This window comes from Prionailurus viverrinus, chromosome E3 (assembly GCF_022837055.1).
Source record: "Prionailurus viverrinus isolate Anna chromosome E3, UM_Priviv_1.0, whole genome shotgun sequence".
NCBI classification, from domain to species: domain Eukaryota; kingdom Metazoa; phylum Chordata; class Mammalia; order Carnivora; family Felidae; genus Prionailurus; species Prionailurus viverrinus.
This window is the reverse complement of record NC_062576.1, coordinates 25792859-25927051: the sequence shown is the minus strand read 5'-3', so window position 1 is coordinate 25927051 and position 134193 is coordinate 25792859. Positions and strand designations below refer to the sequence as shown.

Here is a 134193-nt window from a genome sequence, read left to right as displayed (position 1 = left end):
CATTTTCGAGGTGGATTACCATTTGGAGTATGTGGTGAAGGTAAGCTTCCCTGAGAAGCTGAGAAAAGTCTTTGGCAAAGATTTGAAGGAGGAGAGGGGGTTATCCCTAGACACATGGGGGAAAGTGGTCTGAGAAGAAACCACAAAGTCACTGGTCCCGAGGCAGGGTGTGCCAGTGGATCTGAATGGGCAGCGAGTATGTGGTAAGTGGGCAGGACATCAAGCCAGAGAGGATGGAAATGTGGGTGAAGACCATGCAGGAACTTGGATAATGTGGTAAACACTTGGATAGTCCTTTTACATGAAATTGGGATTCACTCGTGGCACTGAGCAGAGGTGTGACATGATTTGACCTCTGACAACCCTCACCAGTATCTAAAATGAACCTAATCATTTTCCATGCTTTTAGCTATCTCAACTCCAAACTGGGAGAGATCTGTCTTAGTCATCTTTGTGTCCATCTGAGAGAAGCAGTCAGTAAATATTTGTTGACCATTTGGCAAAAACCAGATATATCCAGGGAAGGTGGTATTCCATGGCTTATCTAGGGGAACCTGGCTCCACAACGTCCGGACCACACAGGTCTGGGGGTTCTCCCAGAAAAGGGGAGGATGAATTACTTTCTCTTGAACTTCCTTCCATTTGGGAGGCCCCAATTGCTGTTCCAGGATCACAACCCTCATTCCCCAAATCTGCTGCATCCAGGTGATCAACAGGCAGGAGCCATGACTCCCATACCCTCAGTCTATGCGGGTATGTGAATTTGAGTCCAAAGACAGTTCTCCAAGTCTCCCGTTCTAGTCGTGCTATAATTTACTGTTCGTTGTATGAGAATGCATTTTTTTTTTTTTTAAGAAAACAATTTACCTATTTACTCTGAAAAAGGAAATGTAGCTGGGGTGAAGGAATGCAAGAGCACCTGGCTCTGGGGTCCCAACCAGATCAGGTTTGGCCACTCACCACTGACAAAATTCAAAGGCAAACAGGCAGATGGTGGTGAACAAGAAAGGAATGCATTTCAGTGATGTCAACACCGGGAAGACAGCAGACTAGCATCTCAAACACTGTCTCCAAGGTGTTGAACGTATTTCCAGGCTTTTGTAAGGAAAATGTGGTACAAAGGTTGGTGGGTATGGGCAGAGGGGCAGTAAAGGTCAGGTGGGTCTTTGCCTTGGTCAGTCCCCCAGGGTCTTGCTAAATCAGGGCAGTTATTCTTGCTTGAGGGAGTAGTTTCATTTCTGGCAGAGGATGCTTTGCCCGCAGGGTCTTTTGTCCGAATTAAAAGGTAAGCTGGAAAGAGTTGAATCAGTTAGAAAGTACAAACTGTGGTCAAAGTGGAGATGGTTGAAGTCCTTTTTAAAAAATAAAACTTTAATTTGAATAAGTTAATAAAAAAGCCCACTGGATCCAATTCAAAGTCAAACTAGCTCCCCTCTCCAGAAGCAACTGAGGTTACCAGTTTCTAGTGGTCCCTACCAGAGGTATTCTAAACATTTTATTGTGGCTGGGTGCTTGATATGCACTATCAAGTTCAATCCTCACTCGTCTAAATGGTTTTCTAGGACTGTCCCCCATTTTCAAATAAGACTGAGACTCGGGGAAAGAGTAACAACTTCTTCAAGAACACACAATGCAGTAGCAGTGGAAGCCAAATTCAAATCCAGGCAGACTTCAGGTCCTTCGTCCTTAATCATGAGCTTCTATAGCTCGTATATAGCTGTACTATATAGTCATGGGTAAAGAGGTTCCTAACACTGGAGCTGAGGAACCAGAGGGTATTTGCACAGGGAAGAGGGGGTAACGGGTGCAGGAGAAAGCACAAATCCAGACTTCAGAAGAGAGATGTATAAGGCAGGGAGAGTATCAGGGAGCAGGAGTGGATTTTTCCTTTGTCTTTGTGTTACTGATCTCAAACTATGATATGGGAACCCCTGAGGATACCTGAGACTCTTCCAGAGTAATCCGTGAAATCAAAACTATTTCAAAACAAAACTAAGACAAATGGGAATCCTTATGCATCACTGGTGGGTATGTAAAAAGGTACAGCTTCTCTGAAAAACACTATGGCAGCTTCTCAAAAATATTTAAAATAGAATTAGTATTTGGGGCACCCAGGTGGCTCAGTCAGTTAAGCGTCTTGAAATCAGCTCAGGTCATGATTCCCAGTTCGTAAGATCAAGCCCTGCATTGAGCTCTGTGCTGGGCATAGAGCCTACATGAGCTTCTCTTTCTCCCTCTGCCCCTCCCCCAACCTGTGCACTTACTCTATCCCTCTCTAAAAAAATAATAAATAAAATAGAATAGAACTACTAGCAATTTCACTCTTGGGTATATATACCCCAAAGAATGAAAAAGTGGGGTCTTGCTGAGAAGACTCAGTGACTCCATCAAACATAATAACATTTGTATTATAGGAGTCTCAGAAGAAGAAGAAGAGAGAAAAGGGGGCAGAAAGTTTGTTTGAGGAAATCATAGCTGAAAACTTCCGTGTTCTGGGGACAGAAACAGACATCCAAATCCAGGAGGTACTAACTCCCATCAAAATAAACAAAAGCAGCTAACGTCGAGGCATATTTAATTAAAATTGCAAAATATAATGATAAAGAAAAATTCTAGAAGTAGCAAGACAAAAGAAGTCCCTAACTTACAAGGGAAGACCCATAAGGCTGGCTGCAGATCTCTCAAAAGAAACTTGGCAAGCCAGAAGGGAGTGGCATGGTATGTTCAATGTCTTAATAGGAAATGTCTGCAACCAAGAATTCTCTATACAGCAAGGCTATCATTCAGATTAGAAGGAGAAATAGATTCCCAGACGAACAAAATCTAAAGGATTTCGTGACCACTAACCCAGCTCTGCAAGAAATATTAAAGGGGATTCTTTGAGCGGAACAGAAAGACCAAAGATGAGAAGACAAGAAAGGAACAGAGAAAATCTCCAGAAACAAAGACAAAACAACTACTTAAATGGCAATAAACACATATCAATCGATAATTGCTCTGGATGTGAATAGACTAAATGCTCCAATCAAAAGACATAGTGCATCAGAATGGATAAAAAACCAAGACCCATCTATATGCTGCCTACAAAGGACTCAATTTGGACCTAATGATACCTGCAGATTGAAAGTGAGGCGATGTAGAAACATTTGTCATGCAAATGGATAACAAAAGAGGGCCAGAGTAGCCATACTTGTATCAGACAAACTAGATTATTTAAAAAATTTTTTTTCAATGTTTGAGACACAGAGAGACAGAGCATGAGTAGGGAAAGGCAGAGAGAGAGGGAGACACAGAATTCGAAGCAGGCTCCAGGCTGTGAGCTATCAGCACAGAGCCTGACGTGGGGCTCAAACCCACACACCATGAGATCATGACCTGAGCCGAAGTCAGATGCCCAACCGACTGAGCCACCCAGGCGCCCCAAGACAAACTAGATTTTTAAGCCAAAGACTGTAACAAGAGCTAAAGAAGGGCACTTTATCATAATATAGGGGACTCTCCAGTAAGATCTAACAGTTGTAAATATTCAGGCTCCTAACATGAGACACCAAAATATATAAAACAATTAATAGCAAAGGTAAAGGAACTCATTGATAATAATACAATACTAGTAGGGGACTTTAACACCCCACTTATAGCAATGGAAAGATCATCTAAGCAGAAGATCAACGAGGAAACAATGACTTTGAATGACACACTGGACCAGATGGACTTAACAGATATATTCAGAACATTCCATCCTAAAGCAGCAAAATACACATGGGAGATTCTCCAGAATAGATCACATACTAGGTCACAAATCAGCCCTCAACAGGTTCAAAAAGATTGAGATCATACCATGCATATTTTCTGACCGCACCCTTGTAAAATTAGAAGTCAACCACAAGAAAAAAATTGGAAGGTTAAACAACATGCTACTAAACAATGAATGGGTCAATCAGGAAATAAAAGAAGAAATAAAATACATGGAAACAAATAAAAATGAAAAGCAGGGTCTTGAAGAGATATTTGTTCGTGATAGGATTATTCACAATAGCCAGAAGGTAGGGTCAGGGGATGAATGTATAAACAGAATATGGTATATCCATATGATAGAATGTTGTTTAGCCTTTTAAAAAATGAAATTCTGTTGTATGCTCTAACGAGGATGAACCTTTGAAGATAGTGTGTTAAGTGAAATAGGCCAGTCACAGGAGGAAAAATGTTGTGTGTTTCCATTTATGTGAGGTTCCTGGAGCAGTCAGATTCATAGAGACAGAAAGTAGAAGCTGGTTGCCACATGCTGGGATGAGGGAGAACTGGGGAGTTCTTGCATAATGGGGACAGTTTCAGGCTAGAAAGATGAGAAGGTTCTGGAGATGGATGGTGGTGATAGCTGCATAACAATGTGAAAGCACTTAATGCCACTGAACTGTACACTTAAAAATGGTTAAAATAATACATTTTATGGTATATATATTTGTAATAAAAAAGAAAAAAATACATCAATAGGGAGAGAGGGAAACAAGTAAACAAATCTAAGATAACATTTTCCTTTTTCACTCTCATGCTCTGACAAGGATACAGTGGTTATTTCCAGAGGCTACATGTCAGGTGACTCTGCAACTAAGTGACAGAAACAGATAAAAATCTGTCTTCTCTTAAGGATGGTGTTCAAGAGATTTGCAAAAATGTAAAATGAAGCCTCTCTTTTGTTTCTTTCTTTTTCTTTCTTTCTTTCTTTCTTTCTTTCTTTCTTTCTTTCTTTTATTTTGTTTTTTACAAAGTATACTTACCTCTGTATTAACACATATCTTATTTGTGGTAAAATATAATGGTTTGTTACTGTTATTATTAGAAGCACACATATTTATAAAATGTCTCAGTTTTAATTTCTAGTATAGTAAATAGAACCCATAGAAATAAAAGCTCATTGAAGTGTATAGGGGGGTTGAGGTCAACAAGTCTACTAAGCATTGATGGGACAATTCCGAGGCGAGGCAGGGGATTTATTCTCTGTGCATGTGTGCCAGCCCACCCTGATAAGCTGGTCTCTTTCTTCAGGCTGGCAAGTGACCTACAGATCCAGCCCTGTGGTGAGTGAGCAGTGATGGGGATGAAATAATGAACTTCAGTGAACTGAGTGAACTCAGCCAGCAGGCAGCCAATGTCCTTTTGGGTGCATGCAGCCAGCAGCATGGGGACCTTGTGGCCGTGGTGCTGCCCCAAGTGCCTGAGAGGTGGCTGGTGACCCTGGGCTGCATGCGAGGAGGTTGGTAATTGGCCACATGGTCTGGTCACCCTCTCCCTTGTGAAGGAAGCTGATGGCAGAGAAATTCAACTGCCCCTCCCAAAAGATGTCCCGTCCACATAGCATGCTGTCTCTCCTCATAAGGAAATACCACCCTTTTTTCTAATTATTTAAGCAAGCTATGCACCAAGCACTAGGCTAGAGGTTGCTAATACAGAGCAAACAAAACATGGCCTGTGCATTCATGGGACTTAAAGATCTTTGGAGAAAGATGGCCATTCAACTATTAATTGCACACATAATTATTTCATCACAATTTTGATAAGTGGCATGAGAATTTTATAAGAACTTAATGAAAAAAAAGTTGGCAAACTATGACCTATAGGCCAAATCTGGTCCACAGATTGTTTTTGTAAATAAAGTTTTATTGGAACATAGCCATGCCCTATTTACATATAGTCTGTAGCTGCTTTTGCACCACAATGGCAGACTTGAGTATTTGGGACAGACAGCATCTGGCCCATAGGGCTGAAAATATTTACTATTTGGCCCTTTGCACAAAAATGTTGTCATTCCCTATTATAAAAGGAGACCTGAACTGACTAATCTGAGAGGGTCACTGAAGTCTCAGTGGAGTGATATTTGGGCTGGAATCTGAAGGATATGTGGGATTCAGCCAGAAGAAGAGACAGAGAGGGATGCCTCGAGCAGAAGGAACAGAACAGACAGGAAAGAAGCTTGCAAATTATGGGAAACACTGAAAAGATGTCTGTGTATTTGGAGACAGCAAGGAGAAACTAGTGGCAAGTGAGCCTGGAAAGATGGGCAGGACCCTGGGTGCCATGGGGAGGGTTCTGCATCCTTATCCAGTGAGGAATGGAAAAGCATGGATGGATTGAGTGACATGATCATATTCTGTTTGTAAAAGGTCATGCTGGATGGTGCATAGAGATGAGATGAAGGAGGGCAGGAGTGGGTGTGGGAAACCCAGACAGGAGACCAGGCATGATGGTGGCTTCAAGCTTGGATGGGGTGGTTGAGACAGAGACAAGTAAGTGGATTTAAGAGGCAATTAGGAGGAAGTTGAGAACACCCTTTTTTTATGTTTATTTATTTTTGTGACAGAGTGTGAGCAGGGGAGGAGCAGAGAGAGAGGGAGACACAGAATCCAAAGCAGGTTCCAGGCTCTCAGCTGTCAGCACAGAGCCCAATGCGAGGCTCGAACCTACAAACCATGAGATCATGACCTGAGCCAAGTCAGACGCTTAACCAACTGAGCCGCCCAGGTGCCCCAAGAACACCCTTTTTTGATGAATGACACGTGGTAGTGGAAGAAAGCCAGGGAGATGGGGAAGTCACAGACACTCAGGCAGCTGGGTGGATGCTACAGGCTTTCCCTGCAGTGAGGACCATAGGGAGAAACAGGTATTGGGGTGTTGGGATAAGATGACAGGTTCAGTTAGGTAAGTGTTGGGGGTGCTCATGTGATGTTCAAGAAGGGATGAGAAGTTCCCATTAAAAGATAAATAGGTCCTGGGGATGTAATGTACAGCATGGGACTCTAGTTAACGATAATGTCTGGTGTATTTGAAAGTCACTAAGAGAGTAGATCTTAGAAGTTGTTATCACCAGAAAGAATACTTGTAATTATGTGTGGTGATGAATGTTAACTTGTGTGGTAAGCATTTCGTAATATATCCATATAGCAAATTATTACTTGGGACACCTAAAAATAGTACAGTGTTATATATCAATTATATCTCAATCAAAAATATGTATGGGAAAAAGAAAAGAAGGGATTGGAAGTGAGAAGAAATTGCATTGAAGGGCACAACAGCTGGGATGGAGACAGAAATTCTAGAATCATCAACCTTTAGAGATGAGAGATGACAAATGGAGAGGTCTAAGAATGAGCCACAGAAACTCCTGCACAACCTTCCCTCGTTCCCACCCTCTCCTTCCTGGCCTCTCTCACATGCAACAGATATTCTCTCAATAAGGAGGAAGATGTAATTGTGGTCAAAACACAGGAGTAATCAGAGGAGGTAGAAACAATTGTAGGAACTTGGGGTCTCATGGAGGCCCTTCCAGGCCATGTGAGGAAGGTGACAGAGTGAGAGATTATGGTCTGAAGGGAAGGAGAACTCAGCGGGGGAGATGTGTCTGCTTTTCTGTGGGCCTGACTCACATGGCCATTATGGTGGAGACACACTGGACGTGGTTAACAGGTCTGCAGTGTGGATCCTGAAGTGTTACAAGTGGGAAGAAAGTGAGCCAGGGGTAAAAGCTGTTCATCAGGAGGAATGTGCGAAATCAGCTTTGTAAATGGTGAACTGTAAGTCTAGTTATTCTCTAGAAGAATAAACAGGGGCGCCTGGGTGGTTCAGTCAGTCAAGCATCCAACTTCAGCTCAGGTCACTCACAGCTTGTGAGTTCGAGCCCCGCATCGGGCTTTGTGCTGACAGCTCAGAGCCTGGTGCCTGCTTCAGATTCTGTGTCTCCCTCTCTCTCTGCCCCTCCCCTGCTCACTCTCTGTCTCCCTCTCCTTCCACAATAAAGAAACTTTAGAAGAATAAACAAAATCACGAGAGTCTCATCAAGATAGAAAACAAAAACGAAGAAAACTAAGAGCACTCTCGCCTGTGAAAATTCAGTGTCCCAGGTTTGGGAGAAGTCACCAGGGTCTAGAGTAGGACCTGTGTTGCAGGACTAGAAAAATTCTAAATGCCTTTCCTTAGTTTAGATCCTATATGAGAGTCTTTGGATTCAGGAAACTCCTGTGGGGCAGTGTATGTGTGTGTTTGGGGGGTGGGAGGGAGGAAGGATTAGACTGTCCATGGTGTGAGATCAGTTTCTCTCCTTAGTCCCAGTACACCCCTTGCAGTTCAACACCACCAAGAAATCTGTGTTACAATCACTCTCTGATCCTCAGTGGCTTGTTACTGATATTCCCCAGTAGCCATCCCTTCCTCACCCCCTCCTCCCCCATTTGCTCCCTACTAGCTGTTTACATCACGCTTCTCTAGGGGAGAAGATAACCCTCACTCCCAGTTCTCTCTAAGACTTTTGGCTTCTCCAGGCCACATCTTCATGCCCGGGACTATCCAAATGAAAGCCAAGGACCTTCTGTGTATGCCGCAGATGTCTAAGGCCAGGGCCATCATGGCTGGCGACAAAGTGGCCCAGGCAGTGGACACTGTGACCCCTGACTGCCCTTTCCTGAAAACGAAGCTACTGGTATCTGAGAAAAGCTGGAATGGGTAGCTGGATTTCAGGACACTGCTACGGTGAGTATCTACATGTCTCATCCTGTGTTTTCGCCAAAAGTGGAAACTGAACAAAGCACTTACGAGCAGGTGCTTTATTTGGGAGGTCCAGGGAGCAGAGTGTGAGACTGGGGAGTGTGAAGCAGGGAAGAAGGAAAAGATAATTTAAGAGTTTGTTATTGGGTCACTGCATGGGGTAAGTGGGCTTGATCTGCAGGGGCCTCACAGAATGCCTCCCAGGATTGTCCACTCAAGGACTGACAAGCACTGAGCCATCTGACTCCTATTGGTGGAGGGTTGTACTGGGCGGGGCATCATATACCCCACACTTGGGGGCTGCACATACGTGCATGCAGAGCAGGCTCCGAGTCCCATGCCATGGTGGTAACAGAGAAGTCCTGGGCACAAAAGGGAGTCACCCATGGTCCACACCAAGAGCAGCACCAACTGGATTGAAATCTCCAGAGCTGGTTACTGCAAACCTGGCAGGAATCAGAGGTGAGGCCAAGAGCATATAAGGTAAAATACAAGAGGATGCTGATATACTGAGTGTCTTCTCCCTACCCTCTGTATCTCTATGCAAGGCTTCTAACGCTATGTGTCCTTCCAACAGTGGATGGCAGGATTGGTTGGAAGAATGTGTTTCCCTGTCACATGTTTGGACTCCCTCCACTAGAGACACATCTCTTAGGATGCCCATAGGAAGAACAAAAGCTTTTTCTCATTTCACAAGCATGACATGACAAAAGCTTTTGTTCTCCCTATGGGTTTCCTAACTGTCAAAGAAAGAGACAACATGTGACCAGCTTTGAGAGACTTGAAATCAAGACACTACACGAGATGTTTGAGAGAGGGAAGTCAAGGGAAAATAGAAGAGGCTGTACTGAGAGAACTGATACTAAGTGAGCACATATTGTTTACCTTGTATTGTGCAAGGGCTCCCAACAACAAGCAGGTTAACATTTATTGAGTTTGTGCTGAGCAAGTTGCTCATTTTCTTTGTTCTTTCTTTGTGTTACAATTAATTTCCTTTTCTCATTAACTCTATGAGAATTATCGATGCCATTTCACAGATACAGAAAATAGAACTCAGAGAAGTTAAATAAATAGTCCAGAGTCCCATAGTTAACAAAGTGCCAAATCTGAGTGGTTTTTGAGTCCAAGCCTGACTGGATGTCTTGATCTTAACCATTCATAAGCTCCCCTTTTGAAGTGGGCTGGCTTGACTTGCCCTTTTCAGCATGGAGGAAAGTGGAAAGAGATGAGTCTCCAGGACCTCTGGTGTCCAGGGCAGAACTGAGAATTGGACAGTTTGTGTCTTTGTCAGAGAAGCGTCTACCACTCATTGCTGTGTTGAGACTGGAAGCCAAGAAGCAGCTGCCATCTACTTCACCAGTGGGACTAGTGGCCTTCCCAAGGTGGCAGAACACTCCCACTCAAGCCTGGGCATCAAGGCCAAGATGAATGCTGGGTAAGAAAAGCCCTTCCTCTCTACAGAGATACATGATCAGGGCTTGAGACTTTTCGGAGCTCAAATCCATTTCTCTTTGGATGGACTACCACTGGTGTTTTCGAGAAAGACAGTTGGGAAGGGAGGCAAGAGGGAGCATGACTTAGCAAACTGGATGTCAAGTGACCTTTGGTGGGACATTTTTGTTTCAGATAACTTGGGATCTCCTAACCTCTTCAGTGTTTGGAGCCATGTATCTAACAGGATTAGCACAAGGTATATATGTTCCCCCTTTGTGATGGCTACCAGCAGCTCCAAATACAGGTTTTTAGCAGTTTAGCAAATCACATAATACAAGAGCATCTTTTCCCCTAAAGGCACCAGCAAAAGTCTTCAGGTTGATTCTCATTGGACCGTGTTAAGTCATGGGCCCATCATTAAATCAATCCCTTAAGCAGGGTGATGGAACACTCTGATTGGCCAGTTCTGGGTCATGTGATCACCTCTGAAGCAAGTGCAGGAAAGATGGAGAAAAGACAGACTTACACCCATGATATGGACTGAGGGAGAGAGGCATAGCTCTCCACAGGAAAACAGGGGTGCTCTTACCAGAAAAGGCAAAAAGCACAGAATCCACTATATACCTGTGTTCACTCTAGGGCAGGGAACTAAAGCATGGCGGTTGACACTGAAGGGGTCCCAGTTTTTGGAAGTGGGCGCAAGATAGGAGTTTGCCCCAGGGAAAGGGAAAAAAAAAGTATTTTTGAGTCTAGGGTAGAGATGAGAGCAGCTATGTTAAGCCTAAAGCTAATGAAATCTGTACATAATCCAGAAGCTCACTGATGCTTTGTCACCACAGGGTAATTGTCCTACGTGGATTTTCTGAGAAATCAACTCTGGGAAGGAGATTAACATGCAAGAGGTTTATTAGGGAGTGCTTTGGGATCAACACTTGAAGAAAGAAAGAGAAAGGAAGGGAAGGGAAATGAAAGGAAGGGAAGGGGCAGGATTGGGCAACAGGCGAAGGTGCACTGTGATGTAGTCACACTGGGGACCTCAAACACCCCCATGGGGAGTTCTGCAGGTAGGATGACCTTTCAGAGTTTTCTGAGCTGCAGGCAGGGTTTGGGAGGGTGCTTTATAGCCCTATGTAGATCAGGCATGGTTGCAGGCTGCACTGGGATGGGAATATGGCCCTGGGAGAGGAAGCTTTCTTTGGCTGCAGCACTCCCCTAAGAGGTCTGGCAGTGGGGTGGGAGGTTAAATCATTCTTACGGGAGGGGGGGGGGCAGGGGGGGGGGAGTGGGCAGCACATCAAAGAGCCCACCACAGACTTTCAGCCTCAAATTCATTGTGAGGCAGTCAGTCCTAGCACAGCCTCTGGAATTAGACAGTTGCATCCAAAATTCATCTCCATTGCCTATTTAACAATCTCACTGTGCCTCAGCTCCCTTATCTGTGAAATGGGGATAATGATGTTACTCCTTCACAGGTTGTTAAGAAGAGCTAATATTTGTAAGACATAAGGCACTTAGAAGACTAGCACATACTAAGCATGTAGTATTTTAAAAGGAAACTAAAAATCCAATCATACCCAATATATTATGAATTTTGAGTTGTAAATGAATATTTTGGAGAATCCAGTGGATCCACAGTCATATTACTCAATAAATGTGTTTTTTTACAAGTCTCTCCTCTAGAATGTTTGGACAGCATTCTTTCTACCTCTTCCCTCCTTCCAGGGACCAAACACTCCCTGGGTCTCCTGTGAAGCTACTCTCTACCCTCTATCTACACCCCAGGGGCCAACTAGTAAATATTTTAGGAACTCAACTCAGCCCTTGTAGTGCTAAAGCCACCAGAGACCATTGGAAATGAATGGGTATAGCTGTATTTCAATAAAACTGTATTTACAAACACAGGAGAAGGGCTGGATTTTGCCCACAGGCTATAGTTTGCCAATCTCTGCTCCATCCCATTGTGATTTTAACAAACTCCTTCATGCACGAAGTCAGTCTTGCCTCTGGAAATTTCCCACATCAGCTGTTAAGAAGGTAACTTTTTCCATATCAGTATCCCTGTTGTTATTTATCAGACCTAAGGCTATCTGACTCTAAGACCAAAGCCCTGGCAAAGCTAAGCCTTGTAACAGGAAGTCTCTGTGAACTGTCTTCACAGTCCTAGGATTCAGGAATGTTAGAGATGGAAGAGTCCCGACATCAAACATGTTTTCCCCTACAGGTAAGAAAAATGAAATTGGAGAGATTTTATAGTTCTGCCAAGGGCACACCAACAAGAAATGGCTGAGCTGGAATTCAAAGTTGGGTTTTGTAACTCTTAAATATCTAGTGTCTCTAGTCCAAGCTAATAACTACAGCTAAGATATTTCTAGTGTTTACTCATGCTAAGAACTTAGCCTGTGTAAATTTATTTTATCCTCACAACAACCCAACAAAGTTGTCACTATCCTCCAGTTAAGTCAGTGGGGAAATTGTCTCAGAAAAGTCAAGTGACCTGTCCAAAGTCAGGTGGGTTGTAGGGGAGAGACTGCAGCCCAGAGAGTGTGAGGTCAAAGCTCAGGTGTCTGACTGTGCAGTGTTGTGTTTGCTGTGCTGCTCTCCCCTGTTCTAGAGTATGTCAGACACCATGGAGTAGACCTTTATGTACTGTTCCAGTCATTCTCTTCTTGTCCTTGTCCCAGAACACTTTCTGAAGCTCCTTATTCTCTAGAGGCTGCCCTCACTCACCTACAGCCTCCAGCCTCAAGAGCTTCCCCTGAGCAGTTCTTCTGAAAAATTCAGCCCCACTGGGGTCACAGATGGCCCACACTGGATTGACCTCTCCCAACAGGGGAGTTTGTCTCAGACTTGCCCAAAACTGTCACAGGGAAAATCCAGCAGAAGAAGCTTCAAGAACAGGAGTGGTAGAATTCTGGGTAAGCTGGGGCCCAGTGAGACCTGCAAGGACACCCTTTTGGGCCCTGCCCTTCTTCTATTTACTTCCATTTTCCTTTGGGCCTTCTGCCTTCTTCTGGGTATATGAGAATCCTTATGACAAGACATCCAATATTTGTCTTTCCCTGGCTACTAGCATAAAATCTCATGTTAGATATTGAAAGAATAAAGGGAGGGAATGAAAGAGAGGGAAGGAGAGGGGAACAGAGAAAAAAGAAAAATAAGAGAGAAAAATAAAACAGCAAAAGAAAGCAATTGAGAAAGAAAGGGAGGGAGGGAGGGAAGGTGGGATGGAAGAAAGAGAATTAGAGGGAAAGAAAGAAGGCAGGAAGGGAGGAAGGGAGGTGAGAAGGAAGGGAGGGAGGGAGGAAGGGAGGGAGAAAGGAAATAAAACACTTGATAAACATATAAGAGAGACTGATGAAGAAAAATGATGGAAGACTGGAAAAGTAGGAGAAAGGGAGGAGGGAGGGGGACTGATAATGACTCCCATAGATAGGCAGATAAACAGACAGTGGCAGAGTCCAGCAGAATCCTGGATCTTAGGAAGGAAATGAAAGGTCAAGACCCTCCATCTCACCCCTGGACCAGCCTCTATACAGAGAGGCATGTGCACGTGGTTGGGACATTGGAGGCCTCCCCAAGTCACCCCAAACCAGGCATGATCAGAGGAGGGGAATATCCATTTATTGAGTATTTGCCACATGCCAGACACTGGCCTAGGGATTTTGTCTGTCCTGTGGCATCTACAGACCTCAGAACATAGGTATGAGGACAGTGTAGGCACCTCCAAAGAAGTGTCCCTTCCCCATGGCTCATGTTTGTGGGGATATCGAGTGTTCCTAGAATCAAATAATGAAATCATTTTTTTAAAATTTTTTAATGTTTTTATTTTTTTTTAATTTTTTTTTCAACGTTTATTTATTTTTGGGACAGAGAGAGACAGAGCATGAACGGGGGAGGGGCAGAGAGAGAGGGAGACACAGAATCGGAAACAGGCTCCAGGCTCTGAGCCATCAGCTCAGAGCCCGACGCGGGGCTCGAACTCACGGACCGCGAGATCGTGACCTGGCTGAAATCGGACGCTTAACCGACTGCGCCACTCAGGCGCCCCTGTTTTTATTTATTTTTGAGACAGAGAGAGAGCATGAGCAGGGGAGGGGCAGAGAGAGAGGGAGACACAGAGCAGGCTCCAGGCTCTGAGCTGTCAGCACAGAGCCTGACATGGGGCTCGAACTCACGGACTGTGAGATCGTGACCTGAGCTGAAGTCAGATGCTTAACCGACTGAGCCACCCAAGTGCCCCCTAAAATCATTTTTAAATCAAGACCATGGGGATTGTCTTTGGAGACAATAAAGAAGGGGAGAGGGGCATTGTTGAATGATGAACCACAGACTCAGTTTCTGGGGCCTCTGGGGGGCTTTGTTTCGAACCCCGGGATGGAGGATAAAGCTTCGTAGCAGTTTCAAGTGAGTTGGAGAAGCAAACAAAGGACCTCAGAGAGTCTAGATTCTTCTCCTTAAGAATACTTAGTAATAACAGCAACAGCAGTAGTTAGAATATCACTCGCTTATCAAGTTCTTGCCAAGTGTCAGGCTCTATACCGAGAAAATACAGATATTGATCCCACTTAAAATTCATAGTCACCCTTTGATTCAGGTACTATTTTTGTTATTGTTCTGAAAGTTTATTTATTTATTTATTTTGGAAGAAACAGAGACACTGCAAGTGAGGGAGGGGCAGAGAGAGAGAGAGAATCCCAAGTAGGCTCTGCACTGCCAGTGCAGAGCCTGATGCAGGTCTCAAACCCATGAAGCTGCGAGATCATGACCTGAACTGAAACCAAGAGTCAGACGCTCAACCAACTGAGCCACCCAGACACCCCTGATTCGGGTACTATTATGTTCCTCATTTTACAGAGAAGAAAACAAAGACTTGGAGAGATTAAGTGATAATCCCCAAAGCCACATAGCTGGTAAACGACAGCAGAAGGTTCAAACATACCTACAACACCCGTGCACCCTTTCATTTCACTTGCCATCTCTTCCAGCCCCTGGCAAAGTACTTCTCTTGCAGTCATCTTAAAATTCCCACTCCAATGTGTACATACTGTGATATCCTGCAATCCACTGAAAGACACCAGAGTTTATGTTTGGGCTAGTAGAGAAACACAATCTGTTAATCAAATAGCACAACTTTGTCTTTCTTAATCTGGATTTATCCAGGTTTAAGGGAATATCATTTAATTGACAGCTTCCAAAAATTTTAAATTTGGCAGATTGTTCATTTTGACACTTTCATTGCTATCTTTATTGTTTTTTATCATCTCCCCTTCCTCACTGCCCAGCCCACAATCTCCTTATCTTCTCAATGCTCAGGAATGATTGATGATGGGAACCCATATCTTTAGGGGAAATGTCTGACCTACCCAAAATCAGCAATCTGCATCTCCTCCCTTCACTCCATCCCCTTCTCTGTATGGGTTGGAAAATGTAGTCATAATATTTAGCCTATCCTTTTCACAAAGATTGGCTTCCTGGAATTATAATGAAATCACCAAATATCATCTTTTTCAGGATGAGATAAAGATAGATAACCTCATCCTTCCTGTCCTTATCTAGTAAAAGCCTGTATGATACCCCTGTAATCCCAGGAATTAAGAAGTAAGGATTGCCAGGTCCCAGTGGCCAAGTATTGGATGTGTATAATTTCCCTGGGCAATCAATAGCTCTAGGAGATTCCCAGACTAACCAATTTGCATATGTGTTGGTGACATAGTATGTCCCAAGATTGCTGCCATTATTTGTACTTAGAAGGAGGAACTTAGCCTGGGGAAGGTGCACTCAATATTATTTCAACATAAAGTTCAAGTTTTGAAATGACAGAAGGAGTGGTCATTGTAACACATGTTAAAGGGTTTGGACTTCATCTGGAGAATAATGAATTCAGTCAACAATGCAAGTCTAAATGATTACCTTGGTAGGTGAGAGGTGAATGTATTAAAGGTAAGTTTGAGAAACTGTTTTCTTAAATATTTGTTTATTAAGTAATATCTATACCGAATATGGGACTTGAATTCACAACCCCGAAATCAAGAGCTGCACACTCTTCCAACAGAGCCAGCCAGGCACCCCAAATTTGAGAAATTATCAGAAGAATTTCTTCTTGGAATCTGGTGACTTTGTGACTACATAAGGGAAATGGAGTTAAGGGAAAAGAGGTGCTTAAGGATGATGTCTAGGTTTTTCATTACTTATACTGGGGTAGGTGACTGTAAAACTTTCTGAGAGGAACAGGTTTGAAGGTGGGGATATTGATTTCAGTTGTGGTCATGTTAATATAGGTCATACCGAGATTGGTATGTATTTAGTAATCAATTGAATATTTAAGTTTGAACTCAGGGGAAAGGTTATGGTTTTATTTTATTTTATTTTATTTTATTTTATTTTTTAATATATGAAATTTATTGTCAAATTGGTTTCCATACAACACCCAGTGCTCATCCCAAAAGGTGCCCTCCTCAATACCCATCACCCACCCCCCCTCCCTCCCACCCCCCATCAACCCTCAGTTTGTTCTCAGTTTTTAAGAGTCTCTTATGCTTTGGCTCTCTCCCACTAACCTCTTTTTTTTTTTCCTTCCCCTCCCCCATGGGTTTCTGTTAAGTTTCTCAGGATCCACATAAGAGTGAAAACATATGGTATCTGTCTTTCTCTGTATGGCTTATTTCACTTAGCATCACACCCTCCAGTTCCATCCACGTTGCTACAAAGGGCCATATTTCGTTCTTTCTCATTGTCCTGTAGTACTCCATTGTGTATATAAACCACAATTTCTTTATCCATTCATCAGTTGATGGACATTTAGGCTCTTTCCATAATTTGGCTATTGTTGAGAGTGCTGCTATAAACATTGGAGTACAAGTGCCCCTATGCATCCGTACTCCTGTATCCCTTGGGTAAATTCCTAGCAGTGCTATTGCTGGGTCATAGGGTAGGTCTATTTTTAATTTTCTGAGGAACCTCCACACTGCTTTCCAGAGCGGCTGCACCAATTTGCATTCCCACCAACAGTGCAAGAGGGTTCCCGTTTCTCCACATCCTCTCCAGCATCTACAGTCTCCTGATTTGTTCATTTTGGCCACTCTGACTGGCGTGAGGTGATACCTGAGTGTGGTTTTGATTTGTATTTCCCTGATAAGGAGCGACGCTGAACATCTTTTCATGTGCCTGTTGGCCATCCGGATGTCTTCTTTAGAGAAGTGTCTATTCATGTTTTCTGCCCATTTCTTCACTGGGTTATTTGTTTTTCGGGTGTGGCGTTTGGTGAGCTCTTTATAGATTTTGGATACTAGCCCTTTGTCCGATATGTCATTTGCAAATATCTTTTCCATTCCGTTGGTTGCCTTTTAGTTTTGTTGGTTGCTTCCTTTGCTGTGCAGAAGCTTTTTATCTTCATAAGGTCCCAGTAGTTCATTTTTGCTTTTAATTCCCTTGCCTTTGGGGATGTATCGAGTAAGAAATTGCTACGGCTGACGTCAGAGAGGTCTTTTCCTGCTTTCTCCTCTAGGGTTTTGATGGTTTCCTGTCTCACATTCAGGTCCTTTATCCATTTTGAGTTTATTTTTGTGAATGGTGTGAGAAAGTGGTCTAGTTTCAACCTTCTGCATGTTGCTGTCCAGTTCTCCCAGCACCATTTGTTAAAGAGACTGTCTTTTTTCCATTGGATGTTCTTTTCTGCTTTGTCAAAGATGAGTTGGCCATACGTTTGTGGGTCTAGTTCTGGGGTTTCTATTCTATTCCATTGGTCTATGTGTCTGTTTTTGTGCCAATACCATGCTGTCTTGATGATGACAGCTTTGTAGTAGAGGCTAAAGTCTGAGATTGTGATGCCTCCTGCTTTGGTCTTCTTCTTCAAAATTACTTTCACTATTCAGGGCCTTTTGTGGTTCCATGTGAATTTTAGGATTGCTTGTTCTAGTTTCGCGAAGAATGCTGGTGCAATTTTGATTGGGATTGCATTGAATGTGTAGATAGCTTTGGGTAGTATTGACATTTTGACAATATTTATTTTTCCAATCCATGAGCAGGGAATGTCTTTCCATTTCTTTATATCTTGTTCAATTACCTTCATAAGCTTTCTATAGTTTTCAGCATACAGATCTTTTACATCTTTGGTTAGATTTATTCCTAGGCATTTTATGCTTCTTGGTGCAATTGTGAATGGGATCAGTTTCTTTATTTGTATTTCTGTTGCTTCATTGTTAGTGTATAAGAATGCAACTAATTTCTGTACATTGATTTTGTATCCTGCAACTTTGCTGAATTCATGTATCAGTTCTAGCAGACTTTTGGGGGAGTCTATCGGATTTTCCATGTATAGTATCATGTCATCTGCAAAAAGTGAAAGCTTGACTTCATCTTTGCCAATTTTGATGCCTTTGATTTCCTTTTGTTGTCTGATTGCTGATGCTAGCACTTCCAGCACTATGTTAAACAACAGTGGTGAGAGTGGGCATCCCTGTCGTGTTCCTGATCTCAGGGAAAAAGCTCTCAGTTTTTCCCCATTGAGGATGATGTTAGCTGTGGGCTTTTCATAAATGGCTTTTATGATGTTTAAGTATGTTCCTTCTATCCCAACTTTCTTGAGAGTTTTTATTAAGAAAGGGTGCTGAATTTTTTCAAAGGCCTTTTCTGCATCGATTGGCAGGATCATATGGTTCTTATCTTTTCTTTTATTAATGCAATGTATCACATTGATTGATTTGTGAATGTTGAACCAGCCCTGCATCCCAGGAATGAATCCCACTTGATCATGGTGAATAATTCTTTTTATATGCCGTTGAATTCGATTTGCTAGTATCTTATTGAGAATTTTTGCATCCATATTCATCAGGGATATTGGCCTGTAGTTCTCTTTTTTTACTGGGTCTCTGTCTGGTTTGGGAATCAAAGTAATACTGGCTTCATAGAATGAGTCTGGAAGTTTTCCTTCCCTTTCTATTTCTTGGAATAGCTTGAGAAGGATAGGTATTATCTCTGCTTTAAATGTCTGGTAGAACTCCCCTGGGAAGCCATCTGGTCCTGGACTCTTATTTGTTGGGAGATTTTTGATAACCGATTCAATTTCTTCGCTGGTTATGGGTCTGTTCAAGCTTTCTATTTCCTCCTGATTGAGTTTTGGAAGAGTGTGGGTGTTCAGGAATTTGTCCATTTCTTCCAGGTTGTCCAATTTGTTGGCATATAATTTTTCCTAGTATTCCCTGATAATTGTTTGTATCTCTGAGGGATTGGTTGTAATAATTCCATTTTCATTCATGATTTTATCTATTTGGGTCATCTCCCTTTTCTGTTTGAGAAGCCTGGCTAGAGGTTTGTCAATTTTGTTTATTTTTTCAAAAAACCAACTCTTGGTTTCGTTGATCTGCTCTACAGTTTTTTTAGATTCTATATTGTTTATTTCTGCTCTGATCTTTATTATTTCTCTTCTTCTGCTGGGTTTAGGCTGCCTTTGCTGTTCTGCTTCTATTTCCTTTAGGTGTGCTGTTAGATTTTGTATTTGGGATTTTTCTCGTTTCTTGAGATAGGCCTGGATTGCAATGTATTTTCCTCTCAGGACTGCCTTCGCTGCATCCCAAAGCATTTGGATAGTTGTATTTTCATTTTCGTTTGTTTCCATATATTTTTTAATTTCTTCTCTAATTGCCTGGTTGACCCATTCATTCTTTAGTAGGGTGTTCTTTAACCTCCATGCTTTTGGAGGTTTTCCAGACTTTTCCTGTGGTTGATTTCAAGCTTCATAGCATTGTGGTCTGAAAGTATGCATGGTATGATTTAAATTCTTATATACTTATGAAGGGCTGTTTTGTGACCCAGTATATGATGTATCTTGGAGAATGTCCCATGTGCACTCGAGAAGAAAGTATATTCTGTTGCTTTGGGATGCAGAGTTCTAAATATATCTGTCAAGTCCATCTGATCCAATGTCTCATTCAGGGCCCTTGTTTCTTTATTGACCATGTGCCTAGATGATCTATCCATTTCTGTTAGTGGAGTGTTAAAGTCCCCTGAAATTACCACATTCTTATCAATAAGGTTGCTTATGTTTATGAGTAATTGTTTTATATATTTGGGGGCTCCCATATTTGGTGCATAGACATTTATAACTGTTAGCTCTTCCTGATGGATAGACCCTGTAATTATTATATAATGCCCTTCTTCATCTCTTGTTGCAGCCTTTAATTAAAGTCTAGTTTGTCTGATATAATTATGGCTACTCCAGCTTTTTTTTTGGGGGGGCTTCCAGGAACATGATAAATAGTTCTCCATCCCCTCACTCTCAATCTAAAGGTGTCCTCAAGTCTGAAATGAGTCTCTTGTAGACAGCAAATAGATGGGTCTTGTTTTTTTATCCATTCTGATATCCTATGTCTTTTGGTTGGTGCATTTAGTCCATTTACATTCAGTGTTATTATAGAAAGATATGGGTTTAGAGCCATTGTGATGTCTGTATGTTTTATGCTTGTAGCGATGTCTCTGGTACTTTGTCTCACAGGATTCCCCTTAGGATCTCTTGTAGGGCTGGTTTAGTGGTGACAAATTCCTTCAGTTTTTGTTTGTTTGGGAAGACCTTTATCTCTCCTTCTATTCTGAATGACAGACTTGCTGGATAAAGGATTCTCAGCTGCATATTTTTTCTGTTCATCACATTGAAGGTCTCCTGCCATTCCTTTCTGGCCTGCCAAGTTTCAGTAGAGAGATCAGTCACGAGTCTTATAGGTCTTCCTTTATATGTTAGAGCACATTTATCTCTAGCTGCTTTTAGAATTTTCTCTTTATCCTTGTATTTTGCCAGTTTCACTATGATATGTCGTGCAGAAGATTGATTCAAGTTACGTCTAAAGGGAGTTCTCTGTGCCTCTTGGATTTCAATGCCTTTTTCCTTCCCCAGATCTGGGAAGTTCTCAGCTATGATTTCTTCAAGTACACCTTCAGCACCTTTCCCTCTCTCTTCCTCCTCTGGGATACCAATTATGCATATATTATTTCTTTTTAGTGTATCAGTTAGTTCTCTAATTTTCCCCTCATACTCCTGGATTTTTTTATCTCTCTTTTTCTCAGCTTCCTCTTTTTCCATAATTTTATCTTCTAGTTCACCTATTCTCTCCTCTGCCTCTTCAATCTGAGCCATGGACGTTTCCATTTTATTTTGCATCTCGTTTAAAGTGGTTTTCACCTCCTCCTGACTGTTCCTTAGTCCCTTGATCTCTGTAGCAAGAGATTCTCTGCTGTCCTCTATACTGTTTTCAAGCCCAGCGATTAATTTTATGACTATTATTCTAAATTCACTTTCTGTTATATCATTTAAATCCTTTTTGATCAGTTCATTAGCTGTTGTTATTTCCTGGAGATTCTTTTGAGGGGAATTCTTCCGTTTGGTCATTTTGGATAGTCCCTGGAGTGGCGAGGACCTGCAGGGCACTTCCCCTGTGCTGTGGTGTATAACTGGAGTTGGTGGGCGGGGCCGCAGTCAGACCTGATGTCTGCCCCCAGCCCACTGCTGGGGCCACAGTCAGACTGGTGTGTGCCTTCTCTTCCCCTCTCCTAGGGGCAGGATTCACTGTGGGGTGGCGTGGCCTGTCTGGGATGCTTGCACACTGCCAGGCTTGTGGTGCTGGGGATCTGGCCTATTAGCTTGGGTGGGTAGGCAAGGTGCACGGGGGCAGGAGGGGCAGGCTTAGCTCGCTTCTCCTTAGGTGATCCACTTCAGGAGGGGCCCTGTAGCAGCGGGAGGGAGTCAGACCCGCTGCCGGAGGGGTGGCTCCGCAGAAGCACAGCATTGGGTGTTTGCTTGGAGCGAGCAAGTTCCCTGGCAGGAACCGGTTCCCTTTGGGATTTTGGCTGGGGGATGGGCGAGGGAGATGGCGCTGGCTAGCGCCTTTGTTCCCCGCCAAACTGATCTCTGTCATCCTGGGGCTCAGCAACTCTCCCTCTCTTTGTCCTCCAGCCTTTCCTCTTTCCGAGCAGAGCTGTTAACTTATGACCTCCCAGATGCTAAGTTCCGCTTGCTGTCAGAACACACTCCATCCAGCCCCTCCACTTTAGCAAGCCAGACTCAGGGCTCTGCTTGGCCGGAGGGCCGCCCCTCCGCCCTGGCTCCCTCCCGCCAGTCCGTGGAGCGCGCACCGCCTTGCCACCCTTCCTACCCTCTTCCGTGGGCCTCTCGTCTGCGCTTGGCTCCAGAGACTCCATTCTGCTAATCCTCTGGCAGTTTTCTGGGTTATTTAGGCAGGTGTAGGTGGAATCTAAGTGATCAGCAGGACGCGCGGTGAGACCAGCGTCCTCCTATGCCGCCATCTTCCTAGTAACTGAAAGGTCATGATTTTAAATGTGGTTTAGGAAATTACCCAGACAGAGGAAGAATGAGATGGAAAGTTCATAGGGAATGAGAGGAGCTATTTGCTGAGGATGGGTCCTTGGAGAACAAGAATATCTAAAGAGAAGAAATAGAAAGGGGGCCCTGTGGACAATATTGACAAAGGAGACTCAGAAAAGACAGGATGTGATAACATAAACAAGAGAGCAATTGAAGAGTTTCTTGACATCACCCAGAATGGCCATGAGTCAGAACTGAAAAGGACCTATTGCATTTGGTAGCAAGCACATTAGAAAACATGTTTCCAGAAAACAAACAATAAACAAACAAAACCCAAACAGTTTTGGTGAGTGATTAAGTGAGAAAAAATTAGCTTTGGATTATCAGTGACAGATAAAAAAGATGGAAACAGCTAATGTAGTCTACTATATCCAATAAACATTAATTGGAAGGGGAAGGAACAGAAGAAAAGATACAGAATCAAAGAAGCAACTTTTGGAGGAGGGAGGGACTTCAACAAGTGTGGCCAACATCGCTTTTCTCCTGCTGTTATGGGCTGAATTGTGTCCCCCAAATTTTGTATGCTGAAGCCCTAGCCCCCATTACCTCAGAAGGTGACTGTATTTGGAGATAAGACATTGAAAGAGGCAGTTAGGGGGTGCTTGGGGTGCTCAGTCAGTTGAGTGTCTGACTCCTGATTTCAGCTCAGGTCACAATCCCAGGGCCTTGGGATTGAGCCCTGCATCAGGCTCTGTGCTGAGCATGGAGCCTGCATAAGATTCTCTCTCTCCATCTGCTTCTCTCCCTGGCTCATGTTCTCTTTCTCTCTCAAATTAAAAAAAAATTAAAGATGCAATTAAGTTAAAAGGAGGGCATTAGAGAGTGCCCTCGTGCAACTTGATTGGTGTCTTCAAAAAAAGAGCAGGTTAGGGGACATAGAAAGGTACCAGAAGTGCATGCATAGACAGATGACCATGTGAAGAGGTAGCAAGAGTCTGGCCATCTGCAAGCCAAGAGGAATCCAACCCTGCCAGCACCATGATCTTGGACATCCAGCCTCCAGAATTGTGAGAAAATAAATGTCTGTTGTTTAAACCACCCAGTGTGTAGGGTTTTGTTACAGCAGCCCTAGTGGGCTAATCGACCCACTCAGTGGCCTTCTGCACAATCACCTCTACACCACCTTGTTCCTTGCTAAAGGAACCCTGATTTTGTCCAGAACCAGAGTGAGCTCACCCTGTCCATTTCTTTTCAACTAAGTCAACTAGAAGGTCTCAGTTACATGAAAAGATGTTCAACATTGCTCATCATCAGGAAAATGCAAATCAAAACCACAATGAGATACCACCTCACACTGGTCAGCATTGCTAAAATTAACAACTCAGGAAACAACAGATGCTGGCGAGGATGCGGAGAAAGAGGATGTCTTTTGCACTGTTGGAGAGAATGCAAACTGGTGCAGCCATTCTGGAAAACTGGAGGTCCCTCAAAAAAAAAAAAAATAGAACTACCCAAGGACCCAGCAATTCTGCTGACAAGAATTTATCCAAAGGATACAAAAATGCTGTTTCAAAGGGGCACATACACCCCAATGTTTATAGCAGCACTATCAACAATAGCCAAATTATGGAAAGAGCTCAAATTTTCATCAACTGATGAATAGATAAAGAAGCTGTGGTATACATATACAATGGAATACTACTTGGTGGTGAAAAAGAATGAAATCTTGCTATTTGCAATAATGTGGATGGAACTGGAAGGTATTATGCTAAGCAAAACAAGTCAGTCAGAGAAAGACATTATATGACTTCACTCATATGTGTAATTTGAGAAATTTAACAGATGATCATAGGGGAAGGAAAGGAAAAATAAGATAAAAACAGAGAGGGAGGCAAACCACAGAGACTCTTAAATACAGAGAACAAACTGAGGGTTGATGGGGTGGGGGAAATGGGTGATGGGCATTAAGGAGGGAACTTATTGGGATGAGCACTGGGTGTTATATGTAAGTGATGAATCACTGGGTTCTACTCCTAAAGCCAAGAATACACTGTATGTTAACTAAACTGAGAATAAAAAAAAAAATAAATAACAAAAAATAAAAGACATAGAAAGATTTTTAAAATTAATTAATTAAAAAAAAGAGAAAGTCTCAGTTTGCTACTTCTCTGTCCTCTACTCTATGGTGGTAGAATAGATTTATTATTCACCGAATATTCACTCTCTGCTCACTCCCTACTCCCACACAACGTATTCAGGAAGGAATATGGTTCTCTGCTTGATGAGGTTGAGCTTGGTCCTGTGGCTTGCTTTGGCCAATGGAACATTAACAGAAATGACGCAAACAGAAGTTTTAAATGTGCTTACAGGGTTTGGTTTGATTTTGGGGTGCTTCTGCTATCCACTATAAAAAGAGCCACTGGTCTGAGACTAGAGAGAAAGCAGTAAATGTGTGTTAAATAAATGTGTGCCACTGTTTATTATGTAATATTATCGTAGCAATAAATAACTGATCAAACCTTAATTTCTCCCTTTTCTAACAAAAGAGAACAAGACTGGTCTCAAATATTTGGCAGGGAACTGTACTGGAATTGGGGCTTAATAACAGCAACAATTTTTGCTTTCATTGTATTCATTTTTAGTTTCCTGCCTGTGACAAGTAAAATAATTGCTTAATTATAGTAGTGGTACAGAGTTTTGTTTGGATTACTCTGGGCTTTTTCTTGTTCATTTAATTTTTAAAGGGAATTGATGTAAAGAAAAATACTGAATAAATAAGAATAGAGGTAATAGTGCATTGTTATAGTAAACAAGAAGGAAGGAAGAAAGGAGGGAAGGAAGGAAAGAAACAAAGAAGTAAATAAAGAGAAAAGAAAGGAAGGCAAGGTATGGCTAAGTCTGAGATACAGTAAGAATGGGGCAGGATTGCAGAGAAGAAGAAAAGGACGAGACCAAAACGAAAACCTGAGAGAAAAGGCAAGTAGTGTCACCTACCTACAAGGAAGTAGCTAGCCAAGGATCGGTAGGGAAAAGAGCCAAGTTTTCTTTTTTTTTTCTATTTAAAGAATATATATTTTTAAGTTTTTAAAATTTAAATTCCAGTTAGTTAACATACATTGTAATATTAGTTGCAGGTGTACAATTTAGCGATTCATTATTTAAATATAACATCAGGTTCTCCTCACAAGGGCCCTCCTTAATCCCCATTTATCTATTTCACCCTTCACCCCCTCTCACCAAGAAATGGACTTAACTATAGAGAACTAACTGATGGTTACCAGAAAGGAGCCAACCTTTAGAGTTGAAGGCACCAGCGTGACTTGTTCCATTGCTGCAGCAGACAACTCATCGGGAACCGGTTGTACTCTAGTATCACTACACGAGTACAATAGAGATCCGCGGAGATGAGGCCTGTGGAGGCACCTGGCGGGGTTCAGGCAAACCACTAGGAGAGGTGCAGTGTGAGGGGCAGAGTGGGTGCCAAGAGAATAAATGCTGTCTTAGCAATCAGAGGCGCAGTCAGCCTGGGCATGGCAAACTGGCTCTGAGAGTTTGGATCAGAAGTAACCTCTTACTTAATTTTAGTTACCTTCAATTAAACATGCAGGTGGCCAACAGAGCCAGTCAGCCACAGAAGGAGGGATAGAGGAGAAGGACTGAGCCTGAGCAGGAAGGGGGTGTTTGCTTAGAAAAGCAGGGGTTTAATTTACAGAAACTAAGATCCAGCTTTTTGATGCCCTCATGATTTTTGTTTTTTCTTTTTCAGTCGTTCTTCTCTACACACGTGTGGGTAACATTCCATCTCTCGCATGCCTCCAGGGTCTGGTTACTCTGAAAAGAAGAGGATCCTGGGGTAAGAGATACAGAGACCCCTGGGGCTGTGAGCTGGATGCAGAGCCTATCTCACCATTGGTTTGGGAGGTCCGGAAATCCCAGCAAACTGTACAGAGAGGTAAGAGAATGTGGTATCTAAAAGCTGTAATGCAGAATGGGCCCGACAGAGAATGAGGCTGATAGTGTCTCTTGATATATTTTGATGTTATTATCTCTACATGGGGTTTCCGGGACTACTGAGTCAGGGGAAGAGAATATAGAGAACTTCCTAGACCAGACGTGACTAGTGTCTGCCTAGTGTTCATTGTCCAAGACCTGAAATTCAATGGCCTTATTCTGATTGTGAGAGAGGCTTCAAAATGAAAAGAGAAGTGTGCATGGAATCTTTAGAGAATTCCCCTATCTGTACCATCGACCCGTTGTTGCAGATTAGCAAACTAAGGCACATGGGAATAGGAAAGCTGGTTAGTGTCACAGAACTGGTAACTGGTAAAGCAGTACCAAAACCCAGGCTGCCGGGCTCCAGAGTTGGTCTTCTTGACCACAACACCAGTGTTACATTTCCATACAGGAGATCCACTGAGATCCAGAGTGTGTATTGTGGACTTTTCCTCCTGTCCCCACCATCTTCCCAAAAGTGACTGCATCTTCTGCTTGAATATCAAGGTCTTTTATGCTCTGATACTTTGGCTGTTTAATTTTTAATCTATGCCCAGTCAACTATCACTGCCTTCTCATCCACTCTTCTCTGTAGAAAAGCCTATCTTGAGCTGAGAATTCATCATGAGTGAATCAGCCAGGAGGAGGACAACTCACCTTTCAGAAACCAGGCTTGCCTGTCAGCCCTGGCAGGGATATTCTGTGTGCCTCCAGCAATCTTTGTGGTGACTTCAAGCAGAGGTATTTTTGTCCTTGGTGCATTGGAGGGTGGGAGGGTAAAAAAGGGTCTGGGAAAGTTGGGTCAAGGTTCTGGAGATCCCCATCCCCCCACAACACCCCAAAAATGTCTCTAGTAGAAAACTAACAGTGCAAGCCACTTCATGCAGCAATTTGGGCTCATTCAATGCAGCATCAATATCAATCCAGCATCTACATGCCTCAGCCAAGTGCTGTACAAACTTTACCAGGTGCAGTCCTGGTAAGATTCAAAGATCTCAAGGGACAAATCTGATTAACAACCCCACTCCTCTGTTTTTCAGATGAGAACGTCAAGGTTTAGAAGAAGCAAATGACTTGTCCATCAGCCATTTTGTAAGAGGTTGATCCAGAATTTCAGCTCAGGCCTTGGGATTCCAAAGACCCTGCATTTTGCTAGTACACCAAAGTATTTCTCTCCAAATCCCAAATTAATAAAAACAGCCACCATTGATTATGCCAAGCACTGTGCTACATGCTCATCATAAATTATTCTCTAATCCTAACAAAGGCAACAAAGACAAGACGACCCTAAGAGACAGGTATCCTTATTATCATTCCCATTTTGCACATAAGGAAACAAGGGTAGATAAAGGAGGTCAGTGAAAGTCAAAGAGATGGTAGGTGGCAGACTGGAGACTTAAACTCAGACCTTTCTGCTTCCAGAGCACAGGCTTTGTGCCACTTGGCTGTCACTTAAATGTGAGCATTGGAGGTACAGGGTTGGGACAGAGAGCAGGTTAGCCACAGAGAGCTAGTGAGAGTTCTCCATTTGACTTTATTTATTTATTCACACCGCAGGTCATCATCCCATAAGAACTGGGATGACTTCAAATACTTTCTTTACCCAACTGATTATCTCCCATGGAGGACTGTGATTGTTTTCTGCCCTTTTCTATCTGAGCATCTCCTCCTATTTCTAAATCATCCAATTCTTGCCAAGTTCTCCGCCCCAGAGGTGGAAAGATCTTTTGTGTGTACAGTGTTGGGGACTTTTCTGATCAGAGAGAACTGAATATGCCAAGTTCCCATTTCTACACTAGTCCAGGACCAAGCCCACCTCTTGCCTAGAGAGTACCAGGTAAGACAGGTGAACGATAGCATCTTTGTGAGGTGTGTGTGTGTGTGTGTGTGTGTGTGTGTGTCTATGTACGTAGGACAGGAAAGTATTTGCATAGTTTAAAATATGAAGACCAAATTTCAAGTTCTGACTGTGTCACTTATAGGTTGGCTGACTTTGGGCAAGGCTCTTAACTCTTTTCACATTTAATTTCCTTAATTGCAAAAGGAGAATGGGGGTATCGTGAGAAGGATAAAGGAGATTATACATGTGATAGGCCAAGTGCAGTGGCTGGCATAGAGTGTGATCTGTTTCATGTTAGGCAGATCTGAATGTAATGGGCTGTGAAGGAGGGTACATAGAGAAGTAAGAATGACCCAGAAAGTGAACAAGTGAAAGAAAATTCCACTATGCAGAAGTTAGTTCATATTATATAAAGTGAATGTCTTTCATTTAAAAAATATTTTTAGGGGCGCCTGGGTGGCGCAGTCGGTTAAGCGTCCGACTTCAGCCAGGTCATGATCTCGTGGTCCGTGAGTTCGAGCCCCGCATCAGGCTCTGGGCTGATGACTTGGAGCCTGGAGCCTGTTTCCGATTCTGTGTCTCCCTCTCTCTCTGCCCCTCCCCCGTTCATGCTCTGTCTCTCTCTGTCCCAAAAATAAATAAAAAACGTTGGAAAAAAAAATTTAAAAAAATATTTTTAATATCTAATGGGGAGTTGGCTTCAGAATTTGCTGGGAATTAGCATTTCAATATTTATTTAGCCCTTATTGTATATTAGGCACAATGCTGGCAAGATAATGTATACATATTATATCACTAATCCTTGTAGGAAGCCCCAAGGTAGATATTACTAGTGTGCCCTTAATTCCAGAGACATAAAAACAGTGGCCAAGTTTATTGAGCTGGTAGCCAGTGGAACTAAACTTGGCTCTGTAACTCCATGCTAAGTGTGTTGCCTCATAAAATAAATAGCTTTTTCAGTCCAAAATCTTGTGAAATCAAAGCTCAGTTCCAGGAACTCTTCAAGCACTGTGTACCTAGGCAAATAATGGTGGGCTTAGCCACCTTTCAAAGCCACAATTCCACAGTGACTTCAAAATATACTTTAAAGCACTTCTTTTTTTTTATGGATAGATTTGACCTTTATTCAATTTTTATTTTTTTAATATGAAATTTGTTGTCAAATTGGTTTCCATACAACATCCAGTGCTCATCCTAACAGGTGCCCTCCTCAATGCCCATCACCAACCCTCCTCCCCCTCCCATCCCCCATCAACCCTCAGTTTGTTCTCAGTTTTTAAGAGTCTCTTATGGTTTGGCTCCCTCCCTCTCTAACTTTTTTTTCCTTCCCCTCCCCCATGGTCTTCTGTTAAGTTTCTCAGGATCCACATAAGAGTGAAACCATATGGTATCTGCCTTTCTCTGTGTGACTTATTTCACTTAGCATAACACTCTCCAGTTCCATCCACGTTGCTACAAAAGGCTATATTTCATTCTGTATCATTGCCACGTAGTATTCCACTGTGTATATAAACCACAATTTCTTTATCCATTCATCAGTTGATGGACATTTAGGCTCTTTCCATAATTTGGCTATTGTTGAGAGTGCTGCTATAAACATTGGGGTACAAGTGCCCCTATGTGTCAGCACTCCTGTATCCCTTGGGTAAATTCCTAGCAGTGCTATTCCTGGGTCATAGGGTAGATCTATTTTAATTTTTGCAGGAACCTCCACACTGTTTTCCAGAGTGGCTGCACCAGTTTGCATTCCCACCAACAGTGCAAGAGGGTTCCCATTTCTCCACATCCTCTCCAGCATCTATAGTCTCCTGATTTGTTCATTTACTTTAAAGCACTTCAAAAGATTGTTCATTAATTTATTCCTGTTCCTTCTCTTTAGACTCTAATTCCAAAGATTAAGCACGTGAGAGTTTCCCCAGAGACAGTGACAACTAATAATAGCTCCTGATTCCGGAGCACTCATCTGCACTGAGTCCATGCCTAAATGCCTTAGGTGGGATGTCAGCCATTCATCACCACAAGTGTAGGAAACAGGTGCTGCCAGTATTTCCATATTTTAGACAGAGGTTAAGAAAATTGCCCATTTACCTAGGTGGTGAGTGAAGTGGCTGGAATTAGAAGCTATGATGTTTGACTCCTAAGGGCACACTCTTGGCTACCACAGTCCTCACTGGGCACTGTGTTTGGTCTTCTCGTGGAGATTAAATTAGAGTTGCAAACACATTTATAAGATGATGCCAACGTAATTTCTTTTTATTTGATTAAGAGAGGTGTGTTCATTTGCTGGGACTGCCATAACAAAGTACCATAGACTGTGGGGGCTCCAAACACAAATGTCTTTTCTCATAGTTCTGGAGGTGAGAAGCCTGAGATCAAGCTGTCTGAGGGTTGGTTTTTCTGAGGCCTCACTCCTTGGGTTTTGGATACCTATTTTCATGTTTGCATGTCATTTTCCTTGCTATGTGTGTCTGTGTCCTAATCTCCTCTTCTTTTAATGCCACCAGTCATACTGGATTTGAGTCCATCTACTGGCCTCATTTTAGCTTAATCAGCTCTGAAAATATTCTGTCTCCAAATATAGTCACATTCTGAGGTACTGGGAGCTCAGGACTTCAACATATGAATTTTAAGGAGATGCAATTTAACACCTAATAAAGGATGAATTAATTTCCTCCTTATTTCTCTTGCTTTTGTTGTTGTCTTTAGCCACTAACTCAGGGGTCATTTGCACTGACCCTGAGCATTTTAAGGAAGATTCCTGAGGCCATTTATATAACCATGCATAAAAATCACAGATGAGTCTGTTATTCCTGCTCTGAATCAGTTCACATTTGTGGAGGCAGGTATGTGTTGGACAAAAGAACATGAAAGGCATGTTTCTAGAACCAGCTCTGCTACCACACTTGCCTTGCAACCTTGGGGAAATCCCTTTCCCTTTGGAGATGTTGGCCCAAATGAATGATTTTAAGCTCAAATATGCACAGAGGCTTGACAGGTACAGTAAGTGGAGAAGCAAGCTGGTGTGGGAAAAAAAAGTCATGGTGAAAACCATGTCAAATTGGAGAACATTCCATGTAAATTAAGCATACAATTCTCAGCTTCAGTCAGTTAGTGCCAGTTTGAAATAAAGGCCCAGTATTGCCAGACCTCCTACATTTTCAAGAGAAACCTTCTGGGCTTTTAAATGAAACCTCCCAAGGTTTAAATGTTGACCATTTAAAATTTCCCTCCAGGGACGCTTAGTCAGTTAAGCATCTAGATCTTGGTTTCAGCTCAGGTCATGCTCTCACAGCTCATGAGTCCAAGCCCCATGTTGGATTCTGTGCTGACAGTGTAGAGCCTACTTGGAATTCTCTCTCTCTCTCCCTCTCTCTCTGCCCCTTCGCCACTCAAACTCATTCATTCTCTCCTCTTTCTCCCCCCCCCCAAATTAATAAATAAGTAAACTTTAAAAAAACTTCTAAATTTCCCTACAAAGACCAAGAGCCAACAGGAGTATGTCTAAGGGCCAGGTCTGGCTCAGCTGATATCTTAGGGTCTTTCTAGCCCAAAAGTGCTCTGATAAAACAAAAGATGGTACTGTTGATTGACAGGAGGTAAAAACAAAGGGGCATACTTTATTTAGTTCATGTGGCCCAAGGATCCATGCTGACAAGCAAACTCTAAGTGATGAACTTTTCAAGTATCCTATTTTATGCAGACATTCACTCTATCGCATATATAGCAGTGCCTCCCCAACTAGGAATGCAAAGTGGGGCTCTGGGGGCAGCCTCAAAATTGGGGTTAGATTATTATTGGTCTAAAGCACCTTAAAGTAAATTGAGCCAGGTTTTATCCATCTATTCTGTGGTCTGTCATCATGATTGCTGAATCCAAGGGGGAGGAGACTTTATTGTTTGCAGACATAAAGTGCTTGGATGGCAAAACTGCTTGTGAAATGGTTTCCTTCAGCCAGCATTCTCATGGAAAGATAGTTCTAGCTTAAGGCAGTTTTTCACAGTCATCAATAATAATAAATGAAGTTTCTGCTTCCATGTGAAGGGTCTTTGTTGGGATCTGGAGTGGCAAAAAGTTTCATTTCATGGGTCAACTCTGATGGGTTGGTGATAGCTGCCTGGAATGATGTCCTGGGAAAGTTCCCTGCCCCCCATCTGGCCAGATATCAGTCCACTAGCACAGGTGTTGTGATATTAGCCTCATCATTCCTGAGTATGGTGCTGTATATTTGTCAATATCCTTATAGTCTCAAGTGACAGAAATGCAATCTCAGGCAGGAAAAATTGTTGGCTCACAGAATCCGGGAGAAAATATTAACAAGAGAGGGGTAGCGATGCAGATGGGTCTTGTGTCGTCCACATTCTGGTGATCTGAAACAAAGCTATTTCTCTCACAAAGCTATTGCCTTCATTTTGTGAAGGAAATTACTATTCCATGGCCAATCTAGTACTATCTCTTCCCAAGGCAGGTGTTGACCTGAGAATTCTGTGTCAGCTTCCTGAGGCCTCTTCCACCATGCAGAGGCTGATGAGGCTCCAAGTCCTCTGGGGCATCCGCAAATCCTACCATGGCTTTCACCCTGCCCCTTGGTACCTTTGTTGCCGGTCTTTATCAGGAGCTGGAACCCTGAGATGGAATGACTACGATAGACCTAAGGAATTTAACTTTGCAAGTGATGTCCTGGACTATTGGACTCAAATGGAGCAGGTAAGGAGGCACTCATGATGGGAGGTGAGAACAAGAATGGCCTCATTGATCTTATCATGATCATAGTAGACTGAGGGGCACAGAACCAGAAATGGCTTCTGCCTCAGCTTAGAAGTGTTGTGGGAAAAGCTTACATTTGGGGGTTCAATTCTCAGCCTAGTCATGTTCTCAATCCTCTGAGCCTCAGTGGTTTTATCGATGAAATGGTGATAATCTCATTTTGGAAACAAGATAGCAGGTGAAAATATCTGGTACACAGTCACATAATTGTGACCAAAGTTTCTAAGGTCGGTAAGTTGACCTTAGTCTGAATTCTTACCTTCAACTAATGAGACTATGAGCCTAATAGGAATTTGTCTCATTACACTTGGTCTTCACTTCAGGCTACACTCAGAGGGAAGGGACAGATCACCTGACTGTACCCATGAGCATCTGACACATGTAGCTAGGTCATGTCATCTGTCATTCTTTGAGGATGGCATGTGTAACTGGATTCCTCCCTATCAACTACCTACTTGAGTGTGTCTTTAGGGTATGTATAGGGAAAATAGTCCATATGGCCTCTAGAGATTACACATGTCTACAGAAAAACCCAACTGTTCAGTTTATCTCTCTCCAAGAGACAGACCAAGAGAGGTGAAGTAGGGACATTAGGAGTTGAGATAGACAGTTCATGGTGCTCCAGCTACTAAGTCCCAGCTTGTGATGTCCACAGTGAGAAAACTCACCCAACACTGTCTTTGGACAGAATTTACCTGATATGGAGTCAGAGAGTTAATATAATTTTTAAATTTCCCATGCACCTGCATTATATGTTAGTATTCAACTAACATGTGGGCTTCTTCCCCACCTCCTTCTTTTTCCTTTTTCTGAACTTCCATAATAATGCCAAGGGAGGGCATAGGCACTTTTTAAAGCGCACTTGGCATTTAATACTATGAGTAGGTGAGCATTTTCATCACCCCCATTTTCTAGATGAGGGAACTGAGGTGTCAAGGGTGTAAATAACACACAGAAACCAGCACATGCCTAATAAGGGAAAGAACAGGATTTGGGTCCAGGCTATCTAATTCTGTAATACATTATTTAACCTGGTATCACAATTTGATGATGCCAAACATCTCTTTCCTCATATTCTAAGCTGACTTTCATCACTGCCCTGACCAGTAATCTAGTTAAGAACTTTTGAACCATGAGATGGGCTGGAGAGGGAGGAGGTGGAGAGAGCAAGAAGTGATGCCTTCACTTTCCCCTTGATTTATAGTCCTTATAGGTAGTTAACACATCAACCCATGGAGAGAACCACCAAGTAAATATGACCTCAGGATGCCTCATCTTTGTTGCGTTTTATATCATCCTTGTTGAACCTTGCCCATTTATCCATGTCTCCAAGTTCTCCCCACCCCCAGCGTCCTCATCCCAATAATATTTATTCTGCCAACACTTCTCATCTGTCTGTTGCCACTTTGCTAATTGCCTTGATCTTGGTCATTGTGTCTCTAGTGATGCATGGGCCTCTCCCCTAGCTTTTCCTCAACTGAGCCACCCAGTGCCCTGGCAAAGAATTAGTTATAAAACAAAAGAAAGTACCTGGTAAGCCAGACAACCTATGTCCAGAGGTGGGATACAGGCCACCAACTTATAACCCCTGACTCATCTTAGAAATTAAACATTTTGTTACTCTAGACTCCTAACATATTACACACAACTTGATTTGATTCCTAGAGAAGCCTCCCAAATCTGTTCATGAGAGGTTGCATTCTGTCCAAATTCATTCATTCTCTCCCTTTGATACTACATCCATCCATCCATCCATCCATTCTGTTAAAACTTAGTGAGCCCCTAACATGTGCCAATTACTATTCTAGGTAATGGAGATAGGAAAGTAGATAAAATGTGCAGCTCTTCATTTTTCCTCTATAGACAGTGTGATTCCCCACTTCATGTCCTAGGAGAGGTGAATACAGTGTCAGCAACCTTACGTTTTGTTTGTTTTGGTGAAACTCATGACAAACAATTTCTTCCTACCAACCCCTGATACAATTTTATATTAAACATTGCTTAATACATATAGTCAAATAGATATTAATTGTAAACTCTGGATCTGGTGTTCTTTCTTATCCATCAAGACAGCGGGACACAGGATTAAAAATGCGAGAGTGGCTAATGTCCAGGGGAGGACAAGAGTCCCGAGTAAGGGTCCTCGTTCTGTTTTTATTAGGATCAGAAGGCTTACAAACATGGTGATGGGTGTGCACAAAAAGACAATGAAATCATGAACATTAATTCATGGATGTGAGGGAAATGGGATTTTGAAGATATGCGGTGTTAGGGGTTTGGGTTAACACAAAACAGAATCCTGGTGCTGGGCTGAAGGTTGTTTATAGCAGACATGAGGCACCACCTCTGTTTACCTAAACTGGTCTAGGGGACAAGAAAGACAGAGCATTCTACCTCAGGGTCAACAAGGCACCTTTCTTTTGCTAATTAGCTCCACTTTGGGCAATTTCGCCCTGCAGTGGTCTGTAGCCCTATTTACCTATTTATCTAATTTGGTCCTTCCTTCCTATGGAAGCAACTTTCTGCTATAGTACTAAGTTGGGGGGCATTTCCACCCTGAATACCTAATCTTGTTTATCTCATCTGGGATGTTTTCATCCTGAGATTCCCTATTCCTATACCTTTGTTCTATACTGGGACTTTTGCCCCACTTTACCTAATCTTATTTATCTACTCAAGTTTACCTAAACTTGGGTGTGTACATGCTATAGCTTTCTAATTCTTCATGCCATCAGTGCAGACTCAGAGAATTCCTAAGCTGATTCCTCACAGTTAATCACAAAGCATAAAAAACAACAACAGCTTAATGCCCTTGCCCCACATTGCCTGGCTCTTTGTCCCATAATATTTGCCCAAATAAATTATGTGCTGCCAAACATTCCAAGTTCCTTAACATTTAACAGTCAGATCTGCTGAGATTTCTCTGAGTCAGCGAGTCTGTGTTTAGTGGCTCCTGAATTTAATTCTGTACTTTTACGTAAGAAATTAATAACAATCCGAGGACTGGTACAGTTTAAAAGGGTCTTTGTGTTCTTTTTAAACTATTAGACTTTTGTCCCAGCATCCCATAAAGGAATCCTTCATGATATTCACAAAAAAGTGTTTATCTTTTATAATTCTAATACACATATAGTGTCTTTGGCACTGGAATGTCAGTTCCATGAGCTAGGGGAATTTTTACTGTTATGTTAACTGTTGTATCCCCAGCATGTAGAACATGCTGGTACATTCAACTAGTTGTTGAATGAATTTGAATGCATGCACCCTGAGCAGCAGCACAACCAGCACAAGGTCAGCAATGTTGGTGGCCATAACTTGGTTGTATTTTAGCAATGAACCATTAACTTTCTCGTGGATGTGTTGTAAATATGTACATGGGAAGAAGGGAGGCTTTGGCACAGGGTGGCTTCATGTGGAGAAATCCAGAGTACAGAAACCAGAATCAGTCTTTGGCGCTTCTTTTGTAAAGTCATTTCTCATAATACTAAACAAGCATTCCTCTACTGCAGCAGTCAGTAGAGTTGAATGGTTGCTCTCTGTTGAGAGATTCATGGCTCTCCAGTTTACCCCCGAGGAACATGGCAGGCTTCTCTCATTTATTTTACTTGCCTGTCCCCTGTAACCTCTGAGTTTACAACTGCTGGTATAAAAACAAGATTATCCCAGCTTATCTAAAAGCATCCGTTTTTCAAGTCAAATTCTTAACACACTAGAATGCATACCAAAACTTTTAGGCATAAAATATGGGGTTTTCATTGTAGGGAAGCTCTTAGTAATGGATTTAATTTCTTTAATAGATACAAGGTTATTAAGATTTTGACTCTAGGGGCACGTGGGTGACTCAGTCAGTTAAGTGTCCGACTTAAGCTCAGGTCATGGTCTTGCAGTTCATGAGTTTGGACCCCACATCATGCTCTCTGCTGTCAGCACAGAACCTGCTTTAGATCCTCTGTCCTTCTCTCTCTCTCTCTCTCTCTCTCTCTCTCTCTCTCTGCCCCTCTCCTACTCACATACTCTCTCTCAGAAAATAAACTTTAAAAATAACATTTTGATCAAAGAGGTTTTTGCCTGCTTTCTGCTCAAGGATTTTGATGGCTTCCTGTCTTACATTTAGGTCTTTCATTCATTTTGAATTTATTTTTTGTGTATGGTGTAAGAAAGTGGTCCAGGTTCATTCTTCTGCATGTCTCTGTCCAGTTTTCCCAGCACCACTTGCTGAAGAGACTGTCTTTATTCCATTGGATACTCTTTCCTGCTTTGTCAAAGATTAGTTGGCCATACGTTTGTGGGTCCTTTTCTGGGTTCTCTATTCTGTTCCATTGATCTGAGTGTCTGTTTTTGTGCCAGTACCATACTGTCTTGATGGTTACAGCTTTTAGTATAGCTTGAAGTCTGGGATTGTGATGCCTCTTGCTTTGGTTTTCTTTTTCAAGATTACTTTGGCTATTTGGGGTCTTTTCTGGTTCCATACAAATTTGAGGATTATTTGTTCTAGCTCTGTGAAGAATACTGGTGTTATTTTGATAGGGATTGCATTGAATATGTAGATTGCTTTGGGTAGTATTGACATCTTAACATTATTTGTTCTTCCTATCCAGGAGCATGGAATCTTTTTCCATTTTTTTTGTGTCTTCTTCACTTTCTTTCATAAACTTTCTATAGTTTTCAGCATATAGACTTTTTACCTGTTTGGTTAGATTTATTCTGGGGTACCTGGGTGGCTCTGTCCGTTAAGCTCCAACTTCGGCTCAGGTCATGATCTCATAGTTTGTGAGTTCGAGCCCCACATCGGGCTCTGTGCTGACAGGTCAGAGCCTGGAGCCTGCTTTGGATTCTGTGTCTCCTTCTCTCTCTGCCCCTCCCCAACTTGTGCTCTCTCTATGTCTCTCAAAAATTAAATAAGTGTAAAAAAAAATTTTTTTTTAAAGATTTATTCCTTGGTATTATATGGTTTTTTGATCTTGGCCACAGCAACTTCTTACTTAGCACATCTCCAGAGGCAAGGGAGACAAAAGCAAAAACGAACTACTGGGACTTCATCAAAATAAAAAGCTTCTGGGGTGCCTGGGTGGCTCAGTTGGTTAAGCGTCCAACTTCAGCTCAGGTCATGATCTCACAGTCCATGAGTTTGAGCCCCGCGTCGGGCTGTGTGCTGGCAGCTCAGAGCCTAGAGCCTGCTTCAGATTCTGTCTCTCCCTCTCTCTCTCTGCCCCTCCCCTGATCATGCTCTGTCTCTCTCTGTCTCAAAAATAAATAAAAACATTAAAAAATCAATCAATCAATCAATCAATCAATAAATATAAAAACCTGCACAGCGAAGGAAACAATCAGCAATACTCAAAGGCAACCGACAGAATGGGAGAAGATATTTGCAAATGACATATCAGATAAAGGGTTAGTATCCAAAATCTATAAAGAACTTCTCAAACTCAACACCCAAAAAACAAATAATCCAGTGAAGAAATGGGCAAAAGACATGAATAGACACTTTTCCAAAGAAGACATCCAGATGGCCAGCAGACACATGAAAAAATGCTCAACATCACTCATCATCAGGGAAATACAAATCAAAACCACAATGAAATACCACCTTACACCTGTTAGAATGGCTAACATTAACAGCTCAGGCAACAACAGATGTTGGCGAGGGTGTGGAGAAAGAGGATCTCTTTTGCATTGTTGATGGGAGTGCAAACTGGTGCAGCCACTCTGGAGAACAGTATGAAGTTTCCTCAAAAAACTGAAAATAGAACTACCCTATGACCCAGCTGTTGCACTACTAGGCATTTATCCACAGGATACAGGTGTGCTGTTTCAAAGGGACACATGCAACCCCATGTTTATAGCAGCACTATCAACAATAACCAAAGTATAGAGAGAGCCCAAATGTCCATCGATGGATGAATGGATAAAGAAAATGTGGTATATATATACACAATGGATATATATACACATAATACAATGGAGTATTACTTGGCAATCAAAAAGAATGAAATCTTGCCATTTGCAACTACGTGGATGGAACTGGAAGGTATTATGCTAAGTGAAATTAGTCAGAGAAAGACAAAAATCATATAGTTTCACTCATATGAAGACTTTAAGAGACAAAACAAATGAACATAAGGGAAGGGAAACAAAAGTAATATAAAAACAGGGAGGGGGACAAAACAGAAGAGACTCATAAATATGGAGAACAAACAGAGGGTTACTGGAGGGGTTGTGGGAGGGGGGATGGGCTAAATGGGTAAGGGGCACTAAGGAATCTACTCCTGAAATCATTGTACTATATGCTAATTTGGATGTAAATTTTAAAAAATAGAAAATAAAATTAAAAAAAAAGATTTTGATTCTATCAGTTTTAGCAAGTTGCTTTTTTAGTAATTTGTTAATTTCATCCAAATGTCATATTTATTGGCATAAAATTATTCATAATTTTCTCTTGTTGCTATTTTAATGTCTGTAAGAATTGCATTTGTGTGCATTTTTTCATTCCTAATATCGTTACTATGTTATTTTTCTTTTTTTCCCTGGGTAAGTCTTTCTAAGAGTTTATCAATCTGATACATCTTCTCAAAACCAGCTTTGGCTTTACTGATATTCTCAATTGCATATTTATTTTCCATTCCACGGATGCATGCTCTTATCTTTATTATTACCTTCTTCCTACTTTCCTTTGATTTGATTGGCTTTTCCTTTTTCAGCTTCTTGATGCAAATTTATGTTCTTACTTTTTGGCCTGCCTTCTTTTCTAATGTATGTATTTAAAAGTATATATTTTCCAGTAAGCATTCCTTTTAGGTGCACCACACAAATTTTGACATGTTGTATTTTATTATCATTCTGTTGGAAATAGTTTCTATTTGCCTTTTTGATCCTTCTCTGACCTCTAGATTATATAGAAGTGTACTAGTTAGTTTCCAGATAGTTGGGGATGGTTTTCTCATTATCTTATTGTTAATGATTCCTAGCTTAATTCCACTGTGGTTAGAAAACATACTCTGTTTTAAACTTTTGAGATTTCTCGAGATTGATAAATGTTCCAAATGCAATGGAAAAGAATTAGAATTATATCATCATTGGGTAAAGTGTTCTATCTATGTCAGTTAGGATATAAATTCTATTAGTCTATCATATTCTATCATTAATTTACAGAACTCTTTGAATTTCAACTTAAAATTCATTGGAAATAAGATTGAGGCAAATTTTTTCTATAGGCCATAAACTCTTATATATTTATGTATATGTATGTGTAGATATATATAATTTATTTTGAGAGAGAAAGAGAGTGCATGATCAGGGGAGGAACAGGGAACAGAGAGAGAGAGTGAGAGAGAGAGAGAGGAAGAGAGAATCCTAAGCAGGCTCCAAGCTGTCAATGTAGAACCCAACATGGGGCTTGATCTCGCAAACTTTTCCAATTTTCCTTCTTCAAAGTATATTTTAGTTAGGTATTAGCAAAGAGTAACTATGTTGATATGTAATTGACATAGAATAAAATGCACACCTTTTTAGTGTAAAGTTTGAGTTTTAGAACATTTCCATCATCTAAGAAGTTTCCTTTTGTTTTCTCTTGGTCCCTACCCCCACTCTGAGCCCCAGGGAACCACTGATCTGCTGCCTTGCAGATTATATTTCTCTTTCCTAGAGTTTCATAGAAATGGAATAATGCAGGATGTGCCCTTTTTTATCTGATTTCTTTTTTTTAAGTTTATTTATTTATTTTGAGAAAGAGAGAGTACAAGCAGGAGAGGGGCAGAGAGAGAGAGAGGGAGGCAGAATCCCAAGCTCCAGGCTGTCTACACAGAGCCAGATATGGGGCTCAAACTCAAACCATGAAATCATGACCTGAGCTGAAGTCAGTCATTTAACCAACTGAGCCACCCAGGAGCCCCATAAACATTTTATGTTTTGAAACTGTTTCTCAATTTCCTTTGGCTTCAAACTTTATCTCATAAAAATTTAAATTTCAAATCTAAGTTTAGGAGCTGTTTTTCTCTTCTTGAAAACAGTTTTGTCTCAATATCACATTATCAGGTTAATCTTTAACACAAAAATCTGTAATTATTTAAGCAGTATCTTCTTCAAGTTGCAAAGGTAAGGTCTAAAACACTGAGTTCCGAGCAGCAAATGTTTTCCACCTTGATACACAAGCTTTTCCATCATTTTTCAAACTCCTACAAGAATATTCTTTTTTTTTTAATTTTTTTTAACGTTTATTTATTTTTGAGACAGAGAGAGACAGAGCATGAACAGGGGAGGGGCAGAGAGAGGGAGACACAGAATCTGAAACAGGCTCCAGGCTCTGAGCCATCAGCCCAGAGCCTGACGCGGGGCTCAAACTCACGGACCGCGAGATCATGACCTGAGCTGAAGTCGGATGCTTAACTGACTGAGCCACCCAGGCGCCCCCTACAAGAATATTACATACTCTGCTCCCTTTATATAAGCAGTGCATAACTAGTGATTACACTTGCTAATATTCTTCCATCTGTTGGGCAAGAACGTTTTCATAGCACTGCTTTTTTCATAGATCTGAATACTTACATATGCATATACATATATATTAATCTTATCTTTTCTCAAGTGAGATACACTCTTTTGTTCTGATCATATGGGACAAAGGTGGTAGGATCATGTTTGCACATATGTGGAAAAAGATTGCTGGAAGAATATACGCCAGATAATTATCAGTGCTGACCTTCAGAGAGTGAAAATGTGAAGAGATATTTGAAGACATTTTTCTATTTATAAGAAATGTTTCTGTTCATAAGATTCTGCATTGCCTGAACTTTTACTCTGGACAGTTTTTGGAAATTAATTTTTAAAAAATGAAATCTTTTGGGGTGCCTGGGTGGCTCAGTCAGTTAAGTGTCCAACTTTGGCTCAGATCATGATCTCACAGTTTGTGAGTCTGAACCCTACCTCGGGCTCCCCAATGACAGTGCAGAGCCTGTTTGGGATTCTCTCTCTCTCTCCCTCTCTCTCTGCCCCTCCCCCATTTGTGCTCTCTCTGTCTCTGTCTCTCTTTCCCTGTCTCTCTCTGTCTCTGTCTTTCTCAAAATAAATAAATTAGCTTAAAAATGAAATCTTTTAAAAAACATGCTCATTATAGAAAGTTTGGGGGGGGGCGCCTGGGTGGCGCAGTCGGTTAAGTGTCCGACTTCAGCCAGGTCACGATCTCGCGGTCCGTGAGTTCGAGCCCCGCGTCGGGCTCTGGGCTGATGGCCCAGAGCCTGGAGCCTGTTTCCGATTCTATGTCTCCCTCTCTCTCTGCCCCTCCCCCGTTCATGCTCTGTCTCTCTCTGTCCCAAAAATAAATAAACGTTGAAAAAAAAAATAAAAAAAAATAAAAAAGAAAGTTTGGGGGAAAATAAGAAAGTGTATTTAAACAAGAAAATGAAAATTGGCAAAAAATATTAAAACCATGTATGTACATGTATGTCTTTTTCCCCATTGTATCCTTTGGTCTAAGAATAGTCCCTAACAAATAATGAGAATTTAGTAAATATATATTAATTGAACAAATGAACTGAGAACAAACTGAGGGTTGATGGGGGGTGGGAGGAAGAGGAGGGTGGGTGATGCGTATTGAGGAGGGCACCTTTTGGGATGAGCACTGGGTGTTGTATGGAAACCAATTTGACAATAAATTTCATATATTGAAATATATATATATATTAATTGAACAAATGAATGGTTACTACTATATACATTTGGATTATAATGTAAATATGGTTTTGCTCTTTTTAATTAATATTGTATTGTGAAATTATTATTCCAAAACAATTTCTGCAAGTTGTTTGATGGTTTTTTATCATAATCTATCATGTGGAAATAGCAATTTTGTAGACAGAATATAGTTGGATTCTTTTTTCATTTTTAATACATTCTGCCAGTTTATGTCTTTAGACTGGGGAGTTTAGTGCACATCCATTTAAAGTTATTGCTGATAAGGAAGAACTTACTATTGCTGTATTGTTAATTGTTTTCTTGATGTCATAGCTTTTGGTTCCTCATTTCCTCCCTTACTGCCTTTCTTTGTCTTTAGTTAATTTTTTTGTAATATGCCTTCAGTCCCTTCTCATTTCCTTTTGTATATATACTGTAGATAATTTCTGTGCTTATTATGAGGAGTACATATAACATCCTAAAGTTATAATAATCTATTTTAAACTAGTAACAACTTTATTTGCATACAGAAATCCTAATTTTTTCCAGCTCCCTCTTACCTCCCCATGTTGTTTTATTGATATCACAAATTAGATATTTATATATTGTGTACTCATTAACATAGACTTATAATTATTTTTTATGCTTTTGTCTTTTAAATACTGTGAAAGAATAAAAAATGGAGTTTCAAATCAAAATTGTAATAATACTTGTTTTTATATTTGTCCACGTATTTTATCAAAGAACTTTAGGTTTTTGTATTCAGGCTACTCTGTAACATCCTTTTATTTCAAATTGGACTCCTTTTAGGCTTTTTTTTTTAATTAAAAAATGTTTTAATGTTTTATTTTTGAGAGAGAGAGAGAGACAGAGTACGAGCAGGGGAGGGGAAAAGTGAGACGGAGACACAGAATCTGAAGTAGGCTCCAGGCTCTGAGCTGTCAGCACAGAGCCTGACTCAGGGCTCAAACTCATGGACCATGACATCATGACCTGAGGCAAAATTGTTTGCTTAACCAATTGAGCCACCCAGGTGTCCCCTTTTAGTATTTCTTATAGACAAAGTTTAACCATAATGGACTCCCTCAATTTTTGTTTATCTGAGAATGACATAATTTCTCCCTCATTTTTGAAGGACAGTTTTGCCAAATAGAGAATTTCTTCTTTTTTTTAATTAATTAATTATTTTTAAATTTACATTCAAGTTAGTTAGCAAATAGCACATCGATTTCAGGAGTAGATTCCTTAATGCCCCTTACACATTTAGCCCATCCCCCCTCCCACAGCCCCTCCAGCAATTTTTTGTTTGTCTCTATATTTAAGAATCTCTTATGTTTTGCCCCCTCCCTGTTTTTATATTGTTTTTGCCTCCCTTCCTTTTGTTCATCTGTTTTGAATCTTAAATCATCATATGAGTGAAGTCAAATGATATTTGTCTTTCTATGACTGGCTAATTTCACTTAGCATAATACTCTCTAATTCTATCCATGTAATTGCAAATGACAAGATTTCATTCTTTTTGATTGCCAAGTAATACTCCATTGTGTGTGTGTGTGTGTGTATATATATACCACATCTTCTTTATCCATTCATCCATCAATGGACATTTGGGCTCTTTCCATACTTTGGCTATTGTTCATAGCACTACTGTAAACATTGGGGTGAATATGCCCTTTCAAAACACCTATATCCCTTGGATAAATACCTAGTAGTGCAATGACTGGGTTGTAGTGTAGTTCTATTTTTAATTTTTTGAGGAAACTCCAGACTGTTTTCCAGAGTGGCTGCACCAGTTTGGATTCTCACCAGCAGTGTGAAAGAGATCCTCTTTCTCCACATCCTCACCAACATCTGTTGTTGCCTGAGTTGTTAATGTTAGCCCTTCTGACAGGCGTGAGGTGGTATCTCATTGTGGTTTTGATTTGTATTTCCCTGATGATGAGTGATGTTGAGCATTTTTTCATGTGTCTGCTGGCCATCTGGATGTCTTCTTTGGAAAAGTGTCTATTCATGTCTTTTGCCCATTTCTTCACTGGATTATTTGTTTTTTGGGTGTTGAGTTTGAGAAGTTCTTTATAGATTTTGGATACTAACCCTTTATCTGATATGTCATTTGCAAATATCTTCTCCCATTCTGTCAGTTGCCTTTTAGTTTTGCTGGTTGTTTCCTTCACTGTGCAGAAGCTTTTTATTTTGATGAGTTCCCAATAGTTCATTTTTGTTTTTGTTTCCCTTGCCTCTGGAGACATGTTGAGTAAGAAGTTGCTGCGACTGAGGTCAAAAAGGTTTTTGCCTGCTTTCTCCTTGAGGATTTTGATGGCTTCCTGTCTTATGTTTGGGTTTTTTATCCATTTTGAGTTTAGTTTTTTGTATGGTGTACAAAAGTGGTCCAGGGTCATTTTTCTGCATGTCACTGTCCAGTTTTCCCAGCAACATTTGCTGAAGAGATTGTCTTTTTTCCCTTGGATATACTTTCCTGCTTTGTCAAAGATTAGTTGGCCATATGTTTGTGGGTCCATTTTTAGGTTTTCTATTGCATTCAATTGATCTGGGTGTCTGTTTTAGTGCCAGTACCATACTGTCTTGATGATTACAGATTTGTAATACATTTTGAAGTCTGGGATTGTGATACCTCCAGTTTTGGTTTTCTTTTTCAGGATTGCTTTGGCTATTTGGGGTCTTTCCTGGTTCCATACAAATTTTAGGATTTTTGTCCTAGCTCTCTGAAGAATGCTGGTGTTATTTTCATGGGGATTGCCAAATATAGAAGTTGTTGATTGACACCTTTTTACCCATCACGTCAAATATGTAATCCTACTTATTTGGTGGGTCTTCTGGCCTGCCACTAATAATCTTATTGAGGATTCCTTATGCATGATGAGTCACTTTTTTTTTTTTTTTTTTTTTTTTTTCTGCTTTCAGGATTCTGTCTTTGGCTTTTTCGTTTGATTATGTGTCTCTGTATGGATCTCTCTGGGTTTTCTTGGAATTGTTTGAGCCTCTTGTATTTGTACATCCATGTAATGAATGAATGAACGAATGAATGAATGAACACTACTATATAAATTTGTATTTAATACAAATAAGCTTTTGCTTTTTTTCAGCCATTGTTTCTTCAAATAAGCTGATGGCTCCTTTTGTCTCTTCTTCTAGGACTCCCATAATGTGTATGTTGCTCTGCTTGTTTGTATACTATGTGCTTTGGGCTCTGTTTACTTTTCTTTATTGTTTTTTTTTCTCTTTGCTTCTCTGACTCCATAATTTAAAATGACTTGTGTTCAAGTTTACTGACTCTTTCTTCTTCCTGCTTGGATCTGCTGTTGAATCCTTCTCATAAAGTTTTCAATTCAGTTATTGTATTTTTCAGATCCGCAGTTTCTGTTTGGTTCTCTTTTATAATTTCTATCTCTGTTGGTATTCTCATTGTGTTCATATATTGCTTTTCTGATTTGCTTTGGTTCTTTGTCTGTTTTCCTTCAGCACTTTCAGGATAGTTAAGACGATCATTTTAAAGTGTCTGTCTAATAACTGAAACCTGTGTCCCTTTAGGGTAAGTTTCTGGAAATTTGTTTTGTTCCTTTGAATGGGCAACATGGCCTTGTGATCTGTTGTTGAAAACTGGACATTTGAAAAAAGTAGCCACCTCTGTCTGTCTTTGCAGCCTAACTTCATGCAGAGAAAGCCCTCCAGTAATCTGACCAGTATGAAAACTTAAGGTCTTCTTAGATCTTCAGGTCTTGGGCATGTGTCTTTCCTAGGCCTGTGCATGTGTGTTTTTTTCTCAAATTTCCCAGACATGATACTGCTTTTATATGTTTTAATTGCATTAAAAGTCTCATATCTGCTTCTTCTTGGGGCTCAAATGTTTTATTGTCCTCCTCTGCCTGTAGTCTCCCTCCAAGGTGGCCACAGTTCTACAGTTTTCACTCAGTGTGGCATCTGCCACTGCTTTCACCCACCTCCAGTCTGATATTCAAACTATGTCACAATTCCTATCTGAGCTCTGATTCAGATGAGGCAGAAACCAGTCTCTCAGGCAGCCTCCACACAGGGCAGAATACTGAAACAAATTCCAAGACAGGGGCTGCAAATTGGGTGGCTTCCTCCTGACCATACTGTACAACACAAGAGAGGGGATGGGACAAGGGTAAGCAGCAGAAAACAACCTAGAATTTCTTACCATTTAGAGTAGGAATTTTTTATTGTTTGGGCATTAATTTGCTGCAGATCCTTGACTATTTCTAGAGTTTCTACATAGCTATTGTAGTCTGTTGTTTACTTGACGTTTCTGTGAGGAAACAAAGGCCACCTTGGAGCTCCCAGGTCTGCCTTCTTGCTTATTTCACCTCCAGAGGTACGTTAATTTTAAAAATAAATTCCCCCAAACATTCAGGAATTAAATTAGTCTCTTCTTTTGTTGTAATAATGGCAATAATGATAGTAATTTATTTTAATGTTTGTTTTTGAGAGAGAGAGAGACAGAGAGAGAGAGAGAGAGACAGAGAGAGAGAGAGTATGTATGTTGGGGAGGAGCAGAGAGAGAGGGAAACAGAGCATCTGAAGCAGCCAGTTGTGCGCTGAAAGCAGTGAGCCTAATACCGGGTTCCAACTCATGAACCATGAGATCATGACCTGAGCCGAAGTCGGGCGCTCAACTGACTGAGCCACCCAAGTGCCCCAATAATGATAATAATTTCATTGAGTACCTACTATGTTCCCAGGCACTATCATATACATTTCACCTCTTTAAATAACTAATTTAAACTTTACTACTTTCTAGGTAGTATTGTACCCATTTCATAGATGATAAAACTGAAGCACAGAGGAAACATACCATCTATGTGGAACTAAGACAGACACATGGGGAATGCAATTTTAAGGTTTTAATAGGTAACATGGAACTATTCCTGGTTTTATGTGACTTGAGAGGAGGTAGTTACAGTAGACCAGAAGAAGGTGGCTGGATCATACCCTACCCACTTCCCTTCATTCTATAAATGCTTTAAAATTGGATCTCAGTTCTTGAGCTACATTTTCATGTAGCTAAGGTAGTGGGCTGGCCAAATAAGTGCCCTTTTCCTTTAACATAGGAAATAACACATGATGTATGATCTTGACCAGGAGGGCAAGAGAGGTCCAAACCCAGCCCTGTGGTGGGTGAATAATCAAGGTGATGAAGTGAAGTGGAGTTTCAGAGAGATGACAGACTTATCCCGCCGTGCAGCCAACGTCTTCACCCAGACCTGCGGCCTGCAGCAGGGAGACCGTCTAGCCTTGATCCTGCCTCGAGTGCCCGAGTGGTGGCTGGTGGTCATAGGCTGCATCCGAGCAGGTCAGTGACCCAAAGAGACCCCAACAGACTTTAGGTCTAGCCTGGAGCCAATGGGTCCTGAAATATTAACTTTTCCCTGCCCCTTTTTCTTATTCTTCATAGTCTTTTTCTTTCTCAGACTCCTTCAAATATTCGTTTGCTACTTCTCTCTGTCTTCCTCAACTTATACACCCTCAAACACAATGTCATCACTCTCTAATTCATACACAGACACAGACACATAAACACACACACACACACACACACACACACTTTCTCTTGCACAGTTTCATTTTTTTTAAAAAAACATCAGTTGTTAACATTTTGCTCCCCTCCCACACTGAGACATTTAAGTATCAGCTGCAGACATTGTGGCATCCATAAACACCAGATAAACACCCATAAACCCTGGAGCATGCATCTGCTATGATCCATGAAATTCTCCTCACATAACCACAACAGAGTTATCACACAAGAAGTATAACTTTGATATAATGTATATCCGTGGCCAGAATTCTTTAATTGTCCCAACAGTGTATTTTATACCCATTTTTTGTTTGTTTAAATCCAAAATCTGATAGAAGGTCATGCATTGCATTACATTGTAAGGTCTCCTCAATCTCTGTTAATCTAAACTTTTCTGCATGACAACATCTTGGAAATGTCTAAGCCAGTTGTTTTTCAGAAGGTCCCACAAAATTTGTATTTCTGACTCTTTTTTCAAGATTATATTCAGATAAACATTTTTAGTAGGAGTACTAAAAAGACAACATGCTTATCTCAATGCTTTACATCAGGAGATACATGAAGTCGGTTTGTCCTATCATCGATGATATTATTTACAAACACTTTTGTAAGGCACAATTTCCCTTTGTAATTGTTAAGTAATCTGTACTGTAATACTTTTGAGACTGTGTGAATATCCTGTTCCCCAACTGTCTTTCACCCTATTACATGAGAATCCATTGATTATTCTTGATTGAATTGAATATTATTATGGTGGTTTTATATGAGAATTTTCTAATTGTATTATTCCCTCCACATTTATTCTGTGGAGATTTCCCTTCCCCCTTTTAATTGCATATTTATGTATCTATATAATGTAGAATTGGTGTGGGACTCCAGAATTTTTTTTTAATTGCTTTAAAATGCATGGTGATATATTTCCTCACAAATAAAACCCTACATTAATCCATCAAGGTCATGTGGAATCAAGAATTAACAGCAACAGCAGAGAGAGTACAGAGAAGCCATGTCATCTGTAGAGCTGAGAGATGGCACATAGGAAATCCAAGACAAGAGCTGAGTGCTCTGGGATAGAATAAAAGAAGAATAGAAGCAAAGGAAGGAGAGTCCAAGAATGGGCATAAGACATGCAAAAACTTAGAGTCAGGAGAAGTCTGTGTGAAGAATAGGCATCTTGTAATAGGGAATAGATTTGTAAGAGGAAAAGGTGGAGGGTGGGCAGTGCCTTCACTGTTGGGTGTTCAGAGTATGGTGCTTTCCTGGAGAGAGGGCACAGGGGCTGGTGAAGAGAAGAAAAGCAGAGGGGGAAGTCAGTGTTCTGTGGAACCTGAACAGGTAATAAAATGGAAGGTAGGTGGTAGCAAGATTCAGGATGAGCCATCTGGTGGAGAGATTAGAACCCAGTAGAGGCACACAAAGACCTGAACTAACTGTTGGTGATGGAAGATGGAAGGGAGTGTAGGAAAGTTAAAAGGATAATGTAGTTAAATTTGGGTATGAGGAATGTAGAAAAGAGAGGAGGTTCAAGATGACACAAGGGACTGAAAGAGGAGGAAGTGAGAGGAGAAAAATGGAGGCAGGGATACAGCTAAACCTGGTGTCAAAGACACTGTACTACTTGTGTCCATAGTCTGTAGTCCCAGTCCTAAAGTAGGATTCACCTGTCTACTGGCTTGATCCACCTAGAGTAGAAGAAGGTTAGGTCAGGCTTTTCAAATTTCAATATACATAGGAATCCCTTGGAGAGTTTCTTAAAGTGCAAATTCTGATTCAGTAGTTTGGGATGGGGCATGAGATTTTTGTGGTGCTGATGGTACTGGTCCATGGACCATACTTTGCACAGCAAGAAGCTAGCAGATTTCTATGCAGATAAGCCAGGCCTGAAACCCAAAAGTTCCTTTTTTCATCCCCAGGAATAATCTTCATGCCAGGAACCACCCAGATGAAAGCCAAGGACATTCTCTACCGATTACAAGTGTCTAAAGCCCAGGGCATCATGACCACAGATACCCTTGCCCCAGAGGTGGATTCCCTAGTTTCTGAGTGTCCTGCTCTGAAAACAAAGCTCCTGGTGTCTGACCATAGCCATCACGGGTGGCTGGACTTCCGATCGCTGATTAAGTAAGTTTCAGATCTGATGAATGTGTTTTCTAAGGAAGGGCAAGAGAAGAGCATTCACTCCCAAGTGCTGGTAGACAAACATTCAGTGGGAGAAGGTCACCTGGACTGATGCCAGAAGACTTCTCTTCCCAGCTGTGCCCCCGATTTGTTTTGTGACCCTGGGCTGGTTCCTTCCCCTCTCTTGGATGCAGTTGCTTTATTTGTAAAATAAGAGTATTGAAATTCTATGCCTCTGTCACTACAGTCTAAACACTTTAGTGCAAATGAGATGAGTCAGAGGGTTATTGTGTTGAATCTTCCTTGTAGGTAGGGAATCTGAAATATTATTTTTATATAACAAACAAATATATGAAGAGGTTGAATGAACGTACAAGATGAATTTTTAAGGGAAACTTGAGACTGCAAGAAAAATTGAGTCTGTGGCTGGTAGTCAGCTGGGGGAACAAACAATTTCCATCTCTCAGGTGCTGCATAGCTTTAAGGACACCTCCCAGGGAAAGTTAGGGAAGTGTTGGAAGTAAGAAAGACCCCTTCCACCAACAACTCTGATTCTGTAAACCTTTAGACATTTTTTCTATCACCTGAAAACCATGCTGTGTTTGTTTTCTTAAAGTAACCCCTCAGTTTTGAAAGTTCTTTACTTCAGCCTCAAAAAGCAAATATTAGGCTGAAGTCACATCTTACACTGGATTTTAAAGTCAGAGAACTAAAAGAAAATGGCTTAAATAAAGAATATTCTTGGGGTGCCTGGGTGACCCAGACAGTTGAGCATCTAACCTGATATCAGCTCAGGTCATGATCCCAGGATTGTGGTACTGAGCCCCGCATTGGGCTCTGTGCTGAATGTGAAGCCTACTTAAGATTCTCTGTTTCTCTGTCTCTCTCTCTCTTTAAAATAAAAAGATTTAAAAAAGGATATTCTTTAGATTCCCTTAAATTGCCAAAAGTCAATATGGTACCATTTCTCAGCAAGAGTTGGTGTTACTGGCAGCCTTGGGATCATTTGCAGTTACTATGATTGAACACCATAGGGAATTGGCATTTATAAGCATAGACCCAAAGGAGAAACTGTCAATTCTGAAGCCCCCAAGAATCAAGGCACACCGGGGGGACTTCAGGCTTACCTACCATCTCAAGTTTACACCAGGACAGATGTGCATTTATGTTTCTTTTACTCTCCCTCATTTTCTTTTCCCTGCCCCTCATAGCCAAGATTATGGGGTTAAATTCCTATAAAGCTACTTCATATAAAAAAAAAAAAAAACAAGCTTAGCAGTGTGGTTAAGAGCACAGTCTGTGAATCAGACTGAATTTGAATCCTGGCTGTGCCACATGCTGGCCAAATGTCTTCAGGCAAGTAATGTAACCTTTCTGAGCCTCAGTTTCCTCCTCCACAAAATGGGCACAATAAAAGCAGTACTTCTCTTTTAGGGTTGCTCTGAAGATTGAATGAGTTCTTATTTGTAAGTCACTTAGAGCAGTGCCTGAAAGATAGTAAGTGCTATTTCAATGTTTGTTACGTTAAAAATATTCCACTATATTTCCCCCCTTTTGTAAATGAATAAATGTCAGTCTACTTATCCAAGTCACTCACAAATTCCGTTTGATTCTTAATACAAGGAGAACTGGTTTTTCCTCCAGTGTTGTAAACCTCCATTTTTCTGACTCCAATCCCCTCATATTGGATCCCCGGGGATCCCAAAGCAGGAAACATGACTTCTCCCCTTTTGTACTGAATCCCTTTGCAGATCAGCATCCCCAGATCACACCTGTATTAAGTCAAAGACGCTGGACCCAATGGCCATCTTCTTCACCAGTGGGACAACAGGCCTTCCCAAGATGGCGAAACACAGTCATGGACTTGCCTTGCGATCCTCTCTGCCTTCATGGTAGGAAAGAAGGCACTGACTTAGATGCTGGGCCACAGATATGGGGTGGTGTGTGTATGTGTGCATGTGTGTGTGTGAGCACACGTGTGTTGGGAAAAGAGCTCTAAGTAGAATTGACTCCATCCTGTTTCTTCCCTCTGGGCTCTTTGGTTCAGACTCCTGAGAGTCTTGAGATGTAGACACTTGGAATGCTAACGGTTTGCTGACAGAGGCCTCTGATGACAAAGGAGGCACATTTAGGTCCTGCCTGAGCACCTTAACAAGAGGTGTGTAGGAAATGTGTGCCCGCATTCAGCAAACCACACAAATGACAAGCCATTGTGTCCCTCTCAATTGACTCAGGGTTTGGTGGTAAAAGATACAATGTTTGAACAATGCCACCTGAAGTGGCAGGTCCTTTCCTCTTCCCAGTTATGAACACATGAAACTTGGAGTTACCCAGTCGTGAGCTCTCAGGAAAAAGAATACCTGGAACCAAGCCACAACATGCCACTCCCCCTGACCTAGAACAAACAGTCATAGAGGCTGAAGCTGTAGCCTTGGGTTAATCACTTAATCAACGTTTAACTGAGCCTCTTCTCCCATCTGTCCCTACCTCAGATAGTAATATTCACACCAGATCAAGTTCTATATATTTTCTAACTTATTAACCAGACCAGAGGGCAGACAAGGCTTTTTGTGGACAGTGACTATCTGTGCAGATGCAGCAGTTTGCAATGGTAGCAATTGAGTAGCGAAACTCTGGAGGAATAGGGGTGGAAAGAAGGCAGAGGCTTTCTGTGCAGTCTGAATAACAAGAGCACAGGCACAAAGATATTAAAAGTAGCATTATAGAACTACAGACACTTGAGGATAGCTGGTGCTCAGGGTGTGGGGTAAGAGACATATGGGAGGAGTTGGGAACCAGTGAGCAGGGCTCAGGATCTTGTGGGCCTTGGTGTAGAGTTTAGAGTTTTTTAGGCAGATGATGGAGAGGTATTGGAGTAATGGGATGTATTTTAGCAAGGGAAAGACCTGATCAGATTTGTGTTTTGAAAAGATCACTGTGGCTGCAAGATGAAGGGAAGCAGAAGGGGTTAGGATCTGCTGGGTTTGAGGTGCCTGAGGGACACTGCAGAAGAGATGTTCAGTGGGTAGTTGGGTCTGAAACTGAGAAGACAGGTCTTCCCAGCTAGTAGTATTCTGTGGGTGAGCCACAATCCTAAGAGGGCTGGGATGAGGGAGGGTGGATTGTTTATTAAAGTTAATAGTAAATAGTTAGTAAAGCTCCTGTTAATAGTAAAGCTCCTCAAAGCCATAGTTTAGTAAATAGTAAACTATTACTAATAATAAATAGTTAGTAAAGCTCCCATAGCTATGGGAGGATTGTGTTTTCTCAAGGAATTATGCACATAGACATCCCTCAGAATCACTAAGATAGGATAGAGACATGAGAAACCTTTCCCACCCCGCTTTCTAATTATTGCCTATTGGATAATTGTTTCCAGTCCTTGCCAAGATGGGGTATTAATTAGGGGTCTTTCTCTCTCTTTCTTTATTTCTATCTCTCTCTCCCTCTCTCTCTTTCTCCATCATAAATGACAGAAAGCCCAATCTCAACCTCTTTAAGCCTAAAAGTGAATAAAGGAATTTATTGGATTATGAGGCAGGGCACTCCAGGCTTTGGCTTCAGACATAGCTAGAGTCTCTGGATCAGGTTTTTATCTCTCCATCTGATGTGTTTTGTTGCTCTTCTAAGAAAGGCTTATCCCTTGTTATGCCCAAATTACTGCCAGCATTACCTAGGACTATATAAGTAACAGAGTCAATTCCCAGCCTTAAGGATCATTATAACTAAACCCATTGAAATCACACATGACCAGAAAATAGGATTTGGCATGCTTTAGGGACCTGGGGTGGGAGTGTGTCTGGAGCCCACTCAAACCACATGCACTGAGAATGAGAGGTGGGTCACCCCTGAAAATCAGAGTCCCCAGCCCTTGATCACATTCTCATGATCACCTAGCTGAAGTCACTGTATTTTGGAGTTAGCAGGAAATTTCTACAACTGAAGACATCTGATGTCTTGTGGTGCATTTCGGACCCAGGCTGGATTCTGGCTGTCTTGGGGTGCATGTTTGAACCATGGACATCAGGGTCTACACTCTTCATCCATCATCTGCCCCAGTTTGACCCCAAGGTCATTCAACAGGTAAGAAGACAAACCTTCCACTATCAACAAACTCCTAGAAGAAACTCATGTTTCAAACTCAAAAGCTGGCCTGCTGAGAAATATTTTATTTAGCAAAAAGTCTCATTAGTGTAATATAACCCTGGTTCTGGGTTTCTCAAAGTGCAGAACACTGAATTAGTTACTGTATAAGAATAACACTACATGAAACCTTGAAGAAAATACATATTCCAAGCCCTTCCCCAGGCCTATAGATCAGATTTTGTGGGCTTGGAACCCTGAATAAACATTTTAAGAGATTAAACCAACCAGAGAAAGCTCATGTCTCCTGGATCCTGGACCCTGTATCTGCCAGACCAGATAGCTGGTGCGTGTGTGTGTGTGTGTGTGTGTGTGTGTACGTGTTTTGTTGTTGTTATTGCAGTTGCTCAATTTAATGAAGGGTTTAAAAACAGAGCCCCTAGAAAATGCAAATCTGGCTTCTCATGCCAATTTGACATTTATTTGTGGTTTACTTGCTACTGTGAGCCTCAGTTTCCTCATCTGTAAAATGGGAGTTTTAATAATTCCTATGTCACAAAATTGTTGAAATATAAATGAGATGGTACAGGAGAAGTGGGTGAAGTGCTTAGCCCTGAGTTGGCACTCAGAGGCACCCGGCATGCAGTGATGGCTGCTGTTCCTGTTAGGTGTATCTCACAGTAATAACTCAAGTCACCCGTGTGAACCCTCTCATTGTACTTCCATTCACCTGAAAATGTGTTTTCCATCTCAGCGGTAGACCTGCCCCTCCACCTCTCAAAGTTCAGTCCCCTCCCCACAGCCCCTGCAGATCTTGTTCTTTTCTCTGTCCTTCTGTTAGGAGCCCTTCTCATTAATCTTGCATCCATTAAACCTTTTCTCCTGTATTTTCAACCCCTCACTTCCCCGTCTCCATTAATCTATCATCCATTAACTCTTTTCTCCTGTGTTTTCAACCTCTTCATCTTCATGAACTGTACTCCCCCTTAGTCCATAAACATGTTCAAAGTTCCTCATCCTGAAAAATACCTTCCCTTTACCTGGCTACACACTGGACCAACCCAGTCTTTCCTCCCTTGGTATCAAATTTCTCCGTAGAACATTCTCCGCTTGCTCCAGCCACATCCTCTTCACCCACCTTACTCCTAAACACTGCAGCCCTACAAGCGTTTGTCCTCACCCTTCTTCCTTCTAAAAAATCTCCTCTACTTCCATTTCACCAGCATGGGCATCCATTCAAGAGGCTTTCAAAACTGTACCTTGGGTCTAGTCTTCTCCCTCCATGCAAATTCCCCCTTGTTTTTCTACCCCAGGTCCATCTGATGATCCCTCCAGCATGTCAGACTACATTTCCCATTTCTCATTCCTCACCTCATGCCAATATCTGCCTCTCCATCATTGTTCACTGCTCACATCCTGCCAGTCTCTGAGGCTTACAGCTGCACAAAGAACACCAAATCCACCTTTCCCCTCCCCTCCTCCACTAGTACATGGGTGTCTCCAAGGTCTCAGTGTGTTTTAAGCTTGAATTAGTTCAAATTATTAATTACACAAATTTACATACACACACACATACACACACACACACACGAAGACACAAACAGCAGCATTTGAAAGTTTAATTATTTTGATTTATTTTTCACTTTTGGGGCGCCTCGGTGGCCTAGTCAGTTAAGTGTCCTACTCTTGATTTCAGCTCAGGTCTTGATGTCAGGGTTGTGAGTTTAAGCCCCACATTGGGCTCCATGCTGGGAGTGAAACCTACTTAAAAAAATGAGCAGGACATGAGCAGACATTTCTCTAAAGAAGAAATCCAGATGGCCAACAGACACATGAAAAGATGCTCACCATCACTCCTTGTCAGGGAAATATAAATCAAAACCACAAAGAGATATAACCCCACACCTGTCAGAATGGCTAAAATCAAAAAGACGACAAACAACAGGTGTTGGCGAGGATGTGGAAAAAAAGCAACCATCATGCACTGTTTGGTAGGAGTGCAAGCTGGTGTAGCCACTGTGGAAAACAGTATGGAGTTCCTCAAAAAATTAAAAATAGAATTACCACATGACTCATTAATTGTACTAGTGAGTGTCTACTCAAATAATATGCAAACACTATTTCCAAAGGATATATGCACCCCCATATTTATTGCAGCATTATTTACAATAGCCACATTATGGAAGCAGATCAAGTGTTCATCCATAGATAAATGGATAAAGAAGATGTGGTATATGTATGTGTGTCTATATATATAATGGAATATTACTCAGCCATAAAAAATAATGAAATCTTGCCATTTTCAACACCTTGGATGGATCTAGAGGGTATAATGCTAAATCAGTAAGAGAAAGACAAATACCATATGATTTTACTCATACGGAATTTAAGAAACAAAAGGAACAAAGAGAAAAAAGAGACCAAAAAACAGACTCTTAACTATATAGAATAAACTGATGGTTACCAGAGGGGAAGTGGGGGGGACGGGTGAAATAGGTGAAGGGGATTAAGAATATATTTCTCGTGATGAGCAATGAGTCATACATAGAATTGTTGAATCAGTATATTGTACATCTGAAACTAATATAACACTGTACGTTAATTATACTGGAAAGAAAGACAGGGAGACAAGAAAGGAAGGAATGAATGAACAAAGGAAGGGAGGGAGGGAGGAAGGACAGACGGATGGAAGGAAGGAAGGAAGGAAGGAAGGAAAGAAAGAAAGAAGGAAGGAAGTTGATTGGACTCAGAAAGAGAGGGACTGGCGCCCCTAGGTGGCTCAGTTGGCTGAGTGACTGACTCTTGATGTTGGCTCAGGTCATGATCCCAGGGTTCTGGGATCGAGCTCTGTGTCAGGCTCCACATTGAGCAGAGAAGCTGCTTGAGATTCTCTCTCTCTCTGCCCATTCCTCTTCCCTATGGTTCTGCATGGAAGGTATATATATTCCCATTTTACAAATAAGGGAACAGAATTGCAGAGGAATTAAGTAACAGGATTGAAGTCAGGCAGGCAGACCCCAAACCCACATTCTCTCCTCTTCAGTATTCTTGCCCTCCCAGGGTATCTCCACCCTGATCCGAAACTGAAAGACTCCCACTTCTAGCAAAACGATGGTGAATACCAGACATTTTAGACTCTATCTGATCTCCAACTAAGGTCAATCATCCTCAATTTACTTCCTGCCCTTCACCTGTCTAAATCTAACCTCAGACTTCCTAAAGTTACTTCTTGTGCCTCTCCTGTCTAAATAAACCATCTTTTGACTATACCTAAGTGTTTCTTCAACCCTGGAGACTTTGCTCCTGTTACTCGTTCTACCTGCAAGAACCTTCTCCATTCCTCTGCCTATAGAGACCATATCCATTTGTTAAATACCACAACTAAATGCCACCTGTTCCATGAGGTCCCTGGATCACCCAATCAGAAGGAGTATTTCCCTATGCTAAGTTCTCCTTCCAGTATCTCTTATGACATCTACCAATTTCTGCCTTACCATTTGAGTCTTGTTTTATCTCCTCTATTATTAGTACAAACTCCCAGTTGGAATATTATCAAACTCTTTTTTCATTCCCCCCAACAGTGCCTGATACATGCTATGCACAAAAGTCATGCTCAATATAGGTATATTGAAAAAAGTAACAAATGACTACTGGGCTGTCTTACAGGGGAGATCCGAATTAAAATGTTAATAGCCTATATTTTAAATCCTTACTATAAGAATAAAATTCCTTCTCTCCTCACTTTCTAGACATTGTTCAAATACCCCATCACCCTGTGCCTTGCTGCGCCAGCTGTGTATCGAATGATTCTACAGCAGATTTCTACCAGGTATGGTAGAAGTGGTGGTGGCTGGCTGGTCATAACAATCTTTGGGTAGGAATTTAAGGAATCCAACCTACTGTGATCTGACTTTTTAACTGTGGTTCTTTGAGGGGTGTGCAGGTGTGTGTGTGGTAAGTTAAGTGTTGACTAATTATCATTAGTCAGTCTAATTGATTCCTTAAAGTAGGACTAAGAGATCCAAATGAAATGCTAAGTGAGTCTTGCATTATTGTAGGTTTATTATTTTTTGAAAATTTTTCTTATGAAAGGACAAACATACAGAAAAATACATAACACATAAATTTATAGATTAATGAATTGTTGAAAACAAAACACCTATGTCACCACTCACATGAGTCACAAAAATAGAATATTGCCCACACCCCAGAGATATCTTCATGACTCCCTATCTCCACTAAAGGAACTGATATCTTGACTTTTGTGGTGTTAATTTCCTTATTTTCCCTTACAGATAACCTCCTAAGGAAATAACCCTAAACAAATTATTATATTTTACTTTCCTTTGAACTTTATGCATGTAATCATACATTATTCTGGAATATCTGGCTTCTTTTTTTTTTATGAAATTTATTGACAAATTGGTTTCCATACAACACCCAGTGCTCATCCCAAAAGGTGCCCTCCTCAATACCCATCACCCACTCTCTCCTCCCTCCCACCCCCCATCAACCTGGCTTCTTTTTTCAACATTATGTTTTTAAGATGTGTGTATGTTGCTACATGTTGATGTAGTTAATTTTCATTGCTGTATAATATCCCATTGTATTAAAACATTGCATATTTTTTTCAGTTCTACCATTAATGGACACTCGGGTAGTTTTTATTTTGGGGTTATTGATGATTAGTGCTGCATTGAATTATTGCACATGTACCCTGGTGCATATAAGCGTGCATTTCTGTCACATTTTTCTGGAATAAGAATTGCTAGTTCACACTGACACTACATTCTACAACCCAATTTTTCAAGATATTGAACCCATCTATGCTCCAACTAGCAAGGTAGGAGAATTCCCATTGTTCCATCACATTGGCATCATCTGTTATTGTCAGAGTTTTTCATTTTTGTCAATCTGATGGATGCATAGTTTTCTCTTCCTATAGTTTTCTTTTTGCATTTTCCCATGTTTGTGAGTTAATTTTAGCTAAACTAGAATCTGCTCTTTGAAACATATGGGCATTTATGAATCTTTTAAAGACTCTGAAATTAAAATTGTTGCTCCAAAAATCAGAGTAACATGTTTTAAATATAGAATTAAAATATTAAGGTGTTTTAGTTTTTTTTAAATTTTTTTAATGTTTTTATTTATTTTTGAGACAGAGAGAGACAGAGCATGAACGGGGGAGGGGCAGAGAGAGAGGGAGACACAGAATCCGAAGTAGGCTCCAGGCTCTGAGCCATCAAGCCCAGAGCCGGACACAGGGCTTGAACTCACGGATCGCGAGATCGTGACCTGAGCTGAACTCGGACGCTTAACCGACTGAGCCACCCAGGCGCCCCATAAATATTAAGGTGTTTAATGACTACTCTTACAAAGCTAATTCTGAAACACAACTTGATTTTATTAATGAAGCCTCATGCTGGTTGGACTCCGTTTGTGTTTCAAAACTCATAATTAGCAACTTTTTGAAGTGTTCGTCAGATGATTATCTTTGTCCAAATCCAGTAAAATCCAACCATGTCATAACTAGTGACTGCATCACACTCTGCCTATTTTATCTATTTTGAATAAAGCTGAATAATGAAGAAAACACCTCAGTAAAACCAGCCCTTCTGTCCATCACCCCTGACTCTAAAGGCACCAGGACAGTGTGATGAGGATGGAAAGGTGGACAAGATGTCTGCTGCCTCTCTCATCCCCAAGAGCTGACCTGGTCCAGCCCCAGGCCAGCTGGTAATCAGATCTCAGTCGCTTCTCCCCATGTCTTTCAAGGAATGCATTATTATTTCATGTCTGTTTTTGTCTCATTTATGGAAAATTTGATGAGGAAAATGAAGAGGATTTATGTCACACAGTGTACCTACTACAAATGTTGACAGCCAACTTTTCTGCTCTTTCTGAAATTCCTTGTCTCGGGACTGTTACCTACAACCCTTCTCTCTCTTCCTACACTCATCCTGGTCTTCCTTGATGTCCTGAGCAATTCATTTCCACCCCTTAACTTGCATTTTCTGCTCAGAAATACAAAAGCCCTTCAGTTCACATGACTCCACTCTTCATAGAAGGCAGTGCAGTTCTGTTATCATCCTAACAAGCTTTTGGGAAGTCTTATCTTCCACCCATTATGGTTTATAAAATATCCTTCTTAGCCACAGAGGATGTTAAGACAAGGCCTGAAAAATATGTCTTTGCCATCTTTCTACATCAACTTCCAAATTTGGTCCAAACTTTTGACCAAACCCATTAGCCTCACCACCACCACCCACCCCTTGCCAGAAGAGTTAATATGAACCACCAGGAAATGAGTGACTTTCCCTTGGCTTTGACCTCCAGTAAATTGCCCCAAAGACAAGTAAGGACATGAGGAAGCAGGAGGATAAATAATCCAGATGGCAAGGCTATGAGTGAGCTCTTAACACTCTGGGCCTGGGACAGAGCATCCAAGACCTGACCACAAGTTCTGTTGATACCTTGCCTTTCCCTTAGTCTCAGGTTCCCTACCCTGGAGCACTGCGTTACTGGTGGGGAGGCTCTGCTGCCAGAGGAGCAAGAGGAGTGGAGAAGACGGACAGGCGTTCTGCTCTACGAGATCTATGGACAGTCAGAAACAGTAGGTAGACAGTCCTTTCTGGGCCAGTCAGGATGTGCTTAGCCATGAAGCCCAGCAGAGGAACTGAATCATGTGTGTGCAGAGGCCCCACTCTGCTCACAGCATTGCCTGAAGATGATGGGGCTTCAGAGTTTTAGGCTAGTTTGCCCCAAATCAGTTTGCACAAAGATAATTCACAGCTAATCAATGTGTCAAGAGGCCAGTGCTGAAAACTATTGGGTGAGGACTTTGAAAGTGGTCTAAGGACATGATGCCACTGTCCCTGTGATCATTAAGCTCTATGGAGCTCATCAAGGGTGGAGGGATGGGAGGTTCTCTCCAGTAACAAGGAGGCCACCATCCACAAGTTCTGCCCACTTCACCATCCCTTCCTAAGGTAACAACCACAACAGCTAGGAGTTGGCCCCAGAAGTTCATTTCTGGGGGTTTCGGTGAACAGCACACAGGTTTGATTGTGGGACACTAGCTGGAGTGGAGGAGGGAGCAGAGACTTTCTGTATATACCAAACACACATGCACACACACACGCACACACACACACACACACACACACACACACACAGAGTGTGATTCTCAAAGGCGTCACTGAGCAGCCATGTGGTGGGGCATTCAGAGTATCATGCATGTTGTAAACCACAACAACTTTATCAATGATAGTGGGGGCAGGTATCCCTCGTCCTACACATTCTCAAGCCACTTCTATTGCTGGACAGAGCCACTTCCCCAACCTCCTTATTATCCCCGAGGCTGACAGAGGGATGGCTGCCATCTCAGGAGCTGCAGCAAAATGGCTATTAATATACTTCACTGACTTTTTTTTTTGGAAAAAAAATTCTTTTAAATAATCAGTTAATTGGTCTGCTTCAGGGTGAGATATATTAAGATTTCAAGTTTGTCCTTGTATGGTTCATAGTTTATATTTGGACAAGGTGGAGGGTGGTGGAATGGGAACTACCTACACCCATGACATCCCTTTACATCAATTATTTGCAACAATAGACAGAATACTCCCTTATACTTGACTGGTGCTGTATTTCTCAATGTACTTTCATACCTACTGCCTCGTCTATGGAACATTTTCCATATGCCTGTACTATGAGCAACAGCATAGCAAAGGGGAAAGAGCTTCCCTTCCCAGGAACTCAGACACCAGTTCAGCCTTGCCAATCACAGGCTTCGAGACCATAGGCATAGCATTGAACCTTCCAGAGTCTCTGCTTCTCCAGCTCGAAAATGGAAATATTATCCAGTCTTTCTGGGTTGTAACAAGGGAGATGAAAGGATGTATATAAAGCTCTGGCTACAGTGTCCAACCGCTTGTACATACTCACCTTGCAGTTACTCTTGTATTTAAGCAGGGGTTGCACTAGAATGCTGGGGGGTGGGATATAGAAATGAATGGGGGCAGTCTCTATTCTCAGGATGCTTGTTATCCACTGAGAGAAACAGACAAGCAAAAATAAGTATGATGCTCTGTTGGCTACAATGGAAGTATGAGGGGAAAATACTACAGAAGAATCTCCCAACTGACTTTTCTTGGGGGCTGAATAATAGCAGGTAGTAGTTGTTTGTTGAACATAACCTGGTGTGCCCGGCACTGGGTGAAGGGTTTTCCGTACACCCAGGTACTCTGGGAGGTAAGTGTTATAATTACCCACCTTTACAGAAGAGAAATCAAAGAGGATTAATTGGCACACAACTGGAGTGAAGATTCATATCCATGAAACAAATCCTAGTCTGACTTAACTTTAGAAAAAATGATATTTTAGAGTACCATAAAGGAGGAATATGGTGCATCAGGAAGATAAAGGGGGTGGGGCAGTTCTCTAGCAGAAGGGACAACACAAACAATATGAATACTCTCAACACAGCTCTGAATAATTGAGACTAGGTTCCTGTCACTGATCAACAGCCCCAAGTAAACATTAATGGTTTCATGGCCTTCCTCCAGCAAATGGACACATGTCTGACATATAGTGGGCCCACCACACCTGATATTACATGCCCACAGGTGCTGTGAACATCTGCAGACCAGAGTTGGGTCAATGCCTTGCACCTTACCTTGAATCTGGGCCTTCTAGCTTTCTCATAAGAGCTCTTTGCACAGCATCAAATGACATTGGTGAGCCAGGATGCTGTGTATAGTTCTTTATGCTTTGTAATCAGCCAGGACTCTTTGACCAACCCCATTTTCTTTCTTTTGTAAACAGGGAATAAGTTGTGGCACTTTACGGGGAATGAAGATCAAGCCAGGTTCCATGGGGACAAGTATCCCCCCCTTTGACATCCAGGTTTGGTCCTAAAGACATTGGCCAGGAATAGTTAGGGCTTAGCTGGGATTGGACAATTGTGTGACACCAGGTGACAGAACCAGCTGTTCCCACCCCACTCCCCTGCCCCAGTTGCCGTCCTTCCTCCTCTCTTCCTATTTTCCCTCTGATTTCCTTGGGAGGCTTCATTTGAGAACTGCAGTATCCTGGGCAGGAATGCAGCTGAGCCTGGCAGCTGGAGGCCTCACACACAACAGATGGGACCAGAGCACCTGGAGCACCCTGGCATCTCTCTCCATCAGCTGGTGCTTCTAGTTTTTCCTCACCTGTGTCTTCCAGCTTGGCGATGCATTTGCAATGCTTGTATATCCATGAAACAAATAGACCCATGACTGGGATTTCACCATTTGCTGAATTCAAACACTTTTGGCAGTTTTAATTTATTTTCTGACAGGGCTTCTCCCCGCCATTTATTCTCACTGGTGTCACAGGAATAGTCAGCTAACGTTTGGGTGTGGCAGGTGTGTTGGGGTGGCCCTGCAGGGCGGGATTCACAGACCTCTTGCTCCAGATCATTGATGAGAAGGGCAACATCCTGCCGCTCAACACTGAAGGCAACATTGGCATCAGGATCAAGCCAACCAAGCCCATGGGCGTCTTCATGTGCTATGAGGTAAGTGGTGACCCTCACCTGACCCCTTCCAGGCCCTGGAAATCCCTGCAGGGAGCTGTGTGGGTGCTGAGTGAGTGGGAGTGATTCAGCTCTGCACCCTGAGCCTTCTTCATACCTCCTGTCATTCACTCCAACTCAGTGAAGCCTCTTCTTTAAAAAACTTTTTTCAGTGTTCATTTGAAAGAGAGAGAAAGAGAGTGTGAGTGGTGGAGGGGCAGAGAGAGAGGGAGACACAGAATCTGAAGCAGGCTCCAGGCTCTGAGCTGTCCACACAGAGCCCCACGAAGGGGCTCGAACTCACAAATCGTGAGCTTATGACCTGAGCCAAAGTCAGAAGCTTATCCAGTTGAGCCACCCAGGTGCCCCCAGTGAAGCCTCTTCTAATTAATCTCCCATGTTCCCACATCCCTTCCTGTCCTAAGCCATCTGGCATTTAAGTGCTGATGGGGTAGAAAGAAGTCTGGTTTCAGAAGCAGCATACTTGGGTAACAATGATCTTTTGTGGTTGAGAGAACAAGCTTTAACTGGGTTAACATCCTACAGTTCCATTTACCAACCACAAATCTGTTAACAATGCTGAGCCTCCAGGGGGCACTTTTGTCTGCACTTCACAGAGAAAGAAACTGCAGATTGGAAGAGTTGTATGTCTTCTGCATGTCAAATAAATGGGCGCTCTAGGATTCAATCCCACATCTTTTTGGTCCCGAGCACCTATATAAGAAATTGAGGGATTACATAAAACTGTGACAGATTCTAAGGATACCTGAAACTCTTAACCAGACAAACCCTAGCCTGGTCAGTAGTGGCCACTAAGAAGAAATTCTCAGCTTCCAAGATTGGCCAGGGGAGGGTGGACAGACCTTGAAATTGACCTCAGACCCATCTGCTTTCTCCACAGTAACAGCCATTCGTATCACTGTTGTCACTCCATGGCCTATGGCAGGGGAAGCGGGGCACTGCTTCTTTTGAGATATTATTGCCCAAAAGCAAATATGCAGACCCTAGCCTTTATTCACTGTAGCACAATTTTAAATGTGTATAAAAGAGAAAATTGTAAACACAGAGTAACACGTATATACTTCAGTGGTTCTCAACCCTGCATTTGAGGAGATTTAAAAATATTAATTTTTGGATCCAACCACAGAGATTCTGATTAAATTAAACTGGGAAAGTCCAGAGCAATGACAGTTTTTTCTTAATTGGAAATTATATATTTCGTTTTACAAAGATCTCCTCAGTCTATGCCCAAACCTGTATATGTATGTCATTTCACATGCTCTCATGACTATATGTTGTCACCCCTCCACTGAGATTGGTTTGCTTTTTTCCTTTAATTTTTTTATTGAGATAAAATATATATAATATGAAATTTATCCTTTTCACCATTTTTAAGCACACAATTCAGTGGCATTGAGTAAATTCACAATATTGTGCAATAATTACCACCATGCATCTGCAGAAAATTTCTTTCATCCCAAACAGAAACTCTGTTCTCATTGAACAACTCCCTCTTCCTCATATTCCTAGCGTTGGTAACCTTTAATATACTTTTTGTCTTTAAGAGTATGCCTCTTTTAGGGGCACCTGGGAGGATCAGTCAGATAAGCGTCCAATTTCCACTCAGGTCATGATCTCACGGTTTGTGAGTTTGAGCCCCGTGTTGGACTCTGTGCTGACAGCTCAGAGCCTGGAGCCTGCTTCAGATTCTGTGTCTCCGTCTCTCTCTACCCCTCCTCTGCTCCTGCTCTGTCTCTCTCTCTCTCAAAAATAAACAAACATTTTAAAAATGTAAAAAAAAATATGCCTATTTTAGGCACCTCAATTAAGTGGAATTGTGCAACATTTGCCCTTTTGTGTCTGGTTTCATTTCACCTAACACATGTTTTCAAGGCTCCCTCATGTTGTAGCATGTACCAAATGTTATTTTTTAAGGCTAAATGATATTCCATTATATGTATGTACTATGTTTTGTATATCCATCAATTTCTTAATAGACATTTGGGTTATTTCCACCTTTTGGCTACTGTGCATTTGGTAATGCTGCAATGAACATTGGTGTGCAAGTATCTGTTTGAGTTCCTGCTTTCACTTCTTTTGGGTGTATACTCCAAAGTGGAATTCCTGGATCATATGGTAATTCTATATTTACTTTTTGAGGAATTGTCAAAATGTTTTCCACAAGTGGCTATACCATTTTCTATTTCCATCAGCAATGCACAAGTGTTCCAGTTTCTCCATATCCTTGCCGATATTTGTTAAATTTTCAGGTTTGTTGTGTATACAATGGTCATTCTAGGGGCACCTGGGTGGCTCAGTTGGTTAAGCATCCAACTTTGGCTCAGGTCATGATCTCATGGTTCGTGGGTTCGAGCCCCGCGCCGGGCTCTGTGCTGACAGCTCAGAGCCTGGAGCCTGCTTCAGATTCTGTGTCTCCCTCTCTCTCTGCTCCTCCCCCACTCAGGTTCTGTTTCTCTGTCTCTCAAAACTAAATAAACATTAAAAAAATTAAAAAAAAAATACAATGGTCATTCTAATGGGTGTGAAGTGGTATAGTATGTCATTGTGGTTTTGATTTGCATTTCCCTAATGACTAATGATGTTGAGCATCTTTCCATATTCATATTCTTTTTTAAACTATTTTTTAAGTTTATTTATTTATTTTTGAGAGAGAGAGAGAGAGAGAGAGTGCAAGCAGGGGAGGGCAGAGAGAGAGAGAATCCCAAGCAGGCCCTGCACTGTCAGCGTGGAGCCTGATGCTGGGCTTGAACTCACAAGCTGTGAGATCATGATCTGAGCTGAAACCAAGAGTCAGACACTTAACTGACTGAGCCACTCAGGCACCCCTTCATATTCTCATTGATCATTTGTGTATCTTCTCTGGCCAATTGTCTGTTGAAGTCTTTTGCCTATTTTTACAATTGGGGTTTCTGTTGTTGTTGATTTGTAAGAGCTCTTTATTCATTTTGGATATGAATCTCTTATCAGATATATGCTTCCAATATATCACATATATTACTTCCATTCAGTGCATTGTCCTTTTACACTCTTGATAGTATCCTTTGATGTAAACTTTTAAAAATTTGATAAGGAACATTTTATCTATTTTTTTTTGTTTGTTTCATGTGCTTTTGGTGTCATAGTCAATAAATAATTGCCAAAAACAAAGTCATGAAGACTTTCCCCTATGTTTTCTTCTAAGAGTTCCAGAATTTCAGTTCTTCTGTTTAGGTTTTTGACTCATTTTGAGTTAATTTCTGTGTATGGCATATGGTAATTTCATTCATTTGCGTGTGGACATCCTAGTTTCTCAGTGCCATTTGTTGAAAAGATTAACTTTCCCACTGAATGGTCTTGGCATTCTTGCCTAAAATCCAGTTGGAAGGGAACCTAAAAAGAGATGTCATTCAATGTTTTTAAAATGGTTTTTTTAGGGGGCACCTGGGTGGCTCAGTCCAACTCTTGATTTTGGCTCATCATGATCTTATGGTTGTAAGATTGAGCCCTGCTTCAGGCTCCACTCTGGGCGAGGAGCCTACTTAGGTTTCTCTCTCTCTCTCTCTCTCTCTCTCTCTCTCTCTCTCTCTCTCTTTCCCTCTGTCCCTGCTCTCTTGTTCACTCTCTCTCCTTCTGCCTCTCTCTCTCTCTCTCTGAAAAAAAAAATAAGCTCAAAGTAAAAAAATAAAACTTTTTTTTTCCTGGAACCTCTTAAAATCATTTTATGTTCCACGTGAGGGATGATGCTAACACACTGCTTAGTGGTTGAGTGCAGAGTCTGAAGAGTAAGAATTTTAAATTCAAATACCAGCCCTTCCACTGACCAGCTGAGTGACTTTGAGCAAGTTATTGTGCTTTTCTGAACACTCATTTCTTCTACTAAATGGGCTGTAAAAATCTAGCCCCACATGAAACCTGTACATGCATGTTCAGAGCAGTTCTATTCACAACAGCTTCAAACCAGAAACAAGCCAAATGCCCTTCAATAGGTGGACATCCAAACTGGAGTTCGTCCATAACATGAAATACCATTTAGCAATAAATAGGATCAAAGTACTCATGAATGCAAGAAACTGGATGAATTTGCAGAGAATTATATGGAATGAAAAAATTAAAAAAAAAAAAAGAGCTAGACCCAAAAGGTTGCATACTATTACAGGATTCCATTTATGTAACATTTTTAAAATGACAAAATTATAAAACTGGGGAATAGATTAGCCACTGTCAAGGGGTTTGGGATTTGGAGGGAGGAGGGAGGGAAAGCAGGAGGGAGGTCGGTATGATACAAAAGAGCAATGATCCTTGGGACTGTGGGAGCCTTCTGTGTCTTGACCATGGTGGTGGATGCAGGAACCTGCACATGTGATAAAGTTGCAAAGTACTGAATACACCACACACACACATAAGTACAAATAAACCACTGGGAAATCTGAGATTGGTGGATTGTAGCAATGTCAATATCCTGGTTGTGATATTGAAGTACAGTTTTGCAAGATGCTACCATGGGGGAAACTGGGTAAATGGTACACAGGATCTCTGTGTTATTTCTTATAACTGCATGCAAATATACAATTATCTTAAAGTAAACAGTTTAATTTGAAAAATACCAGCCTTATAGGCTTTCTGGGAGGATCGGGTGAGATAGTATTGGGGGAAGGAAATTCTTTTAACAAAAGTTTTTGACACCTCTCATTTTTTCAGACACACTGTGAATGCTAAGTTGAGAACAATAAATAAAAGAGTCCATGCTCTAGTGGAAATTTTATTCTACTAGAGCTCCACACAAAAATTTGTCCTTAAAATTGGCTCATTATTGTCCACTAATTGGCAAGTAGTGTGCATTGAGTACTTGGAGGTGGTGAAATAGACTCAGAAAGATTACAAAACTTGTCTCAGTGCCAGGCAGAACAAGGAGCAGAATTTGAACCCAGATCTGAGTACCAGGTTGTGGGTCATCATCGCTAAAGTAATTGCCTTCAGGGATGCCTGGGTGGCTCAGTCGGTTGGGCATCTGACTTCAGCTCAAGTCAGGATCTCACACTTTGTGAGTTCGAGCCTTGCATCAGGCTCTGTGCTGACAGCTCAGAGCCTGGAGCATGCGTCAGATTCTGTCTGTGTGTGTGTGTGTCTGCCCCTTCCTCTCTCTCTCTCAAAAATAAACAGTAAAAAAAATTTTTTTTAATTTAAACTAATTGTCTTCAACAAACGGGTGCTGTTATCTTTTCAGGACAACCCAGTAAGGACTGCAGAAGTGGAGTGTGGGGACTTTTACAACACTGGGGATAGAGCAACTATGGATGAAGAGGGCTACATATGGTTCCTTGGGAGGAATGATGACATCATCAATTCCTCTGGGTAGGTATGGCTGATCTGAGCCAGGAAGCATCACTCTCACATGCCTGATGGGATCTAGCTTGTCCATACATTTGTCCATGTGTTGGTGATTTGACCTTTAGGCTAATTCTGAACAAAACTTTGTCTATGAGGTCCTTTTCTGGGGCTATCTGTGTATTTTCCCCAAGCCCTGCATCCAGAAGAATCAATCAAAATGAAGTCCAACAAGGTCTTCAAGAGGAACATAAGACATTATACAATTTAGGGGCACCTGGGTGGCTCAGCTGGTTAAGCATCCAACTTCTGCTTGTGTCATGATCTCGCAGTCTTTGAGTTCAAGCCCTATGTCGGACACTGTACTGACAGCTCAGAGTCTGGATCCTGCTTCAGATTCCCTGTCTTCCTCTCTCTCTGTCTCTCCTCCTCTTGCACTTTGTCTGTCTGTCTGTCTGTCTCTCTCTCTCTCTCCCCAAAATAAATAAACATAAAAAAAAGACATTATACAATTTAAAGGATTTAGAAGGAAGACTTTACTTTGACCTCTACTGGTTGAGGAAGCTTATTCTATGCTTGGCTTCTCTGATCAGACACAGCATTTCACAGAAAAACTTAATAATAAGTAATAGCAATTAACCTCTATGGAGCACTTCCTATGTGGAGGCACACTCCGCAGTGCTTCATATAATCCAGATCTCAATGCTAGAAGGTACATGCTATTATGCCCATTTTGCAGATGAGGAAACTGACTTACCAGTGAAGAAAGTTTCCTAAAGTTTCAAAGGGAACGGGCTGCAACCCAGATTTGAACTAGTTATCTGGCTCTAAGTCTGTTGTCCCTAACCACGTATGTGATTTAAAATATTTTTGGCATATTACACTAGAGTAACAAGTCCTCTTGGAGATTTCAGGGAGTGAGTTTGTTTCCTTTTTTAATTTCTAAAACATGCTAATATAGTGGGGAATAGGATACAGAGTTTACATGAATGTTTAAGGTAAAAGTTGAGGCTGCCAATAGGTTTCATGCAAGGGGAAGCTACTTGAGCCAAGCCCTGGAACCCAGGGAGGACTCTTCCCAGACCAGAGGCAGTGAGGTGAGAAACCCTGGGGAGCATGTGAGTGTTGTATTGTGTACATGAAGTGCAAGACAGAGGAAGGTCATAGGTATCTGGGCTCCCTGAGACAGTTATCCTACATGGCAAAGGACGATGTGACTCTGCAAAATATGACACTTGAAGGCCTGGGTCACCCAGCCCTGCCAGCTGCTCAGAAACCAAGAAGGAGTCATTGATCCTCCAGGTACCGAATCGGGCCAGCAGAGGTGGAGAATGCCCTGGCCGAACATCCAGCAGTGGCTGAATCAGCTGTGGTGAGCAGCCCAGACCCGATTCGAAAGGAGGTAAGGAGGAGGACACAGAGGTCATCTTGTCTGTGTGTGGGCACCTGGAAGGCCGGTGCAAGAAAGACATCCCCCAAGCCCTATTTTCCCAGCCTCCCACCTAAGGTGAAGGGAGGGCAGAGAGCATGTGCATGTGCATTTACACTGTGTGGTCACCAGAGGGCACTGGGCCAAAACTGTGACAAAATGGTGCTTGTGAATCCTGCACACTGAGGCCTCCAATCTGCTGTTGAATGAGCCCTTGCTCTGTGCCAACTCATTTCCCCCTCACAACAGCCTAATTCTTTAAGGATTCTGATATCCTTTTTTACAGTAAAGAAACAAGCATAAAGAGATTAAGTAACTTGCCTGATCACAAAGCTCTTAAGTGGTGGAGGTGGAATGGGCATTTGAGTAATCCTTCTCTGGATCATGCATTCATTGATTCAACAGGTGTGTGCTGACTACCTACTATGTACAAGGCCCTGTGCCCTGTAGTAGGGACATAATTAATATAAAACTATCTAATTACCAACATTTATTTCATGCCCACAGAACTCTATCTACAATAATAGTAAAAATGGTGATGATAATGATAGGAATACAAATAATTTAAACTGGCTTCATGTTTTGCATGTAATATCTCAATGAATCTTGACATAAATGCAACGAGGGGTGAAGCTGTGCTATCCCCACATCACTGAGAAGGAAATGGAGGCTGAGAGGTTATTTTCTAAGACAAAGAGTAGAAATTGGAAGTATGGAAACTGGTCGTTATTTTCTGCAAAGTCTCAACTCTCCCCTTGTTTTTCCATTTACTTAATAAACATTTACTTTTTAAACTATACAATTGGTTGCCACTGAGCCTGAGCCTTCACTCTGGTTCTGCACTACAGGTGGTGAAGGCATTTATTGTCCTGACCCCGGAATTCCTCTCCCATGACCAGGACCAGCTCACCCAGGAGCTGCAGCAACATGTGAAGTCAGTGACAGCCCCATATAAGTACCCGAGGAAGGTGAGTGAGGGCAGATGGATGGGATGTGGTCCCTGCCAGTGGTTCCTGGGACTCTGCTGCTCCAAATCCGCTAGGGTGGCCAAGGAGAAGCTTATGTAGCCAACAGAATGAACATTTTCCTATGCAGAAGAAGCGGTTCAACTCAGGGATATGGGGGAACCAACTTAATCAGAGGGAAACTTTGTCCTGTGTCAGAAACATGGCCGGCAGGTCAACGTAAAGAAAAAAATTGAGACAAGTGCCCAGAGACATCAAGATTATTTGTAATCTTTGGACATTTGGAAAAGAAATTCCAATCAATAACTGCTACACATTTTAAAAACATTATTCATAGTAAGAAATACATTCTAAATTGCAACCCAGTACATGTATAGATACATAACAAAGGCTAACAAAGTAATATTAATTCTAACATACAATACATTCTGAGAGTTTTTATTCTACTTCATTTGTTTTCAAGGTCATGTGCAACCTATGGAAGTGTTCAGGAATAGAGAAATGATTACATTATGTATGGTATTTAATGTAGTCCAATAATTTAAAAAGACAATGCAGATCTTTTATTTGTAACTTGAAAACATCACAGTATCTTATTAAGAGAAAAAAGAAGGCTGTAAATGAATATACCTAATATCATATTTGTTGGAAAACAACAGTTTGAAAGGATACATATGCCACAAATTAACATTTCCTTCTCTTGTAATAATACGTTGCTGCATTTTCTGAATGTTTACAATCAGGACATAAAGCTAATACAGCTAACATTTATTGGCATTCACTATGTGTACCAGGTCCTGGACTCAAAGATTTACATTTTTACTATTTGATTTAATCCTCTTCAAACCTGAGATGCTGTAACCACCCATTTTACGGAGCAGAAACGGAGGCTCAGAGACTCCCAGTAAATTGCCTGAGGTTGGAGTTAATAAAAGGATGGAGCTGGAATTCAGACCCACGTGTATCTGACAAGAGATCATGCTTTGAATGTTGGGCTGTCCTGCCTCTTAGGAGGAAAAGAGAGGATGCATGAAAGTTAGGATGGACTAGAGGTTATTGTAGGTAACAAATAGCCCCCAAATCTTAGAACCTTATAATAAGGGAAGTTTCTTCCTTGCTCATACCACATGTCCACCATGGTCCCCCTGGGACCAGGATAAAAGAGCACCCACCAGAGGTAACTACCAGGTGACATAAGAGATGGACAGAGAGGTGACCAGACTCAGTTGTTCCCAAGTGTTGTGTTCAAGGTGGCACACTTCACTCCCACTCACATTTCACTGGTCAGAGCATGTCACAGGGCAACGTCCAGCTTAGTGGGTCAAAGGACAATGTGACATACTTGGTGGAGCCTAGTGAGGCCACTACATGGTGCCAGCCTGTCTGGGGGACTGTGCAAAGGCAAAGAAGGGAGGTGGGGCATTGGTAGTAAATGATAGCAGGACTAAGTCAGGATGGGTTTGCTTCATCCTCAACCAGGTGGAATTTGTCCCAGAGCTGCCCAAAACCATCACTGGCAAGATTAAGAGAAGTGAACTTCGGAAAAAGGAGTTTGGTCAGATGTAATCAGCAAAACACTCAGAAACCGCTCTGTAATCTTGACCACATCCTTGGCTGCCTCAATTTCCCCACTATGGAGAGGGTGAGGAGGGGAATGTAGAGCACTGTTTTGTAGCATCAGGAGTGCCCATGTTCTAGCATTTTTGTTCTCTTAAATTAATACGTTATAGTCTTCCCTCCACATCCCTGGGTAAGTGCTCCAAATGTGGTCTGGTAATAAAACATTGACATCAGCATCCGAGGCGACCTTGTGTTGTGCTTTTATTCTGTGAATAAACTGGCATTAAATGCTATCCCTCCATAATTCTCCCCAAGTTCCATCAGAGAAAACTCTGGTGCCAGATTCTCCCTCCTGGTTCCAGAGGCCCTGGGTGACTCCTTATGCCCATTCAACAACTAGGACACAGAGGTCAGGGGGACACTCCTGTGGCCCCAGGTGTCCATCTCTGTCTGGCTTGACCATACCCTGCTGAGGATGAGGCCAGGGCCAGAGCTAGTGAGGTGGCCGGGGAAGGGGGAAAGGGCCGAGGGCAGCCCAGCGTGGTGATTCCACTTGTTCGCAAGACCATGGCTCCCTGCTCCATCCACCATTCCACGGATCTGCTGCCACTGCCTCTGAATGCTGCGGCAGCTGCTGCTGCTGCTGCTTCTGCTTCCTGGCCTCAGCCTGCGCCAGCACAGGTGAGTGAAGGATCTGCCCTTTGGGGACTCAGGAGTCCTGCAGGACTCCTCCAGCTCTTTTCTGGGGTGCCCAATCCTGCATTCCTTCCATGGGGCCCAGGAGCTCTATTTCCCCAGCTCTGCCTTGGGGCCCCCACTCACTCACCCTTCCCAGGGCCTAGGTATCTCTCAGCCTCACCAGGGTCTAGGAACCCTCCCCACACTTTATAACCTCCTCCTGCCATCCGCAGCCCTCCCTGCTACTGGCCTGTGGTCCTGTGAGCTGCCCTTCACTCCATCCATCCTTGGAGACCAAGATGGCACCCGAAGTGGGGGGCACTGGAGGATGGGAGAAAAATGGGCAGAGGGAGCTGAGCCTGAGGGTGGGGGAAGCACATATTGTCTTTTGCTCACCCACCCCAGGATTACCCTTGAAGGTTCCCTCTATAGCTACTTACTTCTGAGGTGCACAGATACACACATGCACAGAGAAAGAAACAGACACCACAAGCACAGATACACACAGGCATGGAACCACCCACAGCATCATCTGGGACTCAGGTATAGGGCTCATGGACAGGCTCACAGACAGACCCAGACTGCAGACATAGCCAATGACACCCTGAGAGGAATACACACACACACACACACACACACACACACACACACACAAACACAGATACACACAGAGGGATACACACACACAAAGGGGTACACACACTCCTTCAGGGTCACATGAAATAGCTCCATGAAACAACCTCAACACACACTGGACACACACACACACACACACACACAGAAAACACACACACATACACATACAGGTATGATCAGGAACACCAAAAGGAGCCACAGATTCACACACATGCAACCAATACACACACAGACAGGAAACACAGATACATACAGATACTCCCTCAGGGATACATGTGACCCAACAATATAATATAGCCACAGACAGAGAATTACACAGCAAACATACCTTCATTCAGAGACACAGACACAGATACACATGCATACACAGAAGACTCTTGGGTAGTCAAAAGGCAGAAAACTCATGTCCACAGTCACTATACCCACAGACACAGAACTCACAGGGGCACAATGCAGATTACACACACACACACACACACACACACACACACACCCCGTCCAGGACAGCTCTGGCACTCCAGTGGAGGCCACTACAAGAAGGGGTGCACAGACTCTGGCATGACCTGCCTATCTCAGTTGTCATTGAAGGGGTGTTTTCATGGATCCAACCCACTGCTGGGCACCTGCCCCATGTCAGTGCCTTATTGAGGGTTGTGCCTAGGCCTAGACTCCAGAGAGTGGCCAGGGTATGGTGGCCACAGGGATAGGGGCACAGGGTAGGGACAGGGTACACTTAGGTGAGAGTGCTTCATGGGGCCAGATCAAGTGAGGTGAGTCTCCCCAGGACCCTTGGGGTGTGTCAGAGTGGGCTGTGCCCTCTCCCACAACAATAGCACTAATGGCATCATCAGGACTAGTATATGACAGCATTATGGTCACCACACAGATGAATGGCCGTCATCCTGAGGTGGAGGAGCCGGGCTGTGACCTTGCTGCCTGGTTTGGCTCATCTTCTGTACAGGGTGACCTGGAGCAAAGCTGGGTTGTGGTGCCAAGCATCTCCGTGGCCCCTCCTCCCTCTGGAGTCTCCAGGCCCCAGCTTCCCCTCTCCCAACGTCCCCTCCCAGACCCAAGTCAGCAGTGAACCTTTTCTCAGCCTGGGTACAGCCTTCCCTGTGAGGGCTCTGAGCCCAGTTCCCCATCTGTGCAAGGGGTTGGAGATGGTACCGACCACTGGGTCCTGAGAGATGATGTCTGCAAAGGAAAAGGCTTAGCACAGGCCTGAAACTGGAGGGAACTGTGGTTTCCACCTGTGTTACCTTTAACAGCTGTGCAAATATAAGGCACCAGACTGGGAAGGCACATGCCCCATGGAGGTGATGACACTGATATCCACTAGTGCTCAGCACGTGGCTTTCTCTTGTCCTCAGCACAGTTCTGGACACCGGCATGGCCACTCCCATTTTACTGAAGGACACCAGCCCAGGGTCACACAGCTGGTAAGCAGCAGAGTTGGATCTCACTAGGCTCCTGGCCCTACCCCCAGGGACCACGAAGGACTCCCCAGATGGGAGGCTGACTTTGGCTTTGGGGACACTTCCTCACCTCCATGAATGATCTCACTTGTTCAAGGCCCCCAAACTCTGTTAACTGCTTCTTCTTTCCCTGATCCCTGCTGCAGTTATACTCGGGATGACCCTGGCCATGCTTCATGGAATTCCCTAGGCCCCCTTATAGTCAGGACCCTCTCTCCCCTTCACTTTTAGGCCAGTCAGACTCTACCTCTTCTGTAGCTGGTCTCTCCTTGAGACCAGGAGACCAGGACAGCCCAACACTGGGGCTCATTAGGCAGGCAGCAGCATCTAAACGAAATTGAACACTATTGGGTTTTTACACCTGTTCTGGTTTGGTTTTGCTTGTTTTGTGTGGTTTCTTTGTATTTAGGTATTTAGCAGTGCCAGAATGGGTCCTGTTACAATACATTTACATAAAAATAAAAGTGAGGGGGTTCAGAGCAATGATTTTCAGCTGCCTTGGGCCTGAATGAGTTGGGGAAACATTGTGTCAATCATGTAGGGAACTATTTAGGAAGCTCAGCTCAGGACAGGGCCCAGAAGAGATGATCACAGTGGGTTTGTCTAGTCACCTGGGTCCCTGGCCCCTGCCCACCTGCTTGGCCCTCCCTGCCCAGCACAGCTGGTGCTGCCAACAATCTGGGTGTTGTCCCAGGTCCCTCAGGAGGGAAGCTGATGAACTATTTTTCTTAGAATGCTCTCATTCCTGGAAACCTCAGGAGATCCCATGTGAGTCAGTTGAATTCTCCCCGTGTAAGGTTCATAATGTACAGCCCATGCTAATTGGTCAGAGGGTCACACAGATAAGTGACAGATCTACCACTGTTTGTGGTGTCAAAATGTCTAGGTCAATTAGAGCTGATGTGGGGACCAGACAGTCTTCTCACACCAATATTCCAGGATATTCCAGGCCAGGAGACATTTTTGATTACATTTTTATCATGCTCCTATCATTTAGTTCAAATATAGCTCTTTTTCTTTGGGATTTCTTGATTCATATTCTACTTCTAGAGGAACTTCTCAATTTCTAAGCATATGGGAATTTCTAGTTACCTCTTTATTAGTGATTTCTAGCACATTGTATTACCAAAACATGCTTTGTGTGATTTCCTTCCTCTGAAATCATTTCATTCCTTTGAAATTTCCCTTATGGCCATAATAAATAGGGTGAATTTTTGTAACTGTATCCTCTGTGCCTAAAGTGAATGTGTCCTCTACAGTGTTATGTACATGTGGACACATATATGGATATAGCTGTGGGATTCAGATGGTTTGCTATCAAGATCTCTATCTTATGGATGTTCTATCTGCTTTGACTTGCTGAGAAAGGGTTAAACCTTCCTGTCTGCTTGCGTATTTGATTGTTCTTGCAGTTCTGTCCTCCTTTGCTTTCTCTGTTGTTCAGCTATTGCCCATGGGAGATGGGAGTTCAGAAAGGAAGGAGAGAACACTCAGAAGAGGTGACAGGGAGCTGGGCTGGGAGGGCCCAGAAACCAGAAGGCTGGCCAAGTTTCCAGAGAGGAACTGTTGTTGGGATGGCACGTGGTGGTGCACCAGGAGGGAAGCGGCTTTTTAAAAATGAGGTCACATGGGGTGTCCATATTGCTCTACCAGGGGTGAGGGCAGCTGATTGGCCGAGAGAGAGTATAAAAGTTCTGGGTTGCTAAGGCAACACCCAGACAGTCTGGTGAGGCCTTGGAAGAAGAAGGATCTTCCTCTGCTCCACCTGCTCCTGAGAGTCCACTTAACCTGCTGTTTGTGTCCTGCTCACCTAGTGATTTACTGACCTGCTGACCTACTAACCTGTGTGAACCCTCCCCCCTCCCCTCTTATACTTGATCTGATCCTGGTCCTGTCCCTGACCCCCTTCTTCTCCTGACACACCCCTTCCTTAACCCCACCCCCTTTTTATACACCTCCCCCCTTTCCCACCCCTCCCCACTCCTCCCTTGCCCACCTACACCCCATCCCCTGTCTCCACCTCCTGTCTGGAACCCTAGAGTCCCCTTAAAGGACCAGGACAGGAAGGTGCAGAGGCTGTTTTTCTGGCTCCTTGTGTTTGGGTGTCCCAGTTACCCAAACACAAATGTGAGTAAACATGGGACATTGGTGGATTCTTCCTTCCTATTGGGTTCTTTCACACTGTGGTTAAACAACAGCTTTTCCATGGGGCTTTTGATAGGACCTTCAGAAGAACTTCATTTCTTCCTGAAGACTGAGGACCACAGGACAGGTTTCTCCACCAGCCTGAAGTGGTTGTGGCTACAGCTGTTCACATCAAGTTCTGGGTCCTGTCTGTGCCGCTTGGTCCAGAAAGAGCAATGTTGACAGGATGTAAACCCGAACATAGTAGGTTTATAGTGTCAAGAAGGAAAGATTTGTGAAGATAATAAAAAAGGTATTGAGCTGATTGACTTAAATAGGTGTTTCTATGATGTGTGAATTATTTCATTAAAGTTGTTTTTAAAAATGTCAAGAACTCTTATTTAATAGGAACTATGGGTATTAGACTGGCTCCTGGAAGCCCTGTTAAGACCCTGCTTCAAGCTTTGTAAGCTTAGGGTCCATCTTATATGTAGTTCATTTTCCTATCAGCACATTGTTCATATTTGTGAAGTTTGGTAGCCCTGGGAACAGTGGTAACTGGAGCATTGGTGTTGGTACTAGAGTGTTAAAAAGTGAAATGTCTTTGAGCTCTGTGCTTCCTGGTTTGTTGACTTTTAGCAACTTCTGAATCATCCCTTTGCCTCTGGTCTTGGAGGCTGCCCCCAGGGACTCTGTGTCCAACTGTGTTGATAGGAGCCTCATAAGCCCAGCAGAAACTAAGTGGCTGCATCTTGCTTGGACATTTACAATAGGAAAATCACTAGGAGTGATATGATCAGGAAGTGAGTGAATTGTTGTCCTTTCTTTAGCTAAGTATGTGCAGAGTGTTGATTTACTCAAAGCAAGAAGGGTTCTGAATGTCCTTAGGATTGTCCCAAATATAATGAAATACCTGGTTCCCAGTGTGACTATTTCACTCTTTCATTGAAAAGCAAAACTTGTACCCCTAGGAGAGTGAGAGAGGCAGACAGACAGACAGGGAACACCATAGACATAAGTAGATTTCTTTAGATTGACATGTACCAGATCCTTAGAGTAGGATCAGGAAAGTTCCATTAGTCAGGAATAACCCTTGCATTGAGGCAGGATCATTCCACATGAATGCCCCCAATCTAAATAGAATCTATTCTCTTTCCTTTGAGACTATGAAGAAGGAAAATTCTTGATTGTCTTTATTAGGATTTTTCCCCTGTACCTAGGCTGCCTCTCAGAGATCAGCTCGTTCCCTACATCATCTCTGAATTCTTCCATAAACTAACTTGTCTTGCATTTCCCACCTCCACCTACTCATGGCCATTGACTATGAGAACCTAGCGTTACTGGCCCCATTGGATCTAATCTAGTTAAGAAGCAGCAACTGATATCAGCAGCCAGACAGCGGCCAGATGCACCAAGAGTGCCCATGTCTGAAGATGTTTTACCTTCGTGACAAGATGGCCTCTGTCCTTGGTGCATTTGAGCCCCATGACCAACTATTGTGCTGACAGCTACTGCTTTCTTTCAGACAGTGGCTACTCAAAGACAGTGTATATTTCCCACCATTACACATTTTCATGACCTCATCTCTGAAAGCTGAATACAAAAATGTTATAGATTTCAGAGGCTACTTTCTAGACAGGTTTATGTGCCAAAATTAAGCTTGGTATGTGAATTAGTATGAATTGCATCACGAGTGTTTTGGTCCTAAAAGACTTCTAAGTCCAATTTTTGTAGAATGATATGTGTTCTGCTCTTTTGGTGACCATATTCAGGAATTTTGTAATCTTTTAGAAATGAATTTTCAGAGTTGCTGTCGATTAATTTTGGCACAATACCATGAAATAGAAACATGAATTCCTTTCATTGGCTATTTGGAGATGTGTGTTCAAGTAACTTAAAATCCCACAGATATTATCAAAATATACAAGATCACCTGATTATGCAAATCTTTATGTACCTCAGAAATCTGACATCTTGAGCTATGATTCAGAATCAAGTGAACATTGAAAGAAAACATCAAGAAGTGAACAATAATGTGTAATTTATTTATTTTTTGGAATAATAATCCCATATTATTATGATAACAGCTGCCCATCTCTCTCAGATATATCTGTATCTGTAAACCTCTTTCTATAGAACAATCTCATTTGTATCTCTAGTACATTTTTTTGTTTTTCTTTCTCCCATTCTTCCATGAATTTGGGGCATATTTTGGAGATGTTCCAAAGGATTTTATCCACATAGTTCATGAATGTACAATAGAACTCATTGACTTATCTATAAATTTGCATTTTCTTACTTTTTCTGTTTTACATTGGCTTATAAATTCCTACTATTAAAACACAGTTGCAATGTGTTTGTCAGCAAAGTAAAATTTCTAAGTGTTGTCTATTTTTCCTACAGCTTCAGTGTCATATAATTTGTATATAATAACAACACCCTTTTAAAGAACATAGTTTGTTGATATTGGACATGTGTAAGCAACAATGAGACCATCACCACAGTAAGAGAGCAAACACAGTAATCACCCCCAAAAGTTTGTTCCTGCTCCTTTGTAAGCCATCTGTCCTCTTGATTCTCTATGAGGAGACATTTGAGAGGTGTGCTTATAACTTCCTGGAGGCTGGTAGAGGGTTCATAAAGATGATTCTTTGTGACAGATATATTGTAAATATCTTTAAGAATCCTCATTGTCTCCAATATTATCTCAGCCTGTCCATATTTTTCCTGACCATTTCCCCCTTGGCTCTGATGTGTTTGAAATTCTGTGGAAACATAACATTAATACTGCCTCCATGGGAACTTGTGCTTGTCTAATTTACCTCTGGAGAACTGTTTTCACTGTGAGTATACTAAAGTACCTTATAGATAGAATTGTAGTCATAAGTAAGCAGAAAATATAGCCACAGGACCTTTTATATGCACTCAGTATTATAAATTTCCCTTTACTACATTCAATTTCCATTATCATTTAGATTGAAATACTTTACAATTTCTGTAGAAATGTCTTCTTTGACCTATGTGGGCTTTTTAAAAAATTCAACTGTAATTAACATACAGTGTAATATTAGTTTCATGTGTTCAATATGATTCAGTGATTTCATGCACTTGTCAGTTGCTCATCATAGTGTACTCTTGATCTACTTCTCTTTCACCCACCCCCCACCCGACTCCTCTCTAATCCATGTGTTTTTGAGAAGCTTGTTGTTTAATCTCATTTTTTTGGTCATTCTCCAACTAATAACTTTGTTCTTGATGTCTAGTTTGAGCCATCTGTGGTCTGAGTACATTGTATGATTTTGTTTACTTTGTTCAGATCTCTCTGTGACATCTCAAGTACCTGCTATAATTTTACAATGTCTTCAGGGAATGACTCTGGTCAAGGAAGCACTTTTTGCACTTTCTGGAAATGTTTGTGGTCATTTATGTTGCTGCTTGTGTGTTTTCTCTAGCCATCTCCCACTTCCTTTCTGATTTGAAAACCTTTGTTGGTAGTGATGTGGGAAAAATCATAGGACCTGATTTGGTGGCATTGTCAGTTCAGGAAATAGCTGATTGCGTAAGACATTTCTACAGTGTTTCTGGTGAGTCAGAGGCATATTTTAGTCCCAAGATTTTGCCTTTACTTTTGTTTTGTCTGAAACTCTGAAACAGAGTGATCCTGGACTTTATTATGGCTATTGGACTTTACAAAAAATAATTGCAAGTAAATGGAACATTAGTTATTAATTTAAAATAAGTGTCATTTCCATTATTGAAGATTGGTAGTTTTGTATCTGTTTAATAGAATGGAAACATAACTTTTGGTCAAAAATAAGATATCTACCTTAATTCTCTTCCTTAGAAATGGTTGTTGAAATATCACCAAGTAGAAAAGAAATTCTTTCTATAGTTTGTTATAGTTCTAAGTTTTTATTATACTAGGCCATGGCTACATTTTTCTAGAATGTCTCCTGAGGCAGAGGAAATAAAAACAAAATTAAATTATTGGGACTATATCAAAATAAATAGCTCCTGCTCAGCAATGGAAACAAATAACAAAACTGAAAGACAACTTACTAAATGGGAGAAGATATTTGCAAATGACATAACTGATAAAGGGTTAGTACCCAAAATATATGAAGAAATTATACAACTCAACAGCCAGAAAACAAATAATACAATTTACAAATGGGCCGAAGTCCCGAATAGGCATTTCCACAAAGAAGATGGCCAACAGACAGATGAACAGATGCTCAACATCATTCGTGGTCAGGGAAATGCAAATCAAAACTACAATGTGATATCACCTTACACCTGTCAGAATGGCTAAAATCAAAAGACAAGAAAAAACTAGTGTTGGCAAGGATGTGGAGAAAAAGGAACCCTCGTGCACTTTTGGTGGGAATGCAAATTGCTGCAGCCATTTTGAAAAACAGTATGGAATTTCCTCAGATAATTGAAAATAGAACTAACCTATGAGGCAGTGATTGCACTACTGGGTATTTACCCAAAGGATACAGAACAACAACAACAAAAAAACCTACTACTAAAGGATATATGCACGCCTGTGTTTACTGCAGCATTATTTATAATAGCCAAATTATGGAAGCAGCCCAAGTGTCCATCCATAGATGAATGGATAAAGAAGAGGTGACATCTATATCTATATCTGTATATCTATATCTATATATCTACACACACACACACACACACACACACACACGAATATTATTCAGCCATAAAAAGGAATGATATCTTGCCATTTGCAACAACATGGATTGATAGAGAGGATATAATGCTAAGTGAAAGGTAAATACCATATGATTTCACTCATATGTGGAATTTAAGAAACAAAACAAATGAACAAAGGGGAAAAAAGAGAGATGTACCAAAAAACAGATTCCTAATTTTAGAGAATAAAGTGATGGTTACCAGAGGGGAGGTGGGTGGGGTGATGGGAGAAGTGGGTGATGGGGATTAAAGAGTACAGTTTCCATGACGAACCCTGAGTAATGTACAGCATTGTTGAATCACTATATGGGCGCCTGAATCGAATGTAACACTGTATATTAACTATACTAGAATTGCAAAACTTAAAAAATAATTTATTTTGCTGAACCACACCTTTATTATAATACCACATTGGATTATGATTTTGACTTTTTGTCACGAGCTATACCTTTATAAAAAATATTGTTTCTACATCAAATTTAATTTTGTTTATCACTCATCTAGGTAAAGACTCGAGTATATGAAGGTAACATTTCAGGCTTCTATCTTCCTTGTAATCTTTTCTTTTTAAATCTTTTTAAAAAAAGATTCAAAAGCCTGATGCAGGGCTTGATCTCACAAACTATGAGATCATGACCTGAACCAAAATCAAGAGTCAGATGCTCAACCAACTGAACCACCCAGGTGCCCTGTAATCTTTTCTTAATACAGCTGTTCAATGTGGTTTCTAATTCAGCTAGAGATAAAGACATTGATTTATCTGGTCTAGTTAGCCCGTTAACTCTTTACAGTTAGGATGTTTGCATCCTAAGCGACAGCACAGATTGAGTTGCCCCCAGCTGAGACAGGTGACCAGGTAGAAAAAAAAATCAGATAATTAGGGAGAAGTGGATGAGTTTAATTCTGGACAGAAATGTTTAAGAAGCCAGTGACAGGAGTATTTTGGCATGACCTACCTGTTGGGGGAAATGTACAGATTAAGGCACTATCTGAGCCTGTCAGGAAGCTCAAGGCTTAGAGAAGAAGTCAGATATTGTCAGGCTGTGTGTCACTAGAGAGGTTTAAAACGTGTGTTATGAGTCCTGGGTGGAGGGAGCCTCTAATGCTAGTGGAGAGTGAGTGAAAGTGAGCAATATGCAAAATGGGGCTAATGGATTGTGTATGGGCTTCATGGACTTTGCTGATTAAGTGACTTGGCACATAGTGGGTCCTCAAATGCTGGTGTTACTATGGGGAATACAACACTGCTGGTATTGAGAAGGGTGACCTCAGGGCAGCAGAGCTCTCACATTATACAGATAGAAGGTAAGTTTGTAGTTTGGGACCGAATAGAATTAAACACCTATCAGAAGACTCTGGAGTCCTGGGCTCTGTTCTAGGTGCTTTCCATGTGCTATCTACATGTGAGGTGAGTGTTTCCTGCATGGTGTTTACCAGTAATGCAGGTGGTAATGTTTACATCTTTGGCTTTCACCACCTTGAGATTTGGGGAGATGAGGAGTTATCCAGGGTCCTATCCACTACGTAGTAAAGCTGAGATTTTACCCAAGTGTGTTTGATTCCAAGACCATACCCACCTGAGCATCCTGCCCTGGTTCTCATGAAGGGACCCTGTGGAGCAGCAGAAAGACATTGGAGGCCTCTGAGTGCCAAACGACATTTAGAATAATTTCTCTCTCAGTATTTCTTTAAATGTTTATTTACATATTTTGAGAGAAAGTGTGTGCATGAGTGGGGGAGGGGCAGAGAGAGAGGGAATGAGAGAGAATCCCAAGCAGGATCCATGCTGTCAACATAGAGCCTTACATGGGGCTCAATCTCACCAACCGTAAGATCATGACCTGAGCCAAAATCAACCAACTAGGCGCCCAGGCGCCCACCTCTCTTGTTATTGTTAATTAATTAACTAATTAATTAATTAATTAATCTATTTATTTAAAAGACTTACTTCTTTTTGAGAAACAGAGTGTAAGTGGGGAGGGGGCAGAGGGAGAGAGGGACAGAAGACCCAAAATGGGCTCTATGTTGACAGCAGTGAGCCTGATGTGGGACTCGAACTCATCAGCAGTAAGATAATGACCTGAGCTGAAGTTGGATCTCAATTGACTGAGCCACCCAGGTGCCTCTTTCGTTATTTTTAAAGGGTGGGTGAAGGTGGGGGAAAACCTGGAAGAAATTAGGTGGGTTATTTTTTCTTTTTGACTTTTGTTTTTAAAGTAATTGCACTGATTTGTTTATTTGATCATGAAGGACGGAATATATGTATGTAGGATACTTGACTTTTCTTCATTTCTCCTCTGGTGATGTCAGCACAATTTGAACTGTTCATATATTCTAAGACGAATGTTGCTTAATGATGGGATATTAGGGGGCTCCTGGGTGACTCGGTCGGTTGTGCATCTGACTTCTGATTTTGGCTCAGGTAATGATTGCAGGGCCATGGGATCAAGCCCTATGTTGGACTCCACATTGAGCATGGAGTCTGCTTAGGATTCTCTCTCTCTCCCTCTACCCATCACCCACTCATGTGGTCTCTCTCTCTAAAAGAAAAAGAGAGAGAGAGAGAGAGAGAGAGAGAGAGAGAGAGAGAAAGGAGAGAAAAAGAGAAAGAAAAATAAAATGCCACTAATTAAAACTTGCTTTCTTCAGGGACCACAGTAATGCCAAATGTTTTATGTGACCACAGTGCCAGATCATGTGCCTTTGGTGTTGACACAGTGGGTAATTTGATTTTACTGGTTTTGGTACTAATCTTAAGAGATTGCTTTTTATCTTTTTGGTTAATTTAGATCAAATTTATGAGAAGATTAAGTACTCCATGAAGGAAAATGCAAACCTTGCAGAAAAAATATCCATTTGTGAACAGAAGGTATAATCATCCTTCCCACCCCCCTGCCTTTTTTTTTTTTTCATTTTCATGATTTCACCTTGAATTGTGTTCACTTCTGGTTCACTGATTTTGCTGTCTCCTCTTTCATCCTGATGTCCCGTTTCATTCCATTCTATACCAGGCTAAATTCAAAGCAATCATCACATATGTAAAATACCACATTCTTTATTTCTGTAATGACTTACCCACCAGAGGCAGGTTTTTATGTCACCATAATTAATATTTTTGAATTCTGAATCTTCTGTTACATATTTGTGTAGATCAATGGAGCAAAGAAATGTGCTCAAGAAACCATGTGGCAAAATAAGTTTCCCTCTTACGAGGCACATAGATGAAGATAAAAATCCCTTCTTTGTCCTGGGGCGCCTGGGTGGCTCATTCAGTTAACCATCCAACTCTTGGTTTCAACTCAGATCCTGATCTCATGGTTCATGAGTTCAAGCCCTGCGTCGGGCTCTGTGCTGACTGTGGGGAGTCTGCTTGGAGTCAGCCTGCTTGGGATTCTCTCCGTCTCTCTCTGTCCCTCCCCTGCACATTTGCTCTCTCTCTCAAAAAAAAAATTAAAAAAAAGTATTAAAATCCCTTCTTTGTCCTTTAAAAATGGAAGTAAAAGTAATGAATAAGTATTCCTGATGACTATATGTTTTGTTGAAGAATAACAGTGAGACACTTGAGCACACTAATGAATTTTTTAATGATATCATTCAAAGTGTGCATGATTTGTGGCAATCTGAGGTAAATCAGAATGTCAAGCATTGGGACTTCCTGAGTGTTTTGCTACTGAGAGTTAGCATAATTTGATGTTTGAGCCCTTTTGGTCATTGGATGAATTGAGCCCCTCAACCTTCCATGCTGTTCACTGCTGTTTCAAGCAGTAACATCACAGTGCCTAAATAAATAGGTTTTATTAATTATTTATTTATTATATTAAAAAAATAGCACTTTACTTAAGAGTTAGGCAGAATTTGTTTTCATAATCCTAGCTTAATTTTTGTATCATTCAGTGCTTCTGGGAGAGAGCACTAGAGGTTTCTAGCCATGTTGAACAGTTATGTTCCTCTTAATGCAGAGCAGAGAGTTTTGAAAGTGAATCTGGTGACAATATTTATCTTCCATAAAGAAAAGTCACTCATTTGAACTGTTTGGCTTGAAAGATTTTACACTTTCTTCCCTTTTTCTTTGTTATCCAGTGACAGTCCCATTGTCTCAAAAGCAAGATAGTTGCTCTGAAAAATTTACACCTTCCACTATTCTCTTCACCCTTCATTTAAAAAAAAAATTTTTTTAACGTTTATTTATTTTTGAGACAGAGAGAGACAGAGCATGAACAGGGGAGGGTCAGAGAGAGAGGGAGACACAGAATCTGAAACAGGCTCCAGGCTCTGAGCTGTCAGCACAGAGCCCAACACGGGGCTTGAACTCACGGACCGCGAAATCATGACCTGAGCCGAAGTTGGCCGCTTAACTGACTGAGCCACCCAGGCGCCCCAAATTCACCCTTCATTTTTTTAATGTGTCTCACTTTTCTCTTTGGCCCAAACTGGATCGACGGTTTTTAATGATACAGGGACTGACTGTGGGGTATGTTCTATTGACAATGCTTCTTTGTGACACATTGTCCAGTGTTTGTTTGGAAAGCCTAGTACACATTTTGTTTCTATCCTACTTGCAAGCTGGGGAAAGAAAAACCTACAAAGAACTTGAAAAGTGCTATTTTAGTAAACACTTCAGAAGTTTCAGAAGTAAATTCCCTCTACTTCCTGCAGGATTTCCATTGTACACTTTAGCTTTGAAGGAAAACAAATCTTTCATGCCTTAGAACATTAGATTTATATGTTATCTACTGAGTGATCTTCTTGGGACCCAAGTCACTAAAGAGAGGGTTTTGCTTAGGTTCACCTCCCCCTTAATGAAATTCAGACCAGCGTAGTGAAACGGAAGGCTGAAGAACATCCTGTGCAGAAACAAAATGCTCAGCTTAAGATCTGAAAGAATCAGGTAACAAAATTTACTATCAAACGTTATATAAACTAGAGAATTGAACATCATTACTTCCTTTTTAAGTTTCTCTTCTTAATTGTGGTAAAATACATACATTAGAAAGTTTCCCATCATAAACATTTAAGTGTACATTTTAGTAGTGCTAAGTACATTCACATTCTTCTATAATCATTACATCTTTCTCAAATCTGTCTTAAAGTCAGGAGATACCAGTGCATGCATCAAGGATTTGATGCAGGGAGTCTTCACATCTAATAAATGTAACCTGGAATAGGTGTTGCTTGGAGGGAAGAAAACTGCATTTAGTAGAATGAGTTTGTTCTGGGAAGGTAAAAAGTGGCTTCCTGCTTTTGGAATTCTGTCCTTTCTCCTCTCCCCCCTCACGGCCACACTCATGAGAACAGATGCACACACAGAAGTAAACTGTTTTATGCTTGACAGGCAGCAAAAGGGAACAGGGAGACAACTGTGATACATTGAGATGTGTGGAAGGGGCAAAGGAAGCCGAATGGGAAACGCGGAAGAAGAATGTAGATGTTCTTGATGGAATATATAGACGAAGACAGAAGCTCACAGAAGAGTGAGACTTTCAGGAGTTAATTGTTACAAACACTGTTGTAAGAACAAATGTGTGAGACAATGGGGATAATTATACTTTCTTTGAGCACATTTAACACCAACTATACTTTTACCATAGTAATCAGTAAAGAATTGTGTTTCTCCCTTCTGCCTTTATTTCTGTGATCTGCATCTTCCTTCACTTTGTGGAAACCTCAGGGTTCATTTTCATTGTCCTTTACCTTTCAGTCCCATCATAGCAACATGAGTGCCATATGTCTATAATTTTTTGTTAAACTCTAGACATTGGATAGGAAATATTTGGAGAAGAATTCAGGTGTACTATGATGGTATCTTGCTGCGGATGAGATGGGAGTTTATGTCTGGTAGGAGATCAGGGGCACCAGCAGTACTGAATCCTGTGAACTCAGTTTTCCTTCCTTTTCCCTCCCCTTCCTTTTCCTTCCCTTCCCTTCCCTTCCCTTCCCTTCCCTGCAATCCTTTTTCTGGAAGACAATATTCTGAAGGTGGGCCAATTCACATAATTTTCTTTCCATCAGTGTATTTTGCATTCTTCTCAATTGGTGTCTTTGAGGCAGGTGTCAGGAGTTCCCTTGTGAACTGTAGAAATTTCCAGTAGGTCATTGTACAGTGTGAATGACACCATGTCCAAGAAAGATGTCTCTATGGCAATGTCATGGCTCCAGCCTTGATTGAAAATTCAGGGCTCTTGGGAGAAACCAGACAAGTCAGGAACCCCTGCTTCATCCTTATGTGCTTAATTGTGATGAGCTGGTCAGGCTTGGTTTTGTACATTGAAAAGAAATATGCTTATGCAGTCCGAATCACAGGAGCCTGAGCCTGGGAGGGCACTTAGTGCATCTCATGTGTGCTTTTTTATATTTATGTGATGTATTGATGAGTAGGAATAGAGAGCTGTGAAGAGAAGCTCAGAGTTTCCAAAGACTTGCCCCCATGCTGGAGTTTGAGTTTGTTTAGTCCCTTAATGGGGGGGCATCAATGCTTCCCCCGGTTGTGTTTGTGGATCTGTACATTTATGGGGAAAGGGAGAGGGGACATTTGAGTCCTGCCTTCAGATTTGGAGGAGAGAAGAAAGGCAGAATTTCACATGGGCTACCAGGTAATCTATGTTTCTTTCCCCTTATAGGAAGCTGGGACTGAAAGAGCGGGAGCAGGTGGAAGGGGAGAAGCAGCTGTCAGCCGCAGAGGAGACACTGAAATTAGCTGCAGAAGAGCTATGGAACTACAAGTGAGTTCAGCTCCTACCAGCAGCTCACACACGTCCATTGGATTATCTTGAAACTTTGTACAGGGTTTAGACCCAAGTAGCACACAAATCTATACAAATATTCAGGAGACATTTATTTTTATAGAGACTTCAAGAAGAATGTGACATTTTCCAGAAGTTAAAAATATTATTCTAAACCAGTTAAGCCACTAAAGATTTCCTGATCCCCAGTGGTGGCCAGACTGTGGAAATGTGGTTCCCGCACACGTTTCTGGAGGTGCTAGAAATTATCACAAACCTCAGGAAGCAGTTTGGTGGAGGACGAATCACATGGACAAGTATGACCATCCCATTTTAGAGACCCACTTGTTGCAGCCGTGAGGAATTGGTAAGGATATAAGGGAAAGAAGACTTGAACTTTATGATGAAAGATACTCATTGCAGGATTAGGGAGCTGTCGCCACTGGTAAGGAGACCATGTCAACGCAGAGCCCCACAGGCATTAAATAATAAATCCAAGCTGATGTAGCGATGGCTTTGAGTTTTCTGTACTCTTCCTCCTCATGTGAAATGTGTCTTATATGATTGGATCGTGTGTATGAGAGTTCAGTTCTTATAATGGGAACCTGGGCCAATTAACGTCATGGTGCTTCATCTGATGAAAGCAATTGCACTCCCAGGAGAAGAGTAGAAGAAACACAAGAATAGCTGCAGCAGTCAGAGCTCACCTTCGGACACCAGGTAGCCTGCACGCTGCCCAGTAGTTCCTGAGTCCTCCAGCACCTAATGCCGATGATCATAACGGGACACTGAATCCCTCCACATGGGTTTTTATTGATGTGCTGACTCTTTCAGATTGCTTTTTGTGAGAAAGTGTCTCAGGACAACTGGGTAAGAATGTTTTTCTCTCCTCCTCTTGTGTGTACTCTGCCACAGCTGAACGTGGATGTGTTTCTCCCCGCTCAGGGCTTGTGAGCTGGAGAAGGTGATGGCAGAGCAGAGCAGGGAGGTTGCCTACTTGAAATGCAGGTACAGGATTTTGACATATTTCTTTTAAGGGTATTGTGAGGTTTTTAAAAAGGCTAAACTGTTTGGTGTCCAGTGGGGGCCTGGGTGTGGTAACTCTTAGTGAAACTGATTCATCTCGATCTTCAAGACTGGAAGTCATCCACAAACAGAGGCTTCCAGAGGAATCCAGGAGGCACAAACCAATGGCAGCAGGACCTGACAGAGAGATACCTCCCTGGAGAGGTAAGGAGCACGTTGTGAAATGCAGCAGCTTAACTTCTGGGGCAACATCCACACAATTGGTTTCTTGTTCCAGTGGGTACAATTGTTCCGTCTCCTGCAAACAGTCCCAAGTGGTTACTAGAGGGCACAGGTTGTCTCATAGTGGTGACAGGACACTGTTTCCCTCAGATGCCCCAGCCAGCAGGGCTCTTTGGGTCTGTCCTTTGTGAGTGGTGGAGCTCACGCCCCTCCACTGACTGTGGGCCCCCCTGCAACCTCTCAGTTACACTTAACTGGAGAGTGGGTGCTAGAACAGATGTGGGTCATCCCCCCCTTCCACCTTGAGGCAATGTTGAAGGCTTTTTCTTTTGTTTCACATGAATAACATGAACAACAGCAAGAATTGTAGGCTGTATGTCCTGATGAGCTTCCTTGATTTGGCTTTTGGATAAATACTCCATAGAAAACATGCTTTCTATAAAGAAAGCAGACATTTGTTTCCTCTGTTTGGAGTCCCTTTATTCTTTAAAAAGTTTTTTGTGTGTATTGTGAACTATAGTACCCTATTAGTAAAGTAAATCCTTGTGAAATTTCACTCCTCTAATGTTATTTTATTAGTGTAACTCTAAAACTTTGCAGGTCATTCCACATGGAATTAACCTTTTCTTTCCTCATTAGTATAGTATTAGTCTCATCAAGGCAATTTCTGTTCATGAATACTTACATAATCCCTTGTCAGATACATAAGGCAAATGATATATACAGTAAAACATTTGAAAAATCCCACCCATGACTTGTAGAAAAGGACAGGTTGCTGTTCATGCTGACGGTTTACTGACATTATCCTAAACCATTCTTATTTTAATTTTTAATCTGTGATAAATTGTCATTTCCCATGATGTGTATTAGGAAACCCTTATGTTAGTGTTGATTTCCAATGAATTGAGCCCTGAACTCTCCATAGTTGGTTGATTATCAAGTATCCAACCAAGGTCTTCTGGTGCCTTCCTCAAGGGTCCCCTGAGTCCCAAGGGGTCACCTGTGCCTTGTGGGAAACCCTCTGTCTCTGGTAAGGGACCTGATTATAGGAAGCAGTGTAAGATGGTGGAGGAAGGCATGGAGGGTTTTTTTTTTCCATCCAGTCTATGCAAGTCAGAATAAACCTCCACCCCTTCTTTGGCCTCTATCAAATGCAGAACCTGGTACAGCTTCTGTGAAGAACAAGAATTCTGTCCTTACTATGGACACAGGGAAGGTCAAAGTAAATGCTGTGACCATTTTCAGTTGTAATTCTCTCTCTGGAATCTTTTAACTCTTTATACAGCACTCTCTCCGGGTCTTGTCTCTAGTTTGTGTATTTTGAGATATTTCTATGGTGTTATTTACTTTACAAAGAGTAAAACTCTTTCCCAAGAGCCTAAGGGCCTCTCTGTTCTTAGCCTGTCATCTTTGGTGGTGCCTCCAGAAGCCATAAGTGCTTGGAGGCTGAGGACCACAGGGCAGTCACTGTGTGTGTGTGTGGAAATAACATGAGGAGGATGACTCCTCACTCTACCCTTATGTCTCCTGGCCTGGCTCACTTCTTCCAGACCTCTTTTCATGGGAATGTACCTGGAAACTGAAACAGAATTATTGTTGTTATTTTACTCCTTTTCTGTCCAGAGTTAGTCATTAACCTGTTTAGAACATTGATTGTAATCTTCACTAAGTGAAAAACATGAAAAGCCCAACTTTCTGAGGAGTGCTTAGCAATCTTAAATGCTCTTATTCAAAGTTCATCTTTTTCTAACTTTAATAATTCATCAGTTGTTCCATCTCTTTTTGAAACGTGCTTTTGTAGAGTCACTACAGCTGTTTAAGCAGTCAAAATATTATGAATTATCAGGAAAGACATATTGGCAGTAGAAAAAGTACACTGGAACTGAAGGAATAGAGAGTGAAAGTCAGGTCTGATGTGCGGGTTTCTGGAAAAGAGCTGATGCCATGTTCATGTAACCAGGTTCTATTATGGCCTGTGTAGCTGTCATAGCTGGCATCTTCTCTTCATACCTTATCTGTATTTTCCACCTTGATATCAGAACATATTCATTTTAATTGTCATTTCAAATTCCAAACATATTTTTCCATGGGACAAAATTAGCCTGTATGTCATAGTGTATGTAAAATTTGTCATTACCTGTGAATTCACATATATCTATAACTTTTCTTAACTAACTCCTACATCGTTCATGCAGAAAACACTTTCCCAATTTCCCTGAGGGCTCTAGGATGCCATCTCCCCATAGATCTTTGTGCCTTAGGACAGCAGGTCCAGAGAGGGAGCCAGGTGAGCAGAGGCTGCCAGCAAGACCTTGCAGACAGAGCTGGTATCAACTCCTGCTTCACATTTTGCAAGGCACAAACTGGCTCCTCAAACTCCTAGAAACTCTAGGAGGGACCCAGTGGGAAGGGTGGGGTTTTGTGGCACTAATCCTGCCTTATTGAAACCAGGAAGAAGGGAAGGAGATAGGCACTGTTTCTGCTTCATTGGGGTTCAGCTATGTTGGTGTCAGTGTTGGATTTTTCACCTTTTACACTAACATATCTCAAAAGTTTAATTCCTGTCCAGCAGGTCAATGTGGCTTCAAGAAAATTTCATTTCCCAGAGGTGCCCTCCATTCTGTACCCTCTGGGCTGCCCTTTATCTCCATTCATAGGCTATCGGCCACCCACCCCTTCTGCACCCTGGTGGCCTCTGGGACCTTACCCTCCACCTCCACCTCCACCATTTGGTAAGATGATATGAATAGAAGTTGACTTATAAAACATTTTTCATCTTTTTTCTTGTTGAGTATTTTGTAGAAGATGCAGTGATGGCACCACAGGTCTTTCAGGTCAGCTGGACTGAGGACATTGTAACATTCTCTAAGTTTCTCAGGACATGCATGAAATGGGCTGTCATTTCCACATAGCGATCTGGGAAGCACATGTCTCTTATACAGAAGAAACAGGCCTTGTATAGCTGACATACATACCACTTCTTATGATGTAACTTGTATAGAGACCATGTGTTGGGCTCACTGAGGGATGAGACATACCCCTAACTTTATTTCTAGCTAGTTGAGATCTGTTGCTTGATCAGTTATGAAAACACCTGAACCAGGGTCCTGTGGAAATGTCCTCAAGGGACAGGGTCAGATCTTTTCTCTTGACTATAATATGAGTCTAAGTACATTTTTATTTGACATTAGTTATGTGATACCTACTCACATATGGAAGGCAGCCTATAGATAAGCTGAAAGATTGAACAATTCACCTGGAGCCAGAAGAAACACACTCATGCTCTTTTGTTGAGGATTTATTGATGTTATCTACCAATTGACACTCTCATTTTAATTTTTATCTGTAATGAGATGGTGAGTTATTGCCCCTAATGTATATTGAGAAATGGTTGTTTTGGTGACGATTTCCAGATTTGTATTTGAGCTGACCTGTCGATAATTATTTCACTAGTTATGAAGGACAAGAACCAGGGCCCTATGATTTCTTGATTAAGATGATGGGGTGGATCTCCCCCTTACCGATGGGGTCACCTGAGCCTTGTGGGATATTCTCTGCCTTTCCTTATGGTCCTGAGTGTGGAGAAAATTTTAAGATGTCACAAAATGTGGTGTTTGTTTGAATTCTGCAGTGTCTACCGAAATTTTAAAAAAACCTCCACTCCTTCCAGAGCCTTTAGCCAATCCAGAAGCTGGTGTCACTCCCGTAAGTCACAACAAGTGCTTTACCAAAAATGCTGAAAAGGACAAGGTAAATGCTGGGGTCATTTTCAGTTGTAAGTCTGTCAGGAAACCTTCATTTGCAGTACAGCATGCTGTGGCCTTTTCCCTGTTTTGTGTGTTGTGTGATATGTCTGCCTGTTTCTATTATCCAAAGGCACAGCCTTAACCCAAGAGTCTACGGGCTTCTCTCTTTTCAGCCTGTCATCATTTTCTGGTACGTTTAGTAGCCAAAGGAACTTAGAGATTGAGGACCTTTTGGCTTTTCCCATGTGTTGTGGAAATAACACCAGGAAGATACACTGCAGTCCATACTAAAGTATCTAGGCTTGTTGACTCCTACTATACTGCCTCTCTGTGGGATCAGTGTTGTTGTTATTTTCCTCTTTCTGGTTATGTGATTAGCATGTTAAGACTATTTGTTAACTGGGAATTCGAAAAGACGTCTCTCCATTTTTATATTGTGTGTCTTGTAAAGTTCAGAATGGTCTTAGACAAAGTCATTGTCATAACTCACCACCTTCACATCTTTGTTGGTAAATGAGCTGTTTGTAATCCTTTTTTTTTCAATATATGAAGTTTATTGTCAAATTGGTTTCCATACAACACCCAGTGCTCATCCCAGCAGGTGCCCTCCTCAATGGAATCCTTTTAAGCTGTATCTTAGGTAAATATATTCTGAACACAAGTTCATATGAACAGGTTCTGTTGTGTCTCCAGTCAGTGTTAGAGCTGACACATCCCTAGGAATTTATACCAATATCAAAATACATTTTCATTAATTCTGTTACATGCCTCTTTTTTTTCCAAAATATGTATTACTCTGTGTCTTCTAGTGTGTTCAAAATCAAAATTCCTTATGAATTCAGGTAAACACATGTGGGTTTAGTAGTCATTGATAAGTAATATGTTCCTCACAGCAAACACTTTCTCAGTTTCCTGCAAGACTCCAGGCATCTCCAACTCCCCAGTGGCCTCTTGGTCCTTTGAAAGCACTTCTAAAGAGGGGGAAGACGTCTTTCTCAGGGAGGGAAGCAGAGCAGGCAAAGTGAGGGGCTGGCAGGCAGAACTTTTCCCCAGTAGTAGCTGTGATTTCGTATGCAGAGAATAAGGTGTTTATTTGCACTCAATTTTTTTTGTGTTTGGAATATGCCAAAACCAGAGCTTCTATAGTCACTGTAGTGGAGGGATGCAGGGTGATCCTGGACATAGATGTCTGACTGTCTGGAATATGCTACTTCATTAGACTGGAATTACTTCTTTGATTCCTCTAAGATGGCATCATTTTGTTCTACATTCTAAGACATGGGCAGGGACATGTGGTGACCGTAGTTTAACCTCCAGCATTTATTTGCCTAAGCTGTAGGCGGTACCCAGTGGGAGAGATGGGGTTTTCAGGTACTGATGCTACTCCCTTGGATCCTGGTGGCTGAGAAGTTGGCAGGTGCTGACATATTCTTCTCTGGGTTTCAGCTGCTTTTGGTATTGGTTCTCTTGTCTGCTATATGCACATAGCTGTCACTTCTGTTCTGCAGGGCAGCGTGGATCCATGGGGACCTCTTCTGTTAACTGGAAGATTCTGCACACCCTACCCTAGAGGTCCCCCCATGGGCTATAGGGCATGTCCACCTCCTGAACCTTGGTGGCCCTGGGGACCACCCCGGACCTCTCTACCTACACCGCGTGGTAAGATGATCTGAGCAGTATGAGTTGACTTGCAAAGCACCTTCATCTAAGTTTTGTTGTTGTTGAGTCTTGGACAAGGTGCAGAGGTGGTACCACAGACCATTGCAATGCGAGGGAAAAGCGTTTGCCACCATACCCACATTCCTTGAGTTTCCCTTGATCGACATATCATCTTTGTGTCATTTCCCACACCCTGTGTTGGTACAGGTGTCTCTTGTGGAGATGGAATGGGGCTGTATACACAAAAGCAGACATAGGGCTTCAGCAGATGTGTGCTGTACACAGTCCATGTGCTGGGCTATGGGAGGCATGAGGCTCAGCCTAAGGTGTATCTGTCCAGGTGAGCCACCAGCCATCTGTAGTTGTTTGATGAGTTATGAAAACACCTGAACCAGGGCGTTTATGGGTCTTCATCAAGGTTTAAGGGGTGGTTCTCCCCTTTGCCTTGGGATCACCTGAAGTATGTGGGGCTACCCTCTGCATGTGACTTGGGATCTGACTGGGCCAAAGAGTTTAAGATGCTTGAGGAATGAGGGGAGGGTTTGTTTTTTTTTAATCTCTGCACAATCTCCTCAAATCAGAATAAACCTCCATCCCTTCTAGGGCCTTTTGCAGATCCCGAAGTTGCTCCTGTGAGTGAGAACAACACAGACTCTATCCAAAGGGCCAAGAAGGACAAGGTAAGTGGTGTGGCCATTTCCAGTTGTAACTCTTCTGGGAAACCCTCATTTTTCTGTTCAGTGCTCTCTCCTGGCATTGCGTCCATTTTGTGTGTTGTATGATATGTCTGCTTGTTTTTCTTATTTTTCAAATGCACAACCTTAACCCAAGTGTCTACGGGCTTCTTGATTTTCAGCCTGTCCTCTCCTTGTAGTAAGTTTAGAAGCCAAATGTGCTTAGGGGTGAGGACCTTATGGCTTTTACAGCATGTTTCTGGAAATAACCCAAGGAGGATGACCCCACACTCCACCTGGAAGTCTCCTGGCATGGCTAATTTTTTCTGGACCTCCTCAATGTGGAATCATTGCTCTTGGTGTTTCTTCCTTTCCTGTTTCTGTCTAGGGGATTCACATGTTCAGAAAATCTGTGGTTTTCCTTATGGTTTGAAAATGCAGGGGCACCTGGGTCGCTCAGTTGGTTGAGCGTCCAACTTTGGCTCAGGTCATGATCTCACAGCTCATGGGTTTGAGCCCCGCGTCGGGCTCTGTGCTGACAGCTTGGAGCCTGGAGCCTGCTTCTGATTCTGTGTCTTCCTCTTTCTCCCCCCTAACCCACTCGAATTCTGTCTCTCTCAAAAATAAATAAACATTACAAAATTTAAAAAAAAAGAAAATGCAAATGGACTTCACTCCAACTTATATTTTTGTATTTGTCATTTAGAGTGGTCTTAGACAAACTAAATTTCATACCTGTCACCCTTCAGCCTTTTAAAAAAATTATTCTGGTAAATGTGCTATACAGAATCCCTCAGGTGTCTGAACTATAAGAGGTGACATATTTGTCCTAGAAAACATGCACTGGAATATGAGTGGTGAAGAAGAGAAAATCCGTAATTACCTGCATTGTAATTCCCCACTGTGTCCTTCATTTGTGATCACATGAGCAGGTTCTCTTGTGTCCTGTGTCACTGTTATAGTGAAACATGGAAATTTACAGCAGAAACAAAAGTGCATTTGTGTTAATTTTATTATTTAGAATTGAAGCTCAGTATTCCACAGGACACAATTACTCTGCAAGTTTTACTGTACTTAAACTGAGAAGTACTTCTGAATTAAAATAAATTAGCTAAGCTTAACTAACATGTATAGGTAGTATGTTTCTCTAAGAATATGCATCCAGATGTTTTTCAGGACCTCAGGATCTCCACCCACCTATGTGCCTCTGTGCCCATAGATAGCACTTGCAGAGAGGAGAAGACTCCATTGTCAGGAGAGAAGCAGATTGGGCACAGGTGGGGGCTTAGAGGCAGAGCTTTGAGCCACGAGGGCTATGATTCCATGTGTGGAGCCTGGGATTGTCATTCCTTCTCATTCTGAAGTTCTTCACATACAAATAAGCAGCCTCTGTGGTAGAAGGGGATGAGAGGTGGCGGGCAACCCTGGACTTAGATGCCTTCCTATTGGGAATATGCTATTTTGTTAATTTGGTATTCACTCCATAAATCCACTAGGACAAGAGCCCTTGCTGTTCTACATTTGCAGACATGTGGGGATACCAGTTTATCCCCATAGCATCCATTACCCACCCCAAAAGCTGTAAGTGGAACCCAAAGTATGGGTAGAGGTTCCCTGGCGCTGATGCTGCCCTCTTGGAACCTGGTGGGGGGAAAGCTGGCCGGAGATAAGCACTGCTTCTTTGGGTTTCCACTTTTTCCTGGTGTTGATGCTCTGTTCTGTCCTATGAACACAGCATTCACTTCTGTTCTGCAGGCCATTATGTATGCAAGAGGGCCTGGTCCTTTCCCAGGATGGCCTTCCAGGCCCTACCACATGGACTACCCTTCATCACCAGCCAAGGGCTGTGGGCCACCTCCCCCTCCTCCACCAGCTCCTCCACCTACTCCACTTGGTAAGATGACCTGAGCTGGATGAGTGACTGGTAAAGCACATGCATCTTCTTCATGAAAGACTTGGTGGGGATGATGTAGAGATGGTTCTGAGTCTTGGCAATCCAACTGCAAACCTGGCTAAGGACACTGTACCATATCTCAAGTTTCTCAGGACTTACATACAATGGGCTGTGTCATTTCCCTGTAATGTGGTGAGCTATAGGTTTCTCTTGTCAAAAAGAAAGAGGATGTTTACACAAAGGCAGAGGTATCAGAGGTACTGGTGTGTTTTTTACACACACATTGTTGTGGGTTCTGTGAAGGATGAGGTGCACCCCTAAATTTAGGTGCCTCAGGTTTCCTGTGTGAAATGGGGCACATGCATTAAATGACACAGACCTTGTGATCACCATAATGGAAGCACCAGTGAAGGAATGGGGGAAACTTGAATCACACAGGAATAGAAGGAAAGTTGTGGAAGGTAAGCAGAGTTTGAGGAGGTGTGGAGGGGAGGGTGTTGGGGTCAGTAGGATGGAGTTGGAGGCCATTCCTGGCAGGGCCCACAGACTGGGACAGCTTGAGGACAGCATGAGATCTGCAAAGAACTGCTTCATGGGTGCAAGCACAGTGTACAATGCAGTCATCATCTCCAAAATATCAACGTTACCACAGTGCACATAGTTCATAATCTAAATAAAGTTTGTTGTTTCCCTTGGTTTCTGAAGGGACTGGACATGTATGAAAAGAATGTGCTGGAGATTTGGGAAATTAAACTTGGTCTTAGGAAATGCTTGTCTGCCTAAGTTTGTATGTCACAGTAAGGCTAAATGTGAATATGCCTTTCAGTCCTACTTAGTTGCCTGGTATGGAGTGGAAAAATCTGCAGGTGCAAAGGGTGCCTGAGTCTGCCACATGGTGATAACATAAATAGTAGAACAAAGGGTGTAGGGTGTACCATCCCTTCATTGTTGCCAAGCCTTCTTTGCTATTCAGCGACACGTCTGGAAAAGGAAAAGCCCATTTGGTGCAAATGCAATTTACTGTATCCCAGGAAGAGCTAATTATGGCAATACCATTGGTATTAAATTCTCCATTATGCCAAGGAAGACAGACGAGGGATCACCTAGGCAAGTGTGGTGGAGGTAATAAGAATAGAGAAGAGTAGGGAGAGGGAGAGTATTGGGGGCCATGTTTATGATTTAGCATTTTACTGAAAGTGAGACCCCACTTCTCCCCTAAACACACACACACACACACACACACACACACACACACACCACATCATTGCATCCACACTTGTCTCTCTGCATGCCCTTTCCCAAATTGCTTAGCATTTCCAAGTTTCATCACATTTGTGCAATGAGAGTAATGGAAGTACCTTCTTCACTGGCTGGCTGTGGGGTTAAAATGAGCACTCTAGCACAGTGCCTGGTGGGTGGCTAGGACTCAGTAAATGCTTCACATTAAGAGTCAAACTTCAAAATTATTTATGGCAGAAGGCTTTAGCGGTTTGATACCCAAACAAACAAATAAACAAAAAGACAAAAAACAAAAAACAAAAAAACCGAAACTAGAAAAGCTGTCAAATATTATCAATATTTTGGTGGCTTATTTTGCCTCTTTTATGCCCTGTCACTGTGCTCCAGGCTCTTGGGGCTGAACTGAGCCCCCATCAGTCTGAAGCATTCTAGCCTTCATTTCCATCATTTTGACCTTTCGTGGTCCTAGTTTAATGATGAATTGGAAAGATTCTCAAGACAAGAGATACTTGGAACATTCTTGCTTCCTAAGAAGAATAGTGCAGATAATAGAGCAGATAGTTTTAATGCAAATCTCCTTCATCTTCTCCTCCAAATTGAAAAATGATTTTTCATGAATTGTTCTGATTTCCCATACCTCTGTAACCTATCTAGATGGTGTGGGTAGAGGCTATACATTGCAACAACAAATCAAAACTAAATCAAAAACTAACAATAAATCAAAAACTAAATATCATAAAACAGATTTGATCTGAATATACACTTTAGCATTACCCATGTTATGTGCCTAATCAGTGAAATAGGTCTTGCATATGCAAACATAATCATTACTAATAAAATACAAATCAAGATATCACAGAGTAGGATTATTCAGTTAAACTGTAAAATTGTTTTGCCAGTAACATTTCTTCTTTCTATCTCTTTGGTCTGCTTTTGATTTTCTGAGATTTGTATGGATAGGCCTTTAAGGAGACCACGAATCTCCGAGGAGCCGCCATTTTGCATTGAACATAGCCATTTCCTGGCTTTGGATCCTGTGGGAAGTCCATATGATTCCAGGGTCAAATATGAGAATCACTGAGTTTTTTAGGTCAAGACATTATCTATGTAGAAATTAGTACATACACATGTTTAACAAAATATTTCCAGATGATATCTGTAAAAGTGAGAGATTCGAAATAGGTAATTTTTAAAGTCTCAGTGATTTCCAATGTGTTAAGGGAAACTTTAACAGTGGAAAGATGTTTAGGCAATTGGTGTGCACTCAGCACTGTGAAGTATTTTTATGCACTATCTTGTTTAATTCTCTTAACACCTCTTGGGCGCAGGCATTTTGTTTTACATATAAAGTGACCAAGGCACTGAGAGGTAAGTGATTTACCAAAAGCTATTCATCAGCGAGCAGCATCAGTTCTAGCCTGCATTTCTTGTCTCCAAAGGCAATGAAAGGAAATGCTATCATAAATATTTGTTACATTTCTATCAATCTTTGTAAAGTAGAAGAGTCAATTTTCCCATCAAAGAGACTTTTATTCAGTGTTGGATCGGCACTTATCCAATTACAGCAAGGCAGTGTGACCTCTCTTACTGCTGTTCTATACATTTAAACACACTTGCACAAGTTCTCATTATTAGAGTCACTTCCATGTTACCACATGCATTATTTCTCTTACCCAAAGATGGTATTATTGTTCCAGAAAGGCCTTCGACTCCTTCATAAGACTCAGCTCTGCATCAGCCAGGAAATTTGTTCCTTCCTTCTTTTCTTTTGGTGGCATCTGTTCCATTGTAGTCCTGAGACTCTGGTGCACAATTGGGAGGATCATAATCCCTTGGGAGGGGAGTTGACGTTTCTCTGGACAACCTGTGGTTAAAGGACAGCAGCTTATAAGAGACACCTAGGAGGGGAGAGAGGAAATGCAGGAACAACTTCCCTTTATGATTCAGTGCTAAGCCCCAGCACATTAGTGGATTATTCTTGTCCATGGAGTTGATAATATCAAGATCCATTGTGCTCAGATGACCTATAATCAGAGCCTCATGGCATGATTTCCAAAAGTCTAGAACATTGGCATGCTTGACTATTGTGATATAGCTGGATGTAGCTTGGCAAACCTGGAAAAGGACAGCTAAAGGAATCATATTGGAAGTCTCACCTCACTACTAGGTGACTGTCCTGACATTATCTCACTTGGAAATAATTTTGAGAGAATGTTACTGACTGGTTTGAATATAAACTTTGCCTGCTTGTACCTTTGTGGATGTCAGTTGCTGGCAACAAGGATTGGGTTTCATGAGGTCTGTGGCTAAAAGTTGCTTGTTGATGACAATGATCAAACAGTGACATTTTTCACCTTCAGAGTTCATTGTTACCCCACATGATATCCAGAAGAGAGTATCTCTCATGGGCTCAGACATCAACAGGGCTCCTTGGTCCTTTAACGAATGAAGGCCAAGGCCGAGCCCAGGGTGGTAGACTGAATAAAGGCACTCCAAAGAATCCATGTCCTAATCCCCAGAAATTGTATGTTACCTAATACAGCAAAAGAGAATTTGCAGGTGTTAAGGATCTTGAGATGGGGTGATTATCCTAGCTTATCTGGGTGGGCGTGATGTAATATAAGAGGCTGATAGCACCTGGCACAGCACCTGGAAAATAGCACTGGTTCAACCAATAATAGTGCTCATTAGGAAGTGGCAATCTCCTCCCTTGCACATTCCATCCCCCTGGGTAGGGGTGTGTGTGTAGAGAGGTTCCTAGAGGAGATGAAACTTGAGTCGGGCTTTGGAGGATGGCAAGACTATGAGTAGGTGGAAAAGAGAGCAGGCAGGCATCTCAGAAAGGGACCACAACATGGAGAAGGCCCAGCTATACCTGGATCTTCCATGGTTTGGCTGATCCATACATTCTTGATTCACCAAGCCAGAAAATTCTTTTCTCCCCTCAAGCAATATAGTTTGGGATTCAGTTACTTACAATCAAAAAAGTTATTGACCAGTATAGTTTTGGTTCCTTCCAGTTTGCAGGCTAGAAACGGAATTAGAAGTCAACCATTCTTCCTATTTCACTTCGGTAGCACCCCCAACTCCTGTGTGCCCCAGAATCTTCACTCCTATAGATCCACTACAACATCACCAGGGTAGCCATCCTAAATACCTCTTCTTTAAAAAACATTTCCTATCTCACACATCACCTTCCTTACCACCACTAGGGTATAATCAACTACTCCCTCTTTAAACTAGTCACATGACATGCAACAGTTTGGTGGCTAACTTCTTTAAATACCTCTTCCCCAGAATGTAATGGCCTCCAGGACAGGTGCCATGTCTTATTCATCCATGACACCTTTATTCCTACTGCATAGCCTGAAATATTGTAGTGTCCACTAATTATTGCCCCCCCCTCCTTTGGCTTGTCTCTGTGTAGAGTTGATATGGTTCTTATCAGTCTCCTTGAATTTCTGAAGAGGATGTCAGTCCAACTCCCACCTCAATGGACTATCTTGACTTAGTGGCTGTGTTATAGTTATGTGTCTGCTTCTAAACCTTCATATAATTTGCTATTATAAAACTGTGTATTGCTGAGATGCTATATTGCCTCGGGCACAGAAATGAACCAAAGAGAAATTCATTGCTGAATTTAGTGTAGAATGACAAATATGATGTTCACAGGAAGATGCAGGAGAAAACTTTCTCTCTGACCTGAATATCAGGGAAAAGTGGGATTTTTTTCTAGGCACCTGGTCTGTATTTGTCATATGGACACTACATGTGCCCAATCATGCCTCTTTTCCTCTTTCATCTGGATGGAGGAAAGCTCCAGCCAAATTTCTGGCACACTTCTGGAAAATGGGTAGGTCTTTGTGGCATACATTTTATATACTCATCTCACTCTGGTTTTTGATCTGGCTTTTCTACCGTATTTTGTATTCATTTCCTCAGTTCCTTTTTCTTTTTTTTTTAAGTTTTTAAAAAAATTTTTATTTATTTTGAGAGAGACAGAGGCAGTGTAAGCAGGGTAGGGGCAGAGAGATGGAGAGAGAGAATCCCAAGCAGGCTCCACACTGTCAGTTCAGAGCCTGATGTGGGGCTTGAACTCGTGAACGTTGAGACCATGACCTGAGCCGAAACCAAGAGTGAGACGCTTAACTGACTGAGCCACCCAGGTGCCCCAGTTCCTTTTTCTAAAGAAAAATATTTTATTCCATACCTTTATAACCACAATTATTTCCTGATTAGGCACTGCACAGCTTTTCAACTTTAGTATCATATTAGTGATAGCCACCATCATCCCCTTCCACAATGATTTCCACAGTTCTTATGAAAAAAAGAGATTGAATCCATTCTTTGTTCTATTTCCCTGAATATCATTTTAATAAGAATTTTTATTTTAGAATAGTTTCAATTTACAGAAAACTTGCAAAGACAGCACAGAGAGTTCCAGGGAATGTTTTTTCCTTGGATAGTTGGGGTCACTGCTGTTGGGGAAGAAGATCACAGCAGAGCCATATCAAGGGTGCCTGCTATTAACTTGACCTGTCGCTGATGATGTTAACCTTGATCACCTGGCTGAGGTAGTGATTTTTAGGTTTCTCCACATGGATGCTGTCATGATAGTCATATAGTTGAGGAGATAGGCTATTCTAAGAAGTTGGTTGTTATGCAGACGATCCTAGACATCTGTCTCACTTATTACATGTTTTTTTACACACAAGTCTCAGGGCCAGGAGCTGGGGATGTGAGACAGTACTCAGTATTCTCTCTCAAGGATGTCATGAAAAACAATCACTAATTCCTGGACGACTCGCTCTTGAATTCCACTTCTCAGATATTTTCTCTCCTTACTGCTTTCATTCAAAATTTGGGGCACAGTCATCCAACCATGCTCACTTGGGATCCATTTGTCTCTTTGAGCATCTCTGAGGTCTTTGCTTCATTTGGATTGTAACAGCTGAATTCTCCTTCCTGCAAGGGGCAATATGTACTCTATGCTTTTTTACTTGGTTACACAAGTGTCCTACGGGAGCTTTTAACCTAAGCAAAGAAGGCAAGGTAACAAGCCACCACTGTTAAATTGCCACCAGCCCTCTAATAGTTCCTTTGGAAGGGCCAAGATTTCATCCAGTGATGACAATCACCAGGGACCTTGTTATGCTGGAGACCTCAGGGAGTATATGGACATGCAGCTTGCACCATTAGCTAGGGCTTTTGGGAACATACTTAATCCCTGGCAAGTGAGAGGTAGTACTTATAATCCAGCATAGGTTTTGAGGGGGAGATTGCAAATTATATCAGAATCGAGAATCTACACTTAACCCCTTAGGTAAACTTACTGGATCAGAGGCTGAGAATGTTGAATCACTCCTCAGGGTTGGATAAGAATAAGAATCCAGAAGATGGGGGCGCCTGGGTGGCGCAGTCGGTTAAGCGTCGGACTTCAGTCAGGTCACGATCTTGCGGTCCGTGAGTTCGAGCCCCGCGTCGGGCTCTGGGCTGATGGCTCAGAGCCTGGAGCCTGTTTCCGATTCTGTGTCTCCCTCTCTCTCTGCCCCTCCCCCGTTCATGCTCTGTCTCTCTCTGTCCCAAAAATAAATAAACGTTGAAAAAAAAATTAAAAAAAAAAAAAAGAATCCAGAAGATAGGCGTCTAAAACCTCCCAGAGATCTGTTTTGCTTGGAAACTGTCCACATAGTAATAACAGCTATCCTTTACATGTATATAGTGCTTTATAATTTCTTGAGATCTCATATGCTATTATTTCAGGTAATCCTCACAAAAAGCCTATGAAGTAGGCACTACTAGTACTATTTTATAAATGAGGAAACTGGAACCCTGAGAGGCTAAGTAGTTGCCTCAGCCTACGTATTATTTTAATGCTTGATTCTTTCTCTTTGTTATTGTCATCAATTTCCAGCATCATCAGTTGGGGCTCTTGCAACCTGTAATGATGACTAATGAATTTTTTTGACTAATAAATTTTTTTTTTTTTTTAATTTTTTTTTTCAACGTTTATTTATTTTTGGGACAGAGAGAGACAGAGCATGAACGGGGGAGGGGCAGAGAGAGAGGGAGACACAGAATCGGAAACAGGCTCCAGGCTCTGAGCCATCAGCCCAGAGCCCGACGTGGGGCTCGAACTCACGGACCGCGAGATCGTGACCTGGCTGAAGTCGGACGCTCAACCGACTGCGCCACCCAGGCGCCCCGACTAATAAATTTTTGAAATAAGATTATAAACTGAAATATATAATTATATATATTAATGTATACACACACAACACACACACACACACACACACACACACACACACAGTGTTTCAGTCTAATGAAGTAATTTTTTTTTTATAGCTTGAATAGTCCCAGAGTGATTCATGGGAGCCCGTTCAGTCTGGCTTCTGGTTTTTTTTTGTTTTTTTTTTTATATGACCTGTTGACTGACCCAATCAGTCTTTGAAAGCTTGCTTGCTTTCTGGCACAATGAGATGTCCCAGGCTTCTTTTGTACATTTATTGTCAAGGGTCTAAAGTCAGCCATTTTTCTAAGGAGTCCTGGTTTCTTTCAATGAAAAATGATATTTTACAACCAGTTAATCAACATCCACTTGTTGTTGTGCTTTATTAATATAAGAATGACTGACTAATCATATTTGGCCTTATAGTATAGTATTAGAACAGTGACAGGGGCATTTTGGCCAATAGTGCACTATATCAGAAAGGATATAGCTCATAGCTATTAAAATAAAATAAATGAGGTGGTACTGTTACTGTCTTTGTCACCCTTGGATGAGATGGCACATACATTAAATGATAGTTGACCATGAGTTGCAGTATTTTCTATGCAAACATACCAGTTAGAGTAACAAATGTTGTTACCATTGACTGTATTGTTTTTTAAAAAGTGTATTTATTTTGAGAAGGAGAGACTGCATGCACAAGCAGGTGAGGGGCAGAGAGAGAGAGAATCCCAAGCAGTCTCTGTGCTGTCAGCACAGAGTCTGACACGGGGCTCAATCCCATGAACCCTAAGATAATGACCTGAGCCAAAACCAAGAGTCAAATGCTTAACCAATTAACTCACCCAGGCACCCCTACCATTGACTTTAAACTCTAGCTCTGGAGCTTTCTGGCCTGAGTGGATAATTGCCCTAGGCAGAGTAATATCTTCAGGAGTTCCCAAGGGGATGAAAGGAAACTTAGATGCCAGATGTGATGATTAAAACATGGACTCTACTTCTTTCTCTAGGCCAGTGGGCAGGACACCAGGTGCAGCCAGAAAAAGAAAGAGCTATTGTTTCCTAGGAAGGGAAATGAAAACTAGTATTTAAGAGTTTGAGCCAAATTAGTGACCTACAATTCAGGGCCTCAGACAGTGTAGGTTAGATTAACATGCATATTGTTTCACACTTTACCCTAAATGTTGAGGCATGATGGAGGTTTTTGGTTTGCCGCATTTCTCATTTATTCAGATGGATGTTCAGATCATGAAAAATAAGAAGAGAATGTACCAGCACAATTAAATACTTTTGGAGCTATGTCATTTTCCTCCCTTACTCCTTTGGAATATAACCCTTTGGAGGGGTTTCTGTCTGTTCTGTTCACTATTCTATCTCTAGCACTTTGGGTAATGCCTGGCACATGGTAGCTTTCCCAGTATTTGTTGAATGAATTAATGTATATCTTCCACAGAAACATTAACATGGGTAGGCTCTTTTTTGAGAGACATTCTTTTTGCCCTTGCTTGGCTCGCATATGCATTTTCCTTCCAAGGAGGTGTTTGTGGTCTGAATGCAGCTATTATTTGGTTTTCCATTATCAGTTGCTTTGTCAGATTGAACGGTCATACTGACAAAATACCTAGAGGAGTGTGTTCCACTAATGGACTTGGAGTTTTTAATTTTGAATGGACTTATTAGTAACATACACATACACACATATACACATACATATACACACATACAAATGTTTTCTGTGGGCATGTGTCTTACATAAATAGAACTAGTGATTTGTCATTCCTAATAAAACTATTAATTTATCATCCCTAGTAAAACTCAGAGAGGGTCCAATTTGTATCAGGATAAACTATGCTATGCTGTGTATCAAATAATCACTCAGATCTTGGTGGTGTATGGCATAACAAAGGTTTGCTTTGTTTTTTTGTTTTTGTTTGTTTGGTTTTTGTTTTTATTTTATTTTTTTTTGCTCTTGCTACTTGTCCATGATGGGTCTTCAGTGACCTGACAGATGGAACAACAATTATTTGAAGGGTTGCCAGTAGATGTGGAAGAGTAAACAATTATATGTTCTAGCCTAGAAAAGATGGACATCATTCCTACTCATTGGTCAGAACTTGCCCCTTGGCCAGAGTGCATATTCTCACTTACTTGGGGGAAGAATAGCTGGGTAGTGACTACCATAGTTGTCCTTTTACAAGAATATGTTAGATTCATTCTATTTTTAGAACTTTTCCAGAGGAGCAATACTTAAAAAAGTAAAGACTTACCATTTTGTAAACCTAGCAAACTAGATCTTACATACAGTAGAGTGGTGACAACCGTAGACTTTTTGGAATCGGAGAGAATGAAGTTCAAATTTCAGCTCTGCTGCATAGTGGCTGTGGGGTATTATGTAAAAACATTTAGTGTCTCTAAGATTAGTATTCTAATTTCTAAAATGCTTAACAGGATGAAATTGTTGTGAATAAAAAATGAAATTATGTACAAAGGTGTCCAACACCTTTGGACCAATTCAATACCTGTTAGCTAGCTTGAAAGATGGAAAAGTCTTGATAGTTTATGAATTGGTGCCTCTTGGCCTAAGTGTTCTTGGCAGACAATGCTTTTATGTTCTCTGGAGGGCTGGCAATTAAGATTGCTCACATTTCTCTGTGGGAGAATGTTCTTGAAAGAGCAGTTCTTTTGAAATGATTCTTCAGCTCACTCCATTCTGAATTCATTAATTTTCTGCATCCACCCACAATCTTTCCACACATATTCTCCTTACTTCAGACTGTCTAGAAGTCTTAGTATTAGAGAGTCTGAACCTTAAATATCTATCAGAATCTCCAGGAAGATTTTCAAAGCACCTACATCTGAGTCCCACTTCAGACCAATTAAATCAGGCTCTCTGAGAGAGGGGACACAGTCATCTGTATTTTTAGAAAGTACTTCTTTTTTTTTTTTAATTTTTTAACGTTTATTCATTTTTTGATAGAGGCAGAGCATGAGTGGGGGAGGGGCAGAGACAGAATCCAAAGCAAGCTCCAGGCTCTGACCTGTCAGCACAGAGCCCGACCTTGGGCTCAAACTCATGGACAGTGAGATCATAACCTGAGCCTAAGTCGGATGCTCAACCGACTGAGCCACCCAGATGTCTCATTTAGAAAGTACTTCTTAGTGACTCTAATGAGCAGAGAGGACTGAGAACCACTGCTCTACATATCCTTGCTCTGCCTACCTCTCTAGCCTTATCTATTCCCACTTTTCACTCCCTTGCCCACCATGTTCCAGCCATCTTTTTTGTTCATTGAACATGCCAAAGTTGTTCCTACTTCAGGGCCTTTGCATTCACTGTTCCCTTAGCTTGGAATATATCAACTCAAATTTTCAACTCAAATCTTCATATAACTGATTCTTGTTCACCAGGTATCAACTCAAATGTCACATTTTCAGAATGTCACATTATCACCCCTCATCCTGTGTTATTTCCTTTTTTACAAATTTTTTAAACATTTATTCATTTTTTGATAGAGAGAGACAGAACATGAGTGGGGGAGGGGCAGAGAGAGAGGGAGACACAGAATCTGAAAGAGCCTCCAGGTTCTGAACTGACAGTACAGAGCCCGACGCAGGGCTCGAACTCATGGACTGTGAGATCATGACCTGAGCGGAAGTCGGATGCTTAACTCACTGAGCTACCCAGGCGCCCCTATTATTTCCTTTCTAACACTTCACGGTATTTGAGCTATTGCTGATTAATTTGCTTGTTTACTGCCTATATCCTAATTATTATTTTTTAATTTTTTAACATTTTTTATTTTTAAGACAGAGAGAGACAGAGCACGAGCAGGAGAGAGAGCGAGAGAGGGAGAGAGAGAGAATGAGAATCTGAAGCAGGCTCCAAGCTTCGAGCAGTCAGCACAGAGCCCAATGTGGGCCTCAAACCCACCAACTGTGAGATCATGACCTGAGCCAAAGTCAGATGCAAAACCAACTGAGCCACCCAGGTACCACTATCCTAATGAGTTTTTAAAAAATATTTATTTATTATATTTATTTATTTTGAGAGAGACAGAGAGTGTGAGTAGGGGAGGGGCAGAGAACCCGACACAGGGCTTGATCCCACCAACCTTGAGATCATGATCTGAGCTGATGTCAAGAGTCTTATGCTTAACTGACTGAGCCACCCAGGTGCCCTTGACTATCTCTTCATTATTATATGAGATCTACAAAGGTAGAGACTTTATCCGATTTATTCACTGTAGTATGCCCAAGGCATAGAACAGTATGTGACATAAGAGATACTTAAATAAACATTTGTTCAATAAATTATTTTTGTCTGCTGTTCACTGATATCATTATATAACATCATTTTAACAATAAATTCTTATGATGTATTTACAAAACAATTATTTCCTTATGAGGAGGTTTGCAGCTTCTATATGTCCCATGCTCCTTTACACAATTTATATTATATATTTGTTATAGGGAGAAAGAAGAAACAATCTGGTTACATATCCATTGTTATTACTATCTTATACTATGACCTTTGCCCTATTTAGTTTTCCATTGTACCTACTTTTTTTCTCTTGCTGGTTACCATCATTCCAAAGATTTCTTGGGTTGGAAAGCATTGAAGTTGCTTTTCCCTAAACTCCTCTCTCTAGTGATCATTAAGAAGAAGAAAATGCATGGAACCTGAAGTCAAAGGTTTGAGTTCGAATTTTGCTCCGGAAACTTACCAGGGGAAACCACGTAACCTCTCTGAGCCTGTTAATGAAGTCAGGACACTAATAGCTCCTATCACACACAAAAAATTATATAAAATAAAATGAGAAACTATAGGTAAAATTACCTTGTATGTTGTGAAGATTCAGTAAATACATTAAAAAGATGTACCATTCAAAATACCACTTAGAATTTTGCCATTTCTTTCTGTCCCTCCTGCTATTGTATAAGAATCGGGGAAGGGATCTCCTTCTCAGTCTCCCTACCTCCATCCTTCTCTCTTCTGGACCATAAATATACTCTAGCCAAGCCTCTTATTGAGGCAATCATGTTCATTGTATTTCTGCCCTCCTTGGGAACCTGGTGGCTCTTTTACTTGTCATCCCCAGACTCCTCTGTCTGTTTCTCAAATTCCCTTAAAGTGTCCTTCTTGCTTCCTCATGGTTCACGGTGTATGATCGCTGCAGTGACTTAGAAATGACTGAGGCTTTTGGTGACAGATCACCTGAATAAATGAATAGTTGGGATTTTGATGAAATCATGTCACTGCTTTTATACAGGTATTTCTATGAGAATCCCCCCTTAGTCAAGTATAAATACTCTGTGCCTTCTGCTTCGTCTCACTTAGACTCCATTTTCTCATTTCTAAAACGGGACTAATCACAGTGCATACAGGTGTTTGCAGAATGAGTGAGAAAACATGTGGGATGCCTTTTGTGAAAACATCCTTGCAGTCTAAGAGCTTGAAAGTTACCTCTTTCTATCCCTTTGTATATGCCACGTTATCTAGGTGGTCATAATTACCTGTTTACGGAACAGAACATCCAGCTGCCTTAGATGTTGCCTTCTGCTTCTAAGGGAGGAAATTGTGTTTCAAGTGAGAAGTAAGGGTGTCAACTCGTAGTCTGGTCATTTAGAAGTTATCTATCTAATCTTAGAAGTTGAGGTATAAGTTGTCCAAGGCCACACTACTGGTAAAAATTAGGATCATACTGGTAACGTCTTCATCAGTCTTCTGGTGCTAAATTCTGACCTCTTCCACTGTACCAGCCTACTCTTCTAAATAATTATATAAAAATGTGTGCATTTTATTTTCATGTTTTAAGAGTTCATCATGCTCTCACATTGTACAATTTTCTCTTGGACCAGTCAGTATTGAAGGATGGAGCTTTAGAAGTAGAAGGCACCATAGAGCTCCAGACACTTTAGCCAACAAAAGAAAAGGAAATAATATCTACTTGCCTTGAGAGGTTGTGAAATCAAAGGAAAAAGTCACCTGCTCCCACACTGCAATTTCAGTTGAGAGTTACTGACTCTTGAAACAGACATTTCTGAGGCAGATCAGACGTTGTCTGTATTGATATACATGATGAGGAAAGTCTTGTATTATAAGATTTAAAAAAAAAAAGCAGAATATAAGATTATAAAAGCCAGAGAAGAAAACCAGTGGGAACAAGTCCATTCACGAAAGTGTATTAAGAAATCCCAGATATTACCATGATTGAATTGAGGCACTAAGAGAGACATGCATGGGGATATGGATTATCCTTTGGCTTCTGGGAGCTTCCACCAGCCACCATCAGAAATACTACTTTGGGGAATCCAGTTTGAACATTGCCTAGCTTAATAGTTTTCAAAGTATGTTTTGGGGATCTTTAGAATCAGAGTCATTTGGGGGTACTTTAACTTGTTACCCTATTTGCGTTATTTCTCTCATTATTTACATATACAGACATACATACACACATATGAATATACACATATATATGTATATACACATTTTTTTTCTAAATCATTTGAAAGTTAGTTGCAGACATTACTCTCTTCACATTTAAATTCTTCAGCATTCATCCTCGAAACATAAGGACATTCTCCTGTATAACAATAGTACTGTTTCACACCTAAAATAATTAAACATAATTCCTTAATACAATTTATACCCATTCCAAACTAAAATCTCCTCAATTGTCTCAAAATGTCTTTTTTTTTTTTTAAAGATCTAGGATCCAAACAAGATCCATGTGATGCATTTTGTTGTTATGTTTTGTTGGTCTTTTCTGACCTCGAAGAATCCTTCTGCTTTTGTTCCCATGCCATTGCCTTTGAATCCAGGTGAGTAATCTTGTTGAATATCTCACATACTGCATGTGTGTGATTGTTTCCTCATTGCTGTGGTCTGAATACTTGCATCCGCCATCCCAAATTTGTTTTGAAATCCTCTCCCCCAGGTGATGATATTAGGAGGTGAGGACTTTGGGAGGTTATTAGGGATCACCTAATAGTATGTATGTATGTATGTATGTATTTATTTTTGAGAGAGATAGAGAGACAGAGTGCAAGCAGGGGAGGGGCAGAGAGAGAGGGAGACACAGAATCCAAAGCAGGCTCCAGGCTCTGAGCTGTCCGCACAAACCTGAACCCACAAACTGTGGTCTCAAACCCACAAACTGTGAGATCATGACCTGAGCCGAACGTTGGACAGTTAACTAGCTGAGCCACCCAGGCAGCCCAAAACTACAATGTTTTTTAACCAATTGCAATGATTATTCTTTTTGATGCCTAAATTTTATCAAGTTAGGTCAATGACAGCCCTTTGACATGCCCCCATCATTATTTGATTACTTCTGTACTTTCTGATATAACAAGAGGTCCCAGGCTTACCTGGTATTTTCTCTGCTCTACACTTGGAAACATCAATTTCTCACAGGATCTCCTTGAAAAGGGAATGGTATTTAGAAGTCATGATCTAGGCTCTATGTTGATTCATTACTATTAGACACCATTGTTTTGAGGACCTTTTAAGCATACAGAACTGAGAAAAACAATTTCCAAATCAAAATTAACTTTACATGTTTTTTTTTAATGTTTAAGGAACATTTGTTTATCTTTTCCTGTAAACTGTCTATTCATGTATTTTGCCTAATTTCCTATCAAGTTTGATATTTTTCTTCTTTAAGAATTCTGGATATATCAGGGATATAAACTCTATATTTTTTATATAATTTGCCAATATTTTTACTCAGTACTTCATTTGTAATATCTGACCCCCATTAACCATCCTGGAGCTAACTTCTGAAGAAGGGCTCCTATTCACACAGGCAAAATATGGGCAGAAGAAAATGGAACTCATGTTTTTCAGCTGTCAGGCACTGTTCTGGTTGAACATTTTCTCATTTGCAGCTCATAAAATGTCTTTGAATATTATTTCTAACCTGAAATCTACATGGCTAACATGTTTTAAAATTCAGTATTTTTCAGTTTTTATTAAGGTGATAATGATATCTAGAGCCATGCTACTCCCTTGCAGGATCGGAAGCTGCATCTTGAGATCATACTCAAAGAGTTCTGCATTGGTGAATATTCCTATTAATTAGAATGAATAAAGACTATACATGGTTTCACTTCCTGATAGGTTGGATTTTGTTGCCAAATGAGATATGAAAAGCACTTTTGTTTTCCAGAGCTTCTCAGATTTCGGAATGGTAGATAAGAGATGTTGGACCTCTATCACCCTTTCTTTATAGGGAGGGGATAGGAGTTTTGGTGTTTGTTTGTTTGTTAACAAAACACATCCTCTGACTTTTATCCTTTTCTTCTTTTTCTCTTTGTTTTGTAAGGCAGGGAGGAGGGAGCAAACTTCAGAGCATGAGGATTCAAGTGAATCCCATGAAAACTGTGGTGTCTCTCCACTTCTCTTCCCTCCCCCCGCCTGCAGCCGGGGTGAGACTGAGATGTGTAGCCCCTCTGATAGCCCAGTATTCTTTATAACCAACATTTAACCAATATTCGTTGTACACTTGTTCAACATCTGTTTGGGGGAAAGGCTGTTTGCTGTATGGGGAGGTGAAAAAGAAGGGCATAGGTGACAGCATGCAGCCTCATCCCCAGAGTTCCAAGCAAATCAGCTGTGCCGCCAGACTTGCATGCCCCTCTTAGGCAGAATGGAAGCTCTGCAGTTGGTCTGAACTACTTTCCATAGTTGGGTGTGTTGCAACTACTTGCTTTTTCTCATGTGTCTTTTATAGGATTCTTTTGTTTTCCTTTTTTTTAATGTTTATTTATTTATTTGTTTATTTATTTATTTATTTTTGTTTATTTTTTTTCAATATATGAAATTTATTGTCAAATTGGTTTCCATACAACACCCAGTGCTCATTCCAAAAGATGCCCTCCTCAATACCCATCACCCACCCTCCCCTCCCTCCCACCTCCCATCAACCCTCAGTTTGTTCTCAGTTTTTAAGAGTCTCTTGTGCTTCGGCTCTCTCCCACTCTAACCTTTTTTTTTTTCCTTCCCCTCCCCCATGGGTTTCTGTTAAGTTTCTCAGGATAAGTTTCACATAAGAGTGAAAACATTAGGATTCTTACAAAGTATCCCAAATTACTTCCAGCCACACACTCTCAGTCTCTCTGAGAGGAATTATAATACTACATATTTCTTTGTCTTATTACATTTCTGGTTCCCTTTATAGATTAAGCCCCAGACAAATATGCTGTAGGCCCTAGTCTGTAATGAAATATTTCCCCATTTGGGGGTTGTCTCACTTCATTGTCTCTCCCTTAAATGGCTGCATAAGCCCTCCTTCTGTCCCGTGGGAGTGTTATGGTTTTTATATTCTGGATTCTCATGTCCTGTCTCCTTTTCCATCAAAACCAACCTATCCTGTCTCCTTGTGCCTCAGGGCACTACTGAAAATCTGCTAAGTGATTTCATCATGTAAAGAAATGACTGGATTAATGATCCATTTCTCCCCCAGTTTTGATCTTTGAGATAATAATACCTGTACTCAAAGTTCCCTAATGGCGAGCAGGTATTTTAGGTCATAGCATGTAAGTGGAAGGACTGTATATTGAGGACTTTTAATTTCATAATCAGCACATCACCCTATGTTATTACCTCTTGCACACATAGCTTTCATATGAATTACACTATGTGGCATTTTAAAAAGTAGCTTCTGTTTGTAGAACATTTGATAGTTAATGGGATACTATCTTTACTTTGTAGAAAGCTCTTAAAAATCAATCAGAAAAAGACAAACATTCATATATTAAAATGAGAGAGAGACCAATAAACATAAGAAAAATTTCAATCTTACTAATAATCAAAGAACAAATAAAACTAGCATGCAATATTTTTCACTTCTCACATTGGCAAAAACTTAAAATCTGATAATATCCTGTGTAACTTGCTCTTCTACTGTGTGAAAGAGTTTTTGTAAATTTGGTGTTATTTCTCCCATAAATTTTTTTTTATATATATGAAATTTATTGACAAATTGGTTTCCATACAACACCCAGTGCTCATCCTAAAAGGTGCCCTCCTCAATACCCATCACCCACCCTCCCCTCCCTCCCACCCCCCATCAACCCTCAGTTTGTTCTCAGTTTTTAACAGTCTCTTATGCTTTGGCTCTCTCCCACTCTAACCTCTTTTTTTTTTTTTTCCTTCCCCTCCCCCATGGGTTCCTGTTAAGTTTCTCAGGATCCACATAAGAGTGAAACCATATGGTATCTGTCTTTCTCTGTATGGCTTATTTCACTTAGCATCACACTCTCCAGTTCCATCCACGTTGCTACAAAAGGCCATATTTCATTTTTTCTCATTGCCATGTAGTATTCCATTGTGTATATGAACCACAATTTCTTTATCCATTCATCAGTTGATGGACATTTAGGCTCTTTCCATAATTTGGCTATTGTTGAGAGTGCTGCTATGAACATTGGGGTACAAGTGGCCCTATGCATCAGTACTCCTGTATCCCTTGGATAAATTCCTAGCAGTGCTATTGCTGGGTCATAGGGTAGGTCTATTTTTAATTTTCTGAGGAACCTCCACACTGCTTTCCAGAGCGGCTGCACCACTTTGCATTCCCACCAACAGTGCAAGAGGGTTCCCATTTCTCCACATCCTCTCCAGCATCTATAGTCTCCGGATTTGTTCATTTTGGCCACTCTGACTGGCATGAGGTGATACCTGAGTGTGGTTTTGATTTGCATTTCCCTGATAAGGAGCGACGCTGAACATCTTTTCATGTGCCTGTTGGCCATCTGGATGTCTTCTTTAGAGAAGTGTCTATTCATGTTTTCTGCCCATTTCTTCACTGGGTTATTTGTTTTTCGGGTGTGGAGTTTGGTGAGCTCTTTATAGATTTTGGATACTAGCCCTTTGTCCGATATGTCATTTGCAAATATCTTTTCCCATTCCGTTGGTTGCCTTTTAGTTTTGTTGGTTGTTTCCTTTGCTGTGCAGAGGCTTTTTATCTTCATAAGGTCCCAGTAATTCACTTTTGCTTTTAATTCCCTTGCCTTTGGGGATGTATCGAGTAAGAAATTGCTACGGCTGAGGTCAGAGAGGTCTTTTCCTGCTTTCTCCTCTAAGGTTTTGATGGTTTCCTGTCTCACATTTAGGTCCTTTATCCATTTTGAGTTTATTTTTGCGAATGGTGTGAGAAAGTGGTCTAGTTTAAACCTTCTGCATGTTGCTGTCCAGTTCTCCCAGCACCATTTGTTAAAGAGGCTGTCTTTTTTCCATTGGATGTTCTTTCCTGCTTTGTCAAACATGAGTTGGCCATACGTTTGTGGGTCTAGTTCTGGGGTTTCTATTCTATTCCATTGGTCTGTGTGTCTGTTTTTGTGCCAATACCATGCTGTCTTGATGATGACAGCTTTGTAGTAGAGGCTAAAGTCTGTGATTGTGATGCCTCCTGCTTTGGTCTTCTTCTTCAAAATTACTTTGGCTATTCGGGGCCTTTTGTGGTTCCATATGAATTTTAGGATAGCTTGTTCTAGTTTTGAGAAGAATGCTGGTGCAATTTTGATTGGGATTGCATTGAATGTGTAGATAGCTTTGGGTAGTATTGACATTTTGACAATATTTATTTTTCCAATCCATGAGCAGGGAATGTCTTTCCATTTCTTTAAATCTTCTTCAATTACCTTCATAAGGTTTCTATAGTTTTCAGCATACAGATCCTTTACATCTTTGGTTAGATTTATTCCTAGGTATTTTATTTTTTTTTTTTTTAATTTTTTTTTCAACGTTTATTTATTTTTGGGACAGAGAGAGACAGAGCATGAACGGGGGAGGGGCAGAGAGAGAGGGAGACACAGAATCGGAAACAGGCTCCAGGCTCTGAGCCATCAGCCCAGAGCCTGACGCGGGGCTCGAACTCACGGACCGTGAGATCGTGACCTGGCTGAAGTCGGATGCTTAACCGACTGCGCCACCCAGGCGCCCCAATTCCTAGGTATTTTATGCTTCTTGGTGTAATTGTGAATGGGATCAGTTTCTTTATTTGTCTTTCTGTGGCTTCATTGTTAGTGTATAAGAATGCAACTGATTTCTGTACATTGATTTTGTATCCTGCAACTTTGCTGAATTCATGTATCAGTTCTAGCAGACTTTTGGTGGAGTCTATCGGATTTTCCATGTATAATATCATGTCATCTGCAAAAAGCAAAAGCTTGACTTCATCTTTGCCAATTTTGATGCCTTTGATTTCCTTTTGTTGTCTGATTGCTGATGCTAGAACTTCCAGCACTATGTTAAACAACAGCGGTGAGAGTGGGCATCCCTGTCGTGTTCCTGATCTCAGGGAAAAAGCTCTCAGTTTTTCCCCATTGAGGATGATGTTAGCTGTGGGATTTTCATAAATGGCTTTTATGATCTTTAAGTATGTTCCTTCTATCCCGACTTTCTCAAGGGTTTTTATTAAGAAATGGTGCTGAATTTTGTCAAAGGCCTTTTCTGCATCGGTTGACAGGATCATATGGTTCTTCTCTTTTTTTTTGTTAATGTGATGTATCACGTTGATTGATTTGCGAATGTTGAACCAGCCCTGCATCCCAGGAATGAATCCCATTTGATCGTGGTGAATAATTCTTTTTATATGCTGTTGAATTCTATTTGCTAGTATCTTATTGAGAATTTTTGCATCCATATTCATCAGGGATATTGGCCTGTAGTTCTCTTTTTTTACTGGGTCTCTGTCTGGTTTAGGAATCAAAGTAATACTGGCTTCATAGAATGAGTCTGGAAGTTTTCCTTCCCTTTCTATTTCTTGGAATAGCTTGAGAAGGATAGGTATTATCTCTGCTTTAGACGTCTGGTAGAACTCCCCTGGGAAGCCATCTGGTCCTGGACTCTTATTTGTTGGGAGATTTTTGATAACCGATTCGATTTCTTCGCTGGTTATGGGTCTGTTCAAGCTTTCTATTTCCTCCTGATTGAGTTTTGGAAGAGTGTGGGTGTTTAGGAATTTGTCCATTTCTTCCAGGTTGTCCAATTTGTTGGCATATAATTTTTCCTAGTATTCCCTGATAATTGTTTGTATCTCTGAGGGATTGGTTGTAATAATTCCATTTTCATTCATGATTTTATCTATTTGGGTCATCTCCCTTTTCTTTTTGAGAAGCCTGGCTAGAGGTTTGTCAATTTTGTTTATTTTTTCAAAAAACCAACTCTTGGTTTCGTTGATCTGCTCTACAGTTTTTTTAGTTTCTATATTGTTTATTTCTGCTCTGATCTTTATTATTTCTCTTCTTCTGCTGGGTTTAGGCTGCCTTTGCTGTTCTGCTTCTATTTCCTTTAGGTGTGCTTTAGATTTTGTATTTGGGATTTTTCTTGTTTCTTGAGATAGGCCTGGATTGCAATGTATTTTCCTCTCAGGACTGCCTTCGCTGCATCCCAAAGCATTTGGATTGTTGTATTTTCATTTTCGTTTGTTTCCATATATTTTTTAATTTCTTCTCTAATTGCCTGGTTGACCCATTCATTCTTTAGTAGGGTGTTCTTTAACCTCCATGCTTTTGGTGGTTTTCCAGACTTTTCCTGTGGTTGATTTCAAGCTTCATAGCATTGTGGTCTGAAAGTATGCATGGTATGATTTCAATTCTTATATACTTATGAAGGGCTGTTTTGTGACCCAGTATATGATGTATCTTGGAGAATGTCCCATGTGCACTCGAGAAGAAAGTATATTCTGTTGCTTTGGGGTGCAGAGTTCTAAATATATCTGTCAAGTCCATCTGATCCAATGTGTCATTCAGGGCCCTTGTTTCTTTATTGACTGTGTGTCTAGATGATCTATCCATTTCTGTAAGTGGGGTGTTAAAGTCCCCTGCAATTACCACATTCTTATCAATAAGGTTGCTTATGTTTATGAGTAATTGTTTTATATATTTGGGGGCTCCGGTGTTCGGCGCATAGACATTTATAATTGTTAGCTCTTCCTGATGGATAGACCCTGTAACTATTATATAATGTCCTTCTTCATCTCTTGTTACAGCCTTTAATTTAAAGTCTAGTTTGTCTGATATAAGTATGCCTACTCCAGCTTTCTTTTGGCTTCCAGTAGCATGATAAATAGTTCTCCATCCCCTCACTCTCAATCTAATGGTGTCCTCAGGTCTAAAATGAGTCTCTTGTAGACAGCTAATAGATGGGTCTTGTTTTTTTATCCATTCTGATACCCTATGTCTTTTGGTTGGCGCATTTAATCCATTTACATTCAGTGTTATTATAGAAAGATATGGGTTTAGAGTCATTGTGATGTCTGTATGTTTTATGCTTGTAGTGATGTCTCTGGTACTTTGTCTCACAGGGTCCCCCTTAGGATCTCTTGTAGGGCTGGTTTAGTGGTGACAAATTCCTTCAGTTTTTGTTTGTTTGGGAAGACCGTTATCTCTCCTTCTATTCTAAATGACAGACTTGCTGGATAAAGGATTCTCAGCTGCATATTTTTTCTATCTAGCACCCTGAAAATCTCGTGCCAATTCTTTCTGGCCTGCCAAGTTTCAAAAGAGAGATCAGTCACGAGTCTTATAGGTCTCCCTTTATATGTGAGGGCACGTTTACCCCTTGCTGCTTTCAGAATTTTCTCTTTATCCTTATATTTTGCCAGTTTCACTATGATATGTCATGCAGAAGATCGATTCAAGTTACGTCTGAAGGGAGTTCTCTGTGCCTCTTGGATTTCAATGCTTTTTTCCTTCCCCAGTTCAGGGAAGTTCTCAGCTATTATTTCTTCAAGTACCCCTTCAGCACCTTTCCCTCTCTCTTCCTCCTCTGGGATACCAATTATGCGTATATTATTTCTTTTTAGTGTATCACTTAGTTCTCTAATTTTCCCCTCATACTCCTGGATTTTTTTATCTCTCTTTTTCTCAGCTTCCTCTTTTTCCATAACTTTATCTTCTAGTTCACCTATTCTCTCCTCTGTCTCTTCAATCCGAGCCGTGGTGGTTTCCATTTTGTTTTGCATTTCATTTAAAGCGTTTTTCAGCTCCTCGTGACTGTTCCTTAGTCCCTTGATCTCTGTAGCAAGAGATTCTCTGCTGTCCTCTATACTGTTTTCAAGCCCAGCGATTAATTTTATGACTATTATTCTAAATTCACTTTCTGTTATATCATTTAAATCCTTTTTGATCAGCTCATTAGCTGTTGTTATTTCCTGGAGATTCTTCTGAGGGGAATTCTTCCGCTTGGTCATTTTGGATAGTCCCTGGTGTGGTGAGGACCTGCAGGGCACTTCCCCTGTGCTGTGGTGTATAACTGGAGTTGGTGGACGGGGCCGCAGTCCGACCTGATGTCTGCCCCCAGCCCACCGCTGGGGCCACAGTCAGACTGGTGTGTGCCTTCTCTTCCCCTCTCCTAGGGGCGGGATTCACTGTGGGGTGGCGTGGCCTGTCTGGGCTACTTGCACACTGCCAGACTTGTGATGCTGGGGATCTGGCGTAGTAGCTGGGGTGGGTAGGCAAGGTGCACAGGGGCAGGAGGGGCAGGCTTAGCTCGCTTCTCCTTAGGTGATCCACTTCAGGAGGGGCCCTGTGGCAGTGGGAGGGAGTCAGATCCGCTGCTGGAGGTTTGGCTCTGCAGAAGCACAGAGTTGGGTGTTTGCACGGAGCCGAGCAGTTTCCCTGGCAGGAACCGGTTCCCTTTGGGATTTTGGCTGGGGGATGGGCGGGGGAGATGGCGCTGGCGAGTGCCTTTGTTCCCCACCAAACTGAGCTCTGTCGTCCGGGGGCTCAGCAGCTCTCCCTCCCTTTGTCTTCCAGCCTTCCCGCTTTCCGAGCATAGCTGTTAACTTATGACCTCCCAGACGCTAAGTCACGCTAGCTGTCGGAACACAGTCCATCAGGCCCCACCGCTTTTGCAAGCCAGACTCAGGGACTCTGCTTGGCTGGCGAGCCATCCCTCCGCCCCGGCTCTCTCCCGCCAGTCCGTGGAGCGCGCACCACCTCGCCGCCTTTCCTACCCTCTTCTGTGGTCCTCTCATCTGCGCTTGGGTCTGGCGACTCCATTCTGCTAATCCTCTGGCGGTTTTCTGGGTTATTTAGCTCTCCCATAAATTTTTGATAGGATTTACCAGTAAAACCACTTGGGACTAGGGCTTTTCTTCTGGTAAGTTTGTTAATAAATATTTCATTTATTACAATACATATTGGATTTTTCAGGCTTTTTGTTTTATTTTGTATGGTAAGTTATAAATTTTTTAAGGAATCTTTCCATTTCATCTATATTGTTGAATTTGTTGACACAAGACTGTTCATAGTATTTTCTTATTATCTTAAAAAAATTTTTTTTATGTTTATTTATTTTTAAGACGATGCAAGAGACAGAGTGCAAGCAGTGGAGGGGCAGATAGAGGGAGACACAGAATCCAAAGTGGGCTCCAGGCTCTGAGCTATCAGCCCAGAGCCCGACGTGGGGCTCGAACTCACAAACCGTGGGATCATGACCTGAGCCGAAGTCAGACGCTTAACCGACAGAGCCACTCAGGCACCCCTCTTACTATCTTTTTAATATGTGTAAGTGATATCTGTAGTGATAACCCCTTTTTTTCTGATTTTGGCAAACAAAAATTTTATGGTAAAGGATGATCATCTGAGTGTTTATAAAGTAAAAAAATTGAAAAACAAAACAAGGGTGCTGGGTGGCTCAGTTGGTTAAGTGTCTGACTCTTGGTTTCAGCTCAAGTCATGATTGATTTCATGGTTCATGAGTTTGAGCCTGGAGTTGGGCTCTGCACTGACACCATGGGGCCTGCTTGGGATTCTCTCTCTCTCCCTCTCTCTCTCTGCCCTTCCCCTGCTCACATGCTCTCTCTCAAAATAAATAAACTTTAAAAAACGAAAACAAAAAAAAAAGCCCTCTGAATGTCCAACAATAAGAGATTAGTAAAGTAAAATACTTTACCATTTTGACAGAATGAACTACTATATGGCTCTTAAAATCATCCTAAACTATAGGGGTGGCTGGGTGGCTCAGTCAATTCAATGTCCAACTTTGGCTCAGGTCATGATCTCACAGTCTGTGAGTTTGGGCCCCACATTGAGTTCTGTGCTGACAGCTCAGAGCCTGGAGCCTACTTTGGATTCTGTGTCTCCCTCTCTCTCTCTGACCCTCCCCTGCTCAAACTCACTTTCTCTCTCTTTCTCAAATAAGCATTTAAAAATTTATATTAAACTATAATGAAATACTATGGCATACATACCAGAATGACTAAAATTTAAAAGGTTCACAACAACAAGTGTTGGTGAGGGTGTGGAGCAAATGGAACTTTTTTAAAAAAGCTTTTCTTTAAATTAGTTAACATTTAGTTTAATATCAGTTTCAGGTGTACAATTTAGTGTTTAGTGATTCAGCACTTTCATGCAATACCAGGTATTCATCACACCTGAAAAACGTGTATTCTGCTACTTTGTGATTGAATGTTGTGAATATATTTGTTAAGTCCATCTTGTCCAGTGTGTCATTCAAAGCCATTGTTTCCTTGTTGATCTTCTGCTTAGATATGTCCATTGCTATAAGTGGGGTGTTAAAGAGCCCTACTATTATTGTGTTATTATAAATTAGTTTCTTTATGTTTGTGATTAATTGATTTACATATTTGGCTTCTTTCAAGTTGGGGGCCTAAATACTTATAATTGTTTGATCTTGTTGGACAGACCCCTTTATTATGATATAGTGTGTTTCTTCATCTCTTATTACACTCTTTGGCTTAAAATCTAGTTTGTCTGATAGAAATACAGATACTCCAGCTTTCTTTTGATATCTATTTGCATGATCAGTGATTCTCCACCCCCTCACTTTCAATCTGAAGGTGTCTTTGGGTCTAAAATTAGTCTCTTGCAAGCAGCATATTGATGGGTTTTGTGTGTTTTTTTAAATTTTTTCTTAATGTTTATTTTTGAGAGAGACAGAGACGAATGGGTTAGAGGCAGAGAGAGAGGGAGACACAGAATCCAAAGCGGGCTCCAGGCTCTGAGCTGTCGCACAGAGCCCAACGCGGGGCTCAAACTCATGAGCTGTGAGATCAAGACCTAAGCCAAAGTCGAACGCTCAACCAACTGAGCCACCCAGGCGCCCTGATGGGTTTTGTGTTTAATACATTCTGGTACCCTATGCCTTTTGATTAGAACATTTGGTCTATTTACATTCAGTAATTGTTGATAAATATGAATTTAGTGTCATTGTATTATCTATAAGGTTGCTGTTCCCTTGGATTATCTCTGTTCCTTTCTAGTCTTTGTTGCTTTTGGTCTCTCTTTCCTGCTCAAAGGGTTTCCTTTAATATTACTTGCAGAGCTGGTTTAGTGTTCACAAAATCCTTTAGTTTTTGCTTGTCTTGGAAACTCTGTATCTTTCTTTCTATTCTGAATGATGGCCTTGCTGGGTATAGTATTCTTGGCTACATATTTTTCTTATTTAGGGCATTGAATATACTATGCCACTCCTGTCTGGCCTGACAAGTTTCTGTGGACAGGTCTGTTGCTAACCTTACATGTGTCCCCTCGTAGGTTAAGGACCTTTTGTCCCTCGCTGCTTTCAGGATTCTATTTTTATCTTTGTATTTTGTAATTTTCACAATGATGTGTCTTGGTGTTGACCTGTTTTTGTTGATTTTGAGGGGAGTTCTCTGTGCCTCTTGGACTTGAATACCTGTTTCCATCCCCAGATTAGGGAAGTTCTGAGCTATAATTTGTTCAAAAAAACCTTCTGCCTATGTTTCCTACTTTACCTCTCCTGGGATCCCTATGAAACAGATATTATTGTGCTTTATGGAATCGCTGAGTTCTCTAAGTTTATATATGTGATCTCATAGTTTTCCCTCCATCTTCTTTTCACCTTCATTACTTTTCAGAATTGAATCTTTTTTATTATTATTATTCTCAAATTAGTTAACATACAGTGTAGTTTTGGCTTTAGGAGTGGAACCCAGTGATTCACCTCTGACATATGACAGTGCTTATCCCGAAAACTGCCTTCCTTAATGCCTGTCACCCATTTAACCCACCTCCAGCCCAGCCCCCATCAACCCTCAGTTTGTTCTCTGTATATAAGTGTTTCTTGTGGTTTGTCTCCCTCTCTTTTTTTATCTTATTTTTCCTTCCCTTCCCCTATGTTCATCTGTTAAGTTTCTCAAATTCCATGTATGAGTGAAATGATATGATATCTGTTTTTCTCTGACTGTCTTATTTCACTTATCACAATAACCTCCAGTTCCATCCATGTTGTGGCAAATGGCAAGATTTCATTCTTTTTCATTGCTGAGTAGTATTCCACTGTGTGTGTGTGTGTGTGTGTGTGTGTGTGTGTGTATAACATCTTCTTTATCCACTAATCAGTTGATGGACATTTGGACTCTTTCCATAATTTGACTGTTGTTGATAGCACTGCTATAAACACTGGGGTGCATGTGCCCCTTTGAATCAGGATATTTGTATCCATTGGATAAATTCCTAGTAGTGCAATTGTTGGGTTGCTTAATTTTTTGAGGAATCTCCGTACTGTTTTCCAGAGTGACTGCACCAATTTGCATTCCCACCAACAGTGCAATAGGGTTACCCTTTCTCCACACCATCAATAACATCTGTTGTTGCCTGAGTTGTTAATTTTAGCCACCCTGACCAGTGTGAGGTGGTATGTGATTGTGATTTTGGTTTTTATTTCCCTGATGATGAGTGGTGGTGAGCATTTTTTCATGTGTCTGTTAGCCATTGAATGTCTTCTTTGGAATAGTGTCTGTTCATGTCTTTTTCCCATTTCTTCACTGGATTGTTTGTTTTTTTGAATGTTGAGTTTGATAAGTTCCCTACAGATTTTGGATATTAACCCTTTATTTGATAATGTCATTTGCAAATATCTTCTCCCATTCCGTTGGTTGCCTTTTAGTTGTCCTGATTCTTTCCTTTGCTGTGCAGAACCTTTTTATCTTGATGAGGTCCCAGGAGTTTATTTTTGTTTTTGTTTCTCTTGCCTCTAGAAACATGTCAAGTAGGAAGATGCTGTGGCTGAGATCACAAAGGTGGTTGCCTGTTTTCTCCTCCAGGATTTTGATGGCTTCCCGTTTTACATCTAGGTCTTTCATCCATTTTGAGTTTATTTTTATGCATGGTGTAGGAAAGTGGTCTAGGTTCTGTATGTTGCTGTCCAGTTTTCCCACCCCATTTGCTAAAGAGACTGTCTTTTTTCCATTGGATATTCTTTCCTGCTTTGTCAAAGATTAGTTGGCCATATGTTTGTGGGTCCATGTCTGGGTTCTCTATTCTGTTCCACTGATCGATGTGTCTGTTCTTGTGCCAGTACCATATGGTCTTGATGATTACAGCTCTGTAATACAGCTTGAAGTCCAGCATTGTGATACCTCCAGCTTTGGTTTTCTTTTCAGGGTTTCTTTGGCTATTTGGGGTCTTTTCTGGTTCCATATAAATTTTAGAATTGTTTGTTCTAGCTCTGTGAAGAATTCTGGTGTTATTTTGATAGGGATTGCATTGAATATGTAGATTGCTTTGGGTAGTATCAACATTTTAACAATATTTATTCTTCTAATTCATGAGCATGGAATATTTTTCCATTTTTTTATGTTTTCAATTTCTTTCATAAGCTTTCTGTAGTTTTCAGTGCATAGATTTATCACCTCTTTGCTTAGGGTATTCCTAGGTATTTTATGGGTTTTGGTGCAATTGTAAATGGGATCGATTCCTTGATTTCTCTTTCTGCTTCATTATTGGTGTATATAAATGCAACTGATTTCCATACATTGATTTTATATCCTGCAACTTTCCTGAATCCATGGATTAGCTCTAGCAATTTTTTGGTGGAGTCTTTTGGGTTTTCCACCTACACTACCGTGTTGTCTGCAAAGAGTGAAAAAGTTTGACTTCCTCCTTGCTGATTTGGATGACGAATATTTCATTGTCTTATCTTATGGCTGAGGCCAGGTTTTCCAACACTATATTGAATAACAGTGGTGAGAGTGGAGAGCCTTGTCGTGTTTTTGACTTATGAGGAAAGCTCTCAGTCTTTCCCTACTGAGGATGACATTAGTAGTGGTTCTCTCATATATGGCTTTTATGATCTTGAGGGTTGATCCTTCTCTCCATACTTTTTTGAGGGTTTTTTTTATCAAGAAAGAATACTGTATTTTGTCAAATACATTTTCAACATCTATTGAGAGGATCAAATGGTTCTTGTCCTTTTTTTTTTTATTAATGTGATGTATCACATTGATTGATTTGTACATATTAAACCAGTCCTGTATCCCAGGAATAAATCCCACTTGATTGTGGTGAATAATTCTTTTAATGTATTGTTGGATCCGATTTGCTAGTATCTTGTTGAGAATTTTTGTATCCATGTTCATTAGGGAATTTGGTCTGTAGTTCCTTTTAGTGAGGTCTTTGGTTTTAGAGTTAAGAAAATTTTGGACTTGTAGAATGAGTTTGGGTGTGTTCCTTCCATTTTTGTTTTTGGAACAGCTTCAAAAGAATAGATGTTAACTCCGCTTTAAATGTTTGGTAGCATTCCCCTGGAAAGCCATCCACCCCTGAACTCTTGTTTGTTGAGGGATTTTTGATTACTGATTCAATTTCTGTATTGGTGATGGGTCTGTTCAAATTCCTGTTTCATTTTGGTAATTTATATATGTTTAGAAATTTGTCCATTTTTTCCAGATTGCCCAATTTGTTAGCATATGATTGCTCATAATGTTCTCTTATTATTGTTTGTATTTATGCAGCACTGGTTGTGATCTCTTCTCTTTCATTCATGATTTTATCTATTTGGTCCTTTCCTTTTTCTTTTTAATCAATCTGGCTAGGTATTTATCAGTTTTGTTATTCTTTCAAAGAACCAACTTCTGGTCTAATTGATCTGTTCTACTGCTTTTTTGTTTGTTTTTAATTTCAATATCATTTATTTCTGCTCTAATCTTTATTATTTCCCTTCTGATAGTTTTAGGCCTTATTTGCTGTTCTTTTTCCAGTTCTGTTAGGTGGAAGGTTAGGTTGTGTATTTGAGACCTTTAGTCCTTCTTTAGGATGGGCTGGGTTGCTATATACTTCCCTCTTAAGACCGCCTTTGCTGCATCCCAGAGGTTTGGGGCTATCATGTTTTCATTTTCTTGGCTTCCGTGTACTTTTAATTTCCTCTTTAATTTCTTGGTTAGCCCATTCATTCTTTAGTAGGATGTTCTTTCATCTCCAAGGATCCATGGTCTTTACAAATTTTTTCTTGTGGTTGATTTCGAGTTTCGTAGTGTTGTGGTCTGAAAATATGCCAGGTATGATCTGAGTCTTTTTGTACTTGTTGAGAGCTGATTTGTGACCCAGTATGTGATCTATTCTGGAGGATGTTCCATGTGCACTCGAGAAGAATGTGTATTCTTCTGCTTTAGGATGAAAATTTCTGAATGTATCTGTTAAGTCCATCTGGTCCAGTGTGTCATTCAAAGCCATTGTTTCCTTGTTGATTTTCTGCTTAAATGATCTGTCCATTGTTGTAAGTGGGGTATTGAAGTCCCCTACTCTTATGGTATTATTATCAATGAGTTTGTTTATGCTTGTGATTAACTGATTTATATATTTGGCTTCTCCACTTTGGGGGCATAAATATTTATAACTGTTAAATCTTCTTGTTGGATAGACCCCTTAATTTTTATATGATGCCCTTCTTAATCTCTTGTTACAGTCTTTATTTTAAAATCTAGTTTGCCTGATATAAGTATGGCTACACCAGCTTTCTTTTGACAACCATTAGCATGATAGATGGTTCTACCCCCCCTTACTTTCAATCTGCATGTGTCTTTAGGTCTAAAATGAGTCTCTTGTAAGCAGCATATAGATGGGTCTTATTTTCTTATCCATTCTGATACCCTATGTCTTTTGATGGGAGCATTTAGTCCATTGACATCTAGAGTGAGTACTAAAAGATAAGATTTTAGCGCCATTGTGTCGCCTTTTGAATTGGTATTTCTGGTGATGTTCTCTGGTCCTTCCTAGTCTTTGTTGATTTTGGTCTTTTTTGTTTTGTTTTGTCTTTCTCCACTCAAATAGTCCCCCTTAAAATTTCTTGCAGGGCTGGTTTAGTGGTCACAAACACCTTTAGTTTTTGTTTGTCTTGGAAACTCTTTATCTCTCCTATTTTGAATGTCAGCCTTGCTGGATAAAGAATTCTTGGTTGCATATTTTTCTGATTCAGCCTGTTGAATATATTCTGCCACTCCTTCTGGCCTGCCAAGTTTCTGCGGATAGGTCTCCAGTGAACCTGATCTTTCTTCCCTTATAGGTTAAGGACTTTTTCCTTTTCCCCCTGCTGCTTTTGTAACTCTTTCCTTTTCTGTGTATTTTGTGAATTTGACTATGATATGCCTTGGTGATGGTCAGCTTTTGTTGAATCTATTGGGAGTTCCCTGTGCTTCTTGGATTTTGATGTCTGTGTCATTCCCCAGATTAGGAAAGTTTTCTGTTATAATTTGTGCACACAAAACTTCTGCCCTTTTTTCTCTCTCTTCATCTTCTTGGACACCTATGACTCAGCTATTATTCCTTTTTAACAAATCACCTAGTTTTCTAAGTCATGTATCGTGATCATTTGCCTTTGTTTCCCTCTTTTTTCCTGCTTCATTATTTTCCATAATTTTGTTTTCTAAATAGTGGATTCACTGCTCTGCTTCATTCATATTTGGTGTCTTGGCATCCATTTGAGATTGCATCTTGGTTATAGCACTTTTAATTTCATACTGACTAGATTTTATTTTTTTATCTCCAAAGAAAAGGATTCTATGCTTTTTTCAACTCAAGCTAGTATTCTTACCATGGTTCATATTTCTAGTTCAGATATTTTGCTTATTTCTATGTTTATTAATCTCCTGGCTGTCCTTTCTTCCTTTTCTTTCTTTTGGGGTGAATTCCTTCATTTTCTCATTTTGGAGGGAGAAAAAACTAATAAAGTAAAAAATTAAAATTAAAAAATCAGAAACAAAGCAAAAAATCAAATAAAGGAAGCTAGAGTCTAGGTGTGTTTTGGTCTCATTGTTGAAAGAAGCTTGATAGAATAGAGAAAAAAGGGAAAGAAGGAAACAATGTAGAAAAAAATAAACAATTATAAAATAAAATGAAATAAAGAAAATGAAAAAGAATAACAAATTAAAAAAATAAAAAATAAAGTAAAAACATAAAAATAAAAGTAAAATTTTCTCTTTCTGTATCCAGGATGAGGAAGAAAAGAAAGGGGGGGGGGAGGGAAGAAAAAAATTTAAGCAAACACAGAAACAAAGAAAACAAACAATTAAATGAGCCAGTGAACAGAATGAAAACTGAATGAAGCTACGTCCAGTTTCCCCTAGAACTGAAACTATGAAGCCTTCTATAGTCCATAAACTATGCAGGTGGAGTAACTTGTGCTGGTTTTCTAGCGGATATGTTTGGAGGGCATGGCTGAGTGGGGTTTGCTGTAATGGCTCCATTCTCTGCTGGGTGGTGCTGCTTAGCTTACTGGGGTGGATCACTGTGGTGCACATGCATGAGTGTGTACGCATGTGTGCAGGAGAGGTGGAAATGGCTTCATCCAGCTTCCTACTGTCTAGCACAGGAACACTGTGCTCTCAGCAATCCATGATCAAGCACCCCTCCATTGTCTCAGCTCTCTGTTCTCTCCCCACCTCTACCCTGTCTATGTCCAAGCTTTCCACCTGCCAGGCAGCACCTCCATCCAGAGTTTTATCTGAGATAGGGTTGTGTTTCAAACCCCACACTTCAGAGACCCCTGTGGCTTGGACCCATGCTGACTGTCTGACAGAGGGTCTTGCTGAGCAATGGCTGGGTGCCAGCTTGCCCCAGAAAATGTTCTTGTGATCGCACAGTGGCAGAGGTTCAGAGATTATGGCAAATCACAACACACAGCTGGCTCCAGATTTCACTGCACTCTGGCATTTTCCTCCCAATATCAGCAAATGTGGCTGCTCTCCTGGGTCTGCTGGGACCTTTGCCTGTGGGGATGCTGTATGGCCTCGATGAAATGCACTCCAAGCAGGAGAACCTCTTCGCCCTGAGTGGCACATGGATCCCTCAGACTGGTCTGCTTGCTCATGGGGATTTGCCCTGCTTCCTCACCAGAGGACAACCAGACACTGAGCTCTGAATGTTCAGGCCCTGTGCTCCACTGTTTATAGAATCCTGGTGGTATTGAAACCCTCTCCTGTCTTCCCCTCAATGGTTTTGGGGGAACAGATTTGTTGTTCAGTCCCCTGAGAGTGTTTTCACTCTTTATCTTTCTCTCCAGCTACTTTCAGAGGAGTGCTTTTCTTGCACGATCCCATTAAGCTGCATTCTCCCCCCTTTCCCTTTCTCTATCCTCTCTGCAAAAATAGCTCCCCACCCTCCATAGCTTTTCTTTCCCCCAGCTCACCTCTCCGTACCATGTACCTGCTGAGTTCTTTGGCTCAAGTTATGCAGATGGTTGCGTTAACTCTTAGATCAGTTTCCTAGATGTTCAAAATGATTTGGTGCTGATCTGGCTGAATTTCAGGGATGAGATAAGCTCAGAGTCTCCAACTAGAGACCACATTTATAATGATCAAACTCAATATTTGGTTAACCTACGGGTGAACGTGGTGGCATCATCCCATTGCTCTATTAAGTATTTCCCCCTTTTACTGGTGAGGATGAGTATTGGTTTTGTTTCTAATATGCTTACTGGTCCTTCATATTTTTATCAACTATTTTCTGGCTGCCTCCCAGAATTAACACTTAGGTATGAATTAGGAGATGTGACCTTCCACTCAGACTGAGAACTAATAAGAACTAGAGATTGCTGTCCAGCTTCCTTCTCTCTCCTCTTACACCACCCAAGTTACATGAACACTTCTCACACATCATTGCATCTTCCAAAATAGACGTTTTATTGTTTAAGCATCTTGTTTTTAGTGCCCATTCACTGAATCAACTCCTTGAAATTTAAACACCCATCATAGCTCTTATCTGATACCAAGAGCTTGGTCGTCAAGGGGGCATAGGTTGGACACAACAGGGTCCACATGCAGGTCCATAGCCTTATTGACTACAATTCACTGGGCCTTAGATGTGTGAAATAGAAAGTGTCCTTGACAGTCAGTTGAAGGGTTCCAGGCACAAAGGTGATTCCTGAAAATGCCAAATAAAAAGGCTTCAGTCATTCCTTTAAAGATGACATTTCCTCAAGCATCCTGGCAGGCACATGAGGTCTCTTTGAATACTAGCCTTCTAGGCTGTAACCTCTCCATTGGGCCAGCAACCGAATGGCAGCTTTGGTAGAAATGGTAGGGGCAAGACACTGAGCCCACTGAGCATTGTTGCCATTATCTTTTCCCCTCAGACAGTCAATAATTTATATGGGTAGGTGTCGGGTTACTTGCCATTTGAAATATAGCCTGATTTTGAAACTGTGTGATGCAAGGGGGTTGTGGAAACTTCCTCTGTATTGTTCCCTCTTGCATGAAAATAGCTGCTGCTATGGATTCCTGGATTTGCATTGGACACAAATTCCCTCCTCTTTTTTCTGGCTGTTGTGTAATGTTTCTTCCATCCAATTTAACACATATTTGGGGCCTGTTATGTGACTGGTACATGCGGGATACATCTGTCTGCCCCAAGTTGTTCTATGATTGGGTCAAGCAGAAGCTTCCCTTGACTTCTCAGGCTTGGAGAACTAGAATACTTCTGGCAGTAACTGATGGTGACATTGTCTCTCTTGTACTAATGCTTACATACCCTATTACAGACCTATTGGCTTTGGAAAAAGATCTGGTGTGCTGATGTTGGCCTTGGTCACATCTTCCACCTTTGTCTTTTGCTTCTCACATTGACATATCTTATTTCTATTTTTTAACGTTTATTTATTTTTGAGAGAGACAGGGACGGAATGTGAGTGGGTTAGAGCAGAGAGAGAGGGAACCACAGAATCCAAAGCAGGCGCCAGGCTCTGACCTGTCAGCACAGAGCCCAACGCGGGGCTCAAACCCACGAGCTGTGAGATCATGACCTGAGCCAATGTTGGACACTCAACAGCCTGAGCCACCCAGACGCCCCTCACATTGAAATATCATAAGCACAATTAAAAAAAAAATCGATGTTCAAAATTGATGGTTCCCATAACACAAGAAGCAGCGAGTGTTGGTGACGATGTGGAGAACCTCTTGCCCTGTTGGTGGGAGTGCAAACTGCTACAGCCATTCTCGTAAACAGTATGGAGGTTTCTCAAAAAGTTGAAATAAGACCACCTGGGTGTCTCATTCAGTTAAGCATTCAACTCTTGATTTCAGCTCAGGTCTTGATCTCATGTTTATGAGATCAAGCCCTGCATTGTGTTCCATGCTGATAGCACAGATCCTGCTTGAGATTCTCTCTCCCTCCCTCTCTCTCTCTCTGCCCCTCCCCCACTAACATGCATGCTCTCTCTCTCAAAATTAATAGTTTTAAAACGTTAAAAATAGAACTACTCTATCATTCAGCAATTGCAGTGCTAGGTATTTATCCAAAGAATACAAAAATACCAATTCAGAGGGATACATGCACCCCGATGTTTATAGCAGCATTGCCTACAGCAGCCAAATTATGGAAGGATCCCCAATGTCCATTGAATGATGAATGGATAAAGAAGATGTGGTATCTATATATTTATTTTATGGAATATTACTCAGACATCAAAAAGAGTGCAATCTTGCCATTTGCAATGATGTGGATGGAACTAGAGTTTATTATGCTAAGTGAAATAAGTCAGTCAAATAAAGACAAATATCATATGATTTCACCATATGTGAATTTAGGAAACAAAACAGGTGAACATAGGGAAAGGGCAGGAAAAATAAAATAAGGTAAAAACAGCAAGGGAGGCAAACCCTGAGAGGACCTTAACTATAAAGAACAAAATGAGGGTTGTTGGAGGGGAGGTGGTTGGGGGGATGGGCTTAATGGGTGATGGACATCACTTGTGATGACAACTGAATATTATAAGTAAGTGATGAATCACTAACTTTTACTCCTAAAACCAATACTA

The 134193-nt window shown here is 41.3% G+C and overlaps 1 protein-coding gene across 1 annotated transcript; it reads left to right on the top strand.

Moving 5' to 3' along the window:
- Positions 1-27835: 27835 nt before the first annotated feature.
- On the top strand, positions 27836-73147 carry LOC125154444 (acyl-coenzyme A synthetase ACSM1, mitochondrial-like). Its single transcript, XM_047838775.1, has 14 exons — positions 27836-28106; positions 32571-32813; positions 47664-47874; positions 50013-50220; positions 51969-52109; positions 54141-54300; positions 58050-58129; positions 60790-60913; positions 63124-63204; positions 63755-63856; positions 69078-69205; positions 70481-70580; positions 71456-71575; positions 73052-73147. The coding sequence occupies exons 2-14, from the start codon at positions 32622-32624 to the stop codon at positions 73136-73138; spliced, it is 1734 nt and encodes a 577-aa protein (XP_047694731.1). The 5' UTR covers positions 27836-28106; positions 32571-32621; the 3' UTR covers positions 73139-73147.
- Positions 73148-134193: the final 61046 nt, after the last annotated feature.

Excerpts from the sequence above, each read along its gene's own strand:
- LOC125154444 (XM_047838775.1), top strand. The coding sequence starts at position 32,622 with ATGCAGAGGCTGATGAGGCTCCAAGTCCTCTGGGGCATCCGCAAATCC. Across the intron at positions 47,875-50,012 it reads CATAGGCTGCATCCGAGCAG|GAATAATCTTCATGCCAGGA; the intron begins GTCAGTGACCCA and ends TTTCATCCCCAG. Across the intron at positions 52,110-54,140 it reads CGATCCTCTCTGCCTTCATG|CAGGAAATTTCTACAACTGA; the intron begins GTAGGAAAGAAG and ends TTTTGGAGTTAG.